Source organism: Peromyscus eremicus, chromosome 6 (assembly GCF_949786415.1).
Source record: "Peromyscus eremicus chromosome 6, PerEre_H2_v1, whole genome shotgun sequence".
Lineage (NCBI taxonomy): Eukaryota > Metazoa > Chordata > Mammalia > Rodentia > Cricetidae > Peromyscus > Peromyscus eremicus.
In genome coordinates this window covers 69464465-69608643 of record NC_081421.1, presented here as the reverse complement: position 1 = coordinate 69608643, position 144179 = coordinate 69464465, and the positions used below count along the sequence as shown (strand labels likewise).

Genomic DNA, 144179 nt, shown 5'->3' with positions numbered 1-144179 from the left:
ACATTAGGTATGAGTACACAACCCAACCGGATGGTTCCAGGCTGCCTAGGGCAGGGCACCACATGCTTTTACCATTTACATAATTAACAACCTATGTAGACAGAGGTAGGGCAGCTCAGAAAGTCAGTGTTTTCCTGTGTCACACTTTAGAATCAGGAGCTTTTAAAAATATCAGAAACTTTTTTTTAGTTTTTTGAGACAGGGTTTTTCTGTGTAACAGCCCTGGCTGTCCTGGAACTCACTTTGTAGCCCAGGCTGGCCTCAAACTCACAGAGATCCACTTGCCTCTGCCTCCTGAGGGCTGGGATTAAAGGTGTGCTCCACCACCATGCCTGGTTTTATCAGAGACCATTTTATTCCCCACAATCAAGTTACAGATGATAAAAACTCAGAGCCGAGTGAGTGAGATTCAATGGCCTGTCCAAAGCCACAGAGCTAACTAATGATAAAAATCAGTTCCAAAAAACGTAAATCTAGTGATTCCAGTACTGTCACCTGATGCCACATATCACTAGCTTTCAATTTCCCCGGTACCCAGCTTAGTCTCTGACTTCTACAGATGTGGACCAAAGAAAAAGATGTGCACTTAAAAAGTCAATCCCTTAGGTAACCCATATTCAGGAAAAGACATCACCTGTAAAGACAATCAGAGAGGCATAGCAAAACAAATCACTTTTGTGTGCCAATCACCACTAAGAAGAAACTCTACTTGGAAGTATTCTGCAGCATCATATTTCTAAGGTCTAAAGCAAGAGGGTAGGATAAAATTATGCATCATAGAGATAGTTTTTCTTTTTACTTTTATATTGATGGTTTGAAGCTAGAATACACTTTTTCAGAAGGAACTTATTTTATTAAATATACTACTCTTGTACTAACTAAAAATCACTGCTGAGTTTTGAACAGGACATAGCAATATAAAACCAAAAAACAAAACACCAACTTTTAATACATTTCTTCTGTCTGCCCGGAAGCGGAAAGCCTAAAGCATCAAAACAATAAGTCTCCCTACATTTATTCAAGCTAGTTTACTTTGTAAAAAACAAAAAACATCTGTCCTCCTCCTCAGGAAGGGCCATCATCCTGAGGCACAGTGGTACCCAGGTGCAAAGTCTCCACTGGTAGAAATGTAACCTCCTAATTCAATGCCAGTCAGGCTGTGAGGTGAAGGGGAATATACAAGCCACTGCTACCTTCTAGTTCATAATGGGCTGATTCCAGGAACAAAAAATAAAAAACAAAAGGGCAGGTGCTATGGAATAACCCTTTTGTACACTGTAAAGATTGGTCACTCGAATTGGTTTAATCAAAAGTGACAGCCAGTAGCCAGGCAGGAATATAGGTGGGACAACCAAACTAAGGATGCTGGGATGAAGTAGGGCAGAGTCAGAGGAGTGGCCAGCAGACGAAGGGAGAAGCAAGATGGGCATGCCATGCGTGGAGAAGGTACTAAGTCACGTGGCAAAGCACAGATAAGAAATAATGGGTTAGGCCCCGCGGTGGTGGCGCAAGCCTTTAATCCCAGCACTCAGGAGGCAGAGGCAGGCGGATTTCTGTGAGTTCGAGGCCAGCCTGGTCTACAAAGTGAGTTCCAGGAAAGGCGCAAAGCTACATAGAGAAACCCTGAATCAAAAAACAAAAAAACAAAAAAAAAAAGAAAGAAAGAAATAATGGGTTAATTTAAATGTAAGAATAGCTAGTAACAAGCCTGAGCTATTGGCCAAACACAATTAATTATTCTTAATTATTTGGGAGCGGCTCCTGGCACAGGAAAACTCTGCCTACAAATAGGTATCAGCTAACTTCCTTTACTGAACATATATATAACAAGTATCAGAAATCAGAGACAAAAAAAAAAAAAAAGCCAAAAGAAACCATAAAAGAGAGAGATCCTCTTCAAAAATCTACTGGACAAGTTGATTTTTTTAAAGATTTTGTTATTTAGTATACAGTGTTCCGCCTGCATGTATCCCTGCACACCAGAAGGCGGCACCAGATCTCATTATACATGGTTGTGAGCCACCATGTGGTTGCTGGGAATTGAACTCAGGACCTCAGAAAGAACAGCCAGTGCTCTTAACCTCTGAGCCATCTCTCCAGCTCTGAACAAGTTGATTTTTTTTATTATTACAGTCATATGTTTCTCTTCAAGAATGCCAATCATTGAAAGTTACTGGCCGGACGGTGGTGGCACACTCCCGGCACTCAGGAGGCACAGCAGGTGGATCTCTGTGAGTTCGAGGCCAGCCTGGTCTACAGAGCAAGATCCAGGACAGGCACCAAAACTACACAGAGAAACCCTGTCTCAAAAAACCACTAAAAAAAAAAAAGTTACCTATGAAGTCCTTTCATGAAATACCTCATCAAATACTTCAGTCAATGACATTGTTTACTCAATCTCACTACTTTGGGAATCAAACAGACACTGATCTGGACCAATATGTTTGCTATCTATTATACAGGATCAATATTGGAAGAATGTGGTTGACCTTATCCCCAACTCATGATGAGCTGTTTCCTATGTAGATGCTTCCAGAAGAACACACTAAAAATGTCTAAGTATTTAGGTAGACACGGTGAGGTGGTGCACACCTATAATCCCAGCCTATTTGAGAGGTGGACGCAGAAGGATTAGGAAATGCAAGGGCATCTTCAGCTACCCAGGCTGGGCTAGGTGAAACCCTGCACCCCCAAAATGACATGTCCTGTCAAACTTGCTTTAGAAGCTCTAGGTCAGGTGCACAAATACGATGCAAGTAAGAAAACTGTGGAACTCTCTGTGCATATAGACTGGATGGAAGGAGCCTAGGCAACCCTTCACAAGAGCATGGCGTCAGACCAAGTGTACAGAAAGAAGGTCTTTGACTTCCCTCTCCCACAAAAACCACAAAAGCATCAGTTAGTACACAAGGTAAATACCTCACTGGCCTCTGAATCCTTCCCTAAAACTAACCTAAGAAATCAAACCTAAGAATGAGTTGTAACCCATTATTATTTTCAGTGGTAGTAGTGTCGGTAGTAATAATTACTGGTTTTAAAAACAGAAAAGACATAAAAGGAACCTATAGAAAACTATCTCAAAAATCAAACCCAGTTTTAATGAGAACTCAAAAGCAAGTAAGTATTCTCAATTCTATCAAAGGGTTAATAAGTTACTTCTATCAAAAACCTGCAGGACTAAAAGCTTTGCCTACAGTTAAATGCTCAGGAAGCCTTACTGTTTTATTATTACATTTATTGGGAGGGGGCCATGTTCCACAATGGACACATTAAGAGTCAGTTCTCTCCTCCCACCACGTGAATCTCAGTCCCAAACTCAGATAGGGACAAATGGCGGCAAATGCCTTTGCTCACTGGCCCATCTCACCGGCACCAGGACTTCATTTTCTAATGAAGAAATACTTAACAAAGAGAAAATGTCCGCAGAAGGCAAACTGGCCACACATGGCACCTGAGTACTTTTTAAAGATGTAACGTAGAGTGGGCAGAGGGCGCACGCCTACAACACCAGCACTGTGAAGGCTGGAGAAGAAAGTCAGAGTCCAAGGCGAGCCAGGGCTACAAGAGCAGGGAGACTATCTCACTGACTATGCACCTACCAAGTATCACGCATTCCTTACAGGTTAGACACACCCACATCAACTATCCACTCATCTCACGTGATATATTCAGATTCTCTTGGTCCCAGTATTGTGTAATAGTTTCCTCAGACATTGAAACACTCCATCCCAGCATGTAAACAGAGACCCTAACGTGAAGGAACAACCTAAATTAGATAATAAAAAAAGCAGAGCCAATGGTGGCACACGCCTTTAATCCCAGCACTAGGGAGGCAGAGGCAGAGGCAGAGACAGATCTCTCTGAGTTCGAGGCCAGCCTGGTCTACAGCGTGAGTTCCAGGACAGCCAGGGCTACACAGAGAAACCCTGTCTCAAAAACAAAAACCAAACAAACAACAGTAAAGCAGAGAGGTGATGTCCTTCCCCAGCTTCACAGGGCTGGTGTTCCAGGCATGTGCCTCTCTGCCCACTCTACTTATGTGAAATCTTTAAAAAGTACTCAGCAGTTAAGAGCACAGGCTGCTCTTCCAGAGAACCCAGGTTCAATTCCCCACCCACATGACAGCTCACAACTGTTGGTAACTCTAATTCCAGGGGATCAGACACCCTCACACAGACATACACGCAAGCAAAACACCAATGTACATAAAATAAAAATAATTACATCTTACTCAAAGACAAATGTGGCAAGATTCGTGTCGAGCTGGAGTTTGTAAGGAAAGAATCAATAGAAAGCCAAGCTGTGTGCTATGGAGCTTTCTGGAAGGCTTTAAAGTCCAAGCAGCAGTTCACGAAGATAACTGTTACAGAACAACACAGGTAAAACCATCAAGCCTGTCCCGGGGGCGGCTAATTATGCCCTAGATGGAGGAGAGCATGTTTCCCTCCAACAAAAGGCTATGCTAGGGTGGGGACGGTCTGACCAGGCAGGAACTCCCTCAACAGCCAGGTATGGCGAATGGGGAGACAACACTACAGTGTCAGCATAGGCCTGTCTGACCCAGGGAGCCTGCAGGTGCAGCAGGGGAGAGCAAGACCGTGTTCTCCTTCGGCCCTGGGTAGAGGTTCTGAGCATATCCAGTCAGGCCCACTGAGTTCATCAGGTGTGGAGAAATGTAGAAGGCTCTGTGGAAGAGCTCCAGGATGTGAAAGTGTAATGATACAGAAAGAATGACTGAGGGTTACGGGGAGCTAAGTAAATTAGCTCCTCCCATCCATGCTTTGTACCCAGCCTGGGTCTTTGGAAGAAGTAACTGATACAAACAGATGGAGCCTTTCCATGCTACATCAGACCTTGCTCATATGTGCCTTGAGTATCTTTAGTTGTGAACCTGTGGGATCACCTGACACTTGCTCACAATCCATGACAACAGACTTTCAGAGTGCTTCTCCAAGGTTATCTTTGTAACCCCACAATTTATCATAGGATAGTGGTTCAGGATGCTGCCTTGCCCTGCCCATCCTCTGGAAAGATTCTGTTACATAGATGACATAATGCTACCCTCTGAGTGTTCTGAAGATTCAGAAAGCATTAGAGTCACATCTAAAGGAACGAGGAGGAGAGCTCAGTCTGCACCAAGTGCAAGGTCCAGGACCAGCTGTAAAAATGGTATTATGGGCTGGTAAGAGGCATATGATACCTGGCCATGTTACTGACAAAATCCTACAGCAGTCTGTGCTTGTAAATATAAAGAAGCTGCAGGCATTCTGGGGACTCTTGGGATATTGGCAGATGTTCATGTCCCATCTTGCCTAAGCTGTCTGTCCTCTGTATAACTTGATGAAGAGCATTATATGGAACTGGGACAGAGAGGTTCAAGAGGCTCTGGAGCAGGCTAAGATCCTTGTAGGACAGGCTAGACAGCTGTGTGCTCCACACCATCCTTCCTATTACCCGTCACCAGTTATTCAGAAGGCTACAGCTGGTGGCTATGGCAAAAGCAACCTGAGCCAACAGTTCCAACTGGATTTTGGCCTCAGTCCTGGAAAGCAGCAGAAGCTATATACACAACACCCAGTATAAAACTGACTGCATCCTCAATACCAAATAGTTCTAATACCTACAACTGTGATCCTACCGAAACTCTAGAACACAAACGGAACTCAGATTCTGAGTCTTAAGCATTTGCAATGCTTTCTAGTAATTTCTAAAAGAAATCCTTAAGCCTGTTTTGAAACTGTTGAATTTCACTTATCCCAGGTATCGGCACATGATAACAATGGCCATAACTTAAAATGAATACTCTCGAGGTGGATGTAGTAGTACATACCTTTAATCCCAGCACTCAGGAGATAGAGGCAGACTGATCTCTGTGAGTTCGAGACCAGCCTGGTCTACAAAGCCAGTCCAGGACAGCCAGGGCTGTTACATGAGAGCTTTACCCCTGAAGCACCGCCCTAGTAGGCAGCAAGTAACTGCTAGGCACCTGGCCCTGCCTGGGGCGTGGCCGTGACGGGGACCCCTTAAGACCTGATATGTGCATGTGCTCGCTCTCTCTTGGCTACCTCGTGATCCTGGATGCTGGACTGCAGACCAAGTCAGAGTTCTCCAGAGAACCATGCTGAAGTGTGCCTCACCTCTTCTGGATCCTGTAACCAACCCTTTTGCTTGCTGTAAGTTTACCCAAAATAAACCTCCTTTGACCCAGATAAACTACACGGAATTGCCTCATCAATTTCCACTATAGAGAACCCCTGTCCTGAAAAATCAAATAATAATAATAATAATAATAATAATAATAATAATAATAATTTAAAAAATGAGTACTCTCTTTAATAACATGAGCCAAAGACTCAACTTAGGATACAAATAAAACTGATCATGGTTAGGCAGAGGACACATACATGTTCTTCCCACTCTCAAAACTCTTTCCTAGAATTAGGATACAGAAAACATTTTCTAACTGAGTCAACTGCAGAAGGTAAATCTAACCAAAGTGTTCCTGTTCACATACTCATCAGGAAGAACTGGGGAAAAGAAAAAAATATTCCACTGGAATGACTACACGACACTGTCAACAACGCATTACTTACCACGGAGCAACAAGAAAGAACACGAGAGTAGGCAAGGAACTTTCAGGAAACCAAGGAAGCAAAACCTTCCAGTCTTCAAAACGCAGGGTCTAAAGCAGGCCACAGTATATGCCCAAGTATGAGCAGGGAGGGAAAGAGAAAAGGCAGTGTTGGGCAGGTAGACCTGTCAGCACAGACACATTTCTGTCTTATATTCGTCAAGAGCCTTTAAACAAAAGAATTCAGGAGGTTCCACCTGTTTTATGACTTGTCTTACTTATGTATTTAATGATTGTGCAATGTGTCTAAATGACAGCCTAATGTAGTAATGGTTGCAGACGTTACCTCTGGAATCCATCCAAGCTCTATCAAAATCCTAGCTCTACCATTCTTCTTGTAACCTTGGAAAGTCGTTTAGCCTCTTTGTAACTCTGGCAGGGACCTCATGTGACATTCACTATAATATTCTCAGCACTTTAGTGCTCAGTGCCTTAGTACTTAGTACTAAGCCTTAGTACTCAGCACAGTGCCTCAACAACAGCAATGACTATTTTGAATAATTCATCTGTAACTGTGTGTAAGAATATCTACCTTGGGGGATTGTTGTACTAATTGAGATATAAAGTGCCAGGTTTAAGTCAGGATAGGGTCTATTCTCAAACAGTAATACTGTCTTCCTTTTATTCTCCAGCCAGGTCCAAGTTATGACAGAGAGCCTGGCAGAGAACAAAAGAGGGTATGGGTCCTGTAAGTCCAGTATTGGAAGGTGTTTACTACTAGAAACCTGGTCACAAAACCCAGAAAACAGTCTTGGCAGATAAAATTAAGAGCAATGCCAGGCCCTTACAGTTGAAAATAACAAATGGTGATTCTGAAAATGTTATTCTGAATCCTTAGGCATCTGTCAACCCAAAGATAAAATCGTGGCCAAAAAGAAAAGAGGAGGGGTGAGAAAGAGCACTACATTAACGTGTCTGGTTACGTATTTTAAAACCACGCACAAGCCTCTAATCTGCTAGTAAAAACACTCAACAGCCTCACAGTACTCACTTCCCTTTTCAGGCAAAAGCACCTATGTTAGTTGTTCTTAACTGCTGACAATATAAACCAGAAAGAGTTGAATTTAGACCTCCTTCCTCCCTTTATTCCAAAAAGACATTACCTACAGCTTGCTAACCCAAGCAGCTGTTCCACTTGCAAAGGAAAAATTATTTCATCTTTAAAATTGAGAATCAGAGAGAACATACATTTAAATCCAAGATCCAAAGGAATCTATCCCTTTGAATACAAAGAGCTGCGTCTCAAGAGAAGACAGCACTAATTACTTGTTGTAGTGCGCTCTGAGCATGACAGCTGTGAGCACACAGTAGTGTTTAAGTGCACAGAAAGCCTATCCAGAACTGAAACAGTTTGTGGTTAGACCTCATCATAATGTGGTCTTTAACTTCCCATTCCATTTCCCAGGCATCTGATCTGTACTTTTAACCCCGACCTACCTCCTCCTAAGCAATACGATACGGTAAAAGAGAACACCGAAGGACAGTCAAGAGAGCTCCAGGCCGAGCTCTACTGCTTACTGGAGGCGAACAAACTAGTGACTTCGAGTCTCAATTCAGTGTTAGCTGAAAGCCTCTGGTTAGAGTCACCGTTTCCAAAGATTCCCACCAGGGAAACCTTCCCAAGAAAAGTATCCCAAACCAACCCAGCTAAGCTTTCCTATTGTTCTAACCCATTTGAGAATATGCACAGTATTATCTATCCCTTCTCCACAATAAAAATTACTAAATTTCATTTCTCTTCAAATCACTCAAATTGCTCACCATTTGAGGAAATTTTTACCTATACCTTCCATACTTACACAGAATGCTACATGAACTGATTCCTCACTTGGTATTTAGAGTTCATGACTTTGCATTAATATTTATCTCATTTCCAAATATTTAGTACTCACAAAATTATTAACTTCTCTGTTCATGTGTCTGCAAGTGCACACTGTGTGTGCAAGTACAGACACAAATGTGGGTACACATGTGCTTGTGTATGTAGAGGCCACAGAATTCTATTAGGTGTCATTTCACTTGGACTTATTTATCATTTCTTCACTTACTGTTATTTATTTGAGGCAGGATCTCTCACTGGCCAGGAACTCACCTTCTATGTCAGTCTGGCTGGCCACTGAGACCCAGGATCTGCCTGTCTCCCCTTCCTTCCCCAGTTCAGGGTCACAAGCATCACCATCACCAGGCCAGCCTTTCTATAAGGGTGATAGGGACCAAACTCAGGTCCTCATGCTTGTGATGACAAGCATTTTAAGAACTGAGCTATCTCCTGAGCCCTAATTATTAATTTCTTGATGCATATTACTCTATACTGGAGGCCCAACTTTTCAGAAAGCAAATACACAGTGTTTGTTGTTAACTACCATCTTGGACAAGTAATTCAAATTTTCTGGTTTTGTTCTCCTCAGCTAGAAAATGATAGTAACATGTAAAGTTCTTTAGTTCTAAAATGCTGTATGATGTTATAGATACTACAAAGTCTACTTTGTTTCTGTCTCTGTGTGTGTGTGTGTGTGTGTGTGTGTGTGTGTGTGTGTGTGTGTAACCAAGCCCTATTTAACCCAGAATGTGGATTCCCACAGGACCTATCTCTTGCTTATATATTGGACAACACCTTCTTAGCATCACTTTGGTGCATCTGCCCAGAGCCTAGTGCATACAGTGCTCAGGACACAAAGAGCATCATCTGCCCAGAGCCTAGTGCATACAGTGCTCAGGACACAGAGAGCATCATCTGCCCAGAGCCTAGTGCACACAGTGCTCAGGACACAGAAAACATCATCTGCCCAGAGCCTAGTGCACACACAGTGCTCAGGACACAGAGAGCATCATCTGCCCAGAGCCTAGTGCACACAGTGCTCAGGACACAGAGAGCATCATCTGCCCAGAGCCTAGTGCACACACAGTACTCAGGACACAAAGAGCATCATCTGCCCAGAGCCTAGTGCACACAGTGCTCAGGACACAGAGAGCATCATCTGCCCAGAGCCTAGTGCACACACAGTACTCAGGACACAGAGAGCATCATCTGCCCAGAGCCTAGTGCACACACAGTGCTCAGGAGACAGAGAGCATCATCTGCCCAGAGCCTAGTGCACACACAGTGCTCAGGACACAGAGAGCATCATCTGCCCAGAGCCTAGTGCACACACAGTGCACAGGACACAGAGAGCATCATCTGCCCAGAGCCTAGTGCACACACAGTACTCAGGACACAGAGAGCATCATCTGCCCAGTCATCAAACACCGAAGGAAACTTACACAATCTTAATTTTCATCATGAATAAGAGTATCATAAAAATTACAGAGATGACATGAAAGAAGCTAGGATATGGCAACACTTATGTCTCATTTTCAAATCTATCTTCAGAATTCTGACAAGAGTAATGGGAAGTCTCTACCTCTGGTCAGTAAACAACAGTAACCGAGAGTTAGGGACATCAGAGACTTGTCCCTAGTAAGTGATGGGAAATCAAGAGGAATGAGCTTACAGACAGGTGAGCTCCTCCAAGTTCAAAGGAAACAGCAGCAAAGCTCACAGGGGCTTTACCAGCAGACACGGACGGACCTGCTGCCTGAACCATGGGGTTGTCCACATGACACTTTCCCCAGGTCTGTTCCTCAGCCTCCAAGTAGACCAGCTCCACATAACAACAAGCTCCACTAACATTACAGGCTCAGAGAAGAAAGCTCCTTTTCCTTTGCTCTTAGCTGCTAATGATTCAAAAGGCACAAAGAGGGGCTGAAGAGATGATTCAGTGGTTAGGAGTGCTGGCTGCTCTTCAGGGGGCCCAGGTTCAATTTCCAGTGACCACATGGCAGCTCACAACTGTCTGTAACTCCCCTTCCAGGGGATGTGACACCCTCTCACAGACATGCATGCAAGCAAAACACCAATGCACATTAAATAAATAAATATTTTTAGAGGCACAAAAGTATTAACCCATTTAAAATAGCCTTGACAAAGCAACAACAAAACAAACACAACAACCCTGCTGCAGAACACAAAGTTGATCTTTTCAGCTACATTTTACATATGTCATCCAATTAACTGTTAGTATAGCCTGGAGAGAGAGAAATTACAAGGCTTTCACAGAGCCTGGACCATGTCTGGAAGAGCAGGAAGGACGCTATGCTCCGGTCCTCGGTGCTATTCTGGAATACCTGCTAACCTCTGCTGCTCTGCTCTCTCCTGACCTCAGCATCTTCCTCCCAGATCTACACAGGGTAGTAGACAGTCCGGAGCTAGAGCTCCTTCCCTCTTCCTTCCCCAAGTCTCTACATGACTACAGGCAATCTTCCCCAACACCAGATGTCCCTTGTGGAGGCTAGAGAGGCAGGCAGCATGGAGACAGCCAAAAGGTGTGTGTGGGGTATCATTTATAGGATGTGTAAACTCACTACACTTAACACAATCAATTACACACACATAGTCACTGCAAAGGTTTTCATCTCAGGCTTTTGTTTTGTTTTGGTTTGGTTTTTTGAGACAGGGTTTCTCTCTGTAACCCTGACTATCCTGGATCTCGCTCTGTAGACCAGGCTGGCCTCAAACTCACAGAGATCCGCCTGCCTCTGCCTCCTGAGTGCTGGGATTAAAGGTGTGCGCCACTGCCGCAGCTGCTGCCACCACCACCACCACCACCACCACCTGGCACATCCCAGGCTTCTTGGCCAAAGCTAAGTTAGCGACTGAACTATCTCTGCAGCCCTAATAATTAACATCTCAATTCTGAAGATGTTAATTGAAGTAACTCTGGCCCCACACATTCCCTTACAACCTTCTCAATACCCCATACATGTAATCCGAAATAGACACTCCATCAAAATTTGACCTAATAATGACTGTAACGAAAAGCGGTTGAAATAAAATAAGAAGTACATTTCAGAGATATAATTAGATTTGGGATTATCTACTTCAAAAACTTCATGATATTGCTCTTCAGAACTCCAAGAGGAAATTAAACTTCATGTTAAACATATAAATTTAAGTATATAAAATTACCAATATTTGACTGTTTTTTAGCAATTTCATACAGTTGCCTTAATAGTTAACTCTTACTTGGGGGTAGGGCAAATCACTGAGGCCCAAACAACATTTTATTAGGACTCTATGCTGCAGAACTAATACGCTTTTGAAGCTTTGAAAACAATCATCTGTAGCTTTTGAAACATCCTGGCCTCCTCAATTTTGTTTGTTTTTCGAGACAGAGTTTCTCTGCGCAACAGCCCTGGCTGTCCTGGAACTCACTCTGTAGCCAGGGTTACACAAAGAAACCCTGTCTCGAAAAACAACAACTAATAATTCTGGTAAACCCACATTGGGCAGGCTGAGACAGGACGGTAAGTTCTTGGACAGGCCAGTATGAGCTACACAGTGAGACCCTATCTCAAAAAAATAAATAAATAAAAAGTTGAGAAGCCAGAGGTGGAAGGAGACACGGCTAAAAGTACATGTACACATGTATGTGAAAATGTGTGGGGAAGGTGGGAGACATGGTTAAAAATATATGCACACATGTATATAAGAATGTGTGTTCAGGTTTTCTTTAGAGGCTAAGATTTCCTGGTCCTCAGCAGTATTTAGTAAGTAAACAGAGAGGTAGCTGTGTGTGTGTGTGTGTGTGTGTGTGTGTGTGTGTGTGTGTGTAGACTCATCTCTGATGAGGATGTCCAGACTGTGATGACAAAAGCAGAATTTGATAGCGAGTGTGGTGAGCCTGGCCACGGGAGCACACAAGGATCAAAAGCCACCAGGATCAATTCCCAGGAGTCTCCCTCTGCGATGATATCACCTATCGATTTCTACTCCAACCTCCAATGTGTGCTCTCACGCCCTGCAGGAAACTAGTCCTGAGTGGACTTTATGTACATCTCAGTACACTTTTTATTGCAGAGTGCTTCTTTGTAAGCTTTCTGTTTATAGGACCATCTTAAAATTTTAAATTAAAACAAGAGCTCACTAACACAATGGATACCTTTACTTTTTTATTAATTTGACCACTTACTTACTAATCATGACTAATAGTCACTAAATGCTTACTGTGGTAAAACCCACAAGGAAACCAAACATAAAAGAGACTACTTATCTGTCTTTACGGCACCTAGTGCTTAGACGAAGCATCCTAACAGTACAAACAAGCCAAAGCACGAGACTATACAAATACTACATGACAGGTACATCAAAATGGGGCAGATCAGCAGTGGGGCGGCCGACCACCTCCTATGGAAGACAAATAAAGGATGCCGTGAAGACCAGACACTGAAGCTTAACGGGTGGGAGGGCTCTTGAGCAGTGCAAAGAGGAAGTAACTTAAAGATGGAGGGAGAGCATAAACTAGACCCGCAGCTAGACATCTGAAAAGCAATCTGACAACACTGTAGACATACTGTCTGTTTCTAGTGAGACTGTACTTACATAAGATCTATACAGCATATATGAACATGTTTATGAATATGCAGTATGTAGGGGAAAGTGTAAAATCTAAAATGAAATGATCAGGCCCACAGCCTCTTCTTGAAAAGAGGAAGGGCAGGACTTCGGCTGTATTTGTAAAGCATTTTTTAGAGTGCATGACATCTAATCCAAGTATGATAAAATACTAATATTCTTTAAATTTGAGTCGTGGGCTCAAAATTATGTTAGGGTTTTTTCCCTACAATGTTCTAAATGTTTAAAACAGCTCCTCACACAAATCTGAAAAGGAGCCAGGCAGTGATGGCGCACGCCTTTAATCCCAGCACTCAGGAGGCAGAGGCAGATGGATCGCTAAGTTCCAGGGCAGCCTACACAGTGAGTCCCAGGAGAGCCAGGGCTACAAAGAGAAACCCTGTCTCAAAAAACAAAAACAAAATAAACAACAAAAACTGAAAAGGAAGGCTAGGTAGTTGGGGAATGCAGCTCAGTGCACAGCACTTGCCTAGCACACAAAGGTGGTCCTGAGGCTGATGCCCAGCACAACAGAGGAAAACCAGAAATAAGGGCCATTAATGCAATAACAACACTCAGAAGCAAGATAGAAAAGGTGACCCTGAACCACAAAGTTTTTTTGTTGCTACTTCATAACTGTAATTTTGCTCCTAATACGAAAACATCTGATATACAGGATATCTGATATGCGACCCCTGTGAAAGGATCCTTCAGCAACCCCCAAAATGGTTGCAACCCACAAGCTGAGAACCGCTGTTTTAAGGGAACGCATGACTGGTTTCATTCTAGGCTGAAGAGTCATAAATACTTCACACAGTATACACAAGAAGTGTCTAGAACAGGGTGGAGTAGAGGTTGACAATACTGGTTAAGAATGAAGTTTTTATATTGCCATCCCAAATCAGATAGCTGAGGGGAGTGAGAACCACCTTCCCAAATAACTTAGATGCCGGTGCAGCAAAGTCATCTCCCCCAAAACAAAGCCAGGGAAACTTGCAGCTACAGAGGGAGCCGGACAAGGACTGGCTGTGAGTAGCTCTTCTGTACCTCCTTTCTCCTTCCCCCAACACTCACAAACAAAACAAAATGTACCCTTGCCCACTTGAGAAAGAATCAAGAATTGGCAGCTCTGTTGAAGTGGACAGCTTCCAAACCAAAGCCCTTCTCTGGGGAAGATGTTGACACAGCTCGGAAAACAGAAGAAAATCGCAAGTCAGTCAGGATCTGAGGAAGGCCATCGGAAGATACCCATCCTTCCACACTCCCCAGAGTCTTAACTTCCCCAAGGGAATCAGGAAACGGAAGATGTTCTCTATCTCATCCTGTTCCTCCCCAGCAAAGCATGACACACACACACTCTCATAAAAACCAATCTCCTTCCACAGTTATCCGAGTAGTGTCTGATTTCCTAGGTCTGTTGGTTTGGTTTGAGGTTTTTGTTGGTTTGTCTGTCGTTGTTGTTTTTGGAGACGAAGTCTCATTCTGTGATCCAAACAGTCCTGATACTATGTAACCCAGGCTGGGTTCAAATTTCCCAAAGTACTTCTACCTTAGCCTACTAAGTGCTGGGATGAGCCACCATGCTGGCTGGGGATACAGGGGGGTGATGGCAGGGTCTCACTACTGTAGTACAAGCTAGCCTCAAACTCACCATCCTCCTGCATCAGCCCCCTAAGTGCTGGGATTACAGCAATAGGCCACCATACTAAGCCACAGCCTCTTCTTAACAACAAAAGTTTTGCTGGCCCAACTTAAAACTAAGTTTATTGGAAAGCAACGTGAAGGGAATTTAGTGGGGAAGAAAAATAGATCTGCATCCTCAGTAAAACCTTGACCTCCTTCTCCATCCAACCACTACAGCTATAATCCCAACACACTGTTCACCTCCCTCCTGGGCACCTAATTCGACTTTTGTCCCTCCTCAGTGGTACTTTCAAAGCAAGATTTTCTCAGTCAGGCCTTGGGAAACACCACTGCTCACTTGGTTAAAAAGAACAGTGGATGGGGTGATAAGCCTTTGTCTTTTAGCACAACACAAGGTGGGCGAAACAAACCCTGAAACAGGACAGAGGACAGTGTGGTGACCTCACATTTATTAATCACCTGCCAAAGGCCAGCCACTGAAGACTGAACTCTAGACTGAGCCATCAAAACCACTGTGACTCTGATTAAATCCTCAGGTATTCAGCCGGATGGTGGTGGCGCACGCCTTTAGTCCCAGCACACAGGAGGCAGAGGCAGGCGGATCTCTGTGAGTTCGAGGCCAGCCTGGGCTACCAAGTGAGTCCCAGGAAAGGCGCAAAGCTACACAGAGAAACCCTGTCTCAAAAAACAAAAACAAACAAACAAACAAACAAATCCTCAGGTATTCAATCTGAAAATCAATAAGAAAACATCATAATCCCTCCAATTCTCTGACTCCATAAATTCCATCAACAAATGTGCTCTAGTTAAACAGGAAATTATTAAAAGGCCTTCTGTCTTGTTCATCTCGAATACATTTTATACACCACTGAAATAACCTGTCTTGGATTTGAAATATATCGCCATATGCTTATAATCCTTATTACCTCATCATTTACTGAGCTACCAGATAAAGCATTCCAGTGGTAGAGCACATACCCTAGCATGCATGAGACAGAGTTCAACTCTCAGCACCACAAAATAAGCACAAGCCAGGCATGAGGTTCACATCTGTACTCAGGAGCACTTATGAGGCTGGCAGAAGAACAGCTGTAAGTTCAAGACCAGCCTGAGCTACATAGTTAAATTCCAGGCCTGCATAGGTTACAGCATGAAACTGCATCTCAATAAACAATGGATGCATGGGTGGATGGACATATTGACAGGAGATAAAGCTCCACATGATCCAGCCTCGTCCAATCTTGTCTGCCAGCCGTAATTTCTAGACACTCCATGGATCTGCTTCATTCCTTTAAGCACTTTCCCTCAAGCTAGAGTCTCCTGCAGGCTACATGCTTAGCTCGTCATTTCCTGGGCAATGTTCTCTCCTCTGGAGTCTATCATTTGTCCTATCCTTGCATGCCCACAGCAGAACTGACCCATGGGCTTCCACTCTCTACCCCATAACGTTTACTACAGCTTTTAGCACACTTCAGCTATGTATTTACTACCTTTCCATTAGACCAGTTGTTCTCAACCTTCCTGATGCTGTGACCCTTTAATACACTTCATGTTGTGGCGACTCCCAACCATAAAATTATTTTGTTGCTACTTCGTAACTTTTTGCTTTTGCATACCTTTTATAACTTTGCTACTGTTATGAACAGTAATGTAAATATCTGATATGGGACCCACCATGCTGAAAACCATTAAATTAGATCCTTATGCTCCTTGTGGACAGAGACTTTTCCTGACCCATTCCCATCCCTTCAGTAAACAGGACAGAGTCTGTAAGATGGGAGACACTGGATGGGGCAGACGAATAGAAAACAGAACCAAATAAACAGGGAAGGAGAAAGAAGAACCAACTGGGCTGGGCCGGAAGGAAGAATGCTAACACTCAGGCTTACTGTTTGTCTTTCCCGTGCTGCTCTCTCTAAGCCCATCCTCACAACGACAGCTACTGCATCTTTGCTGGTAAACCTGTTAGCCACTGCCTCCACCCGGCTTTACCTCTGGCAACCAACACAACTTTCATCTGGACATATGCCACTTGAAATCAAATATCATTTCCTTAAAAAAAAGGAAATCTGAGGCTGCAGAGATGGCTAAGCATTTAAGAGCACTTGCTGCTCTTTCAGAGGACCAGGGTTCAGGACCCAGCACTCACATCAGGTGGCTCAGAACTACCTGTAACTACAGTTTTAGGGAATCTGGCACCCTAACCTGGCCAAGAGAGGCATGCACGTGGTACAAATACATACATGAAGGACCTCCCACACACATACAAAGTGTTTTAGAAAGTATAACTAAGGAAATCTTTGTCCGTGTCTCATACAGCCCAGGCTTGACAAGTCCTATCTGACTCATGGCCCTCCTGTGTCTCCCATACCCGGTCCTCACTAGCTTCAACTTTCTCTTCACTATCTTATTTCTACTCTTTTCTGTCCTCTACCTTAGAAAGCTATTCTCAGGCCTCCTCACTGCAGACTCCAGACAACAAACTCTCTTCTCTTTAAAACAGGCAGCCAACTTGTATCTTACTGTCACATTACTATGCTAATTAAGAAATCTTCATAGGTTCCCTTTTCCCTAGTTAGCCTAGCTTTTTAAGACTCCCTTTTTCATTAACATAACCCCAAACAACCCTCTTTTCACTGCTACTCAGGTCAATCTAACCAACATCCCTAGAACATCTTGAATATTTCCAGGACTTTGTTTGGTCCCTTTGATTTCTTGGTTTTTGTGGTGGTTGGTTTTTTTTTTTTTGTTTTTTTTTTTGTTGTTGTTGTTGTTGTTGTTTTTTGAGGCAGAGTTTCTCTGTGTAGCACTGGCTGTCCTAGAAGTCACAGAGATCCACCTGCTTCTGCCTCCCAGGGGCTAGGATTAAAGGCGTGCACCACCTCCTCCTGGTTTTATATATATGGTTTGCTATGCTGCTCTAGTTGATCTGAAGCCCACAATCTTTGATCTTCAGCCTCTCATGTGCTAGGATTTGGGATTACAGGTGTGTGTCACTATATCTGCCTTTCCTAATGCACTTTTTTTTTTTTTTTTTTTTTTGGTTTTTCGAGACAAGGTTTCTCTGTGTAGCTTTGCGCCTTTCCTGGGACTCACTTGGTAGCCCAGGCTGGCCTCGAACTCACAGAGATCCGCCTGGCTCTGCCTCCCGAGTGCTGGGATTAAAGGCGTGCGCCACCACCGCCCGGCTCTAATGCACTTTTTAAAAGCATCTGAAATGCTATAATTCCTCTGTGGTACCTTCCATAATTACCAGAGTACTATTCTCCTAAAGTGTCTATGGTATAAGGCCTGGGTTATGTAATTAATAATATACTTTCAATTTAAAAATTGTGCCTGGCATGTAAATACAGGCTCAACAGACATCCATTCTATTCTTCTTACTTGTAACTGAACTCAAAACTCTTCAAGGACACAAAGCTGTCCTTTTCCCCCAGTCCTTCAAGCACTTAGCATAGAACTGAATAAAAGCAAGTTTAATTAATTCCTCTTACCCCAAACTAATTCTTAGAAGAAATAAATGGATAAGACATAACTAAACAATACAGCTGAAATTAATCCCAATCTAGCTGTACATGATAAAATCCCTGTCTTTGCTGCCTCGGGTTTCCAGCTCAGAAAAAGAATCACCTGACTCAAGGTAAGGAATAACCTGTGCTCCTGACATCACAAACACATAGTTTTGTAATGTTACAAGAAGGTGGCAGCTGGCAGGAAGGAGGGCGGTAAGTCCACTAAAGAACAGCTGTGTGCTTTTGTGTACACAGAGACCTTTCACACACACCCCTTTTTCCAATTACTCATATTATCAAAGAATTTTCCTTCAAGACATCTGGAGAAGATTTTTCAGTGCCCTTTAACAATGCAGTGAGACCCCAGATACTGTAAATGAAGATTCATTCTAGCTGGGATACAGACATCATCTACCAATGTTCTTATGCAGGAAGGAGATAGCCTGAGAGGCCACATTCGACCTTCACAGATTTTGAAATTAGCCTACATTAAGATACTTAGTATAGTCTGGTTTTAATTACCCATAAATGGACTATTAATTTTATGGATTTCTAAAGCCAAATATTTAAGCCAAAATTAATTGTACTTCATCATTCCTACAGTCTTTTCCTCGCTACCAGGTAATATAGGCTTAGAGATGTAAATTCAACATCAGTATAACCCCCAAAATAGGAAGTTTGGCTTTAAAAATAATGCTTTTTGTTTTTTGGGTTTTTTTTTTGGGGGGGGGGTTGAGACAGGGTTTCACTGTGTAGCCCTGGCTGTCCCAGAATTCGCTCTGTAGATCATGCTGGCCTCGAACTCACAGAGATCCGCCTGCCTCTGCCTCCCAAATGCTGGGATTAAAGGCATGTGCCACCACCACCAAGCAAAATAATGCATTTTTAAAATAATAAAATTGTTCATAAAGTGTTGAATTCTTATGCCAGTACTCTCTACATTAGCAGAACTAAATGCCCTTGAAACATAATGTCATCCTTACCACAAGCTTTTGAGCAGAACCCTGCCATAGTCTTGCGATTTCTCCACAGGCTGGTGCACTATGAGACAGGGACAAGCAGAGCTCAGACAGCAAGGTACGCAAACACAAAAACTTCTATACCGAATCTTTCATCTACTGGCTAAGTCTCTTTAGGCCAGGATGGTACAGAAAAGAAGCAGAAGAGTCACAATGTACCGGCTCCTGCCTGACTCCTTGTCCCTGAGTTCCTGGACCAAAGGGCTCAATATTTCGCATTAAATCCATCCTTTGTTCATGGACCTACAATGACTCTATTGACCCTTCTATCCACATCCAACAGTCTGGCCTCTGAGTCCCTTCCACCCTCTTCCTCCCCATGACTTGACCAACCCACATTCTCCCCAGTCACTCTCACACATAATTTAGTCATTCATACACACCATCATTGCACACTGCACATTCTATACTTTATTCGGAAAATGCTTTCGTTGGGTGTTTGAGACTAGGTTTCATGTACCCCAGGATGGGTATGAATTCACTACACAGCCAAGGAAGGGTGCCCATAAACCTGTGATCCTCTTGCCTCTGCCTCCCAGGTACAGGGATTACATATAGGCATCAGCACACCCAATCTGTGCAGTGCTGGGAACAGAATCTAGGGATCTCTGCATGCTAAGCAAGCATCTCCAGCCCCTCAAAAAATCTTTTTCTTTTATTCCTAACACAGAAAACATTTTTCATTGACTTCAATGTAATGACATGGGCAAGGTCACGTCATAAAGAAAAGAACCAAAGTCCATCTAATTTCATAGTCCATAGTTTTATATGACTAATCCATAACCTCCCAAGTCCGTTTCAAAACATACTGATTCAGAAAGCTCCCTTTGTTTAATCTCATTAATTCCTTATTACTTCAAGTTTTCTCCAGCCCATACACATGCCAGTATAGTACATTAAACTTGGTTCTGTTTAGACAGCTTCCTATATTTTAAAGTGTTTAAACACTAAAGCCTCTTCCCATTTATATGTCATCATCCTCCCTGTCCCATGTGCCACCTCCCTACCCCTCATCCCCCACTCAAAGGGAAGACACCTGTTTTACATCTTTCTAGCTCCCCAAAGGCTGCCACTGGAGCTTGGAGGCTGCTTCAGCCATAGGAAGGTTCAATCATTATTCAGCAAGGAATCTGTAAGTCCTCTCTTCTATTATCTTAAAAAGCCAATTAAATTCAGGAGTTCATGATGAAACTGCCCTGCACAGAATTATAATTGTCTGAATCTATCAGGTGCTACTAAGATTCCAGTCACCATTCCACATAGGAAACATATCACTGAGACCACATTTCCAAGGACTGATTTTTCCCTTTAAGTGAGATAAGTGTTTGTGGTAAGAGTGATACTTCCCTAGATACACACACACACACACACACACACACACACACTCTCTCTCTCTCTCTCTCTCTCTCTCTCTCTCTCTCTCTCTCTCTCTCTCTCCCCCGCACCCCCATAGTCTCAGCCAGAACTATCAGAATACTTGAGGCATTTGGGAGCTCAGAAACTTTAACAAGCAATACAATGCTCTCATAACAATGTGAACATTTATTTGTGATACTAAATTGTTCCATCATAGCTCACTTGGCTGCTTACAATGTACCTCAAATTTCTATTTTAAAAAAAACAGCTTTCTAAGAACTGAGAACAGTGGTGGGGGGCTCTTGGGCTGCTTGCTCTACACTTATTTCGAGGTTGATACAAACTCTTCCATCTCTGCCCTGTAGAGTAATATATACAGTTCAACAAAAGGAAGTTAGATAGAAATAGAAATTAGCCATATGTCATAACTACTATTGGCACCAGCCAACCCACATGGATTAAAACAACTATTAACAGTCAAGACTCCAAGAGGAGATATGTGATTTTTTTTTAAATCCAATTTTAGACTCCAACTGAAATATTTTTCCACTAATGGATAGGAGAGGGGAGAGGAAAAGAGAGATAGAGCAATTATTACTTCAAGAACATTTCCAAGACAGTGACATAACTCCACCACAGTGCATCTAACATGAGCATCCAGCTGGTCATCCTGCCTTATACAACACACCAGCCTTTTTTCTTTGGCAAAGTTTTACACAAAAGTCGTCCCTGGTACTAAATGAAAGGAATAAGACAAATCAGACCACCAAAAATAAATAAATAAAACAGTAGTAGTCTGGAAACAACTTTCCATCTTTACCTCCTGCTTGAATGTGTAATGTCCAAAGCAGACATCTATTCAATCCTAAATTATTCACGTTAATGGATAATGATTGGCAGAAAGGTGCTGATAATCCTAAATGAGAGGGAAAATCGAAAAAAATCTATTTTGGTTTTGGAACATATGTTTTAAGCATATTTACCTTCTCAATTATTCGTAGCATGAGCTAATATTTGTGTTCATGTTCAATCTCTAAGTACACAGCAACTGGCCTGTGTTAGGAAGGCGCTCTGAAGATGCCAGTTCACTAGTGAAGGTAGAACAGACTGCTATTCAGCTCTGTACATGAGGAACAGCCAATTTCTTTTATCGTACAGTTCTGTTCAGCCTTCAAAATATCAATAGACTAGCACAGCAGGTTAGTAAACTTAAAAGACCTGCTTGAAAACAATGAGGGCAAAGAACATAATTAATTCCTCATTGTTTACCTAGAATGTGTTCATTTGTAAGTTATGTACGGCCAACGTTTAACGACAAGTCTGACTCTCCCTGGCAGACTTCTCCAACCCTTCAGGAACAGAATCTCATTGACTAAGAAACACATTTTCTAAGTGTCTTTTTAGTTATACAATAGAGAAAAAGATAAAATAGAAATCAGCTATTCTTTTAGATTCATCTTAGCACTACTACTTCTTACTCAGCTTTTCCACCTCTGAAACAGGTTTTGAGAGACAAAGGGATCCAGCCTCCTGAAAGACTTCCTAAATATATAGTGGGAAAAGCCAAAGACTGACAAATTACCAGCTTTTAGTTTCCTAAATAAAACATCGTCTGTAGTACTCGCAAAAAGATAAGGAAAGCAAAAGCCAAAGTCGTTAGCTCTTGGCTTTGCAGTCATGAAAATTCCCTAAGAATTCTCTAAGAAGTTTTTTGATTTTTTTTTTCGGGGGGGGGGGGGAGGTAATCTCTTAGTTCAAATTTCACCAGTCCGATTCTTTCAACTTCCCCATTTTTACATGCGCCTTGTGCCCAGAAAAGACACCTAAGTTAGACAGACACTCTATCACCAGAGAGGAAAGACAGACTCTGAGGGCTGGTCCTTGTGAGCCGACAGGCTAAAAATACGCCGGCCCAGTAAACAAATCCCATTCCATCTCGACAGGAGCCACACCGTTAACCTAGTAATTATGAGAAGAGTGAGATCACGCAGCCCCCGGCTTACTCATCATCAGCTTCTAAAGTTTCCATCGGCTCAGAGCAACTTTTCTTTTTTTCTAAAGTCCATAAGCCTGCCCTAGAATTTCTACACCTACACTCACACACAGCCTCTGCCTCCCTCTCTCTCTCTCTCTCTCTCTCTCTCTCTCTCTCTCTCTCTCTCTCTCTCTCTCTGTCTCTCCCCCCCGCTCCTCCATTACTGGACGCACCTCGGTTTGGCTATCGATAAGGAGAACAAACTTGTCTTTCCATTTTACTTTTACAGTAACTTTAAAAGAACTTTATCCTCCTGGGGTGAGGGGGCGGGCGGCTGCATCCTGACCACCCTAAAGCTCCGCCATCCCTCCCCCGAAGTCCGGCTGACAAGAGGGGACCATCCCAACTGCCCAGCACAGCCCGGGAGAGGACAGGAGAGGACGGCCGGGCAGGGCTGGGAGCGCAGGACGCAGGTGAAAGGCTGGCGTGGAGGGGAAGGTGGGGACCAAAGCAGGGAGCGGCGAGGCGAGGAGGGGGTGCTCAGGGGAGATGGCTTCAGGTGAAGTCTGGTCAGAAAGAGGGAGCGGTGGAGCTCGGAGGCGCCGAGTGTGGGGCGCTGGAGAGGCGGGAGGGGCCGGGGAAGACGGGGAGGGTGTCAGGGCTGGGGGCTCCGTTACCCTCGCGACTCTCAGGGCAAGGCTCTAGGCCGGGGCGGAGCGCGGGGCCCGGCCGCCTCTCCTCATTCCTCGGCAGTGACCCCGGGGTCCGAGCGGCCCCTCCCCCGACGACGATGGAGGCGGAGGCGGACGCGGCGACCGCGACTGTTGCTCCCCACGGGAACTGGAGCTGGAGCCAAGCCGGGACTGACCGAAGCCGGCCTCTCCCCAGTGGCTTTCCGCCGGCTCCACACCGGGTCGCCACTCGGACTCCAGCGGCTGGTTCAGGATCGGTGGCTTTCGGCCGTCCGGCCGGAAACAAGCGCCCGTTTCCGGCCGGAGCGGGTTGGCGGTGACACCCTAGCCGCCCCCGGGCCTCCTCCCGCCCCGCGCGGCCGGCCCCGCCCCGTCCCGCCCCGCCCCGCCCCGCCCCGCCCCGCAGCAGCCCCGCCCTCAGGCCCGCTCTGGGGCTGCGGCCAGTTTGGCGCTTGCCCGGCGCGTGACCCCGCGCGTTCTTGGCTCGCGTCTCCGCGCCCCCGGGCTGGAGCCGTGTTGAGCCGGAGCTGGGAGCTCGCCGTGGACTCTTAAGACTCTGGGGTCGCATCAGTTGGCGCCAGCCCTTGGGGAAGAAACAGAAGCGGGCGGAGTAGTTCTCGAAAGGTGAGAAGGATGAAAATATTTGAGAAGAGGGCTGAAATTCTAGTTACTCCACGCAGTCCTTCTGGACCGACCAGGGGAAAATGAACATCGCTTCTTACAAACCAGCCCCGCCCAGTTATGCATTCCCCTTGTTCCTTCACTCTTGACGTGAACATACCCTTTTCTGTACAGTGTTTACTTGCATAACAATGACTCCCTCATGACACCTTCGCCACAGACTTAGCACAGTCAGTAGAAGTTATATAGTACTTTTGATTGTTAATGTGATCTTTACAACGTTACAGCATAATTCCACGCCAGAATTTATTGAAGCCCTCCTATGTAATGGCACAGCGCTTCCTTAATACTGGAAATAGAAAAGTCGAAAGACATAAATCCCAAGCATCAACGATCTTACAACTTAGTGTTAATAAAATGCATTAAAATACTTTATGTAAGGCAAAACAAACGTATGTGCCATGTAGGTTACGATGAGCTGTGCCTAGGAGAGCATAAACAAGCCACCTCAACCTTCCATATCTGTAAAAGAATATGGACTGCTTCCAGAACCACTTCAGTGCAAACACGGAATGGAGCCAGCCTCTGCTACTCTAACCAAAAGAATCCTAAATTCTAGTTCATACACCTAACGTTGTGGTGCCCATCTTCAAAGCAGCGTTTGTTGTCAAAATTATGTTCTTACGTAAAAACAAACAATACAGTCAGCTTTTCATTTTCCTCACCACTCTCTGGGGGCTTTTAGTTTCTGAGGGGAGGGAGGGATGGAGCATAGAATCATCCAGACTAAGAAACTGACACCCGAAACAGGAAGTCTGCTGGACAGCTGTATCTCTTGAAGGATACCCTTAAGTTCAGTAGTTTAGAGGTGAAGGTTTAGGGCAGGACCTAGGGCCATGTGTACATACCTCAGCCAAGCAGAACAAGGTGCCTTGTATGGAACATACCGGAATTTACAAGGCAACTTAACAAGCAGAGACCTTTGGCCAGAGCTTAAAAGATTCAGGGACTGCAGATTGTGGGCACTGTTCAGTGACAAATTTGAAGAGAAGAATAGGATGAGATTTGGTCGCTTCTGTTGATTCTAATTGAATTCCATAGATCATTCTAGACCTTGATAGCTAGGTCTGCAGTGGGAAGGAGGATCTATGCAAAGCTTCAGCTGTTTTCACCAAGGCCTCCAGGACCAACTGGCCCTCATCTCTTAACTAGGTCTGTTCTGCTTCACACGCCCACCGACTCTTCGGGACCAGGTATGGAGCTCAGGGGCTCTCTCCACCTTGAGTACAAGGCAGTGACCACAAAAAGGGGTCCAGATTCAAAAGCTGTGCCAAGTGGCTGGTCAACGCCATGTAAGTGACCACACACCGTAGGCCTGCCTGGAAATTTAGGGATCGGGAAGTGACGGGGTCGCCGTTGCTTCGTGCCTGTTTCTTACTCTGACCATCCATCAGTCATTGTTGTTTGTGCAATTGCTCAATGGCCTACTTGTCTTTGGCCAGCTCTGTCTGTGTGGGTAGCAGTGTGGTCAGCTGGGCTGGAAGCCAGGCCACCTGGGTTCTGGTCCCAGCTCAGCCAGCCCCTGATCCATTAAGTGACTCCCTGCCCATTCCTAGGCTGTCAGCTTCTTTGCCCATAAACTAGGAGCCTCTGCTCTGTGGGATGCAGCCATTCTGGCTGTCACTGTGTCCGATGCTCAGAAGCCGCCGCCATCTGATAGTGAACAGTCACAGCAGCCTGGGGACAGCTGAGTCTTGTCTTTTCTTTTTTTTCTCCTAGGTAGAATAGTAAGGAAAGGATGGAAAACCCCACCAGTGTCCACAAGGCCACACCCTCATCTGCTACTCAGTTCAGTGTTCTTTTCCACCCTAACGACTGTTTCTGTTTGGTTTCCTCGTCTTAGTGATTCTAATCTTCTAGAAGCTCCCTGCGCTTTACCTTGTATTTCACTAGAGCTCCTTAAAGGAGACCCAGCACCTGGCTGAGGTATGGTGCAGGGGAAATATTCAGAGAAATCTGTTTGCAGCTAACCAGGAAGAAAAAGGAGAAATTATTTGCATTTCTATGTTTTTGTGGTAGAAAAGAAAACCAAACCGAAATTACTTCCTCTCTACCACCATGACTATAATTTAGACCAGTGGTTCTAGGACGCTTTTAAAACTATGTACTGTACGTGCTTAGGAATGTCAGGCTAACTCAGAATTCTTGGGGCTGAAGACAACAAATCTATATTTAAAAAATATATATCCAGGGCTTTTTCTAAGTTAAATCCATTTCTGCCCTCTGACCCAGAAATTCTACTCCTGGGTATTTACCTACTAGAAACGAAAATATTTGTCTACAAAAAGCTTATGTATGAATGTTCATAACAACTTTTTGTTTGTTTGTTTGTTTTTGTTTTTTGAGACAAGGTTTCTCTGTGTAACAGTCCTGGCTGTCCTGGAACTCGCTCTGTAGCCCAGGCTGGCCTCGAACTCACAGAGATCCTCCTGCCTCTGCCTCCCAAGTGCTGGGATTAAAGGTGTGCACCACCACTGCCCGGCTCAACTTCATTCTTAATAGCACCCAATGGAAACCTTTCAAATGACCATAATAAAAAAAATGGACATCTATACTGTCTACCACAAATTTTTTTTAAATAAACTACCTTTAAGCACAATAATATCGGTTAAACTCAAAATGATCTTTTTTTAAATTTATCTTATTGTATACATTTGAGTATTTTGCCTGCATGTATGTACAGCAAGTTTGTGCAGTGCCCAAACTAGAAAGAGGATGTCAGACCCCCTGGAACTGGAGTTACAGATGGCTGTGAGCTGGGAACTGAGCCTGGATCCCCTGCAAGTGTTGTTAACCACTGGTCTATCTCTCCAACCCTTGCAAAACGTTTGACTGTTGATGTTTGCTCAATTGTAGAACCCTCATCTAGGATCCAAAGGCCCTGGGTTTGATACCCAGCACTGTGAGAGGGCACATGCGGCGGCGCACGTGTGTGTGCACACACACACACACACACACACACACAATTTGTTGAGGAAAAAAAGGTCATTTAGATGAATCTAAAATTCCAGGACAGGCAGAAATACACAATAGTAAGTATGAGCCAAGGCCACCTATTAAAGGAGAAGAAAATTAAATACAGAGAGACACAAAAGGATTTTCTAAAGGATGGGATATTCTGTTCGTACTAATAGTAGCTGTTACACATGGATGTCACATTGGAGTGTTTTTTTCTTCATATTATTATTTCACATATATGGGTATATTCCCTGCATATAGATCTGTGCACCATGTGCCTGTTTTCCCATGGGGGCTAGAAGAGGGCATTATATCCCCTAGAAGTGGAGTTACAAATGGTTGTGAGCTCCATAGATGCTGGAAATCGAACCCGGGTCCTCTGGAAGAGCAGCCAGTGCTCTTCAATGCTGAGCCGTCGCTCCAGCCCTGTGTATGTCACGTTGTATAGATTTGCTGTAGGTGGATTTTGTTACTGTTAAAAAGAAAAGAAGAAAGGAGAGAAAATCCAGGGTTCCTTCATCGTGCTTCCTCTACCTCTGTGTTCCGTCTTTGCTGCCCACGATGTGCTGGTGAGTATTAACAACTAGCTCTTGGGAGGGGAAAGGCTGTGGTTGACAGTGCTGGCCAGTTTCGACGGTGTACTTACACACTGATGATTTCCTGCTCTAATGTGATTTAACTGAATAAGGAGTTGGGGAAAGAGAAGCTTGATGTGAGCTCAGCACAACACTGTGTAACTAACAACTTCCTCCTCTACCGGTGTGTCTTCTCTCTATGTAGAGCTCAAGGCATAAACTCTTATCACTCCCTTTAGAGAGCTGCGTGCAAAGCTCCAAACTGTAAATGTCTTCACCGATCAATTGGAATTTGCCAGTTGCCTTGAATTGTTCATTTCCCTGAGTGTTTGTTCATCACTGACTACTTTATTGACTTTTAAAAACGGAATAAATAGTGCACCAAAAGAAGAGTTTGCCAGTGAACTCGTGAGTGGCACTAGATTACCTTTATGTACTTGTAAAGACTTCCTAGGATTAGGCATTAGGGGAATCCCTAAGAAGAGCATCTCTGCCCTTCGAGGGCCCAAGATGAACTGGAGGTACTTTATTGCAAATAAGGCTTACTGCCAATTACTGCAAGCACAGTGCTGGGTGAGCTGGGGTAGGACATTAACTGAAGAGCCCTTGGCAAAGTTGGGTGTATTCTTATTCTGGTCCTGACAAATCCCCTGAGGATATCAGAATGGCTTCTTAAGGCCAGAAGAGGCCAACAGGTTGGTAGAGAGGGAAGCCAGTTCCTTAGGCTGTGAGGAGAGTAACTGCTAACTTACCCGACTGGAATGCCAACCAGGTGGGTCATCTCCAGCTCCACCTCGCAGGTGACACACCCCCAGGCTTGGAGGAAACAAATAATTAAGTCTGCTAACACATTAGCCAAGACAATGAGAGGCCCACAAGTGGGATGACTAACTGGCTGCCCCCTGACTAGGTCAGCACTGGGAAGCAAGCCAAACTCAGACACATTCAGGGGTACTGACAAGTGACTACAGCCAGCTCTGATTGCTGCTTGAGCCCCTGTGAATGTTCCTTTTTGCTTTTAAATGTCACTAATGGCTGATGCTAAACTCCTGCACACTAAGAACACCTTCCCAAGTTATAAATACATGCTTATGTTGTGCACAGGAGCTCTATCCAGTTGGCATCTACCACGCTCCCTCCGGGACGTGTTATTGGCGGTGGTTTTCCAGATTGATGGACTGAAGCGGCATGGCTATTCCCAAGCTGCTGATAGTCTATGGAGGAGCCTGCTGATCATTACCAAAACTCAGAGAGAAATAAGAAATGGAAGTTGCTTGTTAGCTGGAAGAAAAAGAAAAAGATAAGGATCTGAACATGAAAAGCATTATTTCTTAAGCCGGGCGGTGGTGGCGCACGCCTTTAGTCCCAGCACTTGGGAGGCAGAGGCAGGTGGATCTCTGTGAGTTCGAGGCCAGCCTGGGCTACCGAGTGAGTTCTAGGAAAGGCACAAAGCTACACAGAGAAACCCTGTCTCAGAAAAAACAAAAAACAAACAAACAAAAAAAAAAAACATTATTACTTAGGTACCATTCCTAGTTTAAGAAATGAAGTCCTGCAGTCAGGAGAAACTAATGGAATAAAACCAACAGCTAGAGAAGGCCCCACAGATAGGAGGACACGGGGACGTATAAGATCTGAGGACAGTTGATGAGAAAGTATTACCATCAGGAGCAGGAGGACTGCTAGAAGGAGGTCCCAAGTGCTAGTTAGGAGTGCCAGCCTTACATCTGTGGACTCACTGCCCCCAAGGAGTGTCCTCCTCCTCTTCCTGGCTCACGGGTCATACAAGAATGGCAGCTCCCCTTTTACTACCAATAAATGATGCTGAATCAAGCATCGGCCTATTTACCGCTTTGTCTGGACCCTCTACATGAACAATAAGTACTCAACAAAAGGCAATTGATACAGCATGTTTGGATGTCGCTGCCATTTCCCATGTCCACCACGTGTACAGCAGGCAAAGGTTCAGTCACTCTCTCCCGGGGCTTCTGTGACCAAACAGGAGTTGGAAGTCCAAATTCTTTTCTGCTTGGCATATGTCCTCCATCTTGTCGGGGACGGGGGAATGGACCGCCATGTAGTGTGGATTGTACGGGACAGTGCAGCCTTTGACTGCGGATGTCTGTCCTGCCTTTGCTGCCCACCCAACCTCTTGGACTTGGCTGCCTGCTCCCTGTGAGAAGCTCCATTTGATCCTGCGCCTCTTTTTCTTTTATTTAGATAACTGGTACCTGTCGTATGCCCTCGGGCCATACGTAGCAAGAGAATACAGTGGTTAATCTTGAGTGATGCACAGCCCAGCAGGTTGATTCTGCCTCGGCCTACCACCCCTGCAGGGTCCCCAGCACTGGACACGTGCGCATCTACAATTAGGTAGCCCTGCACACGACTGTATCCCTCCCTGCTTTGGATTAGCATTCTGTTTTCAACGTGTAAATCTGTTTCCAGGGCCTCTGCCCTGAGCCCTTGCCTCAAGTCCTTCCTCGGAATTCTCATTGTCACAGTCCTGGCTCACCTCCTCTGACCTTCCTCTTCCACAGTGAGTCTCTTGCTCTGCCATTAGTCTTTTCTCATCGGCCCAGATGGAAGCTCTGATCTGGTCCTATCATTCCTCTGTTCAAAAGCCTTCAATTGTCCTCGAAGGGACATTTATCTCCTGCCAATAATAACAATAATATCCTTACCTCTGTTATAATTATGTCTGATTGACGTTATCCATCTCGGGGATAAAAAGAATTCAGAGGACTGGGAGACTGTCTTGGAATCACTGTGTAACTGGGAAAGAAGATACTGTTACTTAAAACCAAAGCCGCCAGGCTTGGCACCTTAGGCTTGTCATCTAAAGCTCCAGGAGGCTGAGACAGGGGATTCGAACTGGAGACAAGCACAGGCTACAGTGTGGTAGAACAAAGAGAGAAAAGCAGCATCAATACTGGCCCACGAGGAAGAGGACATGATCCACAGAGACAATAAAGTGGTTCTCCACACCACCTCTTTAGCTAACAGAACTGGAAGAAAACGGTGGCCACCGGTAAGCCGTTACCAGTTCTTCTCATTACCTAGCAAGACAATAAATAATCCCTGACTCTCATAGCAAAGCACATTAAAAAAAAAAAAAAAAAAAAACGGGAGCCACATGGAAATATGAGGAGCCTTTAAGGGGAGAGAACCGGCCAAGCAAAGTGGCAGTGTGAGGAGGCGTCACCATCCCCTCCAAACCCGAGCAAAGCTGACGCATGCGCACAAACATCCGTAAAGCGTTGCATCTTAGTGCAATGGAGTGCGGATGAGGACCGCAGCACATTAGCGACAGAAAAGTCATCCACTCAGGAAGTTGATCAGGGACAGAGGAAGTGCACAGCTCATCCCCAGGGCCAGGCTCCCTGGAGAGATTCAGACAGTCCTGTCTCTGGCAAGGTAGCAGGTTCAAGGCAACTTCATTTGAACCTCAAAGCATTGAGTATCTTCACAGGAATGGGTTCCACCTGGGTGAGGAGTGAGGATTTCTTTGTTTTGCTCACTTGTCCTGGGAATACGATGGGACCCTGGTGTGGTGTCCATTTCCCGCCATTTGCCTAGGAAACAAACACTTACCTAGGGGCAGGATCGCCGTTCACTTCCCATTTCAGTGTCTTGCCAGAGGCCTGGTCTGTCTTGGGGTTTCTGCTTCTCACCAGCTGTGATCCATAAGTGATGTTTCTTCCTTCCCAGTATAAATGCTCCTCGAAGTCTTCGTCTCTCTGTCCACAGAGTGGAATTTGGGTGAACCCTTTCAACAGCCTTTTTCTCACTGAAGAAAAACACCTGTCCCTTCCCAGACTTACTGCCTCCTACACGCCTCACTGACAGGCCTCCCGTGAGTAAACCTTGCTAATAAGATTCCACATAATTAGTAGAAATAATTGGATCCAAAGAGAGAAATAATGGAAGACACGATCACGGTGTCCTATTTATTAAAACTAGTATCTGAGCAGGACAATGGGTGGCCTTCCCGAGGTCTGAGGGAAAACAGAAGAGGGGCAAAGCTAAGGGCAGATTAGTAGCAGACTTAGGATAATGAAGAGTGAGTGAGGCCCAGGAGACAAACCAGTCCTCCCCCAAGGCCCTGTGTGAAGGTCCTCCCTGCCCTGAGCCCCAAACTTGAAAAAGCCTCATTCTGAGCCTTTCCTGGCTACACAGTTTCCCACTGATGAAGAAGCCCAAGACCACCCTGTAAGTGCCCAGGAGTCTGGAGACCCCAACCGGAAGACCAAAGCCAGCTTGGAGAGCCCTTTCAAGCCTGGTCCCTAGGCCCATGCTGCCAGGGATAAGCACATCGCTGATAAGATGGCATGCCTACACTGCCACATTCTGGAGGTCCAGCAATTCTACATTTGAATCCAACTTTACAAATTGTTATGAAGAAATATTCGTCACGGTAAGAGGACAGAACATGCATTATCTAACAAAACTTGTTAACTTTGTGTATAACTTTCAAATATTTAGATATGTAATATATGGGCCTCTACTCTTGTCCCGAGACTCACGAAAGTTGGGGGTAGACTTATTTAAAACAAAAAAGTGTGTAGGGTTAGATAACTACATATTTAACAGTAAACTGTTACCCTACAATTTATTAAAAACTTGTCGAGGGGCTGGAGAGATGGCTCAGCGGTTAAGAGCACTGGCTGTTCTTCCAGAGGTCCTGAGTTCAATTCCCAGCAACCACATGGTGGCTTACAACCATCTGTAATGAGATCTGCTGCCCTCTTCTGGCTTGTAAGCATGCATGTAGGCAGAACACTGTATACATAATAAATAAATCTTTAAAAAAAAAAAAACTTGTCGAAACTTAAATATTTATTTAAAGTTATTGATTTATCTTGAATTTTTATTGAAGTAGACCCCTATCATAACTATATATAAAATCATGTTTCCCCAAAAGTTTTGGTGTCACTAAAGAATTGTGGGCACTTGCTGACTTCATGGTTCCTAAACAAGGGTTTGGGGCCTATGCTGCCCTGCCACACCCCCACCCCTCCCCCCTCCCCCCTCCCCCAGTGGGCTCTCTAGTACACTGTGATCTGTGCTGAGGCAACCTGTCCTGTCTCTGCTTTGCTTGGCCTCTCTCTCCCTCTCCACAATTTACATTAGCCAGACTAAAGAAAAAAATGCATATATGTGTGCATATATATATATATATATATATATATATATATGGGTGTGTATGTGTGCATGTATTTGTATGTGTGTTGTCTACATGTTCACACGTGAGTGCATATATGTGGACACCAGAGGTCTATGTTGTATCTTTCTCTCTTTCTCTCCACATTATTTCTTTTTTCTTTTCTTTTTCTTTTTTTCTTTTCTTTTCTTTTTTTTTTTTTTTTTGGTTTTTTTGAGACAGGGTTTCTCTGTATAGTTTTGAAGCCTGTCCTGGATCTCTCTATAGACCAAGCTGGCCTCGAACTCACAGAGATCCACCTGGTTCTGCCTCCTGAGTGCTGAAGTTAAAGCATGTGCCACCACCGCCTGGCTCCACATCATTGCTTTTACGTTTATTTGTGTGTGTATGCGTGTGCCACAATACATGGAAATCAGAGACAATCTCCTTCCACTATGTGGGTTTCCAGAATCAAGCCATGTCATCAGTCTTATCAGCAAGCATCTTGGCCTGCTGAGCCATCTCTCTGGCCTCAGTGACAGGGTCTCTCACTGAGTTGGGAGATCACAGGTATGGCTGGACTCCCTGGGCAGCAAGCCCCAAGCACCATCCAGTGTCCACCGTTTGAGCACTGACTAGCGGTGTGCAGCGCCCAGTGTCCACCATCCGAGCACTGACTAGCGATGTACAACGCCCAGTGTCCACCATCCGAGCACTGACTAGAGGTGTACAACGCCCAGTGTCCACCGTCCGAGCACTGACTAGTGGTGTACAGCGCCCAGTGTCCACCATCCGAGCACTGACTAGCGGTGTACAGTGCCCAGTGTCCACCGTCTGAGCACTGACTAGCGGTGTACAACACCCAGTGTCCACCATCCGAGCACAGACTAGCGGTATACAACACCCAGTTTTTACAAGAGTGCTGGGGATCAGAATTCAGTCTTCATGTTTATATAGCAAATACTTCCCGACAGAACCATCTGTCCAGTCTCCAAAAACAATGTGTTTAAGGTATATAGTTTTAAAAGATTTTTCTGTCGTTGGGGGCTAACTTTATAGCAAACTTTTTTCCCTATCTCTCAAAATAAAAACCAAGTTTTTTAATGACTCAGCTCTCCCCTTGTGGGGGTCGTATCTTCTCTGTAGGAACATGATCTGTTTGCTGTGTCAAATCCTGCATTGTTAAGGCTTTAGATGTCTGACTTTTTCCTACTGGGGTAAAGAGGAAGGCAAGGCATGGACTTGGTCCTCAAGGCGGGGAAGAGTTGAGTTGGACAGTTGAATGAAGCCAGTGAGTGTAAAGCTCTGTCTGAGGCCGGGCGGTGGTGGCGCACGCCTTTAATCCCAGCACTCAGGAGGCAGAGCCAGGCGGATCTCTGTGAGTTCGAGGCCAGCCTGGTCTCCAAAGCGAGTTCCAGGAAAGGCTCAAAGCTACACAGAGAAACCCTGTCTCGAAAAACCAAAAAAAAAAAAAAAAGCTCTGTCTGAGGAAGAACGGCAGGGGTTAAGTATTAATCTAGAAAAGCAAGTTCCTCGTCATCTCATCAAGTTGAAGGGTCAAATCCAGAGCCCCAAATAGGAAATGACGTCACCGATGAGGAATTCAGTAATTTCAGTCCCGTGCGTGTGTAAAGCAGGTGTGCAGTGGGCAGGATCTCGGGGCTCCTGTAATGCGTGAGCAAACGGATGGTAACCCCGGCTCAGATCTGGGGAGAAAAGACAGTATTGAAGACGCAGCAGCGGCAGCTGGGAGAACTCGTGTGCTCTGTGATACGATGTGTGTAATTCATTGATCGGCAGTATTTATGGACACCATTAAAGATTTACATGTGCGTATGACTGGCCGCTTTGGCAGCTTTCCTTGAGAGAGGAAGATAGACATTTAAAATTCACTAAGTTACAGACACAGTGGCTAGGTTAGGTTACTTTCTCTTGCCACCAAATACTATATCAAACCCAGTCATTTAGAAACACAAATAGTCTCTCATTCAATAGAAAAATCTAGGCTGTCTGTTCATTTATTCTGTCTCTCTGTGTGTGTCTCTCTCTGCATCACTGTTTCTGTCTGTTCCCTCTGTTTCTGTCTGTCTCGAGTCCCTCTCTGTCTGTCTCTGTCTGTCTCTGTCTCTCTGTTTGTCTCTTTGTCTCTCTGTCTCTGTCTGTCTGTCTCTATCTCTCTGTCTGTCTCTCTATCTCTGTCTGTGTCTGTGTCTGTCTCTCTATCTCTGTCTGTGTCTGTGTCTGTTTCTCTGTCTCTATCTGTCTCTCTGTCCCTCTCTGTTTCTCTGTCTCTCTGTCTCTGTCTCTGTTTCTCTTTCTCTGTTTGTCTGTCTCTCTGTCTCTCTCTGTCTCTCTGTCTCTGTCTGTCTGTCTGTCTGTCTCTCTCTGCCTAAATCTGGAACTCATAATGGAAATAATGAGTTGTTAATTGCTCAGTCTTCACCTGTGACAAATACTGTCTGTCTCTTGCCTCAGGGACTGAAGCTTCTGATCTAGTTGAGGGAACATGCAAGAGTGACCATACACTCAAATCACACAATTCATGGATTCCAGAGTGTGTAGCCCAGCCACCCAGCACCTGGAAACCCACCGGAAAAGACAGCAGAGGCCTATGAAGACATCTCACTGCCCCTCTCTAAACAATGTTCTGCAAACTGCTGGCTACGCAGCGGGGTTACCCTCTGGGAGAAGCAGCGTGGAGTCATTCTCTATTCACCCTCATTTCGTTAAACTAAAGAAACCCATAGCCGGGCGGTGGTGGCACGCCTTTAATCCCAGCACTCGGGAGGCAGAGGCAGGTGGATCTCTGAGTTCGAGGCCAGCCTGGTTTACAGAGCGAGTTCTAGGACAGGCACCAAAACTACACAGAGAAACCCTGTCTTGAAAAACAAAAACAAGAAAGAAAGAAACCTATCACTTTCATCTCACTTCATGTCCAATGGTATATATATTTAAGAACCTGAGAGAGAGAAAAGAGAAAGGTCTCAAAGTATGGTGTTAATGAAGAGTTCAAGGGAACTCTCCCTACTCTTTTTGAGATGGGGGTCTCATTGTGTTACCCGGGCTGCCCTTGAATTCCTGAGTCCAAAGCGTCTCTGCCCAGTAGCACCAAACAGAATTAGCATCCACGATGACACTGTTGTTTGCCAACATTGTGACAAGAAGTTTATCACAATTGGATGATGGCTGGCAGTGGAGGACAGGGTACTAGACAAACAGAGAAATTCCTTTGACCTGTAAGTTTTCTGAAAGCAGAATCGAGAAGCCCTCATTTCAAATGCACAAAGCCGAAAGTGTGGAGATTTAGTCCCCAGACCAAGCCAAATGGTTGGTCCTGTTATCAAAAGGCTGAAAGATAGCCAGCACTGGTGGGGATGAGGATGCCGCCCGCAGGATGTAAATTAGTATGGCCACTTTGGAAGACAACATGGAGCTTTCTCAAAAATCTAAAATTAGAATCACCGTATAATCAGCAATCCTATTGTGCATATATCCAAAGAGTAAATCAGTACATCAAATATATGATTATTTTAATGCTGTTCCCAAAGCCATGATATAGAAACAACTTAAATGTCCTCTAATGTATGAACGGATTCAAAAAATATGGGTTATACACATAATGACGTACTATATAACCTTTCTCTATTTTTAGTTCTTGGGATTTGACCCAGGGCCTGTGATGGTAGGCTCCACCACTGAGCTACGACTCCAGCCCTGTGCACCCTTTTCTTTTGGGGGGCAGTTAGGTATTTTTGTTTGTTTGCTTTTTGTTTTGTTTTAATTTGGAGGTTATTTGTTTCAAAGATTTATATATTTTTCTTTTATGCGTTTGGGTGGTTTTGCCTATATGTATGTATGTCTGTACACAATGTGCAGGCAGTGCCCCTGGAGCCCAGAAGGGGGCGTAAGATCCTCTGAACCTGGAGTTACAGATGATTGCCACCATGTTGGTATATGGGAACCAAACTCAGATCCTCTGCACGGGCAGCAGGTGCTCTTAATCACTGAGACAGCTCTCCAGACTGTTGCTTGTTTTTGTTTGTTTTGAGGCAGAATTCAGGATATAGCTAATTGTGAACTCCAACTCACAGTTCTACCTCGGATTCCTGAGTGCTCGGATTCCCGGGATGTGATGCTGTGTTGAGTTCTATACAGATTCCTGAGTGCTAGGATTCCCGGTATGTCCTGCTATGTTGGGCTCTATACAGCCTTTAAAATTCTTTAATAATTATTTTTAATAATACAGATCCTGCCTTTATATAAAACTTCTATATAACCTTTTCAAAGAAGGGAATTCTGTCACTTGTAACAACATGGATGAAGCTGCCTCACACTGTGCTGAGTGACATAAAGTTAGATACAGAAAGATAACAATGTACGACCTCACTCTGCAGTCTGGAAAGGCTGAATCCATAGAGACCGAGACAAGAGTGGCCTCTGGGTGAAAAGGCAAAAGTTTCTATTACACAGGACAGATGAGTTCCCGAGAGGCGCACAGGACGGTGGCCATGCTTGCTGTTCCTGTACCTCACTGCTGAAAGAACGGATGTTGGACATTCTTGCCACAAAACTGTGGTAAATAAGTGAGATGACATGTGTGTTATCAGTTTGATTCGATCTTTCTACAGTGAGCACAAATACCACCTGTCCCCACACATATATACGATTGCTGTCAACTAAAAAGATTTAAAGGTGTAGTGTTCCAATGGTGACATCCACACTTCCTGTTTCCTTTTACCCATGTTAGTGAGTGATGGCAGAATTTAACTACCTCACCAGAGCACACTTTTTTTTCCTCCTTCTCTGTGATGTGCCAGCTGTGGTGACGGACGCTAAGGCTGGCTGGACAGTTATTTCTCGCTGGATTGCAAGGACTTACCGCACCAGGTAATGAAATGAGAGTTCTAGGCCCCTGCTTCACTTTTCTGAGAATCTGGACTTTATTACGTATTACAGACTCCAGGTCTCCTCCAATAGAGCCATTTTAAATTTTTTTTTCTGAGGCCAGGAAAACAAACAAACAAACAAAACCCCAAAGAAACAAAACACCACAGCAACCGTTTTTCCTGGCAGGAGTGTGACCCTGTTTACGGCCTCTGCATTCTTGGGAATAAAGGGTGCCCAGGCTTATGAGGTGACATTATCGTAACTAGGAAGAAGAGTAAAGAGGATAAAGGGCTTAGGATGAGGTGATAAAGACTGGGAGCAGATGGCTTGAGGAAGAATGCTAAGCAGGGGTGAACACTGTTACTCTGGACTCAGACCTCCGTGTTCTCAAAGACTACAGAAGTCATTCTTGATTGTTTCTTAGCTGAGCTTAAGATACGTGACAAGAATTATAAACGTGAATATAGAGGTTTGAGAGCAAAAGCCTCACAGAAACAATCACACAGGAATAGAGACTGGAGACAGGGCTCCGTGGTGAAGAGCACTTGTTCCTCTTCCAGAGGACTGGAATGAATTCCCAGCTCCCTCTTAGAAGGGTCTGTAACTCCAGTTATAGGAGGTCCACTGCCCTCTTCTGGCCTCTGTGGACACTGCAAGCTCACGGTTGGTGTGCTTACAGAGAGACATGCAGACACTCATCCATACATATAAGAATATAAATAAGTATTTAAACAGAAATAAGTACCAGCAGCTACGAGTTGTGTTGTAACAGAGTGTCCTCAGGCCATAGGAAAAGAAGGGTGGTTGATACCCTTTCCCTAGGTGTCCTCCACAGCTCTTCTATTAAACCTAAGCCTTCAGAAGTTGTATAACCCCCCAGAACGTGGTCTTAGCTGAATTAAAGAAGGCAAAACACAGGAGAGATATCAGGAAAGACTGCCACCAGGGACTCGGGAGTTCCCAGGAGCCTCTGCGGTCTTCTCCTGCCTTCGTACATTCTCTTTCTGTCTTTGTGGTTTTTACTGCTTCAGTTCCTCACACGAGTAAAGCCACACAGTAGCTTCTCCTGGCCTCCCACCCTTTGTACAAAGAAAACAACAATCAGAGATGTAGGTAACTCACCCCAGGCCATGTTGCAGGGAACTCACACTGGGGTCTCTAAAGGCTAGGTTTTCTTTCTTTCTTTTTTTTTTTTTTTTGGTTTTTCGAGACAGGGTTTCTCTGTGTAGCTTTGCGCCTTTCCTGGAACTCACTTGGTAGCCCAGGCTGGCCTCAAACTCACAGAGATCCGCCTGCCTCTGCCTCCCGAGTGCTGGGATTAAAGGCGTGCGCCACCACCGCCCGCTAAAGGCTAGGTTTTCTTTCATCTCATGGTCATCTCTGAAATCTTAAAATCCCAAGATCCATAACCAGCAACTGTCTCCTGTATCTTCTTCTGCCTTAATGCTCACACTCTCCACATTTACCTTTCAGCGTCAGACCCCACAGTCAAACTGTTGGTGCATCAGCTTCCTCTTTGGGGGCACTGACCAGTGTCTGCTCACTGACCAGTGGTCCTCAGTTTATCCAGGCTGGCAGTTAAGTGGTAATGCTTCAGGTCAACTTTCCCAAAGTTACCTAGTAATATTTGTTGAAGTTGATCCTGTGGGTGAGCATGCAACCAGCATTACCCAGCCTTCTGGATACATCCAGTGTTCCCAATGCTGCCCTGGCTGTAGCTTATATGGCCCCAAAGTTTCTGGATCTTCTTCGGTTTGGTTGACATGAGGGTCACCTAAAGCAAAGAGTGGTTTCATGCTCTCGGTATTTGCTGTATAGCAAACCATTTGGGGGCAGGTGAGACGGCTCGGGGGTAAACGTACATCCTGTCAAACCTGGTGACCTGGTTCAGTCCTCGCTACCCGTATGGTGAAAAGGAGAACTGACTCCTGCAAGCTGCGCTTTGACACACACACACACACACACACACACACACACACACAATCAATCAATCAATCAATCAATCAATCCAATGTAATAATAAACAATTTTGGTCCCACATTCAGACACACACAGGCAACACTGAGAAAAGAGGAGAGAGGGAGAGAGGAAAAACGTGAAGGTAGCCGGGAAAAGTGGTAGCAGATGGGGAAGAATTGAAGGGACGGGAATGGGGAGTAGATTTGATCCAAACATATTATGTACATGTATGAATATTAAAGAAAAATATTTCCAGATTTTTAATATGTCAGCCTACTCTGATGGGCTTCAATTAATTTTTGCTCATCAGTTTTCTTTTCATGTAGATCATTATGTCGTTTTATTTTTTATTATTATTATTTATTTATAATTTTATGTGCATTGGTGTTTTGCCTGCATGTATGTCAGATCTCGGACTTACAGACAGTGTGAGCTGCCGTGTGGGTGCTGGGAACTGAACCCGGGTCCTCTGGAAAAGCAGCCAGTGCTCTTAACCACAGAGCCATCTCTCCAGCTCCTCATTATGTCATTTTCAAATAGACATTTTTTGTTTCCAGTGTGTACCCTTACGTTGTCACATTGCCTCCCGAGTGTTGGGATCGGTAGGTGACACCACACCCAGCATTGTGCTTGTTTTTTGAGGCAGGGTCTTGGGTTGCTCAAGCCTTCAAATTGTTACGTAGTAGATACTGACCCTGAGCTCCTGATCCTGAGCCTCCCACTTTCTCCTGCAGCCTGCAAGCGTGTACATAGATAAGCGCTGGAGAAACCAGGATGTTAATCACACGGGTTGTCTCCTCAGTGGAGGAGATGTACACCTGTTTGCCACCCAGAAGGCTGGGAGTGGGTGGTGTTAATGACCTGGTGACCTTTGCTATCTGTAGGGCCAGACCTCACCCAAATCCCCTGGAACGTTTACCCCAGACTCTCCCTCCCGAGACCTTTATCTTTATCTTTGTTTCTCTGCCAATAGAGCCCATCCTTAGGGAGATGTCACATGTGCTTTATAGACTGCTGACCACTACACTGTCTCTGTCACAGACCACACCAGGTCCTGGGCCCTTAAACTATAGAACCAGTCTGCATGGTAGAAGTCACATGTACTTTGCAAGAGTTTCAATATAGTTATACCTTAAGCTTACTGTGCACATGGGATTGGGATCGTTGCTACTGTACTTCCGTATATCTAAAATAAACCACCCGGTGTCAGACTCCAGAAGTTTGAACCAGCGCCAGTTCACGAAGTCATGCTGAACCGAGTTTCCTTCTTGCCTCGTGTGGTTTGGTTCCCTGACGGCCGTGATGATGCAGGGACCCCCACATACCCCTCCTCCATTCTGGGATTAAAGGCACGGTCCATCACAGCCAGATTCAAACCTTTTTTAATGGGTCTATTAAGATGATCGTATATCTTACCGCCTCTGCTATATAAAGGATTTAGTGAATTTTATTGGTAGACTCTCTAAGATTAATATTAAAACATTTCTACATAGAGTGAAGCCTGCTTGGTCACAATGGGTCAATTCTTCCACTGCACTGCTGGTTTTACATGCTAGGAATATTTAAGACTTTGTGCTTGCATTCACAAGAAAGACTGGCCTGTCGTATTCTTTTGGGGTGCGATTTTGTGTAGTTTGAGTATCCCGGCTTCATCCAGTTATAAACTGAGCTGGACAGTTAATTTCCTTTTCCGGACTAAGTCATAATGATTTCTCTGTCTCGATTTTTAGAATATAAACCGTGTGAAGGTAGAGCTGTGTCTACTTTACCGTTTGATCTTCTCAGTATCTAAAAATAAAAGGTAAGTGGGGGTGGGGGCCATGCCTGGACTCCCAGCCGTCAGCCGCACCTTCACAAGTTAGATGCCACGTTGGTACACGTTGAGACTTTCAGGGCAGCCAGGGCTACATAGTGAGACTCTGACGCATCACGCCTCCCACCCCACCCCTCCATCAGTTAGATGAACAGAGCTCTCGCTACTTCAACCTTTCAAAGCTTTTTTTTTTTTGGTTTTTTTTTTTTTTTTTTTTTTTTTTGGTTTTTCGAGACAGGGTTTCTCTGTGTAGCTTTGCGCCTTTCCTGGAACTCGCTTTGGAGACCAGGCTGGCCTCGAACTCACAGAGATCCGCCTGGCTCTGCCTCCCGAGTGCTGGGATTAAAGGCGTGCGCCACCACCGCCCAGCTCTTTTTTTTTTATTTCACGTACATTGGTGTTTTGCCATGGGTGTTGGGTCTCAGGAACGGGAGTTATAGACAGTTGTGAGCTGCCATGTGGGTGCTGGGAATTGAACCAGGGTCCTTTGGAAGAGCAGTCAGTGCTCTTAACCACTAATCCATCTCTCCAGCCCTATCAGTGATTATTATATCTCTTTATTGTCTCCCTTATTAATTGTTGTGTGCTCCATTGGGCCGGGAAAATCCGACGGATAGCTATGAAATAAATTAAAGACAGTTTCCAGTAACTGGAAAGAGCAATGTGCCACCATATTTTAAGTGAATGGAGCAGGCCTGCACCAGACTTTTCTCAGTGACAGCCCCCACACTGCGCTCATTAACTTACGCTCTCTGATTCCAGCTCAACTGAATTCTGTGGGCCCGCAGGCCTGGTTACTCCTGTCTGTCTTCCTCTCCCTCTGTAAAATTCACCTGTCCTATTTTTCATTCCTTCGGGGCCTAAGCTTTCAGCCAGCAAATCACACAAACTAATTCTCATTAACAGAGAACAGCAATTAGAGGAGCCCAAAGCAGCACACGCGTGGACAATAATTGTGGATTCTTTTAAACAAAATATTGTGCTTTTCCTGATTATAAGATGCATGCTTAGCACACAAAAGTAAAGCACCAGAGTCCACAAGAAAAATAAAAAGCACACACAAACCCCAGCTAAGTCATAAATCATAACATCTTTATTTCAACATAGCATAGCAGTCCAGAGCCAGTCCCTGTGGTCTACGTCTGAGTCCCACCTCATCACCTTTTAGTTGTTTGGCCTTAGGGAATAATCTCTCTGTCTCAGCTCCACCACTGGAGAAACAAGGGTAGTATGATACTCATTAGTTCTATATAGATTTAGTTAGTTAGTATACATGCTTAAAGCAACCCTTGACTATGATAAGGCCTATGTATTTTTTATTATTATTTTGACAAATAGCCTTCCAAATAGTTAACACGGACTGATCAATAGGCAGAAAATGGTTATACCTATAAACATACTTTAAAAACTTACTGCAGACAGTACTAGAGAGATGGCTATTATATCATCTAGCTAGCTGGCTATCTACATATATAAAATATATATGTAAATATATATATACATATATATTTCCATTTCTGTGTCTATTTTCTTTTGGGGGTTAGAGAATTGGCTTAACAGTTAAGAGCACCGGCTGCTCTTCTTGCTCTTCCAGAGGACCCGGCTTTGATTCCCGACACCCACAGGCTGGCTCATGACTGCCTGTAATTCTAGTTCCAGGGCATCTAAGACCTTCTGGACTCCACAGGCACTGGGCACACACACAGTACACAGACACACACGCAGGTAAAACACTCACACACATAAAATAATAAAAAATAAAAATACTGGAATAATTCTATGCCTACACTTTCTTTTCTTTATGTGACACTGGCTATGGACCAGGGCCCCATGCACCCTGGGCAAGTGTTCCACCCCGATTGAGAGTCTTAGGTCCTAGTTATGTTTTTCTTACTTGCTTTTGTCAATTAAAATTATACCATAAGTGGCCAGGTGGCGGTGGCGCATGCCTTTAATCCCAGCTCTCAGGAGGCAGAGGCGGGCGGATCTCTGTGAGTTTGAGGCCAGCCTGGTCTACAGAAGGAGTTCCAGGACAGGCACCAAAACTACAGAGAAACCCTGTCTCAAAAAAAAAAAAAAAAAACCATAAGTATCCTTCTACACTCTAATCTTCAACAGTACACTTGTAAGCAAAATTCTAACTGTAGCTTTTCTTAGCAGCACATTCATTTTTAGAATTTCAATTTTAATGCCCTCCAGCGGAGTGTAAACTTGCCAGTTGACCAGTCCTCCCCACTCCCTAGTGCCGTCACACATTTAGTGCACTTGACAGTCATCTGAAGGCATTTGAGGTCTCTACACTCCAACAGGGTTTTTAGTAATTGTGTATTCCTTTGTCATGACCGTCCCCTTCCCACTTCCTCTCTTTCTCTCCCCCTCTCTGCTCCCCCCATATATTCATGAGTTGTTGGGAATCAAACCCAGAGACTTAACCATACTGGGCAAGCGCTCTACCCCTCAACTACTAATGTACATCCCTAATCCTTCTTCTTTCTCTAAGATTTATTTTTTATTTTTAATTGTATGTATGCCTGTGTGTCTACATGCGAGTATGTGTACATGAAAGCCAGTGCCCTCAGAGGCCGGAAGAGGGCATTGGATCCTCTGGGACTGGAGTTACTGGCAGGTGTGAGCCACCCAATGTGGGTGCTGGGAACCAGATGCTGGTCCTTTGAACGATTATATCTGCATTTAATTGCTGAGTCAGCTCTCCACTATCGCTGCCTGGGGGACCAGCACCCAGGAGCACAGGCCTGGAAGGGAATCCACAGAGTCAGTGCATACTAGACTTTTTACCTGAGGGGGTTAGGGAAACACTCACACACACACACTCACACACACACTCACACACACTCTTGAATGTATGTTTCCTTCAGATCTTTTCTTTATTCTTCTTTTGCATTCTCTATTCTTTATTTTCCTGGTGATTTCCTTCTCTCATTCTTTTTATTTTTTTTAATTTACTTTATGTGAATGGGTGTGAAGGTGTCAGATCCCCTGGAACTGGAGTTACAGACAGTTATGAGCTGCCATGTGTGCTGGGAATTGAACCCGGGTCCTCTGGAAGGGCAGCCAGTGTCTTAACCGCTGAGCCATCTCTCCAGCCCCTTCCTCTCTCATTTTTGGTGTTTTTCTTCTCCTCTATCTTTATTCTTCTAATTCTCTCATTCCTGGTGTTTTCCTTCTAGCCCATTTTAACTCTAACTCTATCTTTATTCTTTCACTTACAGCTTATATACCTCAGGCAATATAAAAATTACAATATGGTTACATTCTGCTTTTCAAGTGAATGATTACAATGAATACAAAACAAACTGTGAAAAAAAAACCCAGAATATTTTCCTTATCCCTTACGTGACTAAACATTTTACATATTACAGGTGAAAAACAAATTATCCCGAGAATCCACATACATTCATACCCAAGCAACTTGTTATAGATTAACCGTGTAGGCAAACAAGATAGTCTTCTCAGTCAGATCTTTTACGGGCAGACTGCATTTTGCAATTACAAAGAAAGGGCCAATTGCTTTATTACTTATCTTGAAAGGTAATCTTATAAGGAATCTTAAAGGAATCACAAACCTAAACTTTTATATATGAAAAAGAATCAGTCAGCTCTACTTTAAATCTTTGGGGTGCATACCCACTCATCAGTAGTTTTTATATCAGGAGATTGAGGGCAGAAATGGGTACAAGGAATTAATCATCACCTTTGGTCATCAACCAATCCTAGCAAGAAAGGCACATCAGCCAATGATAACTGGGCTGCTTTGTTCTTGTTCCCTGACCTTAAAGAGTTCCTCACTCAGCTATGTGCCTTTCTAAAACTTTAGATTATCTTCTTGGGTTTTTCACCTCAAAGCTACTTGACAAAAACATCTTAGTCTAACTTTAAGTTATTTTCAAAGCTTTGTTTCAGCTATGATGCACTCTGAAACCTTTGAACACATCTCCCAACATTCAGGTTAAAAGAATTTAAGCTAGCTGGGCTAGCTAGGACTCAACTGTTTTTCTTAATCATTAACCTAAGCCACAGTCTATACAGCTCCTCAATAGAAACTCATGTGTCCTAGCTGTGTGACACTCCCTTGTTTATATTTTTAATCACCAAAACTCTATTTAAACTAACATTATTATCATCGAGACAGTACAGCTTAGGAAGAAATCATCTTCATAATAATCCACAGGTTAAAAATGCCCAGTAGAATGGGATGTTTCCATGAGATAATCATTACATCACAGGCAGCGGGGATCTCCCACACCCATTCACACCACACCAGATACCAGAGAAAGTTGGCAGCAGCAAACATGTGAAGGCACAGCAGGAGCAAAAGACATTCTGTGATCTGTGGTCTTGGGACTTTGCCTATCTGAGATTCATCTATCAGGGAGTTTCCTCCTGGTGGCTGACACCCTGAAGTCAATTGCCACCTGCTGCTCCTCTGACATGGCCACCAGCATTCCACCTCTACCATCCCCAGCCCTTATTCTTAGCCAGTCTCTATTGTTAGACATTTAAATGATCTAATTCACTGTTATGCATGGAGGAATACTCTTTTTAATTTTTTACTTTATGTGAGAATGTTTTGCCTGCATGTATGTATGTACACCACATGCTATGTGCCTGATGCCCAAGGAGTCCAGAAGAGAGCATCAGATACTCTGGAACGGGAGTTTCAGATGGTTTTGAGTTGCTATTTGGGTACCCAAAACTGAACCCAGGTCCTCTGCAAGAGCAGCTAGTGCTCTTAATCACTGAGTCCAGCCTAGAATCTTAAGCCTGTTCTTCAGTGACATCCAGGATTACCCAAGTGTCTCCATGCCTCAAAGATACTGTTGATAGTGAATAATTTGAGTAAGATACTGAATAGCTTTCATCTCTGCTACCTCTGCCGTTAAAATACAAAGTTAGCATGAGTCTAATTGCCTTTGTAATTATAACAGTAGGTATCATCCACAGCTCACTGCACCTTCAGTGACCCTCATAAGATCAACTTACTGTCAGTAGTAGACTGGGAAAAACAGAGGGTCAGATGCCTTCAAGAAACACGTGTAAAGTTGGATACGGTAGTGCACACCTGTAATGCCAGCACTTGAGGAGGCAGAGATGTGATGATTGTGAATTTGAGGCTGATTCAGGAAAAATAGTGAGACTCTATCAAAGGAAGAAAGGAAGGGAAGGAGGAAGGGAGGGGAGGAGGGAGGGAGGGGAGGAGGGAGGGAGGGGAGGAGGGAGGGAGGGAAGAATGGAGGGAGGGGAGGAGAGGAGGGAAGGAGAAGAAGAAGATATTGCGTGAAATATATAACAATAAGCAAAAAAGCCAAAATTCAAGCTCAGGCTAGTTTAAATCTAAAAACACAGTCCTAGATACCTGTAATAGTTCTCTTTTGTTTGTCACTTTTATTTAATGTTTTGGTTCTTCAAGATTTTTTTAAAAAATCTTGAGTATGAACATTTTGCCTGCGTGTATGTATGCACATCACATATGTTCTTGGTACTCATGGAGCCCAGAAGAGCGTGTTTGATCCCCTGGAACTGGAGTTGCATGACTGTGAGCTGTCATGTGGGTGCTGGAACCGAACTGGGCCCTCTGCAAGAGCAGCTAACATTTTTAACTGCTGAGCCCTCTCTCCAGTCCCTTCTCCACCACTCTGAGTTTCTCAAGAGGCCTCCATATAGACTAGTTCGGCCCCGACAAGTCTGTGGATATAATGAAGAGAACTGTAACCAGTTCATAGATTAGGTCTCTACAACAATGCTCACACAGAACTCGGAAATAACAAAGGCAGAACCCAGGAGCCCATTGCGTTCTACTAAGGTCCAAACCAGTGAGTACCCTATCAGCAGTCAGAACTTAAAATCGCTCCCATAAGCACTTTGAGCTAGAGGTAGCTGACAGTACTATAGATTTTCCGCTCGCTTAGGCTTTTCTGGCTGCAGCTGGATCACCAATTACAGAGCTGTGACGGCTCTGGCCGACTCCAGCACATCCTCATTCAGCAAGCTTGTCCTTTTTCTGCTGTCGCTCCCAGCTGACAGGGCTACTTTAAAAAAGGAAGTCATTTCTGCAAACCCATTTGAAGCAACTCATCCCTCTCTGGCTGTTGGCAGATAGGGCTCTGTCAGAAGAATCCAGAAATCTCTTTTCCAATGCTAAAATAGAAGTTCCCGAGTTTTTAGTTGCTTTTTGGGTTGTTGTCCTAGTAGATTAAGCCAAAAATATAAATATGTTAGTGGGCCTTGATTTACCCAAAATAACACACTTTGGTTATTGCAGTTTTTATTTTATAATTATTAGTGGCTTTTAAAAAAATGTCAGTGCACTTTGTAATACTAAAATTCTTTGCATAATTAATTTGAACGGCTTTCTGTATAAATTACACTCTTGACAGCCTCCCAGTACTTAAACATAAACTGAGCATAAGGAGAGAGAGGTCAGCCTGAATGAGTCTGAGGGACAGAGAGGGAATACAGGATATGGGGTGGGCAATATGGATACTCCAGCGAAATAAGGACAATGTGACACCTCATCCCAAGAGTGCTCGTCATCACGTGTTTCCATGGGCCTCCTGTAGGTTGGCATCTTTTTCTTTTGATTTATTTGGAGGGTGTGTATGAGTGTTTGGTCTACAAGTGTGTATGTGTACCAGGTTGCTTGGTGCCCAGAGAGGTCTGAGGAGGCTGTCAAGTCCCCTGGAACTGGAATTATATGTGGTTGTTTGCTGTTATGTGGGTACTAGTGAGCCATCTCTCCAGCCCCTATGAATCTCTATTTTTTTAATTATTTTTTTATTTTAAGATTTATTTATTATGTATAAAGTGTTCTGTCTGCATGTATCCCTGCAGGCCAGAAGAGGGCACCAGATCTCATTATAGATGGTTGTGAGCCACCATGTGGGTGCTGGGAATTGAACTCATGACCTCTGGAAGAACAGCCAGTGTTCTTAACCTCTGAGCCATCTCTCCAGCCCATGAATCTCTATTTTAGCAGAGGCTACCTCACCATTCAGATTCAGGCCTCATCATCCTGGGTTGTTTTTTAATTAAGAAGACATAAAATATTAAAATGCAGAAAAATCTGCTAATTATAAAAGGTGGGACAGTCATCGCCATCCAGACAGGCAGTTGTAATATCGTTCCCCTCTTCCTTTGATGGAAACGGCCCCTGCTGCTGCCTTCTCCCGGCCTCCACAGTGCCGCTGGCCAGCAGGAGTTACAGCAGGCACTCTTGGCTTGGCCTGGCCGTCTAATGTTTTAAAATCAAATATGGCGTTTACATTTTTCTTTTTTTTTTTTTTTTAAAGATTTATTTATTTATTATATATACAGCATGTATGACTGCAGGCCAGAAGAGGGCACCAGATCTCATTACAGATGGTTGTGAGCCACCATGTGGTTGCTGGGAATTGAACTCAGGACCTCTGGAAGAGCAGTCAGTGCTCTTAACCCCTGAGCCATCTCTCCAGTCCCGGCGTACCTGTACACACACACACACACACACACACACACACACACACACACACACAGTTAAAACAAAATTTAAAGGAGGGTTTCGTTGTTGTTTTTGTATTTTTGTCTGGTTTGGGGTTTTTTGTTGTTGTTGTTTGTTTTGTTGTTTTTGTTTTGAGACTGAATGATCCCACTGTGCAGCCCTGGCTGTCCTGGAAGTTCCTATGTAGACCAGGCTGATCTCAAACTCACAGAGATCCTCCTGCTTCTGCCTCCTGAGTGCCGGGATTAAAGGCGTGCACCGCCACAGCCAGCTTTTAAGAAAAGTTTTTAATACATGGCCTTCAGTAAATTGAGGAAACATCCTCCTTATTCTGCTACAATAGCTTTTATTGAGATAGAAGCTAAATTTCATCTTTTTTAGGTTGCCTTCCAATCTGTCCTTCTCTCTCTCTCTCTCTCTCTCTCTCTCTCTCTCTCTCTCTCTCTCTGTGCATGTGTGTCTCTTTTTCTCAGAATGGTGAACATAATCCCTAATTTCAACCACACTTACATCTAATTTCAACCACACTTACATTCCTGGGATTATCCCTGCTTAACTAATTAAAGTTAGTTCAACGAACATGTGTGTACCAGCATCTGCACCTTCCTCGATGGCAGTCGTGAGTTAGGGAGCTGGCAGTGGTGGGTTAGGGAGCTGGCAGTGGTGGGTTAGGGAGCTGGCAGTGGTGGGTTAGGGAGCTGGCAGTCGTGGGTTAGGGAGCTGGCTGGCAGTCGTGGGTTAGGGAGCTGGCTGGCAGTGGTTCCAAAGACAAGCTTTGGCCTACTTTTCTTTTATTCAGTGCAGAACATTTACCTTCATAACTGAGGTGTCCTTGTGTTTCCTCTTTGTGCTGTACTTGTTTGCCTTCTTGTTGGTTTGGTTTGGTTGGTTTGGTTTTGGTTTTTCAAGACAGGGTTTCTCTGTGTAACCCTACCTGTCCCGGAACTCATTTTGTAGACCAGGCTGGCCTCGAACTCATAGAGATCCGCCTGCCTCTGCCTCCCGAGTGCTGGGATTAAAGGTGTGTGCCACCACTGCCACAGAGGTTTCCTAGTGAGATCTGAGCTTGCTTTACCCAACAGGGCTGCACAGGGGAATGATTGGACCAGGGGTGTGGTTACCAGGTGTTTGGAAGGGTCTGCACTTGGTTGTGCTGTGTGCTTTGATCTAGTAAGGGGGAAGTCTTTTGCCCCACCCCTTGGCATTATTATAAAAAGCCCTTTTGAGGAGCCAGAAGGGGCCAGTGGATTTTGATCCAGGTCCTCCCAAAGCTATCCTGTGTATCTGTCTGTCTCCTCTCCACTATCTGTCTATCTAAAAGTTTCTTATCCCTCCCTCCTCCTCATAGGAACCCTTTAAAAGGTGGGAGCTGGCCTCCTACACTGGCATCTGCCTTCTTTTCAATGTTAGTTTAACTGTAAATAAACACGAGTCTTTAATTACTTTCTATGCTATAGACGTCTATTCATAACAAATGAATTTATCTTTTTTGTTTTCCTGTTTGAGTCTCATGTAGCCCAGGCTAGTCTCTAACACATCGTACAGTCAAATATAACCTTGAACTTCTAACTCTCTTGCCTCTGCCTTCGAAGTGCTAGGATTAAAGGTGACACCACACCTGTTCTATACAAGTACTCTATTAACGGTGCCACACCAGAGAAGTTCATCTTCTTCTCAGAGGTTTTCTATAATGACTCCATAAAATTACTTGGACCTTGGACCCCTTCCTTCCCTTACTTTCATAAATAATCTTAATTGTTGTTAGCAGTAACAGTAGCAGTGAGAGTTTAACTATGTATCATGGCATACTCCTACAATCCCAGTACTTGGGGGGTAAAGGCAGGAGGTTCAGAGAGTCTAGGTCATCCATAGCTACATAGGATATGTTTGAGGCCAGCCTGGGCTATATGAAATACTGCCTTTAAAAAGTTGTTTTTAAATAGGGGCTGGAGAGATAGTTTAGCAGTTACTTATGTTCTTACAAAGGACCTGGTTCTTGCAAAGCACCATGGTTCGGGGCTCACAGTTATCTGTAACTCCAGCTCCAGGGGACTCAACCCCATCTTCTGAACTCTGTGAGCACCTGTTCTCACACGTCATCTATACACACACACACACACACACACACACACACACAGAGAGAGAGAGAGAGAGAGAGGGGGGGGGGGGAATAAAACCTTTAGGAAAATCAGTGTGGCTTAAGAAAGCCCCCCACAGATTACCATGTGTCTGAAGCAGGAGACACTGACATTAAACCCCGTAGCCCGTGGTGTTAGGCACTCACTGCCTGTGAGCTTCACGCCATCAATTTTAGATACACAGCACGCTATCGTTTTCTATATTCATATTGTTGTAACTTTTGTTTTAATAGTATTTCGTACTATCTTTTCAGCTGCTTCGATAATTATTGGATCATTCGATTCCCTGCCACTTTTTCAGCTGGTCTGTAGTTCTCTGTAAATTCCTGTTCCACCCAGATTTTAAGTTCATTGCTGTATGGTAGTAAAGCACACACATACATACATGCACACACAGACACACATGCACACAAGCACACACAGACACACATGCACACAGACACACATGCACACACAGACACACATGCACACACAGACACACATGCACACACAGACACACATGCACACACAGACACACACACTTCCTGGGTTTGGGAAGTGGGAGCTTTGTTGTTTTGTTGGGTTTTTTTTGTTTTGTTTTGGTTTTTTTTTTTTTTTTTTTTTTTTTTTGAGACTAGGTCTGGTTTGTAACCAAGGCTGGCCTCAAACTCAGGACCTTCCTCCCAGTCCCCCGAAGTCCTCAGGTTCTAAGGCCTTGCCCCCCTTTCTCAGGGATGTCGGTGGGCTTTTGTTTTTGTCTGTTGTTTGGTTTTCTCTGTTTGTTTTGTCTTTGCTTGTTGGATTTAACATCTGCTTTATTGATTTTCAATCTTTCAAGTTTCTAAGTGCATTTCTCCAGTTGCTCAGCTTTTCTTTCACTCTTTTATTTTATCTATCTATCCATCCATCTATCTATCTATTTATTTTGGCTTTTCGAGACAGGGTTTCTCTGTGTAGTTTTGGTGCCTGTCCTGGATCTCACTCTGTAGACCAGGCTGGCCTCGAACTCACAGAGATCCGCCTGGCTCTGTCTCCTGAGTGCTGGGATTGAAGGCGTGTGCCACCACCGCCCGGCTCGTTTATTTTTTATTACCCTTATTTATTGTGTGGTGAAGGGGTACAGACACGCCACAGCAAGCTTGTCCAGGGCAGAGGGAAACTTTTAGAAGTGAGTGCCCTCTTCCACCAGGTGGGGTCCCAGCATCAGACCCAGGTGCTCAGGCTTGGTGGCAAGCACCTTTACCTGCAGAGCCAGCTAACTGGCCCTCGTTTTGGTTTTAAACACCACTTTCTATATGCTAAAGGCTCTGCTTTGGCGTGTCTCCAGTTGTCTTTGATTTTCATTTTCACTCACCCTTTGACCTAAGGAGCTCCATCTACTCTCATGGCTCTTGGTGGCACTGTGTCTCCCACACACCCCTCACACTCATTCTCAGGCAGACACTCTCAAGCCTGCCTCCATCCCCCGGGCTGAGGGTCATTTCCTCCTCAGTTGCTGATCCCTGGATACTCATTTTGCACTGCTCTGCCTTGTAAAGGCCATGTTACACATTTGCCCTTCCTGCTCAGTTAACACCTTAAAGGACATTCAGAGGCCTGGTATCCTGGTATTTTGAAACAATAGTTCTCCAAAGGGAGGTCCCGTGACCTTTGCATCAGCACCACCAGTGGTATGAATTAAAAATACCGTTTCCTGAGAGCCTTCTAGAAATCTGTTATGCCAGAACATCTAGATGCAGGGGTCAGGGATATCTACTTTTAACAAGCACCCCAAGATAAGTCTATTATAGCACCATGAAATGACAGCTCAACTAAATGACGCACTGATAAACTTCAGTTAGGTTCAGAGCAAGTCAACCTCACTGAAGGGCACAGAACTCCCGTAACAGACCCTGGGTGGATTGGCCTGGCTCGAGCAGGCCTAGGGCTTGTGCCTGTTGTCATCGTTTCCTTCCTAGTCATCCACCACCTCCGGCTCTTAGATTAGTTTTGTTCACAATGACCCCTGAGCCTTGAGAGGACCCGGGGGTGTGACATGTGTGTCCTATTTAGGGCCGAGCATTCCGCTGTCTCTTATGACCGTGCATCCAATACGGGCAGCATAAATTAGACTAATGGTTTTCTTGAATGAATGAATGAATGAATGAATGAATGATGAATGAGAGAGAGAGCAGAAGAGGAAGAAGACGAAGAAGACAAAGAAGAAGGAGAGGAAGAAGAAGAGGAAGAAGGAGGGGGAAGGAACAAAAGAGAAGGGACACAAAGTTGGGTAAGAAGGAAGGGGTGGCCTTGGGAGGAGCTGGGGGAGGATGATTATGACCAAAATACGTTCTATAAAATTCTCAAAGAAGTAATTTTTTTTTAATTTTAAAGAAAATGAATTCTGTATTGAGGGTAAAGGTGTAGCTCAATAATAAAATTTGTGGGTTTTTTTTAAGATTTATTTTTATTTGTGTGTATGAGTGTCTTGCCTGTATTTAATGTATATGCATGGCATGTGAACCTAGTACCCGTGGAGGCCAGTAAAGGGCGTCAGATCCCCTGGAACTGGAGTTACGGATGGCTGTGAGCCTCCATGTCCATGCTGGGAATCAAACCCAGGTCCTCTGTAAGAGCAGTCAGTGTTTTAACCACTGAGCCATCTCTCCAGTCCAGAGCTTTGCTTTTTATGCTTGTGTTCCTGGGTTCAGTTCCTAGTGAGCGCGTACACAAGCTGAGAAGCGGGACTTGGTGGGCAGAGCACGAGTGAACTACTCTGTAAAACATTCTTCCAGTTTAGTCTATAAAGCTCTTAAAGGTTGTGGTCAAAAGATGAAAAAACTAGAGATTCACTTTGGCGCTGCAGTAAGAAATCAATTTCCAACAACTTTAGGTCTTCCAAGTCGGAACAAGCTTCCTGTTCATTACTGAAATTGGCACTATCATGGCCGTGGCCCAGATCTTCGCCAGATGTGCTGAGAAGGGACGCGTGCATGAGGCTAGGTAGACTCGGTACTGTCTTCCACCTCGGCATTCTTAAAATGTTCTCATTTTAGATTCATGAGCTTAGTGACGGTTATGAATATTAATATAGGACTGTTAAGGATTCAGATACAATTCATGATTGAACAAAATGTATACAAAAATGGGTCTGAGTAAATCACTCATATTTTTCTCGAGCTTAAGAGCTATTAAAGTTTATTTTAGCTAATGTCTCTGTACCTAAATGGCTTACTCTCTAAGAGCTGAAAATACAGAAGTCTTACCAAAATCAGGTATCAATGACAAAATAACATCATCTATTGCTTATTTGAAGTTCAAGGACACGTGGACAAGGAAAATGACTTATAATGACACAATATATCCTTCTATACTATAGTTCACATACTTCTTCCCGTTTCACAAGGGGGAAAAATGAGTTTAAAATACGAAGCCGAGCTAAGCCAGCCACTGAAGCAGGCCTGTAATCCCAGCACTGGGGAGGAACAGAGGCAGGAGGATTGCTAACATGTTCACAGCCTCGGCTGAAACTTACAGAACTGTGAGCCAACAGAACCCTTTTTTAAGTTGATCCTCTCAGGCTTTTAGTTACATAAATGAAAAGCTGATTAATACAAAATCAAGAATTACCGGGTTCAGATTTCAAACCCCATTTTTAAAAAAGATAACATTTATTTGTCCTTAAACTAAAATTTTAAGCTAGGCCTCATGAGCATGCCTATAATCCTAACACTTTGGAGGTTGAGGAAAGAGGAATGAGAATTCGAGGCCTGTCTGGGCTACATCGTGAGATTCTATCTTAGCCCCCTCCTCCAAAACTCTTTAAAAACCTCAAAATAATTTAAATGGTGGCACAAGCCTGTCATCCTAACACTTGGGAGACAAAAGCAGGAGGATCAGGAGTTCAAGGCCAGTCTGGGCCACTTAGGAGTCTTACCTCACAAACCAGAAACTCCCAAGGCAGATGTCCAGGTCTGTTGGATTGCTCTGGTTTTCATACCCCCTCAGTCTCCCCACCCCACTGTAAACAATTGGTCTGAATAGATTAGAAAAGAAAGCAATTAAAATTCAGCCGCCTATTGACGTCCCCTTGCTCAGGCCTTATTTAGGCAGGCATGTTGTAGAGACTGCATGGAGGTGGCTTCCCTGACACAGTCTCACAGCCTACTCCCTGTCCCTCCGGATCTTACAATCTTTTGGGCACATCTTCTGCGGTTCGAGGTTCTCTGAGCCTCGGGTGCAGGAGTTGTGTTCTCTAGACTAAGAACTGCGGGCAGCTAAGGCATGCTAGAGGCAGGAGAAATAGGCTTCCCAGAGAAGAGATCCCAAATGTCCTATCCAGTATCAAGTGGTCAGCCCTGAAAACATACACGCAAGTAACATTATACGCACTGAGCATATTGTATTTATAAATTAGGACTCTGTGTGTGTGCGTGCGTGTGCGTGTGCGTGTGCGTGTGCGTGTGCGTGTGTGTGTGTGTGTGTGTGTGTGTGTGTGTAGCAACAATGAAAGGAAGAGGTCATGAATTTGAGAGAAAGCAAGGGAGGGTACATGGGAGGATTTGGAGGGAAGGAAGGAAGAAATGATGTAATTATATTTTAATTTCAAAAGATAAAAATCATTGATTAGAAAACCAGCCTTTTTAGAGTTGCAGCCAGGTGGCATCTGGGTGATCTATTAATAGCTCACAGTAACACTGAAGGGGAAATGCAGTCTCCCCCAGGCGACTTGCCTTTCTGTCAACTGTCACAGCATCCTGCGTCTGCCTACTCGGGCCTCCAAACGCCCAGCTGACACCTTCCATCTCCCCCTAGACCACTGTAAAGTCTGCTGCTTTTCCCACACAATTTGCTCAGCCCAGCCGCTGAGCTGACCTCACAGCTCCGAGTATCATTTTCTCTGAACATGAACAGGCTCACAACAAAGCCTCACACAGTCTGTGTGTCCTCCCTTCTGCTCTGGACGACTCAGCTGCAGCTGGCCCGGCTGCTTTCCTGGCCTGCGAACAGCACATACCACCCACCTCAGGGATTTTCAGTGGCTATTCCCATCACCCAAAAAGCCCTTTGCTTTGTAATTTTTATTTTTTACGTGTATTCCTATTTTGCCTGCATGTGTGTCTATGCACCACACGCATGCATTGTCTGCTGAGGTCGAAAGAGGGTGTGGGACCCCCGAAACTGGCATCACAAGTGGTTGTGAGCCACTGTGTCGGTGCCGGGAACAACCTGGGTCATCTTCAAGAGCAGCAAGAGCTCTTGACCACAGAGCCAACGCTTCAGCCACCGACCACAGCAAGCTTGCATCTGGAATCCATGTGGCTATGTCTTGCATGTCCTTCAGGGTGTTGCCCATGTGGCTTTGAATGATTTTGTGAATATTTGCTTAATTCATTAAATTTTTTCAAGACAGGGGCCCCTTATGTTGCCACCAGCCAGTCTGGAATTCTTGGGCTCAGGCCATCTCCCTGCTTCAGGCTCCAGCCTGCAGCCCCATAGCCCTGGGCAGCGCTGAATACCCTGTTTATGCCTGAGAACTGTGTACATCCAACACTCTCCCCATCTCCCTTCACTAATCCGCTTTCCTCTGTAGAATTTATCACCATATAATTACTATGTATTTTATTTATAGTCTGCTTTTCCTCTTAGACTTAGTTGTATGGGGTTAGGCATTTCTATATTTTGTTCGCAGTTGTATTTCCACGGCTGCTCACACATACCCAGTATTCAACAATGCTTACTGAATAAACGCGCGTTCTCTTCAAATCTAGTCCATGCCAACAGTAACACAAGGTGACACAGCACATAAAGAACCTAACAGAAAAAGAGAAAACCCCACTCAATTTACACATCTTCATTCAATGAAAAGTAGTGGCATTTAATTAAACATCCGGGTAAGAATTAGTAAGTGGAGCACACCTTTAATCCCAGCACTCAGGAGGCAGAGCCAGGGGGATCTCTGTGAGTTCGAGGCCAGCCTGGTCTACAGAGCGAGATCCAGGACAGGCACCAAAACTACACAGAGAAACCCTGTCCTGAAAAAACAACAACAAAACAAACAAACAAAAGAACAACAACAAAAAAGAATCAGTAAGTCAGTCTCTTTACTTCCTTACTCTCTGAAGTCTTGCTGCATAAGTCTTCCCAATTTGAGTTCCAGAAGCAACCCCTGTATGCCTCCAGCAGAGATGCACTGTCCAACATTGATGCAGTCTATAAGTTCAGCCTGGGGCTAGGAATCAGCTGGGAGAATGCTAGCCTACCATGCCCAAGGCCCCAGGTTCCGTCCCCAGCACCACATAAAAACCTGGCATGGTGGCACATGCTTACAGCCCTAGATTTAGTAAGTAGAGGCAGAAGATCCTGAGTTCAAGATTCTCCTCAGCTCATGAGTCTGAGGCCAACCTGGGTTACATGAAGCCTTAAAAAGAGATGATGAATTCCACCAGGAATTAAAGAAAAGTAGGAGTTGGAGAGATGGCTCAGTGGTTAAGAGCACTGGCTGCTCTTCCGGAGAACCAGGGTTCAATTCCCAGCACCCACATGGTGGTTGCTCACAAGCATCTGTCACTCCTCTTCTGGCCTCTCTGGTCACTAGACACACACATACTATACAGACATACACGCAAACAAAATATTTATACACATAAAAAAAATTAAAAATACTTTGTAAAGGGGCTGGAGAAATGGCTTAGTGGTTAAGAGCACTGGCTGCTCTTCCAGAGGACCTGGGTTCAATTCCCAGCACCCACATGGCAGCTCACAACTGTCTGTAACTCCAATTCCAGGGGATCTGACGCTCTCATATAGACATACATGCAGGCAAAACACCAATGCACATAAAATAAAAATATTTTTTTTAAAAAGAGAAGGGAAATATTCCGCCTAAAGAAATGCTTTAACCAAGATGAAAGAAGGCAGGAACAAGCTGTCCACAGGACCCATGCACAGACAGACAAAAGAGATGTCCTGAGAAACACCATGCACCATTCTGAGGCTCTCACCAGTGCTAAAGCAGGTGCATGACATTGTTAAACTTTAGCAATGCTCCGCTCCAAGAACCGAAGAGCAGTGTACAGTCGGTGACCATGACAGGAAAAGAGTCCATACAGAACCCTAAAACTTGAAGAGCTTAGAAATCAGGAGTCTCTCTCTCTTTCTCTCTCTCTCCTTCCCTTCCTCCCTCCCTCCCTCTCTCTCTCTTAGTTAAAAGGCAAAAGTTGGGCCTAGAGCGATGGCTCAGTGGTTAAGAGGGTAGATTTGATTCCCAGCACCCACCTTGGGCAGTTCAAAAACCCTTGTAACTCAAGCTCAAGAAAACCTAATGCCATCTGGCTTCTTCTGACATCCACAGGCACACGTGCCCATGAGTGCATGAGCAAACACACACACACACACACACACACACACACACACACACTTTAAAGCAAATAAATAAACAATGGCAAAGGCCTACTGAAATAAATTACTCAATGCTGGTACAGATATTGGCAGTGGAACGCACCACCCACCAGATCACGTCTTCCCAGCTCAGCATTCTTTTGACTCTACCATGATAAATGTGAGTGTTCTCCCAACCAGTGCCGGAGGCGGTCTACACCCGGCGCCCAGGCTCACATCGCCAGGGAATTAAAAGTCTGATTTCCCAATAGCGTTCCTAAACTCAGGCATGGTGAGCTTGAATATTGCTTTGTACTTTCAACAATAACCGAAAGGTTAAAAGGAAAGAAACTCGCTGTGCAGTGGTGGTGCACGCCTTTAATCCCAGTACTCAGGAGGCAGAGGTAAATGGATCTCTGTGAGTTCAAGGCTAGCCTGAGCCACAGAGCAAGTTCCAGGACAGGCCCCAAAGCTACATAGAGAAACCCTGTCTGGAAAAAGCAATTTTAAAAAAAAAAATGGAAGAAAGAAACTCAAATGATTTGTACATTTTGTGCCATGGACACAGGAAACTGCCATTTGAAGTAAAATTTCTCAGGTATTCCTAAGGATTCTGGTTTAAAATATAGTTTCGCCAGACATGGGGGCACATACCTTTAATCCAGCAATCGGTAGGCAGAAGTAGGCAGATCTCTGTGAGTTCAAGGCCAGCCTATCTACAAAATGAGTTCCAGGACAGCTAGAGCTGTTACACAGAGAAACCCTGTCTTGAAAAAACTAAAAAGAATAAAATTCAGTTTCATCCTTTAGTAGAAGTAATCTTAACTGATCCAAACATCTATTCTCATTTTTAATATAAAATTTTTATTAATTCTTTGAAATTTTCATATAATATATTTTGATTTTATTTTCTGCCATCCGTTTTTTTTTCATTTTTAAAAAGGGAATACAATATATCTTCAAAACAACATGTTGTATGCAATAAACACATGTAATTTTGTCAATTAAAAAATAAGTAAAAAGTTAAAAAAACTAAAGAGGATCTGGGTGTAGTGGGGCACACCTTTAATCCCAGCATTCAGGAGGCAGAGGCAGGTAGATCTTTGTAAGTTCGAGGCCAGCTTGGTCTACATCAAAGTCCCAGGCCAGCCAGGGCTACATAGAGAGGCCCTGTCTGAAAAACAAAAAGGGGAGAGGGGATAACAAAAGTACCACTTATGTCACTGAGAATCAGACACACCAGGTGCTTAGAAAAGCACCTGACGAAGGTCTCTGCTTGTTTGCTTTCGATTTCTGTGATAAACACCAGCGCACAGTCCATCATGAATGAAAGTCAGAGCTGGAACTCAAGGCAGGAACTTGGAGGCAGGAACTGACGCAGAGACCACGGAGGGAAGTTACCTCCTGGCTGGCTCTGCTTTCACCCAGGACCACCCGCTCAGGGACGGCCCCGCCCACAGTGGGCTGAGCCCCCTCCATCAACCGTCAATCAGGAAAACGCCCCCACAGACTTGGCTGTAAACCAATCTGTCGGAGACACTTTCTAAATTGAGAGTCCCCCTCTTCCCAGGGGACTCTAGTTGGTGTCAAGTTAACAAAGAAGAAAGCAGCGCAGCTTCACACGGGGAGATGCTCTGGCCGCGGCTGCAACCAGACACCAGAGCAGAACCGATACCGATACCGGCAGCCTCCTACTTGCTGCCTCTCAGATGGGACCTCACCTACCAAACAGACCTTCCCAACCAGAACGCTTCTAGATGAGATAGAATCTCACAGAGATGATTTTTTATCTAATCTTTAGGAAACTAAAAGGTATATATAGCTGTCAACACATGTAAAAAACAAAACAAAACAAAACAAAAACCCCCAAAAAACAAAAACAAAACAAAACAAAAACAGCAGGATTCAAAGCTACAAACAGATGAGCTAGGCAGAGCGGTTCATGCCATAATCCCGTCTCCTCAGGAGACTGAGGCCAGAAGACACTTGAACCCAGGAGTTGAAGTTCAGGCTGGACAATATAGTAAACACTGAGAGCAAGAGCGAAACAAGAAACAGATTATACTACACGCTTTATGTAATCTATTCTGGCTAAAACAATGCCTTTCCTTCATTCATGTGAGCACGGATCACAGGACAGCACCCGGTTTTAGAGCTCATTTGTTAGTATCTGCTGGGTGGTCCAAGGGCGCCCTCTGTCTGTACACACACACACACAAAAAAAAAAATCCAAAGCTAAAGAGAACTGTTTTCACACACACACACACACACACACACACACACACACACACACACACACACACACACACACACACACTTTATCTCTTGGGGGTGTGGGTGTGAATGTATTTGTACCATTGTGCACACGTGGAGGTCAGAGGTTAGCTTAAGGAATTGGGTCTCTCCTAGCTGGTAGGACCGGGAGATCGAACTCAGGCGGTCAGTCTTGGCAGCAAGCCCCCTTAGCAGAGGAGCCATCTCACCAGCCCTCACGGAAATTCTTACTCAACAGCTTATGGAATGAGTCCTGTCTGTAATCACTGCCAGAGGACGGTCAGGAAAAAAAAATACACATACAAGACCCTAGGAACAATCAAATCAACATCCCTGCTGTTTACCTGGGGATTTGGAGAGAAGTTTCACATTTTTCTCAGAATTTACTCCATATTATCCAACAAAATCATTGGCATGAGCCACTGAGACAGTTGTGTCGATCTCTTTGTTTGTCCTGCCCGTGTAAAACTACACTTTATTGAACATGCCACTGTAGCAGTGTGTCCAGTAATGAGTTTCACCAGCATCAAATATTTATTGGCTATCTTCTAAGGGCAAGACACAGTTATAACAGAAAAGCATGGATAAAAACCTTCTCTAGCCTCAAAGAAATGATAATATAGTGTCTAAAAGAGAATGTGTGAAAGGAATGCACACGCACACGCACACACAGAATAAAAACAGACACCAAATCACCCACTGAAGGAGCAGCTTCTCCCGGTTTGCTGCTTTCTTGCCCTTCAGGGAAGGTAAGTCAACCCTTCCCAGCCTCAGAGGACCCGCATCCACCTCACAGAAAGGTTGCAAAGGGTGAGATCTTTGTAGATTCCAAGGTGGCTGTTGATGATGATTTCTATGAGGGGAACATCAGATAATAATATCCTACAGTAAAGACATTTCATTTGCTTAGAGTGTAAATAAAATACTTTGCATCTTATTTTTACAGCATGAAACATTCTCCCTCGTAAAGAAAAACTGATCTTTATCAAATGATTGATGAAGTCACTAACGATTCATTCCTAAAGAAATATTATCAACATGAAAATAATATAGTCTACACCTTTTATACCTAATGAGATTTGCGGAGTTATAAGACTATGAATTTTCTGATATGTCATATGGCTTGTCTATTTTTTTTTGTGATGCATTGTCTAAGACATTAAGAATAATTTAATCACATTTATGGTCATCTACATATCTAATACTATGAGCAGCTCAAGGACAAAATTATATTCATAAACGAGATCTCAGCAGTAATCTAATTTGATAGGTTTTAAGAAATAAGAATTCAATGTATAAAATTCTCAAAGAATAAATAAAATATATTTAAAAAGAATGAACTTGTTATTCAGGTCCTTAACATTGGAAGGTATTTTAAAATTCATCTTACGAGGGACTAGAGAGCTGGCTCAGCTCTTCAAAGCACTGGCTTTTCTTCCCAGGTTCCCAGCACCCACATGGTGGCTCCTAATCATAACCATTGCTCTAACTGCAGTCTCAGAGGATCTGTTGCCCTCTTCTGGCCTCCACGGACACTAGGCATGAAAGTGGTACAAGATATGCATGCAAGCAAAACACCCATATGCATAAAATAAAAATTAAGAATTCATCTTACAAATTTTATTAAATTCATCTTATGAATTTATTAATAATGTAACAAACATGTTTTGCTTATAAGTAGTAAAACTGATCATGGCATAAAATATTTGCTAAGAAAAATTAATTAAAGCTTGGCTGATGATTGTATTATTTAATTCTCCCACTAACCAAAGGTAGCTATTATTTTCTCCACTCACAAAGGAGAAACCTGAGGCACCGAGAGACACTGTGACTGGGCGAATCCATGCAGCTGGCAGACAGCGGACTTCATCCAGGTCGGCTGATTCTAGAGTCTTCATTTTTGCTAGTTTGTTTTGAGACAGCATCTCACTATGTTGTTCTGGCTGACCTGGAACTCACTAAGTAGACCAGGCTGGCCTGGAACTCACAGAGATGTTCCTCCCTCTTCCTTCCAAGTGCAACACCATACCCAGCTGATTCTAGGGTTTTAACCTCTGTGTTATAGTATAGCCTCATGTTTCAGAGTGCACAGGAGGCTATACTGACATTAAATGAGCAAATGGATGTTGAAGAAAGAAAAACTCATCGTTATAGAAGAATTTCAACAAACAAATGAAGAAATGAGAAAAATACCTGGGTATGGGGGTGCTCGTCCATAATCCCAACAGTAACTCTGGAGCGGAAGCCAGAGGAATGAGAGTTAAGGGGCCAGCCTGGTCTACACAGCGAGACCTTATCCCCAACAGGAAAAAAAAAAAGTTAGAGTCTTGTGTTACATGCAAGACTTGAAAATTGCTGATAAAACTAACTGTTGAAACTGTGATGAGAAACAGTATGTTTTCATAAGCTCAGTGAGTGTTCCTCACTTGTGTAGAACTACAAGGAGAAAAATAATTGAGCAGACACTATCAAGTTATTGAAGTTTCTGAAGGCAATAAGCTATATGGACACTGTGTTCCCCTGTATTGCACTCTGTGATAATCCTGCCAGAATTGTAAGTCTCGATTTAACCACAATAAAGTAATAGCTTAACCTGTATAGAGAGATTTTTACAAAACAACTTACCAGTACTCTTCAAAAATATCAGTCATCAAAGATTGAACTGTCATAGATTGGAAAATTAGGAAGACATGATGGCTAGGTGCAATGTAGAATTCAGAACTAAAAAAAGGCTGTTTACTAAGAAGCCACTAGCTACCATTTGATTACAGCCTGCAATTTGGTTAATGGTATTTTATTGTTAATTGCTTGGCTTTGGTTTTGGTACTATACACCAGCATGTCAGTAAAATGATAAATTTGGGGGAGCTTGGTAAAAGGTGTAAGAGAAAGCTCTATTTTTACAACTTCCTGTAAATCTTAAATTATTCCAAAATATTAAGCTGAAATGTAATTGTGGTGATATATCGTGCACCCTAAAAAACTGAAGATCAGGGCTGGAGAAATGGCTTAGAGGTTAAGAGCACTGACTGCTCTTCCAGAGGTCCTGAGTTCGATTCCCAGCAACCACATGGTGGCTCACAACCATCTGTAATGAGGTCTGGTGCCCTCTTCTGGTCATACATGCTGTATACATAATAAATAAATAAATCTTAAAAAAAAAAAAAGAATAGCTGGGATACAGGTGTGGGCCACCGCACCTGGCTAGTGTGTTTAAAAAAAAAAAAAAAACAAAAAACTGAAGATCAGAGAACAGAACAAGCCACTAGATTAAACATAGAGGCCAGACAGTGGTGGCACACATGCCTTTAATCCTAGCACTCACGAGGCAAAGATGCGTCTGGATCTCTGTGAGTTGAAAGCCACCCTGGACTATATGAGATTGACTCAGTCTAGGAGAGAAACACAGCCAGGCAGTGGTGGCCCACACCTTTAATCCCGGTACTTGGGAATCACACACCTTTAATCCCAGCACTTGAGATCTCATGCCTTTGCCTGGGAAGCACACACGCCATTAATTCCAGCACTAAGAAAGAAGCGATGGCTGGGCAGAGAAAGGTATATAAGGTGTGAGGAGACAGGAACTAGGGCCTTTTCAGGCTGAGGAGTCCTAGAGGTAAGAAGTGGCTGTGGCTTATTCCTTTGTCTCCCTGATCTTTCAGCATTTACTCCAGAAGCTGGCTCCAGGTTTTTATTATAAGACAATTTAGATTTTGAGCAACATGTAATAATTTCATAAAATTTATAATTCAAGCTTTACAAATTTCTCTCTTTTCAGAAATTCTAAAGTGGACGTTTCACAAGTTGATCAGTGTCACTGGCAAAGAGACAGACAATGAGTGACCATCCAGGAATCAAATGTCTTCTCCATCCACTCTGTGCTTCTGGGATGAGATTGCATGATGACATTATACAGAAATTTCATGTTTAGAGTAGTAAAAACAAATATTTCAGAATGAAAAGTGTAGCTGGAGAGTTTTCTCTCCGGGTCCCGCCAGGCCCCGGCAGTCTGACAGCCCACTTATAAAATAAACACACAGACGCTTATATTATTTAAACTATTTGGCCTAATGGCTCAGGCTTCTAGCTATCTAGTTCTTACATCTTAAATTAATCCATTTCTATAAATCTATACCTTGCCACGTGGCTCATGGCTTACCGGCATCTTCACATGCTGCTTGTCATGGTGGCGGCTGGCAGTGTCTCCCTCCGCCTTCCTGTTCTCTCAATTCTCCTCTCTGTTAGTCCCTCCTATACTTCCTGCCTGGCTATTGGCCAATCAGTGTTTTATTTATTAACCAATCAGAGCAACACATTTGACATACAGACCATCCCACACAGAAAAGACCCAAAGGATCTTTTCTTTTATAATAGTATATGTCTTTAACTATGAAATACAGTTCTTGCTTATGATTTCAAAAACTCTGCATCTTTTAAAACTATTTTTAGTGTGTGTGTATATGCATGCTTGTGTGTGCACATGCGTGCAAGTGTATGCCTGTGTGTGTAGTACATCTGTGCATGTATGAGTGTGTGCTTGTGTATGTGCCTGTGTTGTGTGCATGGTTCGTGTGTAGATAAGAGGATAATTTGTGAGGAGCTGGTTCTCCCCTCACACCTTTTGGGTCCCAGAGATGGAACTCAGTTGTCAGGCTTGGTGGCAAATGTCTTTACCCACTGGGCCATCTTGCCAACTTGTCTTGATATTACAAGTTATTACCAGGGAGACAACACTTTTCATTATCATACTGCTGTACACATTGAACTTAGTAATCCTTGCTATAAGAGTGCACAAACCATGCAAAGGTCATAAGTTTGAATAAGCAGGAGATCTGCAGCCAGGCAGCAGTATAGCTAAGCACTAACTATCTTAACTCAGGCAGGGAGCTGAACAGAAGCCCTGCACACAGACATGTGCAGCACCATCTGCCCATTCCACAAAACAGCTGGGAGCAGAAATGGGTCAGGAGGAAGGTTTGGGTAGGAGCAAACCGTAGTGTTAGAACTAGTCAAGAAGAGAGCAAAACCTCATTCACTGACACAGAGTTCCCTCACCCTGGTGATCTTGGCTGTCTATTGCTACCCAAAATGTAGTTCATGGAACACAGGGACCAGAATCTCTGGGAGCCTGTAAAAAACACAGGAGTTTGCAGAACCACTGAATCAGAGATTTGTATTTTAATACAAACCCCAGGTGATTCTTGAGTACGGGACTGTTTGAGGAACTATTAAAACACACTGAGTTTTAATCACAGGGACTACAGTACTGGGTACCACATTCATCTCCAAACTGGTGACATTTAAATGACACATCAGTCATTTAAATATCAACTTGAGGGAGACACTCATTGTAAAGGATATTTAAGGCAGATTTTTTGGCTTTTTGATGGATGCAGAGGCTTGAACACAGAGCTTTCACATGCTAGGCAAACACCAACTCTGAGCTACACCCTAGCTCTAAAATCCTTTACACTTATCTATTAATGACTACCTAGGAAAAGCCTTTTATAAATAACATATTTCTTATTTTATTGTCTTCTTCTAAGAGGTACCAAATTTGTTGTTGTTGTTTTAAGTAAATGTAAAAGGTTTTTGTTTGTTTTACTTTCAGTGCTGGGGCTGGAACCCACAGCCTCAGCATGCCAGGCAGATGCTGAACCACACCCACAGCCACCACACATTCTTTAGGAATAGTGACAATTGGGGGCAAATGTGATCAATATAACATGTATGAAACTGTCAAAGAATAATAAATAAAAGAAACAGTGACCCTAAGGAGGAAGAGACAGGTGGATCCCTGGGCTCATGGGCCAGCCAGTTTAACCTAACCAGTGGGCCTCAGGTCTCATTGAGAGAAACTGTCTCAAAAAACAAGGTGAACAGCTCCTGAGGAAAGTCACTCAAGGTTGACCTCTGGTCTGCAGTCACATGTACACCAATAGACATGTGAAGTGCACGTGTGCGCACACACACACACACACACACACACACACACACACACACACCCCACAGAGCAGTCTTTTGATTTTCAGTAATTTTAAATATTACATAAAATACAAGATCATTTCAAAGAGGAGAAAAATCAGCTGGGCATGGTGGTGCACATCTTTAATCTCAGCACTTGGGAGACAAAGCAAGTTCCAGCAGAGCCAGGGCTACAAAGAGAACTCTGTCTCAACAACAACAACAACAACAACAACAACAACAACAACAAAAATCAAAGGATAGAAGTGTGCCTGTGAATTCTTATTTAAATTTGAGGTCTAGAAAATGAAATATTCTGTCAGCTGTGTCTCAGGGACTTTTGGTACCACCTCCTGCTGTTTTCACACTGTTGGGTACCATCCAGGGCTGAAGGGGTTAGTCAACAGTCAACATTTGGTATGGGGTGACTTCTTTTCCTTCCAGTTCATATATTGAAGTCCCAATGCAGTGTTCCTAATGAAATCCCAATACTTAGAAGGTAGTCGTATTTGGAGTTGGGGTCTTTAAACCAGACGCAGTCATCAGAGTGGCCCTAACCCGATATGATTGTATGGTGGTATTTTATTTGTACTGAAATGTGATTTTAATTGTATGTTAATAAATAAAGTTGCCCGGAGGTCAGAGCTATTAGAGCCATAGCAAGAGCGTGGCGGTGGTGGCGCATGCCTTTAATCCCAGCACTTGGTAGACAGAACTAGGTAGATCTCTGTGTTCAAGGATACAGCCAGCATTGGAGACACACGCCTTTAATCTCAATCCCAACCATAGAAGACCTGGAGGTCTGTACAGACAGGCAGTGACGAGGCAGTCACGTGTCTGGGTTTACAGCCAATGAGAAGGCAGAACAGAAAGACTATATAAAGACAAACACACAGGAAGTAGGTCCTTTTTGGAGAGCTCTCTTGGCTGAAGAGGATCGCTGAAGCAGGAAGGGTAAGGCTCTCAGCTCTGACCTCTTGGCTTTCTTCTCTGAATTGGCTCTGTGTTTCTTATTTAATAAGACGGTTGGTTACATCTACATGATTGTGTTCAGTGAGAACATTAAAACAGAGGCACAGAGAGCTGATACACAACCACAAGGACAAGAGCCCAGAAGAAATCAGCCCTGGACACCTCACCCTTGGTTGTCTATGCTCCAGAACTAGGAGGAAACAGCATTCTGTTGTTTTAGCCGTTCTGTCTGTTGGCACTATTATGATGACCCCAGCACATTGATGAAGCATCTGACATGGAATATACGTGATAGGTATTTACTGAGGAGATGAATGTCACATTTTATCTAGCAGCTGAGTCGGCCCAAAGCTGAGGCTGACTTTCCACCAGTAAAATCAGAGAAAAAAAATTATTATGAAATAACACAGGCAAAAAGGATTCAATACAGAATAGCCATGTGCACTCTACTTACCTAATGCATTTTATCTTTTTGTGCGTTTGTTTGTTTTGAGACAAGGTTTCTCTGCATAGCTTTGGAATCTGTCCTGGAACTCACTCTGTAGACCAGACTGGCCTCGAACTCACAGAGATCCACCTGCTTCTGCCTCCCAAGTGTTGGGATTAAAGGCATGTGCCACCACCACCCAGCTAAATTTTTTCTCTTGCTTTGGCAATATATAAATTCTTGTCCTATATTTTCACCAACACTTGGTATTGTCAGACATTTTAAGTTTTGCCAACTTGATAGAGAGAAATAGTGTAACTACTGTGACTTTAGTTTGCCTTTTCAGGTTTCTATCAAATATCTTTCATGTTTATTGAGCATTTTTATGTTTATTGGTAATTTATTTCATATTCAGTGAATTTTCTCTTATAATATTTTGGTGAAGGAAAATATTCCTTACTCCAGACAACTGTTTTTTTTTTTTCTTTTCTGTGTCTGTTAGGAATCTTTTGTAAACAAAAGCACATTCTATACTCTGAATTAGAGCAACTTACAAAGTACCATGAACCACAGTACATACTTGGAAAACTAGTCATTTGTGCAATGGTCGAGAACTGGTTAAAAGATAGAGGAGAACAGGACTTGTATTCATAACAAGCCCAGCTCAGTTTAAAATAAAAATGTCACCCACTAGATCATTTCATCTTGGGAATACAATGATCTCATTTAACTGAATTTCTGTTACCTGAGTCTCTTAGTAGGTAGCATGTGGTTTCTGTAAACAAGAATGGTTCTTGCTGAGGGTGGTTCCCATACAGAAACTCATCTTCTCTGGTAGCCTCAAAATTTTATAAAAGATAAACTTACTTGTAATCAATAGTTAGTATGAGTTTGGGATAATTAAAAGATCTGAAATAGGGATTTGGGGAACCTATTCCTCCTACTGGGTTGCTTTACCAAGCCTTAATACGAGGGGAGGAGCTCAGTCCTGTCTCAACTGGATATGCCATGCTTCGTTGACACCCGTGGGAGGCCTGCCCCTTTCTGAACAGAAACAGAGGAGGAGTGGAGAGGGGGGCAGAGGGGATTTTAGGGGAGGGGATGGGAGGAGAGGAGAGAGGGGAAACTGCGGTCGGGATGTACAATGGATAAATTTAATTAATTAAAAAGAAAAGAAGAGAAAAATAGAGAGAAAAGAGAAGAAACCCAGGTCAAAGGTACAGAAAATATTTTTAACAAAGTCATAGAAGAAAATTTCCCAATCTAAAGAAAGAGATACCTATCAATGTACCACAATAAAAATTAATTAAAAATCAAGCATATAAGTAAAATAAAAAATCTTGCATAAGATTCATGCTATAAGGCCAATTCCAATCTACTACTACTACCACCAGATGTATAGAAAACAACCTACCCAGAGAGCTGGAACCACAGAAACAATTGTGATGTGTAGACAGAAGTCCTCATACAAATAATTTTTTTTCTTTGAGACCTGGTCTCACTAGGTAGCCCTGACTGGTCTGGATTCACAGAGATCTGCCTGCCTCTGATTCCTGAGAGCTGGGATTAAAGACATGCATCAGCAAGCCTGGGCATGAAAATAATTTTAAACTAATTATTTAAAGGTATTAAATCCTCTTAGTCAGGTGGTTATTGCATAGGCCTTTAATCCCAGCACTAGGGAGACAGAGGCAGGGGGATCTCTGTGAATTCAAGGTCAACCTGTTCTACAGAATGAGTTCCAGAACAGCTAGGGCTACCCTCTCTCAAAAAAAAAAAAAAGCTATTACATGCTTGTGGCCATGAAGTTCAATATTGAATCATGAACAGTGATAACTTTAACGATTGTTTGACTTGATCTAGTCTGTTTAATCAGATACCAAGGTTTTGAGATCATTTAAAGCAAAAATTTCTTAAATTGTGCCTTCATTTAAAAAAAAAAAATACATATGCTGGCCAGGTGTGCTGGCTGTTCTTGGCTGTCAACTTGACTACATCTGGAATTAACTAGAACCCAAAGCTTCCTTCTTCCATATTCTTACACAGGGTCCCAGCAAGTGTGGCCCAGAACAGAGGTGTGTCTCCCGACCTCAAAGGTCTGCATTAACGTTGTATGTGTTTTCCTACCTCAAAGGTCTGGATGAGAAGTGGATCTACTTACTTCAAATTAAGCAAAAAATCACTCACAGGAGATTTATTCTGTAAGTTCTGTTGCTCTACAGAACCCTGACTAATACAGAGATCTAAGCAACTTCAGTTCCACTGAATTTCATCTTTATTTCCTTCTTATGCAGGGATTGAGGAAAATGTATTTACAGGAAGCAGCAAGGATGGTCAATTCGAGAATAATTTAATGTAACTAAGAACTTTCATATTGTTATTGTAATTATATTATATGAAACTTACCTACATATCCTTTGTCATGATTTTTTGTTTTTTTTTTTTTGTTTGGTTTTTGGTTTTTCAAAGCAGGGTTCTCTGTACAGCCCTGGCTGTGCTAGAACTCTCTCTGTAGGCCAGACTACCTTCAAACAGAGACCCACCTGCCTCTGCCTCCAGAGTACTGGAATAAAGGCGTGTGCCACTACCTCCCGGCCTTTATTTTATAATGAAGCCTTGAGTTCTTGAAGAGGAAAAAAAAGTCATGATTTTAGCTAAACATAAAATAGGCTCTTAAACTTCCACATAGTACACATTTGGGGAGCAGCTAAAGTACATAAAATTATTTTGATAATTATCACTATTTATTTAACTTATGCACATATGCACAAGTCTAAATTAAATGTGCAGACATTAAGTAGCACATTTTAACTTCCTGTTTTATATCCTTAAAGCAACAGTTTCTGGAACCCAGTGAAAATAAATAACCCCCCCCAAAAAAACAGTCGAGCTGTCCTGGAACTCACTATGTAGACTAGGCTGGCTCTGAACTAAGAACGGCCTGCTCTGCCTCCCAAGGGCTGGGACTAAAAGCATACACCACTATGCCTGGCACAAAAATAAACTTTTCAAGTAACTATTTCTGAAATTTGTATAGTTCACTTAATCACTCATATATGAAGAATGTCATGGTTTTATTTTTAAATGTAATGTCTTTATTGTTGAGTTTACTTACACAATAAAAAAATAAGTAAGGCACTTCATATTGCCTTCCAAATATGCTTTCTCTTGCCTGTAACATCAGTCTGGGATTATCCTGGATGAGTCACAAAGCATTTCAGTCTTATTTTTAGAAATACAGGGATACAGAAGTCCTTACTATAGAGACATTTAAAATAACTCCAGTGGTTTTCTTCAGGAAAGGACACTCTTAAACATCAGGGCCATCACAGCACCCATTACAGAGGTAACAATTTCTTCAAAATGCTTATGGCTACATTTGTTTTCATTCAATGTATAAAGTAACACTGCCATTGGCCTCCATGGAATTTTGTTTTCTATTTTGGCTTCCACGGAATTTTATGGGGAATGGAATTAGTCAACTTTGTCAAGGTAGGTATTTTCCCCTCTCCTTCAAAAAGTCATAACTCTCTGATTATAAACAACTAAAAGGACTCTGTCCACTCGTCTCTTACAAATTAACTGTAATCTGAAAAAGCACTAATTTCACAGATAATCATTTTCCTACTCCTTGTTCTTTGTAAAAGGTAGAAAGTTGAAAACAATTATGACATACTATAGTGCAGTCCAGTAAGGAAAAACAATCCAAGTGACATAAGAAACTGATTTTGCAGATAGCAATAACTTGCTAGATTTGTGGGTAAATTTTATTTGCTTTGCTGTTTCAATGTTTTCTATAATATATAAACATTTTTACTGATAAGACAGAATTATATATAACATTGTATTTCATTTGTGTGTAGTTAATATAACACTGTCTTGTTTTAATATAAAGCTTTAAAGCTTCTTTCTAAACATATCTAAATATGTGTTGCATACCAATAACTCCAGCACAGGAGAGACTGAGGCAGGAGAATTGAAGTTCAAAGTCAGCCTATGGTACATAACAAAACCTTATCCAAACAAAGGAAGAAGAAAGCTGGGTGGTGGTGGTGCACACTTTTTATCCCAGCACTCAGGAGGCAGAGGCAGGCAGATACAAGAGATCAAAGCCAGCCTGGTCTACAAAGTGAGTTCCAGGACTGCCAGGGCTACACAGAGTAACTTTGTCTCAAAAAACCAAAATAAAATAAAATAAACAAAAGGAAAAAAGAAGTCTCAAAAATAGTAAAATATTCAATAGGAAGCTTTATTTATTGGCTGGAAATCTAAAGGAACACATTTTCACAATTTAGAGGTGACTTCTGGTCCTTCAAAGGATTTGGAGTTTCATATAATGTGTATAACCCGATTAAGGTTCTTTTGTTCTATCTAACCGCGTATTTCTTACAATATGTTAAAAGAACTAATATTTAGTGATGCCGAGCGTGTTGATTTTTTAAATTAATTTTTAAGTTAGCATAAATGATGAGTTTCATAATGGCACTTTCATAACTATTACAGCTATACCTTTTGTTGCTTTTTTTGTTTGTTTTTGTTTGGTTGGTTTTTTTTGGTTTTTGCAGACAAGTTTTCTCTATGTAGCCTTGGCTGTCCTGGAACTCACTCCGTAGACCAGGCTGGTCTGGAACTCAAAGAGATATACCTCCAGTTATACCTAGTTCTATTTCGGTCCCCTGCTTCTTGCCTCCAGCCCCGCCATCCCTCACCCCACCCTTCCCAAAGCGCCCTGGTTCCCTTCCTCAATTAAACAGTCCCTCCTTCTGTTTTGTGCCTCTTGTATTCGATTACTGGGTCTCCCTCTCTTACGCATCAGTATTTTGGTGGCATCAGTATTTAAACGTTTAAAGCACTAACAGTCACTGATTTGTTGCGGTTATCTTCCTGGTTTTACAATTCTCCAGCCTAAAGGTGAGCAACAAAAAAACACCCTTTTGAGAATGATAGACCTGTGTGATCTGCAGCAGCTCTTTGGAAGCTGACTCTTTAAGATCCATTTTATTGTGCTACAGAGATAGATAGATGGCTCAGAGGTTAAGAGCACTGGCTTCTCTTCCCCGGAGTTCCCGAGTTCAATTCCCAGCAACCACATGGTGGCTCACAACCATCTGTAATGAGATCTGGTGCCCTCTTCTGGCCTGCAGGTGTACATGCAGACAGAACATTGTATACCTAATAAATAAATAAACAAGTAAATAAATAAATAGGATCATTTTATTGCTAATCTTTCACTGCTTCTTAGATAAAAAATGTTTCCCTTGAAATATTCTCAGGTTAGTTCTCAGGTTCAATGAATAACTGCCCCCAGACCATCTCAGGGTCCCTGGAAACTCGATGCCCCTGCAAGCCAGAGTGGGGGGCGGAAGCTCCCCGCCCTCATGGGGTATCTGAGGCCTCTACACACCTCCAGCACCCCTAAAGGGTGTTCCCTTTGTTCATTCATTCAACAACCACGTGATCAGTTTCAGCCGCCCTTCCCTCTTCGGAAAACCTACTCCAGTCTCACTCTCCCCTCTAATTCGGGGCACTGTCACTGCCTCAATAATGACCACCGGGAGTCGAGAAGACGAATCTTGTCCACGGCCTAGTAAATACAAAATGCCGTCCCCTGGTGCAGCTTCAAGTCTGTTTGGATACTTTTAAAAGCCAGCCCCGGCTATCTGGAAACTTGCTACCGTAAGGACTGGTCCCGAACCTGCGACCCCGCCGCCTCAGCCTGCCCAGTGCTACGATGACATGCACGCCGGTCTCCAGAAAGGGTGCTCGGCAAACAGCATGGCCACGTCCCACGGTTCCTGTGGCCGAGACAGCTGCCAGACTGCCTTCCTCTCCACGCGCCTCCGAGGCGCGTCGGGAATGGCGCCGGCAGGCAGCCGCCGAGTCTGGTTCCGCGACTCCGCGGAGGAACTACAATTCCCAGGATCGGAGCTACCCGGACTCCCGGAAGCCAATACTTGGCCGACCGGAAGCAGCTGAGACCCAGCCAGCAGGCCTGAGGTTAATTCAGGCAGGGAAGGGGGCGGGAAGGGCTGTGGGGCACCTGTCAGTTCGCCACTATGAACGTGGTTTTTGCAGTGAAGCAGTATATTTCCAAAATGATAGAGGACAGCGGGCCCGGCATGAAGGTGCTTCTCATGGATAAAGAAACGGTGAGTTCGCTTTTGCTCCGTGTTTGTGAAGGCAGCCCTCCCTCCCTCCCTCCCTTAGAATTGCTGGTCCCGTTCCACGCTAGGACTTAGCATTTCATTCATGGCGATGGTCGGTTCTGTCGGGCACTGGACAAGTTGAATAAAGCTTTCCTAGTGGGCGTGCGGTCTAACCGGCTCTAACCGGCGCCAAGAGACTTCTTAAACCTGAAAGAGTGTCTGCCGAGAAGTTGTTGATGGTGACACAGGGAACACTTGGAAGACTTTAGGGTGACGCTGTCAACGTTGTTTTTAAAAGTTAGTTGTTGGGGCTCAAGCTGAAATGACAGGTTATTTGTTGGCCACAACTTAAAGGGGAAAAGCAACTTGAAATGAATGGAGAAAACCCTCTTTAGAGGTTTCCTAGTTGTTCATGTTCAGAGAGTAGGTTTTTTTACTTTCACACAGCGCTACCTGTTTTGGATATTCAGCAAATATTATTCCGTGTATTAACATTTAAATTACCTAGCCTAGTGATAATAGAAAAGACGGCTAAACTATTGATGCATGTTTTTATTAATCCGGACTAGTGTAATCTTAGTTCATTCTTTTTCTTTACAGACTGGTATAGTGAGTATGGTCTACACACAGTCAGAGATTCTTCAGAAGGAGGTATACCTCTTCGAACGAATTGATTCTCAAAATCGAGAGATCATGAAACACCTAAAAGCGATTTGTTTTCTTCGACCCACAAAGGTACCACACACACTGAGCTGCCGTCTCCACAGGCAAATGCAGAATTACTGATCCGAAAGCATTAAGAAGGCAAAATAAATTTGTGTGACCATCATTTGTGGCATCATAATTACCCTGTTTTGTCAGAGTTGTGACCTTCCTTCCTCTTCTTTCCATGCCTTGGTTCACCCCTGACAGCCAGTTTTTCCTTCAAGATACTTTTCAGATTAAAGCTATTCCCAAAGCCACTAACTCTGGGAACCTAGATCATTGTAGTGCTGGGTTGACCTTCATACCTAGCACTAAACATCACCGTCCCTCTGTCATACAGCTCTGCCTGTCTTGAACCTTTATCATTTTAATCCCATCTGTGCTTAGGAATGAATATGCCTTTAGCGTAAAAGCAAAGAGAAGTCGTCCAGTGATTGCTATAGTGGCTCAGCCTTACTCCTACAATTAAATCCAGTGGCCTAGCAGGAAAAGGACTTTTTACATAATTAACTTCCTGTGCTCACGTCTAGTCCTGCATTGGAGCCCAGGAGGCCTTTTTATCATTCCTCTGCTTGTTTATTCCTGTTCTTTATTTGTTCACTTTACTGAATGTTCATAAGCCCTTTCTCAGCTTCTGTCCTTCATCTTGCAAATCTGGCTTCGCCTTCTTTATGCTGAAAATATATAGTAGGGGTAGGGGAGGTGGCGTGTGCCACAGGCTGCATGTGGGGGTCAGAGAACAACTTGCAGGAGTCAAGTCAGTTCTCTCCTGGCCCTGTGAGTCCCAAAGTCAGACCCAGGTTGTCAGCCTTGGTGGCAGATGTCTAACCATTGAGCTGTCTCATCTCTTGGGCCCCCTAGGTTTTGGTTTTGGTTAAAAAAAAAAAATTCCTATGTCTTTTTTTTTTAATTCTCTGTTTTTGTTTTGAAATGGCCTCACCGTGGAGCCCTAGCTGACCTGGAACTCATGCTAAAAACCAGGCTGGCTTCAAATTTGTGGCAGTTCTCCTGCCTCTCGTGTCTGCCACCATGGCTGGCTTTATGTCCTCTGGCCTCATGTTCATGTTTGCCAACCCCAGTGTGCTTTAATCATGCTTATATTGTGTGTACTTTCCCAAATGAAAACCTGATTGTGTCGCCCGGCTTGAAATCCCTGGGTGGCTTCTCATTGTTCTGATGGTAAAAGCAGAATCCTTCCTTGTTGGCTGCAGAGTCCAGCGTGGTCTAGTTCCTATCATTTTGGAGGCCCTCTGCCACTCTGCACCTTAGCTACACTACCCTTCAGTCCATTTACATTCTGATGGCCCCTCCTGCCACACAGCCTTTGCACAGATTCCTCCCTCTGCCTGAAACTTGTTTACTTCATTCAAGCAGATCTTCCCCAGCCTTACTGAGCAGGTCCCATGTCCCTCCTATAAACAGCACCACCTCCCTCTCAGTCACTGGTCATGGTTGAAGGGGTCTGTTTTCCAACAAGGTTTTCACTGTGTGGTCCTGGCTGGCTGAAATTTGCAATAATCCCCCACCACCCCCACCTCTGCCTCCTGAGTTCTGGGATTACAGGCAAGTGATACTTATTTGACAAAGTTATATGGGTTTTGTGATTGATACCTAGTTTACCTACCATAATAAGCTCCATGATAGCAGGAATTTTATCTGGTTGTCCATCCTATTATTTTCCCATGATGCCTGCTACATAGAAGATGCTTAAGAAATAATTGCTAAATTAATGTGGTTTTTTCATATTTGTAGCTTTCAGAAATGAAATTTTGGTCATTAAGAGGGGTCTTAGAGACGACATAGTCTGTTATCTCCTAACATAAAATGAGGAGACCTCTTTAATAGCCATATACACACTCTCAGACTCTCTTGGCTTCATATCTTTTACCTTTTTACCTGGCCCTATAAAGCAGTAATGTTAGACTTAAATTACTTGTTAAAAACAGTTTGTCCTTAAGATTATAAAGTGAGCTTGGCATGGTAGCACATGTCTGTGATCCCAGCACTTGGGAAATAGAGGCAAGAGGATCTGAAGTTCAAAGTCATTCTTAGCTACATAGTAAGTTTGAGGCCTGCTTGGGCTCCATGAGGTTCTATCTCAATAACAAAAACAAAAAGGGGCTAGAGAGATGGCTCAGTGGTCAGGAGCACTTGCTGCACAACAATGAGAACCAAAGTTTAGATTCCAGCACCCACAAAACCAGCTGGGCATCCCCAGATGCCTTTAACCCAGATCCGAGGGGAGTGGAGGCCAGAAGATCTCTGGGACTTGCTGGCTTCTGGCCTAGCCAGGAAATGGGAGCCTTGGGCTCAGGGAGAGACCCTGCCTCAAACGAATGTCAGGAAGCAGTAGAGGAGGACACCCAACACCCTTTCTAGCCTCCCAACCCATGCACACCTACATACAAGTGTGCACATACACTCACACAATAAATAAATCTCTTAATGACACAATAGAAATGTTATATCATAAATGTAATTTTTCTGTAGTTTAAATGACAGTGTGAAAACTGTTTCCCCATTGAGTAGGCACTGTACACTTCTGTTCAGTTATTTGCTTGCTTTCAGACAGGGTCTGGCTTTGTCACTCAGCCTGACTTTGAACTCACAACCTCTTGGTTTATGCCTTCTGAGTGCTGGGATTTGTGTGCAGTGAGCATTTCTTAAAACCTTTTTTTTTTAGCGCTAATGGCACAATTTAAACAAAACTTTTAGTTGTTTAAATAAGGACATTAACAGTGACACAATCGAGCAACAGAGCCTTCGTGTCTCCACAAATTTTAGTTTTAAGCGCTTGTTTAATTTGAAATGTAAGCATTTATTCTGATATCAAAAACAGATCAAATGCTCGTTAGAATGGTCTGTGATTGGCATCCTCGTGTTTTGACTATATAGAAAGAGCTGGATAGGAGAGACTCACAGGTTAAGAGTGTGCACTGCTCTCACAGAGGACTCAAGTTTGAGTCCCAGCACCCATGCTGGACAACTCACAACCTGTAACTCAGTCTCCAGTGGAGTCTGATGCGTCTGTCCTCCACAGGCAACAGTGTGTACGCACACACACACACAATTTAAAAATTAAATCTTAAAAGGACTTTTAGACCTCAATAAGTCAAAAGCCAAAGTGAATATAGTTAAGTTATATTTTCTCTTGTTTTTAAAGAACTACACACATTTTGGTGTTCTAAGTAAGAAATTTGATCAGATGAATGCAATTTATTGATAAGCAGCTTGAGGCAGTTAGTAGCAATTTTATGCTATATTTCAACATACATCCTTTAGTTTTACCTTAATTTAACCAAAGTAATGCAGATAACTGATATATAGCATATATGTATAATATATTTAATGTATTTCTTTTTATTTTCATCCTTCATTACCCAATATATGTACAGTCATGATCTCAGCATACTGTTAGACTCCAAGTAAGTCAGTCAATGAATGGTTTTTAAAGTTACATTTATGGAGGTCACAGAACAGTTTGCAGGAAGCCGTTCTCCCCTCCCACCATGTGGGTGCCTGGGGTTCAGCTCAGGTCATCAGACTGGGCAGCAAATGCTCTTATCTGCTGAACCATCTTACCAGCCCTTATTACTTTTTATGAAGCAATTCTGCTCATGCTTAATTTGTTCTTTGTTTCCTAGGAGAACGTGGACTATCTGATTCAAGAGCTCCGGAGACCCAAATACAGTATATATTTTATTTGTAAGTATGTTAGTTCACTTTAAATCATGTGTGTCTGACCCAGCCGGTCTGGGCTGTGAGTAACTCGTAGCATCAAGTTCACTGAGCTCATCACTTAAAAGCTTGTGTATTCAAAGTATTAAGAATATTGTAGGGACAAGACAGACGGTTCAGCTGTCAAGAACACTGGCTGCTCTTCAGAGGAGCAGGGTTCAATTCCCAGCACCCACATGGTAGCTCACAACTACCTGTAACTCCAGTTTCAGGAGATCTGACATCTGGCCTCCACAGACACTGCATGCACATGATGGACAGACATACATGCACGCAAAATATACATAAAATAAGGATGAGTTACCTTTAAAAATTAGGTAGTGGCCATCATTCTCTTTCTGAAATTAGAATAACAATTTCCACTCATCAGTGATTGCTTAGATTTATGGCTGATCTATGAGCCAAAAGTTATAAGTAGCCAAACTGCATATTTTCCCTCCGTCAGAGTGTCTACTTCGTCCTGTGTTTCTCCTGTGAATGGAGGTATAGAAGCTAATTTGTTTGGGGGAAGGAGCATGATAATGAAAATGTGTCTGCACACCTGATGAATTCATCCCAGCTGTCTTTGCTGTTCTTACGTGGTGCGTGAAAGGACACATCGCCAAGCAGTTATCTCTCGTGTGCCCACATGGGGGCGTGCATAGGAAACTGGAAACGAACAGGTTCATGCCTACTCAAAATTGATTTGAATTTTTCTTCCATTCTGCTATGGAAGTTACAATTGTCTCCTCTAGATGTCAACATTGCTCTCTGTAGTAAAGTTTGGAGCCGGTTCCAAAACCAGGGAGCAAACTTAGCACCCAGAAAGTGGGAAGCCTGGCCTGGCGTGGTGGTGGTGCATGCCGTAAGACCAGCACTCAGGAGCGGAGGCAGGCAGATCATGGCCATCCTGGTCTAGTCCCAGGCCAGCCACAGCTACATAGAAAGACCTTGTTTCTAAAAAAAAGAAAAAAGAGGAAGGAAGAAAAAAGAAGAGAAAGTAGGACACTTGAGAGGTTTTAAGCTTTGGGGATTTAGACCATTGTCTAAGTCTTACTACTACTTAATAATGTACTTAATATTTTAGTACATCTTAGACTCTAGAGCATACAAATTTCTTTTACCATATATTACTATTTAATTATGCCAAAAATTAGATGGGCAGTGGTGGAGCATGCCTTTAATCCCAACACTCAAGAGTATAGTTATTTTAGTATTTTTTTAGTCAAATTACAAGTTACAGCCTCAGTTCTAGATATGTATATATAATTTATATGTTTCCCCTGAGTTCTGTTTTTAAGTCAATATATAATAGAAGCATTCATTTTCTGAGTTTCTTTGCTAAAAACGGAGTGGGGGTCGTGTAGTGAAAGACCCCACTTCCTCCACAGTGCCCTGCATAACAAAGTGGTACTTACGGAGATTGATTTGGGCTGTAAATCTACAAGGCAGAAGAAAAATTACATTAGTACTGAACTCTATAAAATATAAACTTGAAATCTATAGGGTATGGCAATCAATTTCAGAATTTTATTTGGTTAAAGTAAACTAAAATAATTAGTATTTAGTAATTTTATTCAATACAGGCTTTTAGCACAATTTAAGTTAACACTAAACTGGCCTTCTGTTCATTTCATTTTTAATAATTTTAGGTCTGTAAGTCTCTTATTTAACAGGCCCCTTTTATTTAAAAATATTTTAAAATATTATGGAAAATGTCACATGCACATAAGTAAAATAGTATGATAAATATGTGAACCCAGCCACACCCAGTCTTATTTGAACCATGCTCCCATCTTCTACCCACCAATATTTTTTAAACAAATCTACAATGTCATATAAGTTTTATGCATTAATATTTCAGTATGCATCTTTAATAGAGATAGATTCATCTAGTAAAAATGAAAAGTAACTCCTGTTTTCGTGAACTCAATTCAGTGTTAGGTCTCATCTCTCTCTCCCTTTTTTCTTTGTTTGAGTCAGGATCAAAATAAGATCCGTTTATTAAACCTTGCTGGTCAGTGTGTTGGTTCCACTGATTTTCTATAGGTCTTCTTCTGCCATGCAACTGGTCTACTGAGGAAGCAGTTACATTTTCTATGGGCTGGATCTTCCTGATTTCATCACTGTAAGGTGGTTCTGTATATTCCTTCAAGTTAAAGAATGTTCCTTTATCCGTGTATATCTGTAAGGGCATAAAGAACCTGACATGGATTAAGTTTTGGGTTCTTTTTGGCAACTATACTAAAAAGGTGATGCTGTGTAGTTTCTCTGGTTGTTTCTTCTAGAGATATTGTTAGTGAAATCAATGTTTATACGTTATTCAATAGGAGTTGGAGGGGGAAGTATTCTATCATGCACATTCCATGGGGTTTTTAGAGGAAATGTTTCTATAAAAAAAAACCAAAAAACAAAAAAAAAACCTTCCCTCGTCTCTTATTTGATATAACTTACATGTAAAAGAGGATAAAGGTTTACTTCCTTCCCTGTGTTTGCTGTTTTAAGTTAGTGATCTGAGTCTGCAGCATCCTCTGAGGTCATCAGTGATGGTCTTTTTTACAGTATGAATTTGGGGATTAATTAGTTAATATTAATTAAGCATATTTGTGCTCCTCATTGCAGCTGGTGTGACTTTGACCTGTACCACAGTGTGTGCTAAACGCCACTCATTCATTAGGCTTCACCCCAGGCCTGTAGGAGTCTACTTGCAGCAAACGGATGCCATTTGAGTCACATACAACATGTCTGTTTCAGATTTCAGTAATGTGATCAGCAAGAGTGATGTGAAGTCATTAGCTGAAGCTGATGAGCAGGAAGTTGTGGCTGAAGTTCAGGTAAAGGTGTGGGTCCTGTAACCTCCCTTGTACTGTCCCCATTAAAAGATTTTAGTCTATAAATAAAGAAGGTGCTGTCTGATCAGACAAAATAAATGTGCACACACCAGGCAGACCTATATCTAGAGCATTTGAAGAAGGTATTAAATCAGACAGAAGTAGGATTGATGGGATCAGTAGGAAGGAGCAGAGTGGGCTGATGAATTGGTGAGACATTTTCATAGTTGGGAGACAGAGTCAAGTATGTTCTTTGTTAGTTTATGATAGTTTATGAACCTTACTTTAAAAACCTTCATCAATAAGGCTATGCCCGATTGGGAGAAAATACAAATCAAAGGCTGTGAGTGAGATTTCTTAACATTCTGTTTGAGAGACTCATACTTTGGGAGCTAGTAAACAGACTTTATCACTAGGCTAAAACTCAGAAACTCCTAAGCACTTATTTTGTATGCTATATAATATATAGCATTAGCATGTATAATGTTATTTTCCTTCTTTAATAGTTCAGTGTTCTAGAATATGTCTGTCATAAACACTTGAATATGTTTATTACCTATGTGAAAAGTACTGTCTTCAAAGGCAACAAATAAACTAGTTTTGAAATTTTCCAAAAGATATTCCAAGTGGTAGAACATATAAAAAGAATGACCTATTTTAAATCACATCCTCCCACACAAGAAAACACTGGGCACATAACATAGTGTATCCTACAGCATTTTTTTTTTTTTTACTAATTAAAAATTTACATTGGTATGTATACTTCAACTTTTTAAAAGAAGATTTATCATTGCTGGTATTATAGTTAGTTCAATTCCTCCATACTGACCATTGCTACTCAGTTATTATTTAAACACCTTGTACTTCTTCACCCTGTATGTTCCCATTTGATTACAGTACTTGGTACAGCTGGAGTCCATAGCATTCAGTATAACTGGAGTCCATAGCACTCGGTACAGCTGGAGTCCATAGCTCTCGGTACAGATGGAGTCCATGGATTAACTGATTTTGATCCTTTTTATTTGCAGGAATTTTATGGTGATTACATTGCTGTGAATCCACATTTGTTTTCCCTCAATATTTTGGGTTGCTGTCAGGTATGGAAGGCAAGACTTTTCAAAATAAGTTAATCAAATGGAAATTAATTCATCAAGTAACTGGAGTTAGAGAAAATTAAGGTATTTTCTTTTAATATGTTTTTAACCAAAAGGGCCGGAATTGGGATCCAGCCCAGCTCTCCAGAACTACTCAAGGACTGACAGCCCTCCTCTTGTCTCTGAAGAAGTGCCCCATGATTCGTTACCAGCTCTCATCAGAGGCCGCAAAAAGACTTGGAGAATGTGTTAAGGTATAGTATTCCCTTTTCCTGGTTCTAAAACCTCAGGGCTAGTTGTTTCCCTATAAGAGTTAGGAAATATCTGAAATGTCAGATGTGGTGGTGCATGCCTTGGCAGGCAGCTCTCTGTGAGTTCAAGGTCAGCCTGGACTACATATCAAGTTCCAGGACCATGTCTGGAGAGAGAGAGAGAGAGGAAGAAAGATGAAGAAAGGAAGAAGGAAAGAAGGAAGGGAGGGGGAGGAAGGAAGGAAGGGAAGGACGGATGGACAGACAGGAAGGAAGGCCGGGAGAAAGAGAGCAAACAAAGATATCTTCTTTGTTAGTTTCGTTGGCAAAGAAGTATGGCTACATAATTCAAAACAATAAAAAAAGGAACAAATTAGCACTAAGACTCTTAGATTTAACCTAAGAAATATTTACAGCTACTTAACTTCAGGGGCCCAGCCAACCCACTTGGAAAGTAGCGTATTCAAGTCCTAATTTTTTAATAGTGTGCTACAAAACTTTATGAAGCTTTTGAATCCTTTTGTGGGAGGCCTGTGAGGGTGGAAAAACTACTACCTGTGTTTTTATTCATTTCCTGTTTTTGTTGTCTCCACTGCCAGCTAACTGGTTAACCAAACGCTTTTCCTCTTGTGTCCTCAGCAAGTGATAAGTAAAGAGTATGAACTCTTTGAGTTCCGGCGGACAGAGGTGCCTCCACTGCTTCTCATTCTAGACCGCTGTGATGATGCCATCACCCCACTGCTCAATCAGGTGCAGAGCCCTTTCTTAGCATAAATAAGGGTGACTAATAAGGGTGACTTTGAGTGGAGCTCGTTAAAACGCAAATGTGGGAATCACAGCCACCCCATTCACCGCCTGGTTTCAGCTGCTCTTGGCTTTGGCCTTATATTTCTGGTGTTGTGGTGTCATGTTTTCCAGCTGCAGTCATTCGTGCTGGTTCTGCCTCTGTCCTGTCCATCTGTCCCTTCGGCCACTACCCTACTCTCACCAAGGAAATTCTAACCTCTGGGCTCCACTTCCCAGGGTCTCCTTTACCGACCTCACTGCCATGTGATGGTGTGATCCCGTTTCTTGGAGTAACAGTGAAACAAGCATTTATACAAGTCCTTCTTTTGACTTCTCTTCCGTCTGTATTCTACAAAACCAAGGTTGATGACAGCTCTCAACTTAAATCACAGATCCTGGCCTAAAATTCTTGTTTCCCATTTACCTGTTGGGTTAAAAACACTCTCCTGGTTTCGGCACCCAAGCACCTTCAGGATGTATACCAAACTTCACCTAAAGCCCACAGCTCTCTGCCACAGAGGCACTACATGATTTCTTGCCATTGTGCTTTTAGTGTGACCACTGTCTAAGCTCTGGGATGTCGGGATACCTTCTCTTCCCCGCTTCACCTGTCAAAACATGTCTCCCTTGAAGCCTCTCAGAAGCCAGAGAGCGGCTTCTGGAAGACTGCTCCAGCTGGGCGCCATTAGCTTTCCCTCAGCTGTGTAGTGTTGCCTCTCAGGCCCCATGCTGCACTCGCTAAACTGTGCCTTTGGTGGTTTGACACTGTGGATAACACACTCCTGAGACAGCCTGTGTCCCCTCTTGTTTATCCTTGGGCAAGTTCAGCAGTTCCTTGTATGTAGTTGTGTTCTGTGAGAGGCGGTTTGGGACTTAGAGAGTGAGGAGGCACCTCCATCTCAGTTTCTCCTCAGCATAGAGGAGTGTCAGTGCTAGGGTAATCCGCGGCGGAAGGGAGCGCCTCTGTAATGTAAGGCAGCATCTGGCCGCCAAAGGACCTTGATAGCAGGAAGAAAGGGAGATGGAGGGAGGGAGGGAGGGAGGGAGGGAGGGAGGGAGGGAACGGAGGAGGGAGGGAGAGAAAAATGATTAGTTGCTAAGAGCACATACTGCTCTTGCAGAAGTCTTGAGTTCTGCCCCAGCCCACACACTGGGCAGCTCCCAGCCACCTTGAACTCCTGCTCCAAAGCATCCAGGGCCCTGCCTGGCCTTTGCAGACATCGCACTCGTGCACAAACCTGCACTCAAACTCACATGAGTAAAACATAAAAATAAATCTTTTTTAAAATAATGGAAAAGTAATTTTCTATAATTCTGTATCCCAAAGAAAACCACATTTCACTGAGAACCTGTTATGTGCCATGTAGTAAACTAAGTGTTATATATAAAGGTTAAAAGATAGAGTCTCCTGTCCTCAAAGAACCCTGTGTCTCAAGAAGAGAGGAAAAACAGATTTCGTATGTGGAGTGTGTGGTACAGCCATGGTGACAATGTCACTTTGTTGTATTACTGTAAGTGCCCAAAAGGAACTGGGTCACTTATTAAAATATACTTAGCTTCGTATAAGTCCACTCTCCATAAGTGGTGAGAAGGCAGATTTGTAGTATTTCACCTTTCTGCTTTTTAGCCAAACAAATTTACATTTTTAAAGGCTGGAAGTCAACCTTTCTTCACAATTCATACTCAGTTAAAAACATAAGATAAAATGGATTCTGAGGCAAGTGTCTGATTATGCCAGTGTTTTGATTAACTCACAAGGCTTTTTCTGATAATATTAGTGTTCCCGGGATAAATATAGCACCACTCAGATTTGCAAGAACACACTTCTCAGGCGGCAGAAAACCACAGAAGCGTGCAGGAAGTGGTACGGCTTGTAACTGCAGCACCAATATAGCCCTATCTGTGAAGCCAAAAATATACTCGTAATTCACAATCAAAAAGCTAATGGTAGCTATAATTGTTTTCTTTCTATCAAGACTATTAATCTTGTTGCATTTTCTCTAAAGTGTGAAAGTAAAAGTATTTTGACTTTTTTTAATGTTTAAGCAATTAAAATGACAATCTTAATATTTACTAGAGAACAAAGTATTAATAAAAATATGAACTAAATAGAGAAACTTGGTGTGAAACAGACTAGTTATTAAGAATGCCACCGTTCTTTATTTTCCTAAATACTCGATATTCCATGTTTTGTCATTTGCCAATTCTTTTTGTCCTTCTTCTTTAGTGGACATATCAGGCCATGGTCCATGAACTGCTGGGCATAAACAACAACCGGATTGATCTTTCCAGAGTGCCAGGAATCAGCAAAGACTTAAGAGAGGTGGTCCTGTCTGCCGACAACGATGAATTCTATGCTAATGTAGGTGACTTCAAGTTGTCCTCTATAAAGTATCAGTGCTGGCTTGTGAGAATGGGGCACATGGGGTTGTGTGAAAGGGTGACAGACTTCTTGCAGTTAGGCTGCATCTCAGGACGGCAAAAGACTCGGGTGCTGGCCTTGGCAGTATTTTTTCATAATGCTCACATAGTTACTGACTTCCCTCCCTTCTGGTAGCTCTTTGTGAGAATAATAATGGTATTCATCACTAGTGTCCTGGCTAATGTCCAGATTTAGTAATTAAAATGGAATTTGTCTTTCAAGTCTTTCAGAGTTCTTTTTCACTTCTTTTATGATGTCTGAAAACCAAGCTCGTTTTGAACTTTCTTCTGACTTCCTTTTTCATAGAACATGTACCTGAACTTTGCAGAGATTGGTAGCAATATAAAGAACCTCATGGAAGACTTCCAGAGGAGGAAACCAAAAGAACAGCAAAGGCTAGAATCCATAGCAGACATGAAGGTAAGTCACACACACAGATGACTTACGTCTTTAGAACTGTTTATGTAGGCAACATTTTTGGAATATTCCAGGTCTAATTTCTACTATGGTTCTTGGCTTGTTTGTGAGCTTTATAGGATGGATGGTGGTGCTTGAGACTGTCTGGTCATTGCTGTGTAGCTCAGGCTAGCCAAGTGTTGGAATTCCAGATGTGGGCTATCATACCAGCTTCTTGTTTGTCCTAGTTTGTTGAAATGCACTTATTACTATAGACCACGCTGCAGCCATGTGGACCTGGCTGGGCCTCATGGCAGTGCTTACGCCTCAGCCTCCCGAGTGCTGTAATTACAGGCATGCTCAGCACATCCAGCAAGTCACTTTGTTTAGTCCAAGACATTTTCTACAAAGCTTCCCTTCAATAAATAGCGTGATGACACACCATCATAAGTCGTGTATTTCTTTCCACTCTCAGTTATGTCTGGCGTCTCTAAATTCCCTAAGGATATGTACCAGCAGGTCTCTTCTTAAGAATAATAAATGCAGGGTTGGCAATTTAGCTCAGTGGTAGAGCACTTGCCTAGCAAGCACAAGGCCCTGGGTTCGGTCCTCAGCTCCAGAAAATTTAAAAAAAAAAAAAGAATAATAAATGCATGTGGTTGAGAATTGTGGGTACCTTACCCTGGGCAAGTAATCCCAGCTTTTTACAGTCTTTTCTTGACAAATGCCTATTCTTATTTGGAATGTAACAGCATCTCCCATTAATGTTTCTTCTGTGACAGGCCTTTGTTGAGAATTATCCACAGTTCAAGAAGATGTCTGGGACTGTATCAAAGCATGTGACAGTGGTCGGAGAACTGTCACGGTTGGTCAGTGAGCGGAATCTGCTGGAGGTTTCAGAGGTTGAGCAAGAACTGGCCTGTCAGAACGACCATTCTAGTGCTCTCCAGGTCAGTCTAACTGGGTGAGCACCTACTGTGTGTGAGCACCTGCTGTGTGTGTGTGTGAGCACCTGCTGTGTGTGTGTGTGTGAGCACCTGCTGTGTGTGTGTGAGCACCTGCTGTGTGTGTGTGAGCACCTGCTGTGTGTGTGTGTGAGCACCTGCTGTGTGTGTGTGAGCACCTACTGCGTGTGAGCACTTGCTGTGTGTGTGAGCACCTGCTGTGTGTGTGTGAGCACCTACTGTGTGTGTGTGAGCACCTACTGTGTGTGTATGTGTGAGCACCTGCTGTATGTGAGCACCTACTGCGTGTGAGCACCTACTGTGTGTGTGAGAGCACCTACTGCGTGTGAGCACCTACTGTGTGTGTGAGCACCTGCTGTGTGTGAGCACCTACTGTGTGAGCACCTGCTTTGTGTGAGCACCTACTGTGTGTGTGAGCACCTACTGTGTGTGAGCACTGTGCTGGGCAGAGAAAGCTGCCAGGACGAGTAACTCTGTCACCAATATGGAACTTGGCTTACCACAGAGTTATGAAGACACTTAAGATGGGTATAAACCAGGTGTGGTAGCCCCCAACGATAATCCCAGCACTTGGGAACTGAGGCAGGAGGATCACAAGTTTAAGGCCTGATTATGCAACTTAGTGAGTAAGACCCTGCCTCAAAATAAATTAAAAAGAAAAAAAAGGAATTAGTTACTAAAGATTGCTTTTATTTCACAGGCATGATAACATGCTACATATAAATGCTATAACGAGGTTATAGGAGAATAAAGATAAACAAGACACCATCCTTCCCTCAGTGTGTTCACACTATCAGAAGAAAGAAAGCAATTTAAAGAATTGTGGGCTACAGAGATGGCTCAGAAGGTAAAGTGCTTAATGCTTAAGCACAAGGATCTAAGTTCAGATCACCAGCACACACGTGAAAGCTGGGTGTGCTGGTGTACACCTGGAATCCCTGCTCTAGGAGACGGAGACAGGCAGATCCCGGGGGTTAATGGCCAACCAGGTAGCCCGTTGGTGAGCCTCAGGTTCAACAAAGACCATGGAGAACAGTCAAGGAAAGGCCCCCAGCGTCAACCTCAGGCTTCTGTATGCACACACACCTGCACACATGTGTACATACATGTAGAAATGATAAGGAACTGTAATCTCATGTAGTAAGTATATAACCAAGACCTTCACAAAAGCACATGGAAATACAGAGGAAGAACAACTGTTTCCTCAATAATGATCTATCAGATTCTTGATGAAGAGGATGTAAAAAGTAGTTCTGGATAGTTAGATAAGTTGGAGTACATACACTAAAACAGGAAACAGCAACAACACTCAGCGGGGAGACGCAGGCATGGAACTGTGAAGCATGGGTACCAGTGCTGTGCAGCTAGTGGAGTACAAACTGAAGAATGGTCTTTAATAAGCTAGAAAGATAGTTTGAAGGGCAGGAGCTACAGCTCAATGGTAGAGGGCTTGCCTGGCATGCTTAAGGGCCTGAGTTCAATCCTTTATAACACACACACACACACACACACACACACACATACACAAGAGAGAGAGACAGACAGACAGACAGACAGAGAGGATTTTAAAAGAAAAATTATATAATCAGACCCTAACCTTAAGAAATATATAGTCTGGCCGGGCGGTGGTGGCGCACGCCTTTAATCCCAGCACTCGGGAGGCAGAGCCAGGCGGATCTCTGTGAGTTCGAGGCCAGCCTGGACTACCAAGTGAGTTCCAGGAAAGGCGCAAAGCTACACAGAGAAACCCTGTCTCGAAAAACCAAAAAAAAAAAAAAAAAAAAAAAGAAATATATAGTCTGGTTGAGTAGACAAAATTAAAACCCAAGGAAAATTACATTGTGTTTCAGGATATTACTTAAGTCAAAACTGATTGTGACCATAAGTAAACAGGGTTATTAGAAGGCTTTTCTTAGAGGAAGTGTTGAGATGGACTGCAAGGAATGCTACAATTGGGAGGAGAGTTTCAGTCCGGGATAACAACAAAGCAGAGCTGCATCGGCATGCAGGAAAGAGGGAACAGTTTGGCCTACCGAGAGTGGGCGCAAAGGGAACGGGAGGTGAGGTTGACCTGGGAAGCAGGGGTCTGAAATGGAAGTCAGCAGTTCCGAGGCAGGACTGTAGAAAACTGAGTTACTGGGGGCGGGTGAGAGGGGGAAAGAGGCCTGTAGACTCACAGTGACAGTAGGAAATAATAAGGGGCCAGCCCACGAGTCATGGAGAGGAGAGGGAGCAGTCAGCGATAAATTCAGATGAGGCAGGAAGAACAGAGGTAACTCCAGCTTCCCCAGAAACGCTGAAATCATTCTGTCAAAATGACAGAAAACAGAATGACTCATCTGTATGTGATTCCATCGAAAAAAACGACAACTTAGGAATAAGTCCTTTGAGAGGCAGTAACTTCTGAGCCTCTTACAGCAGTCACATTTCTTCACTAATAGGGCCCCATATTCTAAAACTTACCTTCTCTTCCTCTACTGAATTAAATAAAGCCAGCCGGGAATATTGGACATAGTACAGCTTTGGAGCCATACTGCCCTGGCTTTGGTGAGTATCATATTCACCAAAGTTTCCCTGAAAAAATGACTTTTCCCCCTGTGCTAGGAATAACAACTTCAGGTTTCTGTGTGCAGTGAGGATTCAGTGTGACACAGGGTGCTTGGTGACATTGGTTTCCTCCCCTACAGTTCCATGCCCAGTAGAACTGAACGGCAGCAGTGGATATGGTGCTCTCGACCACCAGTCTTCACTGGCGTCCACAGGTCTTGCTTTGAAGTGTTAAATGTTTATCAAGATTTTCTGAAAACACTTTAAAAGTCATAAAGCTGCCGTTTGCTTTATAGTATTATGACATGGGTCTTCATCACTCTTTATATTGTCTATGGTCCGTAAATCTTCACAAAGAACTTAGTTCTTGAGACTGACATTGTATCTTAATTCTCAAGCATATTGTAAGTATAGGTTGAAAGAGGTGGATAGAAACCCTGAGGTCTGCTAACGGTTTCATATACCCTTACAGTTTTTCCTAGGCCATGTGTGTACACATCTCTGTTTATTATGTTTGAGACAAGGTCTCACTATATAGCCATGGCTGTCCTGGAACTCACTCTATAGGTCAAGCTGGCCTTGAACTCACAGAGATCCACTTGCTTCTGCCTCCCATGCTAGGTGTAGCTCTTTCTTAATTCAAGGGGTGCCATACTCCACAGAGACCTGCATTTTGTTTTCTCACTTAACCGTGAGTCTCAGAGACTGTTTCAGATCAGAACCTTCAGTTCGATGTGTTTGATTTTATTTTCTTAACATGCGTTTATCCTTTGACAAGGTCATATATGTATATAATGTATACATGTATGTATATAATTCTGGGTCCCTCCTTACCCTCTCCTTCTCCTCCTACAAGTCATCTGCTACTTTCATAGCTTTTTTTTTTTTTTTTTTTTTTTTTTGGTGAACTGCTAAATTAGTGTTCTTTCATGAGCATGTCTCAAAAGCAAACAGACACACAGAGAAGAACTCTATTTGTGATCTGATCACTATCTGGAACTTACATTTTTAAGGTTTCTTGTGGGGTATTAGAGTTGTACAGGCAGCAGTAGTTGGCCTCTCCTCACCACAGAGGATTTTTTCACAATGTGATTTAAATAGTCCATAAAGGGAACTTTTGTTTAGCAGTGAGTGGATGCCAGGGGCCTGACCCCAGATAACTTGACCTTAGATAATAGCGTCATAAGCAAGGAATGAGGTTTTGAACAGAGATCGGGTGTGCTTTATTGAATAGTAAGTGTGTCATGGTAAGAAAAAATGCTCATGCCTCCCATGTAAAAACTGACCTATACACTTGGGCCACTTCTGACCAGTTCCACAAAAACTAACAGGAGTTTGATTCAGGAGGAATCTTATTAGACACAAAGCGTGGTGTGCTCCCACTGAAGCGCATGCCTGTCCTCAGAAGGGGGTGGCTTGAGAGGAGGTGAAGATTTTCATGTCCTGGAAAGAATAGCTTCAGAAAGGAAGCAGCTCCGGCCTGCACCTGTGCTGCGGTAGCACTGCTCTTCATCTGGAAGAGAGGACTGGCTTATGCCCTGGCCCCTGACATCCTTGGTGAAAATCAAATCACACTGTTAGCGGCATATAGAAAAATGAAGAGACAGTCCTGTTTAAAGCCACATGGAATAGCAGCAGAGAACTTGAGCCTTTGATGACTTGAGTTTGGAAATGTTTGTTAACTGCTCTGAATCCCAGTCCTTTTGTCTATAAAGTGGAAGAAAATACTAGTATTTATCATATATGATGACTTCACCACTATGTGCAATAATACTTAGTAGCAAGTCTATTTTTTCTTTTGTTTTGTTTGTTTGTTTTTATTTTTCACATTTAGTGTATGTGTGTGCGCATGTCATGATACATGTGGAGGTCATCGAGAATTCGTTCTCCTTCCGCCATGTGGGTCCCATTCATGACCCATTTGGCAGTAATCACCTGTATCTGCTAAGCCATCTCATTGGCCCCTCTTTGGGGTTTTTTGAGGCAAGGTCTCACTTGGTAGCCCAGATTGGCTTTTATCTTGTGTCAGTCGTCCTTTCTCAAACTCCAAAGTTCTGGATTACAAGATAGGGCCGTCACGTGCAGCAGTCATGCATGATTGCACATGCCCGGAATCCAAGCACATGAGAAGTAGGCAGGAAGAGCAGGAGGTCAAGAGCATCTTCAGCTTCAATCTGAGTTTGAGGCCAGCCTCGGCTGCATGAGACCAGCCTCAGCTGCATGAGGCCAGCCTCGGCTGCATGAGATCCTGTCTCAAAACCAGGAACCTGAACGTTGTTTAGATGTATTACCAGTTAGTGAGATCAGGTCCTGCCTCCTTACCATTTCCCAGGACTCTCGGACCCCAGCACTCCAGCTCTTGATCTTGTCCGCCAGGGAGAGTTGTTTTAACACGGCAGCTTGCTGAGGTCATCTGCTGACACTGTATTGCTGTCCTCAGCTGTTGGTAGTTGTTATTTGCTGACTGTTTGCACAGCAGGGGGGCGGATTCTAAAGCCTAAACCAGAACAAGGGAGGTTCTCACTAGCCACTGAGTTCATCTGTAGTTTGTACAAGAATTCAGATGTTTCTGTGTCATTAAAAATGTGCTGTCATGCTGCTTAATCACAGTTCTGTCTGATAGAAGAAAACAGGAGTAGTGTGATAGCCAGCCTTATACAACAGAAGGTTCTCTAGACATCAGAAAAGAGCTGTCTTCTCCTTAGGTTTGGAAGGGTGTGTTAGCTCCTTTGTGAAATTTGACCACCAAAGACAGTACGTTTGCTCTGCTTTACCTGTTTCTGGATTATGCCTATGGAAGACCAGAGCACAGTTTTATTTTTGCCAGCTCATCCTTATTTATTTAATCTGTGTGTGTGGGAGGTGGGGGATCAGAGAACGTTTTGTAGGAGTCGGTTCTCTCCTTCCACCTTGGGGAGGGATAATCTAAGGGATCAAACTTAATTTCAAGCTTGGAGGCACACATCTCTATCCACTGAGTCTTTTGGTCTTCAGTCACTCTCACTCTGTAGACCAGGCTGACCTTGAACTTCCGGAGATCTTCCCGCCTCTGCCTCCCTAATCCTAACTTCTTAAGTAGACAGTAGTTTGCTGGCTTGTTCTTCGTCCAGCCATTGTTATATGGTAGCGTCCTTTTTTCTCTTCATAGTGGAGACTTATGAGGATCTCAGTGAGGAAAGAATAATCAAATATCCATCATATAAATCCGTTGTTTCCAAAAAATAAACATGCCGTGTAGACACCCTCTAACTCTTCCTTCTCTCCTCTGGTCAGTCCTGGAATCCCCGTATTACTTATGCCCCATTAGTCAAGTAGAGAAGCCGGGTAACCTCAAGGGCAGTAGTTCAAAGTAAAGTCCAAGGATAACATGGGTCCAGCAAACAAAACGCCCCACTTCCCCAGGACTGCAGAGCTAAAAGAGAGGCAAGAACTCAGCTTGTGCAGACACACTTCTTTTCAGAAGGAGGGTTTGAGCCAAGGTCCTGAAGGACAGCAGAGTCCTGCCAGGAAGTCCAATGCCAGTGCAAAATCTTAAGGAAGATAGCGACAAGACTCGGGACACAGGGGAGGTCACTAGAAAGGAAGTGAACAGGAAGGGCACAGACCCATCACTGCAGATAGTCTGACTGTTGCCGTGCTAATGTCCCTGTGTAGTACATGGGCACTTGAGACTTGCTGAAAAGCGCGGTGGTGGCATAGCCCCCGAGTGGGTAGATCAGAGGTGGGAGGGGGTGGCTTCACGGGTGGGAACCAGACACTGCCGGAAGAGGGGTGAGAGGTCACAGTGCCCTGAGTTTGCCAGGTCACTGGGGGGGAGGGGGGGAGGCTTACATATATGCACATATCTGATCATTTTTGCCCTAAAATGTCTTTACATGATTATAGGAGATAATGGAATGTCTTAACAGATATCCTCAGTGGGCTGTATTCTGTGGCTATTCTGTGGAAAAGTTACCACAAAAGAAAAGAATAAGGAAATTCTTATGAATGTGGTGTCTAAGGGAAATTTTCTCCCTTTTTGATCCTTTAAAGATTATGATAAACATTAACCAGAAAAACAACAATGGGATCCCTCTGAGAGAGCATTCTACTTGAGAGCTTCCCCTGTAGAATGCTGGTCCCTGTGCCTGTGCTTAGAAGAATTCCTGCACCTTGGACATGGCTGCTGAGAGCATAGTCTGGGGCTCAAGCTTTCTTCGGGATATAATGAGGTCTTAAGAGTAAGCCAAGCTGTGAATACCATACAGTGGTAACTATCGTGACCCCAGAATCCAGTGCCTTTTAGGGGTCTGCTGCTCTGTCACAGTTCTTCCTCTGATTTCCATGTCCCTACTAACAGGGGCTCTGTGCTCAGCCTCACGCTCACTGCAGCTTTATGGCTTCCTTTGCACATGCTGCTCCTGTGTGAAGGCTTCCCTGGCTCCTCAGCAACCAGAAGCACTTTCTCATCTCTGTCCCTGCTCCCCTCCCCACTTAGAGGGTTTTGCCAACTGTTGGGTTTTGTTGATGGTGGTGAAATGCTTTCATAGCTCTACACATTGTTCCTGGAAAGCTCACATTCTACAAAACCATGTACTAGATATAAAAAAAAAAGTTATGGGGGAAGGATTATAAGCTGACCAGTTAAAGCCTAACTTAAAAAAAAAAAAAAAAAAAGAAAGAAAGAAAGCTATCTAACTTTGTTGGAGCACTAATAATAATAACAGCCCTAGCCAGATGTGGTAGCTCACACGGAATCCCAGCACTTGAAGGCACACGCATGAGAAACCCCACAAGTCCACATAGCAAGTGCCAGGCCCACCTGGGTGACAGAGTGAGACCCTGTCACAAAAAGTCAAAATACTAGATAAAGTAACACCATCACAGTGAGCTCACCAGCATTTGCACATGGAAAGAAGTCAGCCCATCTCCACAGCCTTATTCTTGGGGTTAATGTTTTCTTTCGGCTCTAAAGTCCAAAAATGTTTGCTTTTTAATGGAGATTAATTGTGTCAGATGTGACCTAAGCGGCAGACTAAGGCTGTCTCCGTCAGTCGTCAGTCGTTGGGGTTTGTCTTTTGTTCTGATTTGGTTACAGTGAATTCTCTTTGCATCCTCATTTGCCTTTGCCCTTCCCCAGACCCTGAGCATGGTGGGAAGTGTGGCAGCCCCTGAAGTCAGAGAGCCCCAGACTTCTCGTCAAAGCCCTCGTCCAGCACCTGGGGCTCTTCTTCTCTGGACGTACTGGCAGGGTCCTCTTTACCATAAGGAAGCCTGTCCACGCTGAAGAGTTGACATATGAGCCGGATGTCCTCTGCGTTAGCTGACAGACGGGTGTCCACACTTCTCAGTCTCACAGAGCTGAAGTGCTTCCCAGCAGCATGCTCTGGCAGAGTGTCTGTTCGTCCCTCAGTGATTGTGAACTCACTGAGGACAGAAATTGGCCAGAACACGTCAGCGTTTCCCCAGCAGTGCCTGGCTTGATGCCTTTGGGGGCCTAAAATGTGTTTTTGTCTTAAATTAAATTGTGTGCTTTACTGTATACTAAATATAAACATGTGTCCTGTAGGAAGGCCCTTAGTGAAAGATGACCAAGTCCAAACATGACTTACTCCGTCCCTTTGCCTAGCTCCTGCCTCTTAGATTGTACATTCTCCATGTTAGAGATCACATGCTATCACACACACGTTTCTCTTAGCCATCTTGAGACATGTTGTTACTTCTGGTGTCTCCTGAAGTATTGCGCCCAGCCCTGTGTAAGTCTACCAGCTTGTGTCTATTTGTATACGGTGGGGTGAGCAACGCTAAAAGAAAGCTGTCTTTGACCAGACTGGTCATTGCTGAAGTGGAAGCAGTCTGTGCTCCTGACATCACCAAGGAGATGACTCAGACTCTCAGGAAAGGCAAGAACGACAGGTGCTGAATTCACTTTTCCTAGAGCCATTACATTAATTATTCCTAGTTAATTCTTCCATTGAATAAGAAACAGGACATCCTGCATGTCAGCTGAGATGTGTCTCCACCACAAGAGATCACTCACGTGAAAGGATTAGCATTGGTTTGTCTTTCTTCAGAATGTGAAGAGACTCCTGCAGAACCCTAAAGTCACAGAATTCGACGCAGCTCGGCTGGTGATGCTTTATGCTCTACATTATGAGCGCCACAGCAGCAACAGCCTGCCAGGGCTCCTCGTGGACCTCAGGAGTAAAGGCGTTTCTGAGAAGTATCGGAAGGTAACCTGATGGTGTGCCGGGGTGGTCTTTATTTTAATCGCGCCTCACTATGTATCCCAGGGGAGCCTTACACTTGGGTCCTCCTCTCCGCCTCCCAGATGCTAGAATTACTGGCATGTACTGTGTTGCTAAATTCCTCCCCAGAGGGAGATTTAAGCAATGTTTACTCCTCCTAAGGTCCCAAGAAGCCAAGACACAGTTCTTCCAAAGTTGAATCTGGGTTCATTAGGCTTCCTAACAGAGTATAGGTAAGGAGTAACTTATGGGGGTGTGGGTGCCCCTCCCCCAAAAGGCCTTTAGCCAGCAAGAATGAGGGCTCCCCTACAGCTGCATAGATGGTGTCCCCGTCTCTAGTCTCCCCTCCCCACGTAGCCCCTTCCTGATACATGCCCCTTCCTGATACATGCGCTATTAAGGCAGAGCTGCATACAACAAGTGGTACGGAGCCGTGGATAGTCAGCTGAGGGGGCACAAGCGGTCGGCTTGCCCCCCGAGAGAGTCCTTTTAAAGGGGGCACGACTGAGCTCCCTAATGGCAGTTACTTGACTCAGAAAACAACCCCTCACAGCATAGCACAGTACCCAACCCCAGAACCAAGTCTGTGATAGTCTCGGCCCCAACCAAAGGTAAATCAGATTGTTTACAGGGTACGTGGTTCTGCCCTCTCGTGTCTCCGTTGTTAAGAGTTGTTTCATGGTGAGCTGAGCTTCCTGGAGCCTAAGCAATAAGAGACTGTCTGTCCTTTCTCTCTGACAGCTTGTGTCAGCCGTGGTTGACTACGGTGGGAAACGGGTGAGAGGAAGTGACCTCTTCAGCCCCAAAGATGCCGTGGCCATCACCAAACAGTTTCTCAAAGGACTCAAGGTAGAGCTGCCCTTTCGGGGCTTCCCTAAGTGAGACTCGGTTACGGCCCTGCAGCCCAGCGTGAACTAGGATCTCAACAGCACACCCTGCTGTAGTGCTGTGCCCACCCAGCGGTCAGCAGACACTGCAGTCTCACAGTGCTGCCCTCTGTGCTGCCATGTGCCTGCGCTGGGCCAGGGGGCCGGTGGGAATGACTGGGCATGCTCCCAGAAGTGCAGACACTCGGCTAGTGACGGACGCTTACTGTGTGTACTGTAAAATCTGTTAAGTGCGCACGCTTCCCCCCCACCTCTCTCTCTGTTTTTTGTTTGTTTTGTGTTTTGAGAAGGAGACTCATGTTACTCATGAAGCCCAGGCTAGTTTCAAACTCACTATGTAGCCAAGAATGACCTTGAACTTCTCTACCTCCCAAGTGCTGGGTGTACACTACTCCACCTCGATTGTGCTGTGCATGCTAAGCAGTCTACCAACTGAGCTACATCCCCAGCCCAAGTTCTCTTTGAAGAAAGTTAAAAAGAAAGTACAAACATCTGTTGTGCTTTAAAAATACTAACCTGTTTATGTATATGTGTGTGTGTGTGTGTGTGAATGTCTGTGTGTGTCAGTTAGTGTGTGCGTGCGCGTGTAGAGGAAAGAGGTCCACCTCTAGTGACATTTCTCAGGCGCCAGCCACCTTGTTTTTTGACATGGAGGCCTGGGGCTCTCAGGCTAAGCCAGGCTGCCCAGTGAGCTCCAGGGATCTGCCTCTACCCCCCACATACCCGCCACTGCTAGGGTCACAAGTGGGTATGTCTTAGTTTCTTTTCCTGGTGCTGCAGTCAGATATCTTCACGAAGTAACTTAAAGGAGAAAGGCTTTCTTTAGCTCCAGTTCCAGGATAATCTGTCACTGCTGGATGAGTCCAGTGCAGAGCCTTAAGGAGGTCAGTCACACAGTGCCCACAATTGAGATGGGTCTTCCCACATGAATGCACATGGTCAAGGCCATTCCCCACAGGCATGCCTAGAGGTCTGTCTGCAGGGAATCTGGACACTACTGTCTCGGGGCTCCACTAGACCCAGCGTTGACTTGGTAGAGGGATCGAACTCAGGTCCCCATGTTTGTGGGGCGAGTGCTTTCCCAACTGAGCTGCCCTGTCCATCCTCTCTAGGGCTCAAAATGAACTTCCATATCTATTTCTCTGGTGTTTCCTGGTGGGTTTCTATGTCCTCTGGCTATGATCTCTTCTACACAGTCCTTTCTCTTTGTTTTGCTTATTCTTTAACATTTTCACAAAAGAATGAGATTCAGACGAGATAAAAGAGTCCAGATTTTTTAATACCTGGAAAAGTTTATTGAAAATAACTAGCTTTAAATTTAGTGCTTTTGCCTGGGCAGTGGTGGCGCATGCCTTTAAACTCAGGAGGCAGAGGCAGGGAGATCTCTGTGAGTTCAAGGCCAGCCTGGTCTACAGAGTGAATTCCAGGATAGCCAGTGTTATTATATAAAGAAACCCTGTCTCAAAAAACAACAACAACAACAACAACAACAAAATAGTACTTTTGTAAGACTGGAGCATTTTTGTCTAATTAAAATAATTTTTAAATATTCTAAAATTCTGGGCTGGGAAGATGGTTCATTTGGTTAAGTGTTTGCTGCTCAAACCTGAGTTTAGATCCCCAGCAAACACACAAAAGCAAATAAAGTGGTGTGCATCTGTCCCCCCATTGCTGAGGTATGTACAGAGAAGGGGATGGGAGTCCCTGGAGCTCTCTGGCCGGCCATCCAGCCAAATCTGTGAGCTCCAGGTTCAATAAGAGACCCCGTCTCAAATAATATGGTAGAGAGCCATTGAAGAAGACACCAATGTTGACCTCTGACATTCATGCACACACACATGCACCTTTACCCACCTGCACATAGACACACAAACATCCTATTTGATTCTGTTTGATTCCTATCTAGTACATATTTGATTCTGTCCCATAAAGTTTCTATTGAGTATATGTCCCTTTTCTGATGTATCACTAAATGTTATATTGCTAGCTTCCTCAAAATAACATACGAACCATTTCCCTATTTTAGGGAGTGGAAAATGTGTATACACAGCATCAGCCTTTCCTGCATGAGACCCTGGACCATCTCATCAAAGGCAAGCTTAAGGAAAATCTCTACCCTTATTTAGGCCCCAGCACACTCAGAGACAGGTAAGGTGACGAAGATTAGAGGTAACAACTGGGGTCACGGAACAAGCCAGAGAAACTGGAAGTGCCCAAGGCATCCAGATCTTGGCCTTGAAGAAATGAACTGTGTGTAGGGAGGGACGAGGGGGCTGCTAGGAGCTGGGTTCTGCAGTCCTGTGACTGTAAACTATCTGAATTCTGCCGACTGCCAGTGAACCTGGAAGAGGACTCCAAGCTGCAGATGAGGTCCTGGTCTTGCCTGGCGGCCTGAGTTCAGCAGAGAACTCAGATCTAACTTATGCATGGCCTCTGACCCACAGAAACCATAAGTCTATAAACTGTGTGGCTCTTAAGATGTCACAAATGGTCAGTTTGACTTACCAAAGTTCAAGCTTGGTCCGGCAGTGCAGGTCTGAAAGCCCGGGTCCTATGGAGGCTGAGGCAGTAGGACGGCAAATTCAAAGCCTGCTGAGGCGTCAGAGTGAGTTCAAGACCACCACGCCTGGATAACGTAGACCCTGTTTCAAATTCTAAACATGTGGGAGAACATGGCTTTAAGTGAGAAGAGAGAGTTGAGAAAATAACTCAGAAGTAGGATGCTTGTCTGCCATGCATGGGGCTCTGGATTTATTCCCAGTTACTCAAAAGTTAAAATAATGTAACAAGTGTTAGCGTTCATACTTCGTATGGATAAAATGCTTCCATGTTCACTGTTCAGAACATACAAGCATTCCAGAAGCAGTTTTTGGATGCTGTAACAACCTATGCCAGAGTTTGGTTTTCACCACTTGTCAGGACTGAAGCTTATCATTTACTAAGTGAAAATTTAAGTTTATGTATTTTCTGAGAGGAGTTATCAAACATTTTCTCTGAACTCTGAAGATTTCTTTATTTCTATCATATAAATTTGTGGTCTTCTTACTCTACCAACTTTCTAGTACTTTGTTACATAACACTAAAAAATAGATTAAGAAGAAACCAAAAACAAGAGGAGCCGGTAAAGATGGCTCAGCAGGTAAAGGTGCTTGCCAGCAAGCCTGACCACCCGAGTTCTGTCCCCAGGACCCACATGGTGAAGGAGAGAACTGAGTCCCACTGTCCTCTGACCTATAAACACACTCCACGGTGCGGGTGTGCGCGCTCACGCTCTCTCTCTCTCTCTCTCTCTCTCTCTCTCTCTCTCTCTCTCTCTCTCTCTCTCTCTCTCACACACACACGCACACGCACACGCACACGCACACACAAATACAGAGTTGCAGAGTCACCGAGAAAGCAGGGAGTCTCGACACTGTTCCTGACCACACTGAGATGCTGATCACTGACTTCTGTTGTTTCAAGCTGAAGAGTCTTTGGGTTTTGCATATGTCGGCATTACATTTGAGCTCCCCTGCCAAGCCTGAATCATTTACTTGCTTTGGAACAAAGAAACAGGTGTTTTAGATCCCTCCGGTCCCTCCCTATAGTCTGTATTTTAGCAGCATATCAGTTTCCTCTTATGCTCTATGGCATCTGTCACTTGGCGTTTCCAACATTAATGCCCAAAATAGATATGCTACTTGATTGCCAGCCAGAGCAGGTTGTTGCTGGTTTGGGTGAGGATTGGACTTTGCCAAATGTGGCCAGCACACAAACTGAGAGACCTGATTAGTAAAGCCATTGTATGTGTCCCAGGAGAAAACGAGGACTTTCTTTAGTTAGGACTTTAATCCAGTGGTTAATTTTAATAAACACAAAACTTGTCCGTACCAATTTACTTAAGCCAACTTAAAATTTACATCATACAAATTCTAGCTAGTTAAGAATTACAGTCATACATGCTTATATTGGACCACATAGTGTAAAGGGCCCAGCATATACAGTTGGAATCCATTGGGTAATTTAATGTGAGAATTTTACTGTTGATATAATTCATCTTATTATTTCAACTAGTAATTATCTAAGAGCATAGTGTTTTATAGATATAATGAAACTCAGAAAAGGGAAAATGTTTTGAGATTTGTGGGTGAGTGATTCTTGTACATTGTATTTTTTTTTCTTAGTCCCTTAAAAAGAAGACTATTTGGTCAAGAATTTTTTAAATACAAGGTTAACACCAGATGTTATGGCTGAGAGTACAATCCAGTCACTCAAACAAAGTGTCTAGGGACCATGAATTAAGATCCAGAGGTGTCCGATAACAACAAAAATGAAAGCTGCTCAAATCTCTCACCTGTCTAAGAAGCTTTTGAAAAATCTTGTTCTTGAGGCTTTTAATTAATTTGATAAGACATTAATATGCTTATAGATTTCATATGAGAATTGCTGAATGCAGTTAAGAGCATTTGCTGCTGTTCTAGAGAACCTGAGTTCAGGTTCCTAGCACCCACAACCACTTTCAACTCCAACTCCAGGGGATCCCACACTCTCTTCTGGCCTCTCTGAGCACCCACTTATACATAGCATATGCTCATACAAACACATACATAAAAAATGTTTAGCTTTAAAAAATTAAAGAATTGCTCAGTGAAAAATTAGCTACTTATTGCTCAAAGGAAGCCCTGGACCAGATGAGTCTGTTAGTGTACATCAGCAAACCTTCCTGTGTTGAGTCACTGCCCCCAAAGCTGGAATGATGCTCTCCCCCACAGTGCTTATTAGCTGTTGGCATCTGTTAGCATTTGTCACTGTGGTCTAAACATGTGTACAGTGAGTTATGTTGCTTTATTCTTTGATACAACAGATGTTCATTGAATGCTTTCGGTATGGTAAAAATTGTTGTAGACACTAGGGCTGTGGAAGTGGCTGGAAAGACTCGGAACTTACCCTTCAGGCCCCTTTTAGAGTAAACAAAAGTGCTTCAAAAAACCGAATGGAATGAAAAGCTGCACAGTAACTGTGGGGCCAGGGAAGTTTAGATTAGACAGAACCTCCCTGAGGATGTGCTATTTAAAATGGATTTTTAATTTAGAAATAAAAAAAGGCAAACACATGGTGATTAGAAAAGGCAACTGGAGCAGAGGGACTGCCAGAGTAAGGGTCTCAGAGAAGGAAGAGCTCACCTATAAGACAGACAGAAGTGCTGGGTAGAGTGTGGAGTGCATGGGGATGGAGGCTGAACGGACACAGGGGACTGGGGCTCCAGTAAGGGTTGTCTTCCTTTCCTTCCTTTCTTGTTTTGTAAACACAGAAAGACATGATAAGACAGGGAGCCAAACCACAGTTAGCTTTTTCCTTCGGAGGTGTCTATCGTACTGTATAGTCCCGGCTGGTCTGTAACTTGCTGTGGTAGACAAGACTGGCCTCAAACTCACAGGGATGTCTGCCAGCTTCTGCCTCCCTAGGGCTGGGAGTTACGGCTTGTGTCACACCCAGCTCCAGACTGTGTTGAAATGATACCTTTGTAAGAGATTGGATTGCTGGTGAAAAAAAACGAAGAAGAAGAAAGGACTACTGGAGGACGTTGCTTACGTCCACGTGAGATGTAAAAGTGACTTGGCTAGAAAGGAAGGAAAAGCAGTCTGTTTAAGAAAGTACATCGATAGGACAAGAGTGACAGACACCAAAGGTAACACTCAGGTTTAGAGGAGAAATTAAGAATTTTGTTGAAATGCCTATCTAATAATGAAATAGAAATGTCACATATTCCTAGGTGTGGTGACCCACACAAGTAATCCCAGCATTAAAGAGCCAAAGACAGAAAGTTGAAGGCTTGCCTAGGTTCCATAACAAGACCTTACTTCATATCAGTTCTCTCTTCAGTTGGGAGTCGGTCAGGTATTGGGCATATAGATCAGACAGGACCTCTAAGGGAGAAAGAGAAAAGAATATTGCTCAGATGCAGCCCTGAGCACAGGCCAGGAGCCAGCAGGAGACTGCACAGGAAGCAAGACAGTAAAGACAGGGCGGAGGCCACGGAGTCTTAAAGACAGCGTGTGGTAGGCCACACCCAGTCTACTGAGAGGTAAAAAACAGTTTAGTGGCATGAAGGTTGTTGGTGATCCCCAAGTGCCCATAAGATTTGGAAGCCAAGTTTCAGTGAGTTTAGAAGCTAAATTAGGAAGTTGTATAGGACAAGAGATGAGATAGAAACGTGTGTTTGAATCTAGTTTACTATGAAAATTTAAGTAGAACTTCCATACAAGGTCAAATGCCTATTAGTGGACATCAATTTAAAATATACCAAGTGAGCTTAGTTGTGTGGTTTTCAGTGGTTTTTTTTGTTTTTTTGTTTTTTTTTTTAAACTATACAAGGTTAAATGTGAAGAGGGCAGATAGGTCCAACCATGATTCTAGAAAGTGGAAATAGGAGGAAGAGACTGGAGAGTGAAATAAGCATTGGTGGTTAGATTGGAGGAACAGAATGTTATTGCATATTACAATATCAATATAGGTAAGCTTTAAGTTGATGGGATTAGTGAAGAAAGGAGCTCTTAAATTCACAATTTCACGGGTGGCTCACGTGTTTGTAATGAGGAAATTTAGGCTGTAACGTGGATGGTACAGTAGCAGAAGGAAAGCTGGGTGTAACTTGGGTATTAGGTGAGTAAGCCACGCTGGTGTTAAAGTCTCTGAAGTGTTGAAAAGAAGCGTGCAGAGGAGGACAATGAGCAGAGCTAAGTCTCTAGAGAGTAAGAGTGACCAGGAAAGGAGGTCGGGAAGAAGAGCGCAGCGTGTTGTGGCATCTGAAGTCATGGGAACGTTGGAGGAGGAGGCAGAGAAATGGTCCAGGCTGGTTGAGGGCATGGAAGATACTATTCTGTACCACCTCTGAGCTCTGCTTAGCAGAAGCAAGATGGTGAGCACTTGAAAAACACTCCATTAACAATTCCAGTTCTGAGAGTTTATCCTGTAAACAAATATGCACACCCAAGTGCACAAGGTGTGTAAACCTGGTGTTCACTGAAACATGAATTGTCACAGCACAGTCTGGAGGCTAAATACTCACCAGCAGGAGACGGGTGCTCAGTTACAGCTCAGCGCTGTGAATTCTCCTCTCTCTCTCTCTTCCTTTCTCTCTTTTCCTTTTTTTTTTTTTCAGACAAGGTCTTATTAGGCTGTGCTGGGAATCACTATGTAGCCTAGGCCGACCTTGAACTCAGAATCTTCCTATGTCAGCCTCCTGCTGTCCCACCAAAGCCCAGCAGTGTTCTTTTCTTTTTTTAATAGAATAATTCTTCATGGAGCATATGCAAAACTCTCTAAGATGTGTTCATAGAAAATCAAGATGGTATCATCCCCCCTTTTGTAGAAAAAAATATATGAGCGTAAATATAACTGTGTATATGTAAGCATATATTTAACTATACATATATATAATATGTATATAATATGTGTGTATAGCATGGTTTATGAAAGAAGACACGAGAAACAGCTAATTATTATCTCTGTATGTTGAGACAGTGGTTCATTATATCCGTACATAGCCCTTTCATTACCTGTTGTATTAGATACTGTCCTATTGAAGTAAGAATTAATTAGTCTTTAAGGTTTTTACATTATCCAACAGTACTTTACAAAGAGTAAGAATTCAATAACTTCTCATTAAATTAAGTAGATAGCAGTAAATATGCCAAAATTTACCCTTGAAAATTTTAAACACAAGAATAAATTTAGTCGATAATCAGATTTTTCTAGGTTGTCACTAACCCAGTGTGAATTTGGCTTTGCTCCGACTTAGCCCCGGTGTCTTCTGACCACTTTCTTAGCCCTGGTCCATAACACTGAGGAGACGGTAGTTTGGTCACCTTCCGATGGCTTGGGTCTCGTGGTAGAACACCTCGGCTTCGTCACTGTTGCGGGATTAGGAACACCACAGGCCTGCGGCAGCAGTGCAGGTTTGCAAAGCCGCAGCACCTGACTTTCTCAGCCTTAGCACCTAACTGGTGCTTGCTGTTGGAGAGTAGGCAGAAGGGGTCCACCTTCACTCTGCAGATGGACTCACCCAGCCTCCTGTCTGGCCCAATCCTTGCACAGTGGCTGCTGTCTCTGATGCGCACACACTTCATAGACTCTTGTTGCAATCACTGCTTTTGTTCCTATAAAAGCCTTTTTCCCTGCAGAAAAAAATCGAAAGAACTTTATTATCTCTAAGTATATTCAAATGTTTAAACTTTAGGCATAAGTGTAGTGGTCCACAAAGTAGGTTAAGTGTTACATTTGGAAAGTTTTTCCTGACTAGCTTATATATAGAAATAATAGTTTCTAGAAATACTGTATTTGATGTTTTATTTTTCTAACAAAATAAGATACAAATTGGGCTCTTAGGATGTCCTTGTGTAGCTGGATACAGCATGAACTGGCTGCTGTTTTCTAACATTTGCTGACTGCTTAATTAATGCTGTGGGTTGCTATGGTGAATTACAGAGCACAGAAAAATGCACATAGACTTGGACTTGTGCATTCCCTAATGCATAAAAGATTTTCTATATGTTTTACCACGAGCCTCATAGGAACATCTTTTTTTTTTTTTTTTCTTTCCTGAAACAGGGTTTCTCTGTATAGTCGTGACTGTACTGAACTCACTTTGTAGACCAGGCTAGCCTTGAACTCACAGAGATCCTCCTGCCTCTGCCTCCCAAGTGCTGGGATTAAAGGCATGTGCCACCATGCCCGGCTGGAACCTCTTTTAAAATTCATTGGGGAAAGGAATAAAAAGGAAAAATATTATGAGACTCTTTAATTTTGTTTTAATTTTCTATTTGAGATAAGATCTCACTCAGCTCAGGCTGGCCTCCAACTCCCAACAATCCTCCTGCCTCAGACTCCCAAGTGCTGAAATTATAGATGTGAGCCATCACACCTAGTTTCAGAGACTTAAAAAAAAGATTTATCTATTTATTTTTGTGTGCCTGCATGGGTTTATGTCGCTGTGTGCGTGCAGGTGCTGGTGAAGACCAGAGTGTGTCAGGTGCCTTGGAACTGGAGTTAAAGTAGTTGTGAGTCACCTGATAACCAAACCCAAGTCCTCTGCAAAAAAGAATAAGTGCTCTTAACCACTGAGCCACCTCCCCAGCCTTCTATAGAAGTTTCTCAGGAGCTGAAGAGATGGCTCAGCAGTTAGGAACACTTGTTCTTGCAGAGGGCCCGGGTTCGATTCCCACACCTATGTGGCACCTTACCACTGTCTGTAACTCCAGTTCCAGGGGACCTGATGCCCTCATTGACCTCATGTGTCAGATACCCGTGCAGGAAACACTCAGACACAGAAGCTTCTCAGAAAGGGTTCTTCAGGAGCAGGAGAGATGGCTCAGGGATTAAGAGCACTTGCTGCTCTTACAGAGGGCCCAGATTTGATTCTCAGCACCCACATGGTGGCTCACAACCATCCGTAACTCCAGTTCCAGGGGATCTGAAGCCTTCTTCTGACGTCCACAGAACCAGGCATGTGCATGTTACACATACTTGCAGGCAAAACATTTATACATATACCATAAAATAAAATCTTTAAAATTTTTTCAAAGTTTTTTGTAAATGTTTTTTAGCCACATTGAATCAGCAGCAGGAGGCTCAGAAAAACTTGTATTAATTATGTCATAGTCAAATATGGCATAGTTAGCTTTGTCTGGTGTATGATTGAACCAAATTCTAAGGCCATATCTCTTTCTCTTTCTCTAGGATTTTTGGTTGTTTTGTTTAAAGATTGTAAGTGTGCTCATGTGTCTTGGGTGTATTGCACATGTGTCCAAGTACATCCATGCACACATGGAGAGGCCAGAAGTGGACGTTAGGTTCTCTCACTCTCTGCCTGTTCTTTAGAGACAGGATCTCTCTTGAACCTAGGGCTGACGTTTTCTTGGCTTGGCCGGAAGCCAGCAAGCCCCTGTCTGTACATGGTTCAGACTGGGGTTACATGTTTGAGACGCCCAGATTGTTAGATGGTGCTGAGATCCGAACTCTGATCTTCAGGGTGTGTAGGAAGCATTCTTGACTGCTGAGTCATCTCCCTGGCCCGTAGCTAGGTGCTGTCCTTACATTTGGCATAACCTACGTAGAGGGCAGCTACAGGCACCAGCACCATTCACCAGGTGCTTTCTTTGCCTGCTTGGTGGCTTTTCTGATTTACCAGAGCAGGAGCTCAGAATACAAGTGTTCCAATCTGACTTCCCTCACCAATCACTAAGATAATCACTGTACTCCCTGCAAGGCAGGAGCCTGTCCTTGTGAATGATCTGTGCAGTCCATCAGTATTTATTTATTCAAACTCAGACTGCTTGATGGGCCCCAGGATTGTCCTTCACTATAAGGAGCACTGCACATGAACTCTTACTGAAAAAGAACTACTCGTGTTCTGAGACTATGATGTCCCCACCCTCTGTTCTGTCTCCCCTTACATCAGCCACAGTCCTGAGGGCTCCCACCTGAACCTTAGATGGTCCTCCAAACACTGTAGTCAGCGGAAGCTTCGACTCTCCTAATACCTCAGAATGGGGATTACACTCAGTGTGTCAACCCTTGGGGACACCTGAAACCATGGTGGGCAGCCACTTACTACATGTGGCCAATGCTGCCAAAGAATTGAAATTTTAATTTAATTACATTAATTTAAATCACCACATTTGAAGGAGATCTGGGGGGAGATGTCTTAGTTAGGGTTTTTATTGCTGTGAAGAGACACCATGACCACGACAACTCTTATAAAGTAAGACATTTAATTTAGGGGCTCACTTACATTTTCAGAGGTTCAGTCCATTATCATCATGGTGGGGAGCGTGGCGGTGTGCAGGCAGACACCGTGCTGGAGGAGTAGCTGAGAGTCCTACGTTTTTCAGGCAACTGGAAGTCGACTGACTGTCACACTGAGCAACAGAAACCTCAAAGCCCACCCCCACAGTGACACACTTCCTCCACCAAGGCCACACCTCCTGATAGTGCCACTCCCTTTGGGGGCCATTTTCTTTCAAATCACCACAGTGTGTGTAGATTATGAAGCAGCCCAGTAGCTAGACTCTGGGTACTTCTTTGAAAGCTTAGGGAGGTGAATCAGAGCCACCCAGGGAGAGCAAAAAATGGCCACTAATAGAGGAAGGAAAAACCGAGAACATAGTACCTTGGAAGTTTAGTACCCAGGAGAAGCAGTAACCAGCTTGTCAAATGCTGTTGGCAGGTGAATAAGACCGAGACTGAAGGACAGTTCTGTGGAGTTAGCAGTGTGGTCCGACTCTGACGACAGAAGTTACTTAGTGGAGTCTGGAGCCAAACGACCTGAAAGTCGCTTAAGATGAAGTGGCCAGACCACATACGAAGTCGTCAGGAGAGTCTGCTTTGTTACCTGCAGATAGAACGGGAGCAGCAGCTTTGAAATGCATGGACCTGACCCATGGAGATGGCAGGCACTCTGCTGGATTGTTGTGATGATAGGCGAAGTAGCTTGGAGAGCTCTCTCATAATAATAATAATAATAATAATAATAATAATAATAATAATAATAATAAATTTTTTGAGACAGGCTCTTACTGTGAAGCCTTGGCTAGCCTAGAACTTGATAAGTGTACCAGATTGGCCTCGAACTCACAGAGATCCGCCTGCCTCTGCCTCCCAAGAGCTGGGATTAAAGGTGTGCGCCACCATGCCCCATTTCTAAATTTTTAAAGATGATTTGATGTTTTTATATGTCTGAGTGTATAAGTACACTCTGTGGTGTATAAGTACACCACATGTGTGCCTGGTGCCCACAGAGGCCAGAAGAGGATTTTGGGGCCTCTGAAACTGGAGCTGCAAATGCTTGTGAGCCACCGTGTGGGTTGTGGGAACTGAACCTGGATCCTCCACAGAAACAGCAACTGCTCTAACCACCGGGCCACCTTTCCAGTTCCCTCCCTCTCTAAAGTTTTTGATTGTGAGCCTGGCCTTTAATGGCTGAGCCATCTCTCCAGCCCCTCTCTCAAAATTTTAAATGTACAATATGGGGGCAGGCAAGATGGCAAAGGAATTTGTTGGCAGACCCGATGGCCTGAGTTGAATTCCCCGGATCCCGGGTGGAGGGAGGGGAGAAGCCGTTCCCGGGAGCCGTCCTCTGACAGCCGCATGTGTGCTTTGGTGTGTCCAGGAATATAGGCCCACACACATTAAATACACTGTATCTCCAAGAGAAGGGTGGGCACAGAAATGTGTACAGAATGCTTTGTGTTTATGTTTCAAAACGCCACACAGGGACACATACAGCCGAGCAACAGTATTCGTCTCTATAGGAGTGCTGGGGAGGGAGGGGCTATGGGGGGAGGGGCATGGCTATGGGGGGGCGGGATACGGCTGGGGACAGGGATGGCACAGCCAGAGTCAGAGTAAGAAGAAATGTCTTCAGCAGTTCTGTTTCACGCTATATACTGGCCTTATCCTCTTCAAAACGGTTTGGAGGTTTGGCATTTAAATTGCTTTTGTTGATGTGTGTGTGTATGTGTGAGCACATGTACAGGGTTCAGAGGACAATTTGCAGGAGTGTGTTTTCTCCTTCTACCATATAGGTTCAGGGTATCAAACTTAGGCCGTCAGGCTTGGTGGCAGGCACTTTTACTCAGTGACTCAATCTCCTTGGCTCTGATTTTTTTTTTTTAATTAATTTTTTTTTAAACACTGTCTCACTATAGAGCCTGGTTGGCCTGAAACTCACTACATGGACTAGATGAATCTCAAATCTCCAGATCCCTCTACCTCCCAAGTGCTGGTCTGTCCCATGAGCACCACCACACACACAGTCAAGCTGTATCTTGTATAAAGATTTGTAAAAATCTTGATGAGTATGTAGCAGTGTGTAACTCTTAGAGCATTGTAGCTAGATACATTGCTTGGCCTGGGTGGTTTCTGTTTGTTTTATGGTATTAAGAATGGAACCCAGGGCCTTGTACATACTGGGATATCCCCAGCCTCTGGTGGGAGTTTTAAATGAAGTTGAGAAAGTAAACTTAGGACCTGGAGAGATGGCCCAGCAATTAAGAGGACTGGTGGTTCCTCCAGAGGACCTGGGTTCAATTCCCAGCACATGGCAGCTCACAACTATCTATAAAGCCAATTCCCGAGGATCTGACATCTTCTGACCTCCATGGGCATAGACAAAACATCAATGCATATAATTAAATAAAAATCATTTTTAAAATTAAGTAAATTTAGTGTCTTAAAGGCAAGATTTTACATCCCAAGTCCCATAGAAGTGTCATAATTGGCCCTCTGAGTAGTTAACTACAAAATAACTAACTACCTCTTTATATTTTCAAACTTGCATACTCTCCAATGGAGATTCTGCAATTCAGAGACCATCTGAACTTATTTATATAGCTACAATATCTGATTCTGTTTCCATGCATTCCTATAAGAACAAATACTATCTTGGTGTAATTGCTTCAGGGTATTTTAGAAAGACACAAGGAAAAAGAATAAATGTCCACTTGTGTTTTTCTGTGATCTACACAGAAGTATTTATATCCTGACTGTTTGGTGTCCTAACTTCTGAAATGGAGGCTTCTGCTTGATGTAGTTTTTAAATAATATGATATAATAAAATTGCCGGCCTGGCTAATTTTCTTTTGATGGCTGATGGCACAAAAAAAGAAAAACAAATTTTAATGCCTAACTGTATGTTGTTCTACCTGAAGAAGGAGCTAATAAGAAGCATGTTTTCTTTTATTACGAAGCCATTTTGATAAGAGAAACCTGGGAAACAACTTGGCACTGCCCAGAGGGGACCAGTGGCCAAGCTGTGCATCAGTGACCAGTGTCTGCCCCCAGCCCTGCACTTCTTAGTACCGAAGAACACGGAGGAAGGGGGATTATACTTCTAGTTTATGTGGCTTCTTCCTTTTTAAAGATTTTATTTATTTATTTTATGTACATGAGTGCTCTATCTGCATGTACTCCTTTATTCCAGAACAGGGTATCAGATCCGTGATGGATGATTGTGAGCCACCATGCAGTTGCTGGGAATTGAACTCAGGACCTCTGGAAGAGCAGCCAGTGCTCTTAACCGCTGAGCCATCTCTCCAGCCCTGTGTCCTGTTCTTTTATGGAATCATCATAGAAATGATTTTGGTCCTACAGCAAAGGGACATCCCAGTGTACTAGTATTCTGCTAGCTGCTCAGAGTCCTTGGACAGGGGCCACAATCACAGCACTGTATCTAAGTGCTCTATACGGCACTGTCTATGAAGGAGCCGTGTGGTACAGCGTAAATTGCTGCTTATTGAAAGCATGCTGCAGCACAGCACTCTGCAGACTCTTGAATATAAAAGAATATTTTTGCATTTGGTTCCAGCAAACACCATTGTGCTATTCTGAAATCCCCAGCACAGAAATAAGACATCCGCTCATAAGCAGAAAGCAAATCACTATTCAGCATTTCTCTCTGTTTCCTGCCAATTTGAGATAATTAAAACTTTTTTTAAACCCTTTATTCTGCTTTAATTCTGCTTCCTTCACCAAAAACGGGGGAGGGGGGCTTAGAAATTGAAACTGTGTGTGTACTAATAACAAATCTTTGCCCCCTTTTATGTCCTAGCCTGTGACAGTCTCTCCTGTCTTCATCTTCACAGGCCTCAGGATATCATCGTGTTTGTTATTGGAGGAGCCACCTATGAAGAGGCGCTGACAGTTTATAACCTGAACCGTACCACTCCTGGAGTGAGGATTGTCCTGGGGGGCACAACCATACACAACACAAAAAGGTAAAGGCTTGTGTTCCAGTTCCCGGGGTCTTAGAAAGACTGATCAGCAAACTGCAGTAAACCGCAGTGCTCTGGTCCCAGCAGCACCTTCTTGAGAAGGCAGCATCTGTGAGGTGAGGAGCTCAGCTTATGGGGCGCCAGCCATGCTGGACCGCGTTGTGTTTTCTGTGCTCAGAGAAGGAAAATATCTAATAACCAACCAGACCGGCCCTTTGAGAACAGCTGAACATGTTCAGCGCCACTGCTGGCGTTGGGGGTGTCTGTTTGGTTAACTTTGTTCAGTTAACAAAAGGAGAAGAGCAGACTACAGAGACAAGCGAAGAGTCTGTCTCAGGCCCTAGCTGTCAGGAAATGCAGAACAGAGGGAAGGAAGTGAGAGCCTGGAGAGAGAGAACTGTGGATTCTTCAAGCGGCTTAGGGAACTGCCAGTGTCTCAGGAGGAGGAGATGGACAAGCAGGGCCGTACATAAAACATGAGTGTATGAAGGGAGAGCATGCTCTGTTTACAGTTAACTCCAGCAGCAAGTTGCAAACGTTGTAGGCAGTGTGCACATGCACAGAACTACAGGCCGACTGTCCGGAATGTGTGCAGCAGCAAAGTAAACCATAGAGCGTAGACAGTGTGCACATACACAGAACTACAGGCCGACTGTCCGGAATGTGTGTAGCAAAGTAAACCATAGAGCGAAAGGCTGGGGTGTGGAGCTGAGGCATTTTTATTTTCTAATGTAAGAAAATGGAAATATTGAAGTTTTTAAGTAGCAGAGTTACAGGAAACTTGGATTGTTTTAGGAATCGTAACTTGGCAGTAGGGTAGAAAGATTCCTAGAGCAGTAGGTCTGGACAGTTGGCTTTAGGGATTGGCCTGAGAGGCCAATTGTCTGTGCCGAGACAGGTGTGCTTAGGTAACTGGAGTCAGGAAAAAAACTGACATGTTCTTTCATTGCATACCATTTTTATTTCTAAACATAATTTTGCCTTTTCTATGGAAGTGTACACCTGCTCTGAAAGGTTTTTGGTTTTTTTGTTGTTGTTGTTGCTGTTGTTGCTGTTTTGTTTTGCTTAAGTTCAGAAAGCAAACAGAGAAGGAAAAGCCCCCACAGCCCAACCACTTAATCCAGCGTCCTTCCAACATTTCTTCCAAGTCTGCGTGGACATTCATGTTAGTATGTGAGCCAGAAGGGGTCTCATTGCAATTCGGTTTTAGAACCTGTCTTTTCTAGTTAGATATAAATACTGTTGGTGTTGAAGAGAATGTCATTATCCATTCACAGATTTTTAAAAGGCAGGACTGCCTGGGTTTTGTTGTTGTTGTTTTCAAAATGGTTTCTCTGTGTTGCTCTGGCTGTCCTAGAACTCACTCTGTAGCCCAGGCTGGCCTCGAACTCACAGACATCCGCCTGGCTCTGCCTCCCGAGTGCTGGGATTAAAGGCGTGTGCCACCACCGCTGAATAACTGCCAGGGTTTTAGCAATAGTTTTCCCTTAACTCCCCTTGCGAACTTGGACAGTCACTTAGCCCCCTTGTCAGTTTCCAGAACTTGCTGACGCACACTTTATATTGTGTGTGAATTGACAGTTAAGGTCCTTGCCCACTCAACCATTAGGGTACTCTTTTGATTCTTCTTAGTCATTTTCAAATTTCTGTAAGTATAATTAAGAATATTGAGCCAGGCGTGATGGCTCAATAGTCTCAGCACTCAGGAGGCAGAGGCAGGTGGATCTCTGTGAGTTCAAGGCCAGCCTGGTCTACAGAGCGAGTTCCAGGACAGCCAGGGCTGTTACACAGAGAAACCTTGTCTCTCATACAGCTGCACCCCGCTCCCGTACAGTCTAAGCTCAGTTTGACTCAATTCCTCCCAAGTAGATTTACCTACAGACTTGTCCTCCTTCTCCTCTAGTTTATTGCTTCATGCTGGCCTTCTCTTGATAGAATTTTCTTTTTACTAAAAAGCACCATTCTTCCAGCAGCTAGTCACCTCAATCTGTCTAAAAATGTGTTACTTCAGCTAAGTTTAGAATTCTGGGCTGAGAACCGGAGAGATGGCTCAGCAGTTAAGAGTACTTGCTGTTCTTCCAGAGGACCCGAGTTCAGATCCCACCTACTTCAGGTGACTCATAACTGCTTATAACTCCAACTCCAGGGAATCCAACAACCTCTTCTGACCTTTGAGGGTGCAACCATACATACAAATAAAAATAAAAATAAATCTTTTTAGAAAGAGGGAGGGGGAATTCTTATTTTAAAAAAAAAAAGAATTCTAGGCTGATAGTTTTTGTTTAGCGCTTAAAAGTCAGTGGAATTGTTTTCACTTGTTACTTTCAACAAATATTCTTTCAGGCTGGGCATGGTAGCACACTCCTTTAATCCCATTACTTCTGGGGCAGAGGCAGGTGGATTTCTGTGAGTTTGGGACTAGCCTGGTCTACAAAGCCAGTTTCAAGCCAGTTAGGACTATGTAGAGAGAGACTCTGAGTCAAAAACAGAAAAAAATCTTTTCTCACTATAATTGTTTTTCATTTGAAGGCAATCTTCTGATTCTTCCCCTGCCCCCACCCCCACCCCAGACAGGGTTTCTCTGTATTGCCCTGGCTTTCCTGGAACTCACTTTGTAGACCAGGCTGGCCTCGAACTTAGATCTCCACCTGCCTCTGCCTCCCGAGTGCTGGAATTAAAGGAGTGTGCCACTACCGCCTGGCTTCTGATGCTTTTTAAAGATTTTCTTTTTTATCTTTGGTGTTCTAGTTTTAATATTCTGCATGTAAATATTCTTATATATGTTACTTTTTATAGGACTTCATGTTTGGCATAATTTCTGGAAAAATTCTAGTTGCATTTCTTTGGGTGTTACCCCTGTCCCACCTCCTGTGGTCTGTCCTAGAACTCCCGTGAGGTGTGCGTTGGACCCTCATGTGTCTTAACCTCTGTTTTCACTCTCTGTTATCTCTGTGTGCTCTTCAGAATGACTTTTTCAGATCGATCGGTATTCCAATTCCAGTATTCTCTCTCCAGCTCTGAGGACTCTGTGTTTAGTGTCTCCACTGAATTTTTAGTTTAGAATAGTATATGTTATATTTTAAGTCTGTTTGTTTCTTTTTCAAATTTGCCTTACTTCTGTTAATGTCCTCCTTTCTTCTCATGCTTTGAAGCTCTTTGTTTCTTTCAAGCCCTGTAATTTTTAAAATTAAAATATAATTATATCACTTCTCTTTCTTCCCTTCAGCCCCTCCCACGCCCCCTACACCCTCTCAGATGAGTGCCCTCTTCGATTACTGTTGTTGCATGTGTGTATAAATGCACGTGTGTATACATCCCTGTATGGGCACAAGGATGAGTTTTAGAACACAGTGAGGAATTGAGCTTTTAAGTACTTCTATAATCTCAAGTATGTGGGAGAACAGAACCAGCTGATGTTCAGGCATCCTGGTTACCAATTGTGGACACAGGATTTTCAGTTTCGTTTCTTAGTGAGGCCTCTGTATCATGTGGAAGTCTCCATTCTAATTCCATTTCCCCTGAGGCTGACTTCTTGTCCATGCCCTTGTGTAGTATTTATGTATCAACATTACCTATATAAATACATACACAGTAATGCTTAGTCATGATTTGTTTAAGAGTGCTGGCCTAGCACCCATCCAGCAGTCTGGCTTACACTTTCCCATCTAATTTCTGATTCCTCTGCAGTTTCCTCCTATTCATTTATTTATTGGAACAGAATCTCACCATGTATCCTGGGCTGGCCTCGAACTCAGAGGTCACACTGCTTCTGCTTCCTGAGTCCTGGAACTAAAGGATGAGTAACCACCCCATCTCCTCTGCTTCTTCAGCATTTAGATATGCGCTTCAGTATGCTTGTAATTTCCTCTTGCCTCTCTGTGTGTTTTGCTGTAAGAGAACCTTTACTGTATATATTCCAGAAATAGAAATGTCAGTGAATTAGCAGTTAGGATTTGGGGAGCATATAAAATAGTTGTGACATTATATTTCATTTTCAAACTTTTAGCTGATAATTGCATCCTAAAGTGATGAACTTGAAGTCTCATAACTAACTCAGTGGCTAATGAGGTAAACTTGGATGTTTTTTTGGCATAGAAGTGACTTAATACTGTCACAATTATTTTGTTCTGGTTTTTCCCTTTGCTGCTGATAACACAGTGATGCATTTAATAATTACTGAATGTACACTGTGTGCTAAGGACAGCACTAAATATTTTAGGCATATCCATCTAATCCTGATATATATCATCATCAGAGCAGTTAATTGACAAGAGAGAGGCAGAGATCAAGATTGGAAAGCAGAGCCCAATATGCTGTTCTTCCTTAAGTATATCTCAAATGTCTCTGATCCTGCGTTGTTCTCTACTACTTCAAAATCTAGGTTCAAAAGGTTCTGTCAGTGCCTGCAGGCAGCCATATAGTGTTCTCTCCAGGATATGTAGATAATCTTTGCTTTTAATAGACTTTTATATTAGTGTTCAAAATATTGATTGACCTTTAAACACTTTAAATGCTCTTTCTGAGAGTTATATTTTCTACTGAGTCTTTGTAGCTCCATGGCCTAAGAAAGCGTCTTCCCTTCTGAAATACCATATATGCACATCCTAGTAAAACAGTCTTACCACATGTAAATAAAAATGCATATTTTCAGATGTTTAATTAATAGTTCTTTGAGTAAAATTTCACCTTACTGTTTAAAAAACTAATTTAAATTTTTTCATAAAATAGTGTCAGCGTTACTAAGCAAATGATCTTTTTTTTTTTTTTTTTTTTTTTTGGTTTTTCGAGACAGGGTTTCTCTGTGTAGCTTTGCGCCTTTTCTGGGACTCATTTGGTAGCCCAGGCTAGCCTCAAACTCACAGAGATCCGCCTGGCTCTGCCTCCCGAGTGCTGGGATTAAAGGCGTGCGCCACCACCGCCCGGCCGCAAATGATCTTTTGTGTGAAGTTAAGAAATAAGAGTCCCCAAATGGTGTCAGGTACAGGTTTCATCTTGTGGAGCAGGTCCTAAAGCCAAGCAGAAAGTGGCCGGTTACTCCGGTAACATTTGTACCACTGTTACACCAGTGGGCACGTCTGGCAGTTGTTGGAACGGTCACTTTTAAGAGTGGAGCCGCCCCTCCCCCCCCCCCCCCCGTAAGTCAGCCACACTCCAGTAGAAGGCTGCACGTCCAAAAGTATTTGGGCAGCACAATTTGGCTGGATGTAAAGGTGTGGGAGATACGAAGTTGAGTGGGAAGGGAAGGATGGTGGACGTGGGACAAGTCTAGGGAGGGAGGGTGAACATGATTAAAATACATGAAATTCTCAAAGAACTAAGAAAAGAAATAAGACAGCCCTGGAAAAACCTCGGGGTCGCCTGACTGCAGCTAACTTGGGCATTCCTTTGTCTGACTAAGAGCATGCTAAACATTTCCATTGAGTAGATGACCTACAACAGAGGGCTGATAAATGAAGCCTTTAGGAAGAGGGACTTGCTGTGGCAATTGCCAAACTGAGAGGGAAAAATTAATGTTTATAATTGATAAATGATCCAATATTAGATCTTTATAGTTTGCTTTTATATATGGTCTGCAGCCAATAAATAGTAAAATTAATTAATTAATTAATTAATAACAAGAAATTATCATTATTGAAATCTCAAAGGCTATTATTACAAAGGCTTAAGTAATTAAAAAATTACTTATTTAAAAAATATGAAAATTCAACTTTTAGTGGAAAGGCTTGATTCCCTTGATGAGTGTACACTACCTGAGGAATCACCAGGTTGTTAAATAATCCACTGCTCCTTTTGTTGTTGTTTCGTTCCAAGCCAGGGTCTCTCTCTGTTGCTCGGGGTGGCCCTAAACTCCTTGCACTCAAGCAATCCTCCTGCCTCAGCCTCAAGAATAACTGAGTATATGCCCCACTGACTTTCTGTCTCTTAAACGATTGAAGGCCTAGGGCTGAGGATGCAGCTCAGTGGTAGAGCCTGTGCGAAGCATTCATGAGGCCGTGGGGAAAGAGGAGGGATACTCCCAGACTCTAGGTAGGAGAAATGCTAATAGTTTATGAGAAAAAAATTATAGCTAGATATAGTATGGCTGCTTATGAGTTTGTAATATGAACTGTAATATGGAGAGATTAAGTGGAGTAATTTGTTTCTGTAGATTGTTAGGGTTCGATTTAGAGGATTTTTGTTGTACAATATGTGATGCATGGCTTATTTCTTAAGAAAGGCCCAAAGGACTAGATGACAGTGATACAGCCTTGATCTCAAGAACTCTGCAGCGTGGTATTATTTTGGGAAACTATGGAGATGAGAAAGCGGTCACTTTTAGATATGCCATAATGAATGCCCTCCTGTTAGACTTAGAGCTGTGTAAGAGATGGTATGGACCGTCTCCCAGGATTGAAATAATGAGTGCCCTCCTGTTAGACTTAGAGCTTTGTAAGAGATGGTATGGACCGTCTCCCAGGATTGAAATAATGAGTGCCCCAATAAACAGGAAAGACTCATATCCTGTGTGTCTTGTGAGTGGGATGTCAAGACAGAGGCCACTGTCTTTACAGACCGGGACATGATTCTTGGGGAATTTCGATGGATACGGATCACTTGGATTCCCTGATCTTTGCAATCTTAAATAAAATCTGAGCCTACCACAGATTTACTCTGCAGATGAATCTTAGAAACACCACTTACTACAGCATGCATAAATCACCATGGTTTATGACCTGGAGGAAATTACCTAACGTACAGGATAAATGGGTCAAAATTGATCTGCTTTTTAAAAAATTACACGCTCCTTTACCCTTCTCCTGGTAAATTTGATAACTGTCTTCTGTAAATTGAAATGAAATCTTAGTTGTGAACAACACTGGCAAACAGTAGAAACACTGGGCACAGTGGCAGACACCCGCAACCCCGGCCCTCAGGGAGCGGAGGCAGAGAACTTCAAGTTCAAGCCCAGCCTAGGACCCCGTCTGGGGGGGCGGGGGTATAGAAAGCCAGTTCCTCCCTCCCTGGGGCATTCCCAGGACTAACATGGTTTTTGGCGATAGAAACCTTTCTGTTTGGGTTTTGCAGTGTTTGGGAGCATGGGGCGGTGCTGAGAATTAACCCAGCACCTGGATGTTCGGAGAACTGCAGTGTCCCTGTGCTGTTCTCCGGCTGGGGTGGTTTTGTTGTTGCTTGGTTTGTTTTCTGACATAGGGCCTTGAGTAAGTTTCTTCATTTTAAGCCAGAAGGTACCGGAAATACGTGCGCCACCCCATCCCCCACCATTTCATTAGAGACAGAACCTGGTAGTTACTCTGTAGCTTGAGAATGAGCCTCCTACCTCTGCCTCGTGGTACAGGAATTACACACATATGCCGTCGGCTTAAACAGAAGTAGATACCAGGCCAATCCAAACTTCAGGTTGCCATTCAAAGGTATAATTTAGGAGGTCTTTGGCTGTTTGTTTTTGTTTTTGTTTGTTTTGTTTTTTTAAGTTTTTCAGACAGGAGCCATTGGCTGTTCTACCATGGCAGCCTAGACACAAATAACCAAGAGGGAGGGAACCATGTTAAAAATAATGATTTATTCCGGGGGGGGGGGGGGGTGGCGCACACCTTTAATCCCAACACTCGGGAGGCAGAGGCAAGCGGATCTCTGTGAGTTCAAGGCCAGCCTGGTCTACAGCGTGAGTTCCAGGACAGCCAGGGCTACACAGGGAAACACTGTCTCAAAAATAATAATAATAATAATAAAATGGTTTATTACCACAGCAGAATTAACAGGGACCCATTACTTTTTTTTAACAAAAACATTTTGTTTGATTGTATATTCATTTTTGTCTTTTTGAGACAGGGTCTCACTTTTTTCCCTAACCTGACCTCAAATTTACAACAATCCTCCCACTTCACTCAGCCTCTCAACTGCTGGCATTATAGATGTGCATTACCATACCCAGTTAATTGTCTCTTTCTTAAGCAATTTCTTCTTTTAAGAATTCTGGGATTAAAAGTGTGCGCCGCCACCACCAGGCTTGTCTGGGGGTTTTTTTGTTTTGTTTTGTTTTTTGTTTTTTGAAACAATGTTTCTCTGTGTAGCTTTGGAGCCTGTCCTGGCCTCGAACTCACAGAGATCCTCCTGTCTCTGCATCCCAAGTGCTAGGATTAAAGATGTGCGCCACCGCCACCTGGCTGGTATTACTTTTTTATAGTGAAGTTCTGGCTATAATGAAGCAGGGTTCTGATGAGCAGGCCTTCTGTGGCCACATGTCATGTTTCTTTGGGGTCTTCTCTGATCAGACGTAATTGTGATTGTCTTAGGTTAGATCTAAACACCAGTTCAAATAGAAGGGGGCTGTTTGCTGCTAGGAGAGTGTGGTGGTCTGAATGAGAACGGCCCCCATAGCCTCCTGTTTCAAAACTTAGTCCTGAGTTAGTGGGACTGTTTGGGAAGAATTAGGAGGTGTGGCCTTGTTGGAGGAGGTGTGCTACTGGAAGCGGGCTTTGAGGTTTCAAAAGACTCACACCATTTCCAGCTAGTTCTCTCTACCTCCTGTTTGGAGTCTGAGATGTGAGTCTCAGCTGTTCCTCTGCCTTGCCTTTACACCTCCATGCCTTTTCTCCTCCATCATGGACTCTAACCCTCTGGAACTGTAAACCTAATTAAACTCTTTCTTTATAACTTGCCTTGGTCATGGGGATTTATCACAGCAACAGAAAAGTATGTAACCCAGATACCAAGTATTTTCACAGGAAATAATTATCTCTAGGGCCAAATTTCCAGTAAAACTGCTTTCTAAATACAGTGAGAAGTATCTCGTGGTTGTTAGACCCTGCAGTGACCTGAGCATGGGCAGCTGTCTGGCCCAGGCCGTATGTCTGGGGTCTGTGCAGGCTGTTGCTCCTGTCTTAGCAGAGCTCCTCTTCCAGGACTAGCTCTTCTTTGTTTCATTTGTCACATTAGCATACTTTGTCATCAGTTAGGGGTATAAATGCCAAATTTCACCTTCTCTGAAGTGGCTACTGCATGAGTCATTAACACAGAACCGTAAGTCCCCTCACCAACATCTACACAGACTAGCCAACAGCCGTTTCACCCGAGAGTTCTAGAACAGATAAATATCTAGTGAACACGTGAGAACAGTACAAGACAGTGGTTTGTTTGCGCTGATATTTAGTGAGCAAAAGGATGTGGGGAGACAAGCTCAATGAGTTAATACATTTCATAGTAAATCAGAAAGTGGTCTGTACTGTGAAGGCACATGTAATACAAGGTAAAAGGGAAGTTGACATTGCTTGTGGACAGAGTGGGTCACACTGTTCAGTATGGTGCCAGGAAACCTGGTTAACAGGTCATTTGTGCACAGACATAAGGAGGAAGCCAAGCCAATACAGAAAGAAAGCAAGCAGCCTGGGCCCAGTTAGCACTGTATCCTGGGGCAGAATCGTGCAGCGCGTTGGGGAAGCCACAAATGCTGGTGAGAAGTGTGAGGATATGCAGTTAGATACCACTAGGGGCCTGATCATAAAGGACCGATTTTCACTATGAGTTAGAGAACATGGTAGATTAGTTGGGATGTTTTTGTTTTCATGTGTATGTGTCTGTATGAGTGTATGTCACTTGTGGAGGGGTGCCCTTGGCAGCCAGAAGAGGGCAATCCATCCTCTGGGAATGGATTACAGGCAGTCACAAGCCTCATAATGTGGGTGCCGGGAACTGAAGTCAGGTCCTCTGGGAGAGCAGCAAGTGCTTCTACCCACCGATTCTCTCTCCAGCCTGGGTTGTCATTTTTTAATGGCTCTATTGAGGCATAGTAATCATATCACACAACTGACCAGTGTACAGTGCATTGATTTTCAGCATATTTACAAATATGTGCAAGCATCATCATAGTCTAGTTTAGAACATTTTTATCATCCTCTAAAGAATCTCCCACTCTAGCCCTAATCTGTTTTCTGTCCACACAGGTGTCTCTTCTTTAGATAGGTTATGAGTGGAATTATGTTTTCTTTTGAGTAGCTTCTCTCACTAGCAAAATCTTCTGAGGCTCACCCATGTTGTAATAGCATACTTCATTCCCCTTTGTGACTGAATATTTCACTGTATGCATGTACATTATATGATATCTGAATAGTTTTCCTCTTTTGGCTCCTGTGAATAATGCTACTCAGGACATTTCTGTATGAGCCTTTGCATTGTAGGTTTAAGAAAAGTCATAACTTACGGTGTGAATGTCATTTGAGCTACCAAAGCTAGTATGAGGGGCTAGAGACATTACTCAGTAGTTAACAATGCTATGGTCTTGCAGAAGACCCAGGGTCAGTTCCCAACACCCATTCTAGGCCTCTAACAACTGCCTATAAGTCCCTCTTCTGGCCTCCACAGGCACTTGCGTGAACTGGCACACATAATCTCACTCAGGAGCACACATACACATAAATAAAAAGTAAATAAATCTTTTAGAAGACTTTTTAGAAGTTAATGTGAACTAAAAGGGTTATCCCCCAAATGAACATTTGTTAATTGTGAAAATGCAGAATCCTAGGTGCAGTAAACTGTAGTTAGTATTTATTCACCTGTAATAAATTGTGTAGCCAGAAAGTTTTCTCAGGTCCCGCCTGGCCTCTCATCCCACCCAGCCCCACAGTCTGCACCCGCGTGCCCTCAGCCACTTATAAAATAATCATTCAGAGGCTTAATATTAATTACCAATTGTATGGCCTATAGCAGTCTTCTTGCTAGCTAAATCTTATGACTTAACCCATTTCTATTAATCTATAAGTTTTCACATGGCTGTGGCATTACCAGTCTGCTGGCATCTTGCTCCTCCTTAGGCGGCGGCTGGCGTCTCTCTCTCCTCTCCTTTCTTCTCTCCGTATCTCTACTTGGATTTCCTGCCTGCCTCTGAGCTGCCTTGCCATAGGCCAGTGCAGCTTTATTTATCAGAGCAACACATAGTCACAGCATACAGAAAGACACCCCACAGCAAATTGAGTCTTCATCTTTTGTATTTCTGAAGAGCACGACCCTTCCTTGCAGATGAGTGAGAATCTTGGTCTGGACTGACTTTAAGCAGCACCTCAGCCTGACCACTTCACAAGCAGTCGGTACTGAAGAGTTCTGGTCCTCACTGGAAGCAACTAGGTTAGCTGTGTGAGCCACGGGGCCAAGAACCTGACCCGGATGGACATAATTGTTCTCATGGAATAGAATCGCTGTTTTCATGCGATTCCGGATGGAAGTGGATGTATGAGCCAGTTGGCCTGAGAAGCAGCGCCTGAACTTCAGTCTCCAGAACTGTCCGTTCATTCCTTCTTAAGACTTTTGACAAGGATGTATCCTGCTAGCTGACACCAAACCAGCCATCCTTTCCTGCCAGGATCCCTTTCAAGTCAGGACTAGTCGTGACACATAGTGGGTTCTCTGTTTCAGTTAAATTTGAATGGGATTCAGTTAAGCCCTCAGTGGCTGTAAATCTGCAAAGCAATTAAAGGCCTCATTTTCCAGTTACCTTCCTCTATCTAGCAAAGGCATTTGGTATAAGCAGCAGATAAGCAGTCATTCCCCTTTACCAAATAATTCATCCGTACTTACTGGAGACAGTAGAAAAGTAGAGAAAAGTAAAAAACCATTCAAAGTGAGGTAACTCAGAGCCTCTGTGGCTCTTTCTTCCTTTGAATTGTTTCTTTACCCAAAGATAAATGAAAAACACTTAATGGCCAAAGTCACATGCGCCATGGTGTGTGGAGGCCCACTCACAGGAGTCGGTTTTCTCTTTCCACCATGTGGGTTCCCTCAGTTGAACTCTGGTTATCCGTTCATCCATTGAGCCATCTCACAAGTTTTTGGGTTGCGTTTGTGTGTTTGACATAGTTCGGATAGTATCGTGTAGACCATTCCATACCAGGTTTACTTTGGGCAAGGAGGGAGATTTTGGCAACAGAACATGGCTGCATAGTCCAGGCTGGCCTTGGACTCACAGCCTTCTCTTTGCCTCAGCTTCCCAGACTGATCCGGGAGTGCAGGTGTGAGCCACAACATCCGGGTCATGTTTGTGTTTGTTATTTTTGTTATATTGAAAACATTTTCAGTTGTTTACAACATTCTTTACAATAATTTTAATTTAATAAAAATGTAAAGATATGGCTTTAATCATTGTAGTCAGGCATTTAGATTGTTTACATTTTAAAATATATAATGCTACAATAAACATCATGTATATAAATTCACACCCCTAAGCTTGATTATTTTTAAATGTATGCCAATTTCAAGGATGGCTTTAAGAAATGTAAATTTGCTTAACATTTCTGGAAAGCACCTTAGTTAACATTATGTACTAAAAACTATGGGATCAGCGTGATGGCTCCCATTAAGTTCTGTCCACTTTGTTAGAAGCCTCTGCTCAGGTCGTAGGAATGTCCTGTCTCGATTGATGAGGTTGTTCTCTAACTGCACTCATTAGTCAGACTCATCAAATGATACCCTTAAAATCGGAATTTTATTATCTGTGATTCTATCTCAATTTTAAAATGGAAGGTAGGGCTGGGGATACGGCCTAGCGCAGAGGACCTGCCTGGCATTGCAAGGCTGGACCTCAGTCTCCAGCAGTGCATGCAACAGAATTAAATATGAAAAGCAGAGTGCTGGAGCACCAGATGACGTATTTTCCTAGATCTAGCCATCAGATTGTTTTCCTGCTGTGTAGTGCAATGTGGGTGAACATCAGACCCCGTAACCACCGGATCCCAACTGGTTCTGGGGTGTATACTCCATAGCAGTTCCTAAGGAGGACAGTAGAGGGCTGGAGAGGTGGCCCAGTGGTTAAAGATGATACTACAATACAATTAGAGAGGACCCAAGTTCAGTGCCCAGCACCCACATCAGATGATGACCTGTAACTACAGCTCAGGGAATCCAATGTCCTCTTCTGGCCTCAATGGGCACCTGCTCTAACAGGCACATACATAACTTGAAAAATAATAAAAATCCTTTTTTAAAAAAAGATACTGTAACACAAAGGACTAAATTACAACGTGCACCTACTATGTGCTGCACATTACTTTAATACATTACACCTGTGCTCTCTGATATAGTGGTCTCCAGCCATGTGTAACTTGAGCTCTAGACTGTGGCTAGTCAGATTTGGGGTGCATTGCAAGTATAAAAGACGTTTTGAATTTCAAAGAAAAATGAAAAAAAACCACCAAAATCTCTCATTAATAATTTTAAGTTGATTATATGCTGTAATGGTAATCTTTGGGTATATGAGTTGAATAACTATTCATTATAATTTAATTTCCTTCATCTTAGTTTTTTTGTTTGTTTGTTTGTTTGTTTTTTCGAGACAGAGTTTCTCTGTGTAGCTTTGCGCTTTTCCTGGGACTCACTTGGTAGCCCAGGCTGGCCTCGAACTCACAGAGATCTGCCTCCCGAGTGCTGGGATTAAAGGCGTGCGCCACCACCGCCCGGCTCATCTTAGTTTTTAATGACTACGGGAACAATTTCAGTTACCCGTGCATCTCACATTTGTGACACTAAACACTTGCAGTTTTGGTTTTGTTCCTTTGTTTGTTTTTTGAGACAGGGTCTCTCTACACAGCCTTGGCTGTCCTGGAACTCACTCTGTAGCCCAGGCTGGCCTCGAACTCACAGAGATCCACCTGCCTCTGCCTCCCGAGTGCTGGGATCAAAGGTGTGTGCCACCATGCTTGGGCCCATTTGTTTTATTTTCATAACATCCCAATGACACCTCATTTTTTGGTGAGGAAACAGATAATAAAGAAGTCATAAATCCAGCCAGTGATGGAGCTGGAGCTGAGCCCAGTTTATCTCTCCCTGGGCACCGGAACACTCCACTGAAGTAAGATTTGGGAAGGTTTACCTGCTGTACTTTTTCAGATCCTTTGCTTTTAAATGTCACTTGTAAGGTAAGCAAAACATGAAGCCTTCTGCCCAGTGAGAAAATAATATAAAAGTGAGGAACCAGAATCATTTCATTTTAAGGTGTTTGTCATACCAAATAAAATCGAAATAGAAAATTAATTTGATGAATTAATGGCAGCTGATGAAGGTTTAGAAGCAGTGTAGACTTGAAGCCCAGAGGGGGCTGGTGCGGGCTGTCAGCAAGTGCATTATAGATCCTACCTTACGAGTAACACTAGAAACCTGGTCCTTCTCCTGTAACCACAAGTTGGTTCAATCCCTGAATTATTTACAGAAAAATTAGGATACTATGACAGAATTTGCATTTCAAAGAGAAAGGAATCCAGACACCAGGGTTCTTCTTCACTTTGGGTCCTTTCAGGATCCCTTTGAAAGCATCAGAACCACTGACCAGCTTTTCCTTAGTCCTGAGTATGTGTGAAGTTCTGTTCAAGGTGCTGGAGAGGAAGCTGTACTCTGTGCCCGTGCGGGCTTACATCTAACCGAAAAGTAGACACTTGGGAGGTAAAGTTGAATTTAACTAGGACTCAAACCTAAGTGTGTCTCCTGATTCTAATTTATGTATATGTATACACTAACTAAAGACAACTTTTCACCATAAAAACAATTTACAGGTCTTACATAAAAAAATAATAATACAGGGGCTGGGCAGTGGTGGCACACGCCTTTATTTAATCCCAGCACTCGGGAGGCAGAGGCAGGTGGATCTCTGTGAGTTCAAGGCCAGCCTGGTCTACAGAGCAAGTTCCAGGACAGGCACAAAGCTACACAGAGAAACCCTGTCTCAAAAGACCAAAAAAAAAAAAAAAAAATAGAGAGAGCTAGGGGCTAGAGAGACTGCATAAGACACTTTGTTCTTGCCTAGGATCCAGGTTCAGTTCCCAGCACCCACTTGACAGCTCACAACCATCCATAACTCCAGTTCCAGAGGACCTTCTTCTGACCTCTGCAGGCACTGCACACACATAAATAAATCTTTAAAATACTAAAATATTAATAATAAACACTAAGCAAAATAAGGCACTAAAATATGAAATGCTGCCCCAAGGGTTGCTGCTGCTGTCCTGGGGCATAGTCTTTACCAGTGAACGTATACACACCTTTTCCCCTGGCCTTTGGTTTTCAGATTCTGGCTCTTTGTCTGTGCAGCCCAGACTGGTCTTGAACTCTCAATCCCCCTGCCTCTGTCTCTTGAATGCTGACATTAAAGGTATATGGTGCCACACAAGCTATTTTTAAATAAAAGACAATGTATTTTCAATAAAAATACTTATCTATGTCATTTTTATTAATGGAATCATATCGTTTGATTAACCAATCATCAGTTTTTTTCTACATTAACAAATATTATGTACCAATTTAGGAGCTATTATGAGACATATTTGACAATTTTCTTTGAGACAGGATCTCATGTTGCCCAACTGGCATTCAAATTGCTATATAGCTAAGGATGGCCTTTTCCCACCTCCTGGGTGCTCAGAGTACATGTGTGCACTACCATACCTGTTGTATGCAGTGCTGGGGATGGAACCCAAGGCTCAGTACATGCTAAGAAAGTACCTGACTGCCTCAGCAGGTCCTCAGCCCCTGACTGATAGTCTTCGTAAGTTCTCACTCTTAGAAACTGGAATCAATATCTCATGTGCATCCTTGTGCACTATTCATGTGGGGTATCAATATCTCATGTGCATCCTTGTGCACTATCCATGTGGGGTATCAATATCTCATGTGCATCCTTGTGCACTATCCATGTGGGGTATCAATATCTCATGTGCATCCTTGTGCACTATCCATGTGGGGTATCAGCTGAGCATGAACCAGGTGCTAGAATACTTCCTTCACTATGGATATTATCTCATCTAACCCTCCTAATCCAATAAGGTCATTGTGATCCCAACTTCCAGATGAAAACCAGGGGAATGTGAAATGATTTGCTTGGATGATCTGGGAAGTACAGAGCTGGTGTTCCAGCTCTACCTTTGTGCTAGCAGCAATGTGAAGAAATGGCTGCATAGAGGGTATGAACATCTTAAAATTCTAACTTGCGAGCCAGAAACGGGTTTTGCTGTTGTTCTTTTTGTTTTTTTGTTTTTGTTTTTTTTTTTTAGGACATGTCTTATGTAGCACAGGCTGGCCTTGAACTCCTAATCTTCCTGCCTCTACCTCTTGAGTGCTAGGATTTTAATTCTGTTCCTATAGTTACAGTTGCTCTGACAAACTGCTGTGGTCTTGGGTGTTTGCAGTGGTAAGAAAGTGTATCTGTGGGTCTCCTCGCTGACTCCCTCTTGGACCTGCATGACTGATCCACAGCAGTTCTTCCCCATGGAGTCCATTCCCCTTGCAGGTGCTGAGGGCCTTTCTCCTTCTTCCCTCTGCACGTGGTGCCCAGTGAATCCCACACACAGTGCTGGACCCATCCAGAGAGAGAAGAAATAGAGCCAAGAGCTTTGTTCTTTCTTTCCTAAGTTGGCTGTCAGTAAAGATAGGAATTAGAAGCCAGGCAGTGGTGGCGGAATTAGAAGCCAGGCAGTGGTGGCACACACCTTTAATCCCAGCATTCGGGAGGCAGAGGCAGGCGGATCTCTGTGAGTTCGAGGCCAGCCTGGGCTACAGAGTGAGTTCCAGGAAAGGCACCAAAGCTACACAGAGAAACCCTGTCTCGAAAAAAAGAAAGAGAGGAAGGAAGGAAGGAAGGAAGGAAGGAAAGAAAGAGTGTTTGGGGAGATACTGACAGGTCCATTTTAAAGAGTGTACAGACAACAAAGCTGTGAAGGACTGCACGCTCTCCTGGAAAGGCACAGTTCACACTGGCATGTTAAAGATGCTGAGAAACTGTACAGTAAAAACCTCTCCAATTGTGTGCTTCTCATTTGATATTTATAAGAGAGACATAGCACATATTAGAAAGCACACTGCAGTGACGCGTGAAGCGTTGGCCGTGCTCCAGGACTAGAACGTTGCCCAGCACTCTCGCGCTCCCCACTCTCGCGCTTCTCTCCCATTACAGCCCTTGTCTTCCCTGACTCTGATGCGGGAATGCGCATCTTTATCGGTAGGGAATGGATTTCTAAACAGCGTCTAGTTTTGCTTGGTTTTAATCACAACAGAAGCAGCATTGCACTTTTGTCAGTAGGCATTGCCTGTAAGAGTGATCTCCATCATTGCTGTGGCCTTGTCCGTGCGTCTTTCAGTGCCGTTTGCTCTTGCTGTGGCTTCTTTCAAGGAGCAGAAGAAACGTGATGCAAGAGCGTTGGCTTGGTATGATTGCACTGTTTGAGAGCAGAGAAGATGCTTCGGGCGCTGGAAGCCAGCATCCAAGGAGAGAAAAGAGTGAACAGGATGTGCCTTTCGTCCACAATCTCAGGCTCCAGCCAGGGAATTCAGCAAACCTATATTGCTCAAATTAGAATATGATTAGCCCTAGGGACATGCAAGGACACAAAAAAATGCGACATGTCTTCTGGAGTATCCATTTTCATATGCTTGGGAGATACGTAAAGAATTAAATTAATAAAATAAAGAAGTTGGGGCAGGAAAGTTGAAGTTGGGGCAGGAAAGTACAAAGGTTTTTAGGAAAACAGAAAACCCCAAGTGGGGTTCTGTGTGTACACCACACTTGAATTAATGCTGTTTCTTCTTACATGGTCCATAAAGACATAAAAACTACATATTCGGGTTTTTTTTAATTACATTACTTAGTGTGTATATGGAAGGGGTATGCATAGCATGGCACATGTGGACATTGGAAGACAGCTTGTGGGCATTAGTTCTCCCTTTCCACCACGTGTATCCCAAGATCAGACTCAGGACACCAGGCATCAAGTACCTTTACCCACAAAGCCATCTCACCAGCCATTTCAATACATATATACATTATATAATGTTAGTCCCCACGGATCAGCCCCCTCCTCCCTCCCTCCTCCTCCCATGTAATGGCTGCCTCTGGACTATATTGAGAAGGATAAAGATGCTGACTTAGATTTGTACATACGTGTGTAGTACTGTTGAAGTATTGTTTAGGAACAGTTATTCATAGGAATTGCCTAGTAATTAACAGAACATTAATGCTCTGAGTGTTGGTTTCTGCTGTTACTAGAGACTAGAAAGTAAAGACGATACCAAGCATTTTAAAAGGATTGATTGGTTGGTTGGTTGGTTGGTTTTTGGTTTTCCGAGACAGAGTTTCTCTGTGTAGCTTTGCACCTTTCCCGGATCTCGCTCTGTAGACCAGGCTGGCCTCGAACTCACAGAGGTCCTCCTGCCTCTGCCTCCCCAGTGCTGGGATTAAAGGTGTGCCCCACCACCGCCCGGCTGTTTTTTGCTCTGTGAGCGTTTGCCTGCTTGTGTGCAGAGGCATCGGAATCCCTGGAATTGGAGTTACAGATGTTTGTGAGTCACTGTGTGGGTGCTGGGAACCCAGGACTTCTGGAAGTGCTCCTAACCACGGAGCCCTCTCTAGCCCGGTGCCTGCTTTTCTGTGTGTCTCCAGGTTTGCTTTCCCAGAGTCAGCCTCCTCGCTGCCCTTCCATGTGCACAGACTGAGAGCAGCAGAGCTGGCCGTCAGTCGGTCCAGCGCTGGCTGTCTATGCCACACACCGCCCGCCCAGATGCGCTTGTGTATCTGGCTCCGACAGTCCTTAAGCCAGGGCTCATCACTGTGGTCCTGCGCACATGTAGTTCACTGCAGGTCACAGTCATGCTCAGTTTATTAAATTGAATTTAACTGAACTGGATTGGATTCTAGCTCCACACAAGATTTTTTAGTTTGTTTTTAGGTGAGATTGATTTTTTTTTAAAAATCTAGACAAGAAAAGGCATTCTTTTTGTCTCATTGTTTTTAAACATAGTCTAAATTTAGGATACAGCTACCAATATGTTCGTTGCCCATAATTTTTAAGCATTCTGAGGAATGACTCATCAAAGTCCCTAAATAGATATTTGAAAAGTCACAATAGCCCTGGGAAACAAAATTAGGTTTGGCAAATACCGTGTTTTCTCTTTGCAGTCAGAGCTACTGATCTACATGGGAGAAGCGTGGTGTATAATTTTAGCAAGTTCTTTTCCCTTCATACTAGAGTTGAAAATGAGCAAAGATCACCTGACCGGTTCCTATAGGGCACCCAGAACCGTTTCCTTCTTACTAGACACCATTTGCAGGAGACTGTCGCCTTTCCAAACGGCAATACTGCCTCCTCTCCTGACCCCGGCTCAGTGTCCTCTGGTATTTCCAGTCCAGTGGTGAGGGAGGCCGACTCCCACTTTTTTCCCCAGGGTACTCTTGAGCAGAGAGAAGTGAGAAATATGTAGGTAGAAATATGGAGGAGAGAGACAGAAACAGGATAGCCTCGGGAGGGCCTGGGTCAAAACCCACCAGCCCCTTCTGTCTCTACTAAAGGGCTTTTAAAGGAATGGCAAGGGGAGGAGCAAAAGACCTCGTGACCATGCACGCACGTGGTCAAGCCATCCCCTAATGCAGCCCTGCTGTGTAACGCAAGCTCGGATCTCACTAGGAAACCTTTGTGGGCTCCCACACAGTGGCTGATAGGTGAGGCCAGACGGAGGCACCTATGTTTCAGTGGAAGATAAATAAGCCTGGTTTCTACTCCTTTCCCTTCATTCTTTGTCTGTAACGGAGTCTAGAATTTAAATCTTCCAGGCCCCAGTATCTCCCAGGCTGAACTGTAAAGCAGTAATGAGGTTCTTCCCATTCATCTCTGCTGTAGAGCTATGTCTCGAGTGTAGCTAGAGTTTTCCTGCCTGGCCCACAGTCAGGACAAATCTCTGTCACCTGCCAGTCCCACAGCCGCTCAGACCCAACCAAGTAAACACAGAGACTTACTTATATTGCTTACAAACTGTATGGCTGTGGCAGGCTTCTTGCTAACTGTTCTTATATCTTAAATTAACCCATTTCTATAAATCTATACCTTGCCTCATGGCTTACCAGCGTCTTCACATGCTGCTTGTCATGGCGTCGGCTGGCAGTGTCTCTCTGCCTCAGCCTTCCACTTCCCAGAATTCTCTTCTCTCCTTGTCCCGCCTACTTCCTGCCTGGTCACTGGCCAATCAGTGTTTTATTTACTAACCAATCAGAGCAACACATTTGCCATACAGACCATCCCACAGCACTCGAGTCTTGAGCATGCTTACAAATGCCATCAAAACAACCCTAGTGTTAGAGAGAAGCATCCGTCACCAGTGGGCAAAGACTTTAGTTAACTCGTTTATTCAGCTTACGTTTTGGGGTGGCTTTACAAAGCCCTGCAGAAGTGGCCGAGTTAAACTTTCTCCAGCTTAAGCAGCCCTGTCTAATGTGACAGACGAGGACCAACACCTAAGGTTGTCCTCAGACCTCTACAGGCGTGTTGTGACCCCACAAAGGGGTTTTTAGGAAGATTTTAAAGAGGAAAGAGTATCCAATAAGATAAAATCTGTATTTTAGGAAAATACAGATAGTAGGTGCTAAGGTAACATGCCTAAGGCAGCAGTTCTCAACCTGTGGGTCGCAACCCCCACAGGGGTCACATATCAGGTGTCCGGCATATCAGATATTTACATTACAATTCATAACAGTAGCAAAATTATAGTTATAAAGTAGCAACAAAACAACTTTATGGTTGGGGGTCATCACAACATGAGGAACTGTATTAAAGGGTCAGAGCATTGGGAAGGTTGAGAAACCACTGTCCTAAGGTAATACATAAAACTTTCCCTTGAAAAGATCTGGGGTCCTGTAATTTCTTTTTAAAGTTTCAGTGGGTAGGGGCACTTGCTGCTAAGCTTGATGACCTGAGTTGACCCCTACAAGTTGTCCTCTGACTTGCACATGAACAGGGTAGCACAAGTGAGGTATAACAGCTTATAATCTCACCACTTAGAAGGCTGAGAGAAAAGGGTTCTATGAAGCCAGCCTGGGGGACATAGCTCCAAGTCAGCTATGGCACAAAATCCTGTCCAAAAAAACCAGGAAAATTGTGAGCCAGGCAAGGCGGTGTTGCACACCTTTAATCCCAGCACTGGGAGGCAGAGGCAGGTGGATCTCTGTGAGTTTGTGGCCAGCCTGGGCTACAGAGCGAGTTCCAGGACAGCCAGGGCTACACAGAGAAACCAAAAACAGAAGAAAACCCAGTAATGTGCATAAAGGCCTTGTCAATCCTCCGGCCTGAATGTTTTATCCAGCATACCTCTGCTCAGCACACAGCAGCAGGCCAGGACTTCTCGAGCTCTATCCAGGTTTTCTTACCCAGTTCAGTGCCATGAGAATGATGTTCTATTTTGGTGACGCTTTTGCTTTTCTGCCAAATAACCTGGAATCTCCTTGTCAGTTTCCTAGAGGAGGTCCTGGCTTCTGGGCTCCACAGCCGCAGCAGGGAGAGCTCACAGGCCACCTCGAGGTCGGCAAGCAGAAGATGAGACGGCAATGGAGAACGTCGTTGTCGTCATCGAGAAGAGCACAGCCTCCCTGCTGACCAGGGGGCTCAGAAGGGCTTGTGTGTTGTAACTCACGCCAGGTCACCCCAATTCCCGAACTGCTGGTGCAGACGCCAGGACTGCCGAGATGATGAGCCTGTCCCAGCCCACCTGTGATTCTGTATCAAATAAATATGTTCTTTGTGTATTTGACAGCAAGTCACTGTCGTGTCTGATGGGCTTTCCTGAGGTCATTCTTGAGAAATGGGTTGTCAGAGATAAGAGGGATTCAGAAAGTCATGAGCAAGTGAAGTTCTGAGTGGCATGATCTAGCCATGTTAAGGACCATGGAATTAGACTTCTGGGAAGTTGGCAAAGCCTTTCCCTCAGATCAGAAAGGCAAGTCCTTCCTCTGTCCAAGTGTTCTAGCAAGACTGACTACTAAAAAAATAGCAACTGCAGCTTCCTCCTCCAGGACGAGACTGCCCCCCTACACACAGCACCAACTGAGACTAGCTACCGTCCCCTGAGACAGTACTAAGTGCTCCGAGGTTCCAGGTGGCAGTACCACAGCTCCATCAGAGTGCACACTGCCCGCCTGGCCCAGCTTTTCCGTGCCCGTGTGTGTGTGTGTGTGTGTGTGTGTGTGTGTGTGTGTGTGTGTGTGTGTCTGCTCCTTCTTCTTCCCATGCTGCCCCAGGAAGACTTCCAGGACACAGCCCTCATCTCCTGTGCAGCTCAGTCCTGCACACTTATTTCTTTGGAAATGCTGTGGTTGAGAACCCATGGAGGGTTGCAATAAGAATTCAGTCTGCAGGGATAGGAGTGATTTTGTTTGATTTCTTTGAGGCTCATTCATGGGAATTCATACAGTGAGACTTGAGATGGTGTTATACCATCCAATGAAGGCACAGCCTGTACCCACAGCATGTTTACTTATACCAGAGCAAATGAAAATGCTGGTCTCAGTTTTTCCTCTCCTGAAATGGTAAAAAGTGATGACATCAATAACAGCAGGGTATTAAGGTGTCCTCACATAATTGGAGCAGGAGCGCCACAGCACAGTCCCTTCTGCTTGTCTGTGGAGTGCGTTTTTAAAAGATTATGTGTGTGTTTTCATGTGTTCCTGTCCATGTACGTGTGTGTGTGTGTGTGTGTGTGCATGCGTGTGGGTGTGGATACCCCTTTAGACCAGAATAGGACATCCAATCTCCTGGAGCTGGAGTTACAGCGTGCCCAGTATGGGCGCTGGGAACTGAACTCAGGTCCTCTGCAAGAGCAGCAAGCACTCTTAACTGCTGAACCATTCCTCCAGCCCCTTAACTTCTATGTTGATAAGTATTCTCTAGCATCATTCAAATTTATGCCCTATTTATGTGACCAATATTGGAAATATTGGTCTTTTTGTGGCAGGCTCAGTTTCTTCATCCACAGAGTGAAAACAATTAGTGCCTTCCTCGGGTTTAAATACAGAGATACAGTTCAGTATTGACAGAGCTAATTCTATATTGCTGCTCCTTTTTTCTTATCAAAAAAACATTTTAATGAAGGACATATGCTTTTACTGACCCTCTCTCCCATAGATCAAAATGCCCTGGTCAAAGCACCAATCCTTTTTTTTTTTTTTTTTTTTGGTTTTTGGTTTTTCGAGACAGGGTTTCTCTGTGTAGCTTTGCGCCTTTCCTGGAACTCACTTGGTAGCCCAGGCTGGCCTCGAACTCACAGAGATCCACCTGGCTCTGCCTCTCGAGTGCTGGGATTAAAGGCGTGTGCTGCCGCCGCCGCCACCCCCCCCCCCCCCCCGGCTCACCAATCCTATTTTAAAATAGGATTTTAAAGTCAAGGATATTTGTTTTTAAATGACAACTCAGATATTTCTGCCCAGTAAACTTGCAAACAGCTATTCACAAGATGTTACCTGATAGTTTCAGTCTTTTCCCCCTAAGTGGAGCTCCTTACAAAATGTTCAACTGCAGGGCACAGCTTTGGGTGGTGCTGTCTTACAGGCAGACACGCTCAGGAGTCCTTCCAGGATCTTAGCTCCCTAGAGAAACTGGCTCATTATTTTTGCTTGTGTGTGTGTGTGTGTGTGTGTGTGTGTGTGTGATAGTGTTGAGCTCACTGAGTGCTATAAAAATGTGTAAAGGAAACCAGAAGTGCTTATTTCTCACTTAAGCACTGGTCTCTGGAAACAGCCCCACTTAGATCCAAATTCAGGTGCCATGAGGTTCACCTGGTGAGAGAAGTCCGCTTTAGAGCGAACCAGGGGAGAAGCTGGCAGATGGGAACGTCCAGTGCCAAGACCAAGAAGCAAAGGTGAGGAAGAGGGCCAGGGCGAGCTTCCTAATAGTTCCGGCTACTGGGAAGGAGGAGCCGGGAGGGATGGGGACCAGCCAGAGATTTATGTAACATCTCAAGACACAGACAGGCAGCGAAGCTCTGCAGCCCACAAGCATCTGCTCTAGAATCTGAAAATTACTTTGGTTATTTTTTACGGGTCCCTCTGCCTGATGTTTCACAAAGCACTAGCTCCTGTCTGATGCTGTGCAGAGAGCGGGTGTCTTGCTCACCAGGGATGCTCTAGTATCTGTAGACTAAATGGAAGCTCCTGGGAGGAGGAAATGGGGGGCAAAGTCACGGATTTCTTCTGTCCCCTGAGCCAGAATCTACCCTTCTATTTCCTCCTTGTAGTGCTGGCAGTGGAGCTACAACCCCTCCTGAATGCCAGGCAGAGATCTACCACTGAGCCACACCCCCACCCCTATTTAGACTATGTAAATCAGGTGGAGACAGGAGGAGGCAGATCAAGGCCAGCCTCACCTACCTAGTAAGTCTGAAAGCAGCCTGGGCTGTGTAAGACCTTGTCCAAAACACACAAACAAAGACAATACAACTGTCCATCCAAACCATTCTGATATGCCCAGCCAACAAGTTCCCAAAAGCTCCTGCAGGCTGATTTCCTCAGCTACGTACGTCCTCACACCGGTACATTCTGCTTCCTCATATAGTCTGCATTTTCTCACTTTTTCCCTCACCTTTTAAACAGGACAGTACCAAACTGAGATGGGGAGAGTCTGGGGAGTGCGCTCTGTGTGTACAAAGTCTGAAAGGTAGAGTGGGGTCGGAAAACCTACATTCTAATTCATGTGACAGTAGCGTGTCAATTTGAGCACGTCATTTGCCGTGATCATTCCCTAGTGGGTAATAGTCTCATTCTATATGCCTTGCAAAGTGGTACTCAGCATTTTTAAGTGCCAAAATAAAGAGTATTGTGACAGGATAAAGTTCTGTATCCACCTGAAAGAGAAATCAAGGACTACGGCTAGTAAGGAAAACCTTACAGGACTGGGAAGATAGATGGGTCTGAGGTTCTTTCTTGACAGATTCCAAAAAAAGCCCAAACATCCTCCATGCTTCCAACCACAAACTTACCAACACTTCATCTTGAACGTTTCTGGGGAAAGGTTATTTGCCCTGCTCTGTGCCAGGGATCTTTACTCAGTCCGTGGTGGTTGTGTTTACCATACACCAGGTAAGAGGTGGATTAGCTTAGTGTCTGGTAGTAATTGGCCCTAGAAGACAACACTTGGGTCCTCCGGGGCTTTCACGGGTCCGCTCACCCTCCTCCGTGGACCCGGGAGGGGAGCGGAGAGCGCGGAGGGGTGAGGAAAGCCGTCCTCAAACTTGGGCTTCCCGCCCGGCCCCCGCCGCCAACTCGGGGCTCCGAAGGGCTCGCGGGCCTCCCCGCCGCCGCCGCCGCACGCGCGTTTACCGCAGGCCTCGCGGGGCGCTCACGGCCGCCCGCCCCGGAGTGGGTCGAGCCCGGAGCCTGCCGGAGCCCCGCTCGCCCGCGTCCGCGGGTCCGAGCCGGCCGCTCTCCCACGGCGCCCCGGCTCCAGCGCGCTCGCCACGCCTCGGGCCCGCCCCCATCGCCGCCGCGCCTCCCGGTTATCCGCTCGCGCCTCCGCCGCCGGGTGCCGGGTCGGAAACAAAGGCGGGGGGCGGGGAGCGCGCGGCGGCGGCGGCGGCGGTGGCGGCGGCGCCGCGGTCCGCCCTTCATTCGGAGCCCGCGACGTCAGCGGCGGCGGCGGCGGCGGCCGGGGCCCGGGCGGCGGGGGCGGGCATGGGCGGCGGGGGCGGCGGGGGCCCGGCCTGCGGCTAGTGCGAGCCGCCGAGCGAGCAGCGGGCGCGGCCGCCCGATCCCGCCATGAAGAAGAGCGGCTCGGGCAAGCGGGTGAGTGCGCGGCGCGCGGACAATGGGGCCGGGGCCGGGCGGGGGCCGGGCGGGGGCCGGGGAGGCGGGCGCGGGGACCCGCCTGAGCCGCCGCTCCGCGTCTCGCCCCGGCCAGGGGCCTCCGGATGGAAACCAGCATTCTGCGGCGCCCGAGAAGGTCGGCTGGGTCCGGAAATTCTGCGGGAAAGGGATTTTCAGGGAGATTTGGAAAAACCGCTATGTGGTGCTGAAAGGCGACCAGCTCTACGTCTCCGAGAAGGAGGTAGGTGGGCGCCCTGGCCCGAGCCGTCCCGACCCGGTCCCCACGGGCGGCTACTTCGCCGCCTCGCCCCGCCTCCCTCTCTGCAAGTTCAGGGGTCGCCAAAGTCCTGTGTCTGCAGGGAAAAGTCACCCCCGAGTGACTTTACCTGAGTGGGAATTCGGAGTTTACTTGTCTAATGCGCCTTCGCGGACACCCTTCTCGGAAGTTGCGGGCGTCCGCCGCCTCTCACCCTACCCCGGCCCCCCAAACACGGGGTTTCTTTCTGTTGGAACGCACTGGTCCCCTTGTCCCTCGCCCCTTCCCGCCACCCCAGCCCACCACCCTTTCCACTCCTGTCTGTAGCAGGGGGCATGTGTAGGTCTCCTGAGAAGCAAGTCCCCCTAAATCATAGAAAACACAAACTGGAGTCCGCCTCTGGGACCTGGCGTGGAGTGGCTGGGAATGCCAGATTTTTGTAGGAGCCGGCGTCCTGAACCAGGCCTGTTCCTCACCTTCCACTTCACTTAAAGAGAAAAAGAAGGGGGGGGGGGGGGGACAAACAACCAACGAAGAACTCATACTCTGTCCGGCTTTATTTGTGGAGTCGGGGAACGGAGTTAGGACTGTGAGTGCCTGCGCGCGCGCGTGTGGCTTTGACTCTGTGGTTGAGCATGAAACCACAGCCCACACCGGGTCAGAATCTAAAGCCGGGTCCTGGAATCCGGACCCCTTCCCCCTTTTGTAAAGCCCTAACTCTTGAATCACTAACAGGAATGCCGAGAAGCCGAGCTTGCTTCCCGGGGACTTTCTACAGAGCACGGTAGACCGTGTCCCCCTAGACGGGCCCTTCCTCCCGTGACTGTGCTCCCTCCCCCAGACAGACTGGGAAGTCCTCCTGAGGTCTAACCTCTTCTGCTTTCAGTACTAGACACTTGCCTTCTGCCGCCCTGTTGGGGTAAAGAGAGCCTTTTATGGTGTTGAAGCAGACACCCTGGCAGCCCGAGAGAAGTACTCATCTGAAAACTGTACCGAGACAAGCCGAGAACTGAGTAGTGCTGAGCCGGTGAGGGCCCTCTCGAAGGGGCCCAAACATAACGGTTGGAGAGGCTTAGGAGCGCGCTGAGGGAAGACTGGGGAGACTCTGCTTTGAAGGGTCGCTGCTACCTAGCCAGTCCCAAATCCTACAGGGAGTTCTCACCGCAATTTTCTTGCTTTCTACTTTTGTTTATTTAAAAAAGCAGCAGCAAGTGTCACGGTGTCTCCCGTCTCCCCTGAGCTTCATAATGCCAGGAAACGGCTTGAGCAATCAGGAAGGGCTTCCTACATGTCGGGGGAACCGGGGACAGTGAAAGGCTATGCAAACTAAACAAACCCCCTCCTTTTTTCTTTTTTTTCTGGCTTGTATTTGTCCAAAAGGCAGAACCTGGGACAAAAGTGCTTGGTTAGTTGGTTAATAAAACCTGTGTGTGAAGGAAGGGATACAGAGCAGAGAGAGGATAGGATGACCTCAGCCTAGAGTGTCTGCTGTCCTCTGAGTCAGGAGCATCTGTCTAGTCCTGGGGCCAGATGCCCCCGACTGGAAAGGGCATGGGGCGGGAAGGGACCTTAATCTGACCATCCGTGGTCAGTGGGCTGGGCTAAGGGCAAAACTGCCAAAAGACGCGGTTTATTCTGCTCGTAAAGAAAAGCTACAACAAACCACTGGATTGAAGATGTAAACACCAAAAGCATCGTATATTTGCAATTTACGTGCTGATGGGAAAGAGAAAATGTCCCTAACTATTCCCTAGTTTCTGTCGATCGTTCTTGGGAAAGCAGGGTCTCCCACAACTTCCTCCACTAGAGAAGCCCTTCCATGTGTGTTGTGGATCATTCCCTACTCTCCAAGGGCACCCTCTAAGAGCGCCGGGGTGTCTTCCCCCGGTCAAGGGTCAGATAGAGGAACAGATCCACACCGTCAAGTGACTTCATGATAGAGGAAGTTAGGTGGAAAGCGATGCTGAGTACATCTGAGGACCATGAGAAGAAGGAAGGGTTAACATGGAAGATGTAGTCAGAAACGAGACTTTGGGAATTTGGTGTGAGGAAGAGACAGAATACAGCAGAGAACAATGTGCCGGGGGTGTCCGTCTTTTCTGGGCACTGGCATTTACTTATTCCACCTCCTGCCTCACCCAGTCTCCTCCCCATGCCCTTCCTAACCTCTGCCAATGCCTCCTGCTCCCAGAGTGCCTTATCAGCCATGTCCCAGCCAGGAGAGCCCCCCCCCCCTTCCCTTGGGAAACAGAGCAAGTGAGTCCTTTCCTCTGCTGCACACACCCAGCTCTTTCCTCTCCAAGCTTTCTGGTCCCTGCTGATAGTCTCTCTGGGGAAGGAGCCAGAGAGGAGGGCCCCACATCCCCGCCTGGGTTCCTGTGAATTGTTCTTCAATGTTCCTTGTGGCAGCTTGTCTGTCCCATGTCCACCATAATGTATAAGGGCCTCTGGTCACTTCCCGGCCAGAAGCCCAGGAGCCCTAAAACGGGGAGAACCCTAGAGAGCCACGCCTTGCCAGACAAATGGAGACAGCCGAATGTGCCCTTCGCCCCCCACAGCACATGTGATCCACAGATCAGCTCTAGGCTGGCCGAAGTCTGCCAAGGGAAACATGGCTTCCTTTGACACGTGTGCTTAGTTTCAGCTTTTACCCGGGAAACATGACTGACTCGTTCCTGGCACATTCCCAACCAAGCAGAAGAGGGTGGCTGGGCTGCTGATCAGGAAAAGTCTCCTATAATGTCCCACTTTAGAAGGGGGAGCAGGTGGGAAGGAGCTCTTGTGAACTGTAATATTCCCTTTGTTGTTCCAGATGTTGGCCGCCTTTTTCAGCTTCCCCTGGACTGTTAATGGCCACTCGCGTCTTCCTTACTTGGGATGGTCGGATCAGCCCATTCACCATGTCCCTTTAAGGGCATGTCTCTTTAAGGACTTGTAAAGCTATGTCCTTCAGAACCAGAGTGAGGGTCATGGGTAGAGGGAGACTCTGGGATGGTAGCTTGTAGGGCAAGGGGGTTAAACAGAATCCCACACCAGGTCTCGGTTCTTAGCCCCGTCCCCAGATGCACACCTTGGGTGGGATGGCTTCCTTTTGCTTCCTTCCCTTCCTTCAGGAACAGAAGCAGAGTAATTTTATCCTGGTCACACCCCAAACCTCCCCTAGGTAAAAGATGAGAAAAATATCCAAGAGGTGTTTGACCTGAGTGACTATGAGAAGTGTGAAGAACTCAGGAAATCTAAGAGCAGAAGCAAGAAAAACCACAGCAAGTTCACCCTGGCCCGATGCAAGCAGCCGGGCACCACGGTATGTCTGCCGGCCTGGCCGGCTGGGCAGGGGCCATCCCTGCAGGATCCCCCTCACTGCGAGGCCCAGAATGCCCCCCCCCAAGTGTTCTTCCTCTGGCTTTTACTGTTTAACTGGAGAATTCCTTCCCTCCGGGCAGGCCAGCTGTAAACCTCTTCAGCCATAAAGATATCCCTCTCCCTACTCCCTCTCTTCCCTGCTTTACACACACACACACACACACACACACACACACACACCCTACTGTGTATACACACATATTCTCTTGGAAGAAAAATTATGGTCCTTGTGCCCCGTGGGTGGTTGAGTTCAAGGGAACCCAGGGAAGCCGTGCTTGTCACATTCTGTGTCTTCGGACATTTAAAGTTTATTAGTACCTAAGCTCTGTCATGCGTCCCCTAATGTCTGCAGCAGCAAGTTCAAATCCAGTGTCCCTCTTAGCTCTTCCTCGCTCGTTCCTAAAACAACCTGTGCACTCTGCAGGAACAGACTCTGGGTTTCTTTCAGTCATTCATGATTCCAGGAGCAGAACCGCTCTCTCCAGGAGCTGGGTGTGAGGGAATGAAATTAGAACGTCTTTTTCTTTTGGGGGAGGATTATAACTTATTTGTAAAGCCCGAGCTAAAGCAAGAACGTTCCCTTCACAGGCACCCAACCTGATCTTCCTGGCAGTGAGTCCTGAAGAAAAGGAGTCATGGATCAATGCCCTGAGCTCGGCCATCACCAGAGCTAAGAACCGCATCTTGGATGAGGTCAGGGGCCTGTTGTGGGGAAGGGGGTGCTAGGGCAGAAAGCAAGCTTTGACTCACTAGAGGAGGAGGGGTGTTTTGTGGGGCCCCTTTAGTTCCCCCACTCTGCTTTCTCTGCTTCTTTAAAGGCCTTGTGCCCCCCACCCCGTCTTCTCTCTGAAGTCTTTTTCTTGCTCATTCGTCCTCCCCAGCTTCCTGATGCTTGAGCTAGCCTTGGGTTAACTGTGTCCATAAATCCTTTTGCCTGTGGCCCTCTCAGGAATAGTTGGTGGGATGGCTTATTTCCCAGTCCAGGCATGCTGGGGGTTGCCCAGTCGGGACAGTCCTAAAGAAACCCTGGGACTCACAGCGCATCTCTTCAGGTCACTGTTGAGGAGGACAGCTACCTTGTCCATCCTACTCGAGACAGAGCGAAGATCCAGCACTCCCGCCGCCCTCCTACGCGGGGACACCTCATGGCTGTGGTATGTAAAAGTGCAAGAACATAAACACTGCCCAGGGGCCAGTTCTGTGTCAGTCCATCTCAGCTGTGAACAAGCAGGGACATTTGTAGGAGGCCTCCTGATCCAAGGATCAAAGGCTCAGGAGGCCTGCCCACCCTCCATCCCTGCCTCACCCTCCCCCCCCCAATCAAAAGTACTTACTCAGCACCTGCCCTGAGTCAGATGTCCTGTTCTCAATAACTTCTGAGGAAATGAGAAATACCCTCAGGAAAGAGAAAAATAGAAGTGCTGTGTGCAGTGATACCTGCTGCTGTGTGGTGGCTGGCCACCCGGATGAGTGATGGTAAATGCCACATGCCCCACAGCAAAGCCTCCACTGAGTGAATGGTGGTTTCTCTCATTCAGCAATGCTCCTGCTCATGTTTAGGGAGAGGCTGTCGCCTGCAGGAGGAAGAGCCCAGGCCTTGGATTTAGCAGACCTGTGGTCTCTAGCTGCCTAGCTATAAAGTGCTTCTGTGAGAAATGGTCAGAACCGCACATGCGCAACAGCATAGAAAGTCCTGACCTCCCTTTACCACTGCTAAATTACAGCATTTAAGAAATAATCCTTGTTACCAGGCAAGGGTTCAGAGTTCAGATATCGGTACAGGCTAAGGTGTGTGGCCAAGAGGATGTGAGTAGAACATTCTACTTCCGTCTGTGTGTACACCTTACTGTGAATTGCGTGTGGGCCATCCCCTGTGATGCTTAAGAGTCCACAGTACAGAAGTAGACACTTCTCGGGAAGCCTGTAGCAGAGCAGAAGATACGTTACAGAAAAGCAGAAGAAAGGACTTTAAATCATCATCAAAGGGTCCAAAATAGCAAAGTGGAGGACTCAGTCAGGAGGGGAGGACTCAGTCAGGAGGGGAGGACTCAGTCAGGAGTGGAGGACTCAGTCAGGAGGGGAGGACTCAGTCAGGAGTGGAGGACTCAGTCAGGAGTGGAAGAGCTCCATCAGGTGGGGAGGACTCCGTCAGGAGTGGAGGACTCAGTCAGGAGGGGAGGACTCCGTCAGGGAAGGCGAGCTGAGGAAAGAGACCTCAGCTTGCACTCATCGTTCATAAGCTAGTGGTAGTTCATCCCTTCTTCCACACTCTTTCCCAGGCTTCGACCTCTACCTCAGATGGGATGCTGACATTAGACCTGATCCAAGAGGAAGACCCTTCCCCTGAGGAGCCAGCCTCTTGTGCTGAGAACTTCCGGGTGGATCTGGACAAGTCTGTGGCCCAACTGGCTGGCAGTCGACGGAGAGCGGACTCCGACCGGATCCAGCCCTCTTCACACCGGGCAAGCAGCCTTTCTCGGCCTTGGGAAAAGCCAGACAAGGGGGCTACCTACACCCCACAAGCCCCGAAGAAGTTGACCTCTACAGAGAAGGGCCGCTGTGCCTCCCTGGAGGAGATCCTGTCTCAGAGGGACACTGCCCCAGCCCGCCCCCTCCACCTTCGAGCTGAGGAATCCCCAGCCCCCGTCCCCTCCCAGCCGGGGCAGCTGTCCCGGATCCAGGACCTGGTAGCAAGGAAACTGGAGAAGACTCAGGAGCTTCTGGCAGAGGTTCAGGGACTGGGAGATGGCAAGCGAAAGGCCAAGGACCCCCCACAGTCTCCACCGGATTCTGAGTCGGAGCAGCTGCTGCTGGAGACAGAGAGGCTGCTGGGAGAGGCTTCGTCCAACTGGAGCCAGGCAAAGAGGGTGCTACAGGAAGTCAGGGAGCTGAGAGACCTGTACAGACAGATGGACCTGCAGACCCCCGACTCCCACCTCAGACACACTTCCCAGCACAGTCAGTACCGGAAGAGCCTGATGTGAAGGAGGGGGCAGGTCTGGAATTTGGGGGGGCACAGACTCTATATCTCCAAATGTTGCAGGATAAAGCTTTTTTTATTTACCTCAATCAAAAAAAAAAAAAAAAATCAAGCTCATTGCTCTTGCCGATGCCTGGCCTGCTGTGGCATTTCCCTACCAACTTCCCTAGACAACTCCCTGGTCCTAGAGTTTTCCTGGTCACCTTGGAGAAGGTGAGCCCTGAGGCCCAAGGAAGGAACCCTCACCATACAGCCTGCTCACTGTGCACAGGCCAGCTGCTCCCAGGCCCAGGAGGGAAGGGATGCGGATGCACATGGCGGCGTCTGGGCGAGAGTGTGCTGGGGAAGTGGTTTCCTCGGATGCCCCATTCCAGGTTGTTATTCAGAGGGTG

General features: G+C 44.4%; 2 protein-coding genes across 2 annotated transcripts; both read left to right on the top strand.

The window, feature by feature from the left end:
• Positions 1-73728: 73728 nt before the first annotated feature.
• Vps45 (vacuolar protein sorting 45 homolog) lies at positions 73729-133152 on the top strand. The gene is made up of 15 exons (XM_059265890.1): positions 73729-74031; positions 74629-74763; positions 78378-78438; positions 81205-81284; positions 82310-82378; positions 82492-82629; positions 83266-83376; positions 85640-85774; positions 86141-86254; positions 87013-87180; positions 95796-95954; positions 96711-96818; positions 98883-99004; positions 111478-111609; positions 132849-133152. The coding sequence occupies exons 1-15, from the start codon at positions 73939-73941 to the stop codon at positions 132934-132936; spliced, it is 1713 nt and encodes a 570-aa protein (XP_059121873.1). The 5' UTR covers positions 73729-73938; the 3' UTR covers positions 132937-133152.
• Positions 133153-137053: 3901 nt separating this feature from the next.
• Positions 137054-143899, top strand: Plekho1 (pleckstrin homology domain containing O1). Its single transcript, XM_059265889.1, has 6 exons — positions 137054-137167; positions 137283-137429; positions 140608-140748; positions 141396-141500; positions 141860-141961; positions 143087-143899. The coding sequence occupies exons 1-6, from the start codon at positions 137141-137143 to the stop codon at positions 143789-143791; spliced, it is 1227 nt and encodes a 408-aa protein (XP_059121872.1). The 5' UTR covers positions 137054-137140; the 3' UTR covers positions 143792-143899.
• The last annotated feature ends 280 nt before the right edge of the window (positions 143900-144179 follow it).

What these genes read in the sequence shown, in the direction of transcription:
- Vps45 (XM_059265890.1), top strand. Translation starts at nt 73,939, where the DNA reads ATGAACGTGGTTTTTGCAGTGAAGCAGTATATTTCCAAAATGATAGAG. An exon ending in ATACAGTATATATTTTATTT is followed by an intron (nt 78,439 to 81,204) that starts GTAAGTATGTTA and finishes TGTCTGTTTCAG; the next exon opens with ATTTCAGTAATGTGATCAGC. An exon ending in AAGTTGTGGCTGAAGTTCAG is followed by an intron (nt 81,285 to 82,309) that starts GTAAAGGTGTGG and finishes TTTTATTTGCAG; the next exon opens with GAATTTTATGGTGATTACAT.
- Plekho1 (XM_059265889.1), top strand. Translation starts at nt 137,141, where the DNA reads ATGAAGAAGAGCGGCTCGGGCAAGCGG. An exon ending in AGAGCGGCTCGGGCAAGCGG is followed by an intron (nt 137,168 to 137,282) that starts GTGAGTGCGCGG and finishes CGCCCCGGCCAG; the next exon opens with GGGCCTCCGGATGGAAACCA. An exon ending in AGAACCGCATCTTGGATGAG is followed by an intron (nt 141,501 to 141,859) that starts GTCAGGGGCCTG and finishes GCATCTCTTCAG; the next exon opens with GTCACTGTTGAGGAGGACAG.